Consider the following 144,179-nt stretch of genomic DNA (forward strand, 5'->3'; position numbering starts at 1 on the left):
TTCCAGGATGTGACGAAAGTGCTGAACGGCTGCGTAGACTGCGAGAAGTTCGCGGTAGTACGGTGGCCACTCGGTCTGCTTGGTGGTGAGTTTCCGGGAGAAAAAGGCGAGGGGTTGCCACGAGCCGTTGGCGAACTGTTGCAGGCATGCACCGATGGAGGTGGCGGAGGCATCGGTGAAAAGTCCCAGCGGGGCTTCGGGATGCGGATGGGCCAGGAGCGTGGCGTTCGCAAGGCTGGTCTTGCAGGCCTCGAAAGCTTGTTCTAAGTCTGGCGTCCATGGGAATGGCTGGGATCCTCGGAGGGTGGTGACGGCAGCATGCAGAGGAGCTTGGTGTTCGGCAGAGGATGGCAGGAAACGACGGTAGAAGTTGATCAGGCCGAGGAAGCGACGCACGCCGCGAGCCGTGGCTGGTCGTTTGAAATCCTGTAGGTCTGCGATGCGGTCGGGAAGCGGTCGTGTGCCGGCAGCGGAGACTTCGTACCCAAGGAACGTGACGGAGGGGGTCCCAATCACACACTTCTGGGTGTTAATCAGGATGCCGTGGTCCGAGAGACGTCCGAAGAGGGCGCGGAGGTGTTCGCGGTGTTCCTCGTGGTTGCGTGATGAGACGAGTATATCGTCGATGAATGGAAAGCAGAAATCCAGTCCTGAGAGCACTTTGTCGATGAAACGCTGGAACGTCTGCCCGGCGTTGCGTAATCCGAAGGTCATGTATGGGAACTCGAACAACCCGAATGGCGTGGTGATCGCTGTCTTCGGGATGTCGTCTGGGTGGACAGGAATTTGTGTGTACTCCTTGACCAAGTCGATGACCGAGAAGACGGTGCATCCGTGGAGGTGGTTGCTGAAATCGTGGATGTGCCTCACTGGATAGCTGTCCGGAATCGTCCGGGCATTGAGACCACGGTAGTCCCCGCACGGTCTCCAGCCCTCCGTGCAGCGGCGAAGACCAGGGGCTGTCGGAGCGACGTGCGGTGCCTTCGCGCAACATGGAGTCGAATTCGGCCTTGGCTATTTGTAGGCGATCTGGAGCGAGGCGGCGAGGTCGGCTGGACACGGGAGGGTCCGGAGTGGTCCGGATGTAGTGAAGCGTGGAGTGACGCACTTCTCGCGGCGTGCCGGCGGGACGCGTGAGAGTCGGGAAATCGGCTAGGATGTCGCTGTATGGAGAATCGTCCTACAATGCCTTGATGCTGGGTTGCGTGGTGTTCGTTGGCTGGCAGGGAGCAGAGAGTCCCGTTCGTCCGTCGAGCAGGCGCTTGTTGCGACAATCCGGTAGCAGCTCGAAGTGGTCCAGGAAGTCCGATCCGATGATGGGCACGGAAACGTCCGCGACGACGAAACGCCATGAAAACTCGCGACGCAGGCCGAGTTTGAGGCAGAGGGGCAGAATTCCGTACGTCTTGATCGTCGAGTCGTTTGCGGCACTGAGCACGTAGTCGGTCGGATGACGTCGGTCCGGGAGCAAACGTCTCGGGAAACAACAAATATCCGACCCTGTGTCGACGAGGAAGCGGTGGCGGCTATAGCGGTCGGTCACGTACAGGCGGCTTCCACCAGGCCGGCAGCCGTTTGCCGCGACTAGCGGCTGCCGTTGGTGTTTGTTGTCGCGGGCGCGTACGTGCATGGGGCGTTGCACCTCTGAGCCTGGTCGCCGAAGCGGTGGTGATACCAGCATATTCCCTCATCTCTTCATCTTGACGGCGAACTGCGGCCGTAGCGGCGCGGGCTGGTGCGGTCACGCGATTGCGAGCGGCCGCGGAAGGCGCGAAAGTCGCTTTGCAGGGACGCGACTTGGCGAGTTAGCTCCTCGACGCGCTGGAGAAGCCGAACCGTGTCGGAGGCGGGCGCGAGTGGCGTCGCGGTCGCGCAAATAGCCGGCGGGTTGGGCGAAACGGACTGTGCGGCGATGTTGCTTGTCGCGGGGGTGAGCATGGGGGGGCTCACCTCCACGATGCGGTCCGCGAGCGTGGCAAGTTGGTCCAGCGGAAGTTCCGAAGACTGCACCTGCAGAATCGCTTGAACTTGAGCGGGCAGGCGTTGGAGCCACAACGTACGCAGCAAGTCGTCACGCATGGGAGTGGTCCCTGCGAGTGACTGGAGGTGACGTAGAAACTGGGACGGTTTGCGACTGCCCATTTCTTCTTCCATGAGGATCTGCCGCAATCGTTGATTTTCAGACAGGGAAAATCTTCGCGTGAGTTCCGTCCTCAGCCGGGTATAAGGGTCGGTCGCCGGTGGGGTACGTATAATGTCTCTCACTTCGAACGCGTACCGACCTTCTAACTGTCCCACGACGTATGCGAACTTCGTCTCTTCCCGGGTGATGTGGGCAATGGTGAACTGGGCCTCCACTTGCGAGAACCACAATTCCATGTCCTCGGGCCAGAATGGGGGGAGCTTCACACTCACTCGATGTACGGAGTCCAGTTGCGGTGGTACTGCGTGTGGTGCTGGGGTCCTCGGTTGAAGTGCTTGCTGTCTGAGTTGCTCGTTTTCCCGCCTCAGTTGGTCGAGCTGCGCTTGAAGTTCCTCTGTCATCGCGGTGTAGTTGGTGCGTCCAGAACAAACAAAGGGGGATTGGGCGCGTCGTCTAGTATGCACTTGTTCGATCCGGCTGGTATGGTACACAAAGGGGGCAATCACAATTCACGGCCCCCAAAAAAAGATCACGTCGGGGTCACCAGTTTGGGGTAGAATCACCAAATCAAAGGATGTTGTCTTACCTTATTGTTTATTCTAGATGAACACTGCAGCTACACTACAAACACTGAGTAATACCGAAGGAGACCGCTCCCGTCGTTGTCTCCGCGATGCCTTGAGTCTCTCTATGCTCTTTTTCGTCCCCTGTCTTTCACCCCTGCTTCCAGGGGCCACTTCCAGACCTCGCGTCTGGTAAGGCGGAAGGAGTTCCTTCTCCCACTGTTAGGTGGCAGCAAAAGTCAGCGGCTTTCGCTACACCACAGTGGCTGTCCCTACACATCAAAGGCACGCCACTTACTTTTAACAGTGCCATCTATTGGCGAAACAACAAACCCTTGATAAATGTAATGCATGTGGTTATCCATTTACCCCTATCCCTTTTTGGAAGTTAGCATCTTATAATCATAAGCCAACAAAACATATACAACACAACATCCTACAACTTATCTCCAAAAATATACTTTTTAGCTTCAAACTATTGTCGTGTGCAATATCAGGTGTAGGATGTCTTCACCGACAGATTATGATGATTTGAACGGAACATAGAGTTCATCGCTGTGTATCCTCCTCTTAGGTGTGAGAATCAGTCTGCTTCCACCAGCATCTGGAGATTTGTAGTCACTACAAGATGAAACAGCAACGACAACAATTATCACGACACGTATATCTACAACAAGAACACAAAACAGTATACTTTTTAAAATTAACCAACTTTTGTCCTTTGCACCTTCTTCTTCATTCCTAATCTTCTGGCATAGATTTTTCAGACATTGATGTTTCATGTACTACACTGCATTTACAAAATATTATTTCATAAGTAAATAAAATTAGCTACTTGAAATTCATACCAATGCGAAATACGATCAAAATTTTGTTGCAATCTTCCCTTCTGATCTACCCTTTCATTTCTTCAGGTAGATATTTGAAGTTGAATTGTTCTTTTAAGTCAACTTTATGCACAGAAAGGCTAATCTGGACTGGACCTATAGTTAAAAGTGGGATAAGAACCATTGTACCATGTGCTTCCATCTGGTATCGAACCTGGGTTTCTGGTATATACAAGTAGTATTGGGCACTGAGACGCCCTACTCCCGCGGCGTATGTGGGATGTTAAAAAAAAGGTAAAGTGTTCCCCTGTGCATAGCACCACGCCATGACGGCGTATAGCATCAAGCCCCTGACCGCCTTTACCCCCCAGGATTTCCCCCAGGTACCCATGTTATTCGACGCTGGGTAGGCGCCGGGGCCACTTCCACCGTTAGAAAAGTTCCCGGATTTGAACCCGCCGGGGATCGAACCCGGGACCTTTAGCATGGTAGTCAGAAGCGTTACCGACTTTTTTTTTTTTTTTTTTTTTTATTTAAAGGAAAGCCCCCTAAGCGGAAGCTTCCCCCATCACATTCACTCATATCATTTCATTCACATTTCTATTTCAGGACTTTTTCAGGACAGACAATCACAAATACCCATGCCTTACCCGGGACTCGAACCCGGAACCCCTGGCGTTGTAGCGCGCTCTGCTAACCACTTCGCCACGGAGGTCGACAACTGAGCCACCGCGGACACGTTAATAATATTATCTTATTGATTTAATTTTGTACACTAGATGTCAGTAAAAGTATTTACAAGAACTACTTAATTTTCATGAGAAATATAGAACTTAATCCTAAGACTGGAATTTGGTTTGTTGTAAATAATACGTTTTATTTTATAAGCAGTTCTTGTGGAATGTTTTGAAGATTTTTGTTATTTTGAAAAAAAATCATACCTGATTGTCAATGTCGGTTATTCAGAAGATAGCTTCAAATGGAAAGACTCTGGAAGTTCATGCTAATCCTTCTGAGCAAATGAGAACGCGTTCTCGTAAACTCTTTTTGTTGATTGATTGATTTGCTTTATTTTACTTCGCTTTTTGTGCCACTTTTGGCTAATTTGCGAAGATGGGGATGAGTGATGATCTGATGAAATTCATGATTGGACACTCCCAAATATCCATGCCCAGGCCTGGATTCGAACCGGGGACCCCCAGCGTCGTAGCGCGATGTGCTAACCACTCCGCCAGGGGGGGCGGCAAACTCTTTTTGTAATGGTGTGGAGAGTGCACTGGCCGCAGCTAACTAGAGAGAATCAAAAGCACGTTAGGCATCTGTGCTCTGTAAATTGGACACTATGTGCACAAATTGCAGAATCAATCGGAATCGTAACGATAAGAGCCACATTCTCGGGTTGCCTATTTTAAGAATTTCCCCATCTTCATCTTATTCGGAGGACTGTTGATGCCCCTGTTACTCCGCACATGAATTAATACGAAATGAAAGCAGAAAATATAAGGGTCAGGTCAGTCAGTGGAAAACAGGTCACCTCGTATATCTCGACGTGTAGATGCCGCTGCTCCACGAAACTCCTGCCACAGGGAAGGGGTTCCGTTGTCGTCCTGTAGAAGGCAGTCGCGTCGCAGGCTTGTGTGAAGCAGTGCGAGTGTTAGCCGTGTGAAGTGCAGACGTGCAGGGACTTGCCGTCGTCCGACATATCATGGAAGGAAGATGAATTCTATGTACATCCATTCAGAGAGAAAATATTCGAAAAATTCAACCGCGCTTGATTCTCTCAAGTCAGGTATTTTAGAAAAAGAAATAAAGGGCTTCCATCGGGATCTAACCCGAGAACCCACAAGGCCCTTAACCACCAGGCTGTCGAGGAGGCCCATATTTGATAACTTCGTGTTCTTCTTGCTGAAAAGGAAATGCATAATGCATTATTTAAGGGATATAGTAGTTGCTTCTATGTAGCAGTACGTTTGGTTTGTTTGGTTTATTTTACTTCGCTTTCTGCCACTTCTGGCTAATAGTGAACGAGCAGTACGTACCTCTCCGCATGTGTAAGATACCTACGCATTTGGTGCATTATGAAGGACCTTCCAGATGCGAGACCTTGGAAATGTTAAGAAGCCCTTTCCCCTTCTCCTTGTTGGATCGACGTCTCTCCATGTGTGGATATCTGTAAAAAATGTGATCTTTACTGTTTTGTAGAGTTTAGACCAGACGCAATTCGCTATAAAAAGATAAGTTCACGATAAATCTCGATTGTGTTCATATTTCGCATTTGGAATCCCATTTAACGATTGTTTCATCGACAGATTACAAATGTTTACATCGTGTCATGAATATCGCGTTGCTCTTAAATACCTTCCTCTGGATATGGCATTTTACTACATTTTAAACTTTTATTTACTCATTATTTTGCTTCTTATATGTTTTCACGCTAGGAGGACCATTTCTTAGAATTTAATTTTAGTGTTTTCTTTCTCAAAAGCAAAACTACTTCGGTACTTCCTCCCTCCCCTTCTATGACTAATAGGGAAATTGTTCTACTGGAGACCTACTGGTAGTCTTACAAGCTATTCTCTGTCCGTCATAAGAACAAATTCAGTGTAAATAAACACACATTACTTCTGAATAATCCTGTTGGTTGTTCGGATGGCAGCTGTTCAGGAATCTTGTGCGTGGTGTCGGTAGAAGTTAAAAGGAGCTTCTCAATGTTGTCAGAGACAGTCGGCAGTCACTTTGATTGATTTATTCACATCACAGTGAATTGCAATGCTCGACTGGCAAAATAAACACATAAGTTTATCGGTAAAAGATATTTTTTAGTTTCTTATGGCATTATTGTATCTTTTGTACATTACAATCCTAATCTTTGTTATAAAATAGCCGAATATTACCTTGTATGTGAAATAAAGAATTGATTGATTGATTTGTTGTTTTAAGTTCACTTTATGCACAGATAGGCTAATCGGGACTTGACATACAGTTTAAAGTGCGATCCGAACCACTATACGTCTCAACCGGGTGTCGAACGAAGTGGGGGGGCCTTGATTACAAGGCGAAGACGTTACCATTATGCCATCGGGGAGGCCCAGTGAAGTATGGAAAAAGTGGGATATGATTATAGGTACTGAGAGAGAGACAAGGTATTTTTTGCTCAAAGAAAACGAGGAAATTTGTGTCCATCGTAAAATTATTGGATATCCTTGGAACATTGGGAATTTGTCCTGGTAAACCTGGAATGCTGATATATCCTATAGTAATTTCGTTTTAGAGTTAGAGTGCGATATTTACCTTTCCTAAATTGGCGAAACTTTTCTATAGGCACTTTGGAGAAAGCTGATTGGGCAAAACACTCACAATTCGAAGGCTTTCCACGTTGATACACAATTTATTGTAAGATTAACTTTTGATCTTGCGTGTAAAGTCATATAAGAGCTCCATGACAACAGTAATATGGCATGAAAACAATGCTAGTATTGTCTATACAAAAGTGAAGCATCAATTCTTATGTATTTCGTCTGAAACAAGAACAGGCGTCACGCATAGGCTTACGCCCCCCCCCCCCCCCATGGGCGCCTACTGAAACCGAAGCGACGTGAAGTGCAAGCTCGCCCATTACAAGTGGCGCCATGCGGAGAGAAGCAAAATTCTCCGCTTACGAATGCAGTGCTTTCCAGAAACTGCAAATTACCATTTTGTGAATTGTTAATGTTTTATCCAAAGTTATAAATTAACTTTTAGAATTCCCCGACAGTCACTTCCTCTGGAAAAGTATGCATTTTCGTAATTACGTTACGACGTCGAAAGCGAACAAGTACAAAAGTTAAGTGGGTGGAACAAAAAACTACATTTGATCAATTTAGATTTTCAGCTCGAAACTGCAGACGAAGTTGTCCTGTTGTCCTGTGTTTTATCCTTACATGTGCTGAGTGCCACTTTGCAGCTTCAGCTTTTAACCTAAGTAAGAATATTTTTGCCCGACATTACAATTATATTAGTTATATTTTAGATGTGGTAAGGAGCTGGACCCCGTGTAATGTGACGGGTGGAAAATAGCCTAAGTGCTGACGCACCCTAAAAATTACAAATTCAATCAATCAACATCTCCAGGAAAGAATTTCGTCAGTGAGCGAGTTTGCACCTAGTAATTACATGTATTTTTGTTCTTTTCACTCCGCTTCAGTCCCAGTGGGCACCCACCAGCTTCTTATCAAGTGCACCATTTGATTATCTGTATGTGTCTCCAAGCAGTTTACCCCTTCGGCTCCAGTGGGTCTCCAGCCTTGTTTAGATTTAGATATGTACTGTGCGCACTACATCTATGTCATTACATAACTATGATTTTTTCCCCTATAGTCTACACTTTCATGCAAATTCCGTATAGGCTAGGTGTTAATACAGCAGTTCCGCTTGTTTTTGTTCTCACTTAAATAAACACTTTTTCCTCTTCTCGTTTCCGTCTGCCTGATTTAAAAGAAAACACTTTTTCCAATAGATTTTTCCAATTCTTTTTTCGAATAGTTCCATGTTTCTTTGCCTTCCAATTGATTCGAGCACTCTTTCCCAGCTTATGTTGCCTAGCTTCTCCTGCAGGACGTGCGTGTCCCCTGACATAAGGATAGGTGTTCTGGCCAATCATGCCACCTTAGTTTTTTCTAACTCTGCCCATATCGCTCTACTGTCTTTTGTCTCCATTCCTTCCTCTAGCATCTCCTATTTTTTACTTTCCAATCCTGCTTCGTCTGTTCTATGACTTGTTCATATTTTCTCCTGAGTTCTACAAAGACCTGTCTCTTGTTTTCTCTATTTAATACCCTAAAATCTTTCAGTGCTTTTTACAAAGCCTTTTACATTTTCCTACATTTCCCATTAATCCACTCTCCCCTCGTTTGTCGTTCTGTTTCGTGCACTCGCATACGCCTCCCTGCTCTTGTTATAATGTCCTGCAACAAGTCTACGGACCTTATTACTTCGTCATTTTCAATTCCTTCATCGTCAACATAAGCCCGTCCGCCCATGATTTCCATCATCATTTCCCGTTCCGCTTCGTTCCATTTAATTTTCGGAATTTTCCTAGTTTGTACAGTCACCGGCAATAAAAGTGGGACTTCTAGATCCTGAAATACTCGCTTCCGTGCACGCCGTTATGTGTGTTGACTAACTCTACGGCGGTGGTAGAAGTTGCCATTGAATATTTGCTATTCAAATCAACTTATCGCCTTATAGTTAGGCAACACATATAACTCCTTGCAGGGTAGCTACCATTTCAGGATCCAAGGATCACATTTATATTGCCGGTGACTATATCTCTTTCCCTTTACTTCACTATTTGTCCTCCCAAGTTCGCTTAATGTGGTCCTGATCTCAGTGACAATATGATTGGAAGTGGTGCGAATATATTGTCTCCCCTACATAGAAGTCCCTCAACTCCCCCATTACTTCCCTGGAGCACTTAGCATAATCTAAACGTGCTGTGACAGGTAAAAACTTTTGCACACATTCTGTCCTTGATTGCATGTTGACTGTCATAGAATCTGACGGTTAGAGGACATCGTATGAAAACCATTGTTCTACAAAATTAAACACGTTTTGTTTAAGATCTCTGTTTTGACGTCACAGGGGTGCCCATCGCCCCCAAGCCCAATGGCGCATCCCCCCCAAAATTACATCATGCGTCCCTCCCAAATCATATCATTCGCGCCCTCAAACCATATCGTAATCCGCACAAAGTGTTTAATTACGACAACGTGTCTACCGAAAGTAACCTTTTTCTTAGCTTTACTGAACACTATACTTGATCTGCCCCTCCTCCCTAAACAGGAGGCCCATACTCAAGACCACCCCTAAAATCGTTCATCACAATCAAGAATATCGCTTCTATTGTAATGCAGCTATAGTACAAAATCTTCACATTAACCTCATGAAAGCGCCAAGCACGCATCCTAGTAACACAATATTGCGAGCGAAGCGAGCAAGAAAATTTTTACATCCATTTCTTTGCAGGCTTTCAAGAATATTAATTTAATAGGATGTCAATACTTTCTTAGTCTTTTCCAGCTTCTCCTTTGGCACGTTCGCGGTCGAAAACGTGTGGATACCATATCGCTAAATACAGTTTCCAAAATTTAATGTTCGAACTCTTTCTCCTCTACAGAAATCCATTGACAATCTAAGATTTAACAATAGCTTCTATCTCCCCCTTTAAAATTAATACTAAATTAATTTTAGACTTACTGTTGATATTGCAGAGTGGATATTGCCTCCTCCAAAAAATTAATTCTCAGTCTCCACAGAATTTCCGCAAGTCTAAGACAATAGCAATACACAAGAATTGGATATCCCCTCAATTTAATGCTCAATCCACTTCAATCCTCCCCATAATCTAGAGTTGGATACTGTCCCCCCCCCAAATTTAATTCAGAATACTCCCCAGAACCTACATGTAAATTAATGCCTAATATGTAAAAGTTGGAAAGCTCTCCCCCTCCCTTTCGATAATACCCTTAAACACTTTGTTCTCTTCATCTAATGGATTAAATATGATGCATTTTTGGAAAAAGATATAAATGTTGAATTTTATATTATTTGAAGTGAAAAAATCCTCCCAAAGAATCTCGATGGCGCAACTTGCGCCATAATCCCCCCCCCATCTGTGGGCACCCGTGTGACGTCATCAATATTTCAAATCCATTCCCTTTTCCGTGCGTGTATCGAGAAGTTACCTTATTTACTTTTGAAACGTTAAGTAGGGTTGTTGATCGGAAGAACAACACGTGCAGCTTGCAATATTCATTATGGACGTAGGGTAATCTTCGAAAAGGGAGCTTCACTTATTCATCAGCGAAAGTGGCTCAGATCATCACGACATCCAGACCGGAACCATTCACTATCTGACGCCGTGTCATAAACTTCAATTCGCTGCACGCTTTGGTTGAAGCGTAAAGATTCTGTCATTCGTCCGTCGCTCTTAACAATCGATAGTGTAATCGTAAGTGTCCATGTAGAAGAGTGCGTACTATTCGATACAGTACGTAAGTATTATATTCAAAATTTAAATTCTTTCCAATTCACTATGTCTTGTAAAAATATGTGACGCATATCAATTCCAACCACCAACTTTTTTCTTCAACAACAAAGGAAATAATGGTAAGGCAAGGGTTCTCTTCGTAAGTCTGGTGGTTTCTGTACTTATTTTAAGGGACAGACTTGCAATTACCTGCTTCGACACACAATACAATACTTTAATTTTGAAAATGTGATAAATTTGAAATGTTGAGAGTGAAATTCTCCTAATATCTGAGGTAAAGATACACAACACACACTGTCGAAGAAAATTGGATCCACATTTTGAAATATTTTATGGAGTAAAGACCAAACTAGTCGAGTTTCTGGAACCTATCCCTTGTCTCTCTCTCTCTCTCTCTCTCTCTCTCTCTCTCTCTCGTTCGCTTTCTGTTTCTTTCTAAGCCCTTTCTTCTTATCTCTGTCTCCCTCTTTCCAATTATGTCTCCATTTCTTTATTTTCTTTACGCCCATATCTCTCTCTCTCTCTCTCTCTCTCTCTTTCTCTCTCTCTTTCTTTCTCTCTCTCTCTTTCTTTCTCTCTCTCTCTCTCTCTCTCTCGTTTCTTCGATATATTTTCCATCTTCCCACCTTTTTCTTGGAACCATTGCATGAGTCGAGCGTGTCCTTCCACTCGTAATTTCATCACAGACGAACCAAAGAAACAGGAGCCTCAGAATCGATTTCCCTTGAGAACAAATGTCATTAATACGACCTGACCAGAAAGACGATCGAAAGAAGTATTTCGACTCCTAAAAAGAAAAGTCCAAGGATTAAAGCGGACAGTCATCATGGTTAGGTGCTGGTAAGTTCCTTTATTTCTTTATTGTGACTTTCCTCTAGATTTTGACTGTAAACCATGCGTCACTATATTTTTGTTATCCGCTTGAATCTGAAACAGTAGGTGGCGAAGTCGCCAGTCGATCACTTAATACTCCTGGCCATCGGGGAGGATTAGCTTCAACACGTCAAAGTTTGTGAAAAATACTGCATACTCTCACACACACACCAGGCACTAGAAGTTTACTTTCGAGGGGTATAAGTTGATGGATTTTTATTTATAAATTATTTATGTGCTGTGGAGATGCACAGTGGTTCGGATCCCATTTTAAACAGTAGCCTTTCTGTGTATAAAGTGGACTTACAGTAATACTTCAAAATATTTATGTAAGTGTCAATTGAGAAATTCGAAAGCTTGTTAACTGAAAATGGACATCCCCGGGAGAAGGGAGCCTGGTTAATAAGTCGTGGGAGCCAGGCCCCCGACCTCTGTTTTCTTATTTTGGGGGGAAAAATCCGGTACTCTTCGCAAGTATGTTTGTTTTGTTAACACAAAAAGAAATGCAGTACAGTTGCATATTCATACATCTGAACACGCGTACACTCTAAGAACATGGAGGACCTCAGTTTTTTTTTTTTTTTGTGAGGTTGAAGTGAACATTGCATCCCTGAAACAAGACATATTCAAATCCTTAAAACGTCAGAGTAGAGTCTCAATAATCCAATGATTCGTACAATTCGAGGCATTAAAAAAACTAAACTTAAAGAGAACCATCTGCCTTGACAGCAGCCAGAGGCAACACCTACAACCGGCAATCTGTTATTCAGACGATGGCTTGATATTGCTCATCGGAAACGATGCAGCGTCCTCAATCAGAAGAAGTGTGATTTGATTTAGTTTTTAAGTCCATTCTATGCATAGGACGGCCAGTCGGGACTGTACCTACAGTTTAAAAGTAGGTTCCGAACCACTATGTGGCTCCATCTTGTCTGAAGCAGAAGACACTTGGCCATTTCTTTAAAATATAAGTTCATTATTGTTTAACTATTTTTTCTTTTAACATTGTTACTACTGTATTTAGCGATGTAAGTACAATATTGATTGATTGATTGATTTAGTTTTATTTTACTTCGCGTTTTGAGCCTCTTGGCTAATTTGCGAAGATGGGGATGAGTGATGAAATGATGAAATTGATGAATGGACATTCACAAACAACCAAGCCCGAGCGGAATTCACCCGGGACCCTGGCCGTCGCAGCGCGATGTGCTAACCACTCGGCCACAGGGTCCAGCAAGTACAATATTAATTTGATATCCAAATTTTCACATACTGTATATATTGTTTTTCTTTCGACTCCGATTTTCTTATGCAATCACTTAGAGTTCGAGTTTTTGTCGAGTTTTTGGTAATTCAAGGTATTCTCGGTTCCGCCAAGCTCGCTTGAGGCTCTACTATATTTACGGGTTATGAATCCTGTCTGAGTTCGATTGATTTGTTTTATTTTACTTTCCTTTTTGTGCCACTTTTGGCTAATTTGCGAAAATGGGGATGATGATTTGGATGAATGGACACTCACAAACATCCATGCCCAGGCCGGGATTCGAACCCGGGACCTCTGAGGTCGTAGCGCGATGTGATAACCACTTCGCCACGGGGGCCTGTCTGCGTTCGAGTCACGAACATTCTTAATTTTAAGTAAAACATGGCATTGCTTCGCCCAGAACGACGTGTTATTGATCTCTCTGTCTCTCTCTCTCTCTCTGTCTCTCTCACACACACACACCCTCACTCACGCACATACTTCCTCTCTGTCTATCTCTCTTTCAGCACGAAGAGTAACTACAACTCTGCCTTTCAATTGATCCTCTCATCGTTTTTCGTGATCGAACTCGTCATGTGAACAGTGCATAAATATTACGAACTTTGCGTTTGAAAACAGCTGTTATAAATTCTGTCTGGGATACTCGTTAAATCGTTCGGAACTAAGTTTTCATAAACCATCAAAAGCATTAATTCTGATTGGGATTCGCTTTTCAATTTTCGAGCGTTCAACCTTAGACTTGAGCTCGAGGATATAATTAGAACACTGCAGCGTCTATAAACACGTTTGCAGACATTAATAATGTAGGAGGATCTATTAATAAGTGGAGTGTTGCTTAGTCACTTCGTGAGGTAATCAGAAACTAGTCTTAATCATTGTTTTATGGAACAAATGAAACTGGATCCATAGTAATTTGTTCTATTTTAGTGCACGTGTTAAAACAGAACAAATATCGGGGAAAAAAATTACGGTAGAGAAAAATATACTTTAGACGTTACGTTTTTGCTGAAACAATTTTTATAAGAGCATGTATTTTGGGGTGAAGAGGGTAGCTAATTATCCTTTCAATTTTGCTTCTTTTTAGGTAATGATATTTAATTAATGTCAATGAAGTTGTGCCAATTTAAGATATCGCTCTCTGTTTCATTCTGATCTTTAGTTCAGGAATGTTAAAAACCTTAAAATATCATTACAAACTGTCACCACCGGTCATGGGCGTATATATATCTCACGTCCTATATTTCATAAGTAAAAATCTGGGGCACTACTCACCAGGAGCTTGTTGGGGGGGGGGGGGGCGATAAAGTTGTATGCATGTACAACATAATTGTGTGGAATTAATTTCTTTCCTATCAGTATCCAGTTCTATACGCTTCTAATTTACGAGAACAAAATAAGTCTGATGAAATGTTTACGAACAAGTCTCTGCGCATAGCGGATAGAACAGGTAATCTGTTAATTTTACTGAACCAAAGGGGGGGTTGGACCAGTTGAACCCCCCTTAAATACGCCCATGCCCCCGGGTATGGAATGGGCGTGTTATCCACATGTATTGAGTTCAGAATTTTGTTTTGTGGACGAGATTCTCTCACAACCGGGGCACCAAAATCCTTGAGCTATGTCCTTGGAGTGTTTTTCCTCTGCTTTTCTTTTATTTCTTTAATTTTGAAGAAATTAAAATTAACTGGCTCTATTATCAGTGTTTTTTTCTAGATTCAGAAACGAAAGAACTGGGTGTTTCGGTTAGGGAAAAGAGAAAAAGGGAAGTCGAAGGGTGAGTTAATATAACTAACAAATATGGTATTCTTAACTGGATCCGGAATTTGAAGTGGGATCTGGAAATCATTGTAATGTGTCCAAATGGAACCTTATGATTAGAAGACAACAGTGCTCACCACTGTGCCAGCAACTATCGGACAGGCTCAAGAAATAATTCAGAGAGAACCACATTACTAAACTAAAATCTGTAACCTTCCCTCAATGACACTCTTGACATACAGCAATATTTCGTTTTGAGATATAAATCATGGCACTGACGTCAAATGTTTCTAATGTTCTTATCGGCCGCAAGCTACACTTAAGTTGATGTGAAATGTGGAAAGCACCTCAAGTGGCAATGATGCAACTAGGTTCTTGAAAGAGGAAATATAGATTTCAAATTCTTGCCATTCTTGTTGTTTATCCAGAAATTTCCATTTGCGAGTGTAAGTTCGTATTTAGGGTGGTGTTAAGGTTAAATTTTGAGCCAAAATGACCTTTGTGAAAAATTGTAGGGACTATTTAACAATATTTTAATATTACCCTTCGAAATTAATCACCAAATACAAATTACAAGTAATAATTTGTGGAGGAGGGGGGAGGGGTTGAACCTTTACTCGGTATTTCATGGCTAGTCAAAAAAACACAAAATATTTAAAAAAATGAACTGAAAAATTGAAGTCGATTTCATTAGTAATTTTATTTTCCTATATCTTTCCTCCTCTCCATTTCAGTGGGACAGGAAATTAACGTTTCAGCTAATTGTTATAAGGCAGTATGAGGTCTATTTGGGGGGGGGGGTTCTTTGACTATATGTACAGGTTATTGTTAGCCAATTTATTAGTGCTAATTCGTTCGTAGTGCATTCGTGCATTTTACATCTCTTCTCCAATCGTGATTATGAGTATAGATGGTGAATTTATTAATTAAATGAAAATAACACGCACAGACATTCATACTCTGAGCAGAATTCAAATCTACATAGTTCTTCTGGCTTAAATACTCCGCAAAGTTTGTTTAACGTTCACTTTACGCCCAGCCCAGACAGATAAACAGGCTGGATCTGCATTCTGCAGGGTTTTTTGTATTTTTTAACACATTAATGCCCATGATCCCCATTTGGGGATCACATAAGTATTGCTTCACTGAGAATAATATATTGACATTTTTTTCTTCTGCACACAGGGACACATCACTGAAGGTTTTTCTAGTATGACAAAACTAAAAAACAGTTAAAACATAAATTTTAAATATATTTATAGATACAGTTATCTTCAAAAATGCAATATTTTCATCAGTAAATTTTTCTCATTTTAAAAATAATCTCTAAATGTAATTGTATGAAGTTTTTAATTTTTTTTTTAACAGAGCATGTTTATTCTTTCTATATATCACCCTCATGAAGATCTTTATGTATATGGGACGCTATTTTGTTCTACAGCGTAATTTGTCATGATCCCCAATTGGGGATCATGTGCATTGCCATGTAAAAAAAAATCACTTTTCTGTGGACGTAAATTTCCCTTTTGTGTAACAATAAGAGTTTGGTCTTTTATTTCAATGAGCATTCCTCCCCATAGTAAGCATAATTAACTCTCATAATATCAGCTATATTCTGTCCCGTATATCTCTGGAGCAAAGCCGAAAAAAGGGGAGGGACTTAATGGGCAGAACAAGGAAGTACACGCTGTTACGAAGGCTGGTAACTACAGTCGCTTTCCTCCCCTCCATGCAATCCCATTCCCTCTCATGTGTTCATTGGTGAAGCCATCTTACGTCAATACTTGCGGAGAGACTTGTTTTCGTTCGCTTGCTCCAGAGATAACCATAGAGTTGCGCAATCACACTATAATTCAACAAATGCAACAATAGTGTTTCTCGGTTGAATCGTGTTAGATGCAACAATCAGTCTGGATATGTGTCTGATCTTGAATCAAACTTTAGATCTTTTGGAAGACCCCGACTTTGGTGTTAGTGGCAGTGATTCAGATGAAGAACATAGTGGTACTACAATAGATACTGTGGAAATTCCGCCAGAAGACGTGAACATCATATCAACTGAAACAATTGGGATTTTTTGTTACAGGAACTGTTCGCATCAATCGAATGAGTAAGTTGCCTAAAAAGCAGACAAAACACTGAAGAAAGAACCTCGTGGTACACATGATTTTAGACTTGACATTAGCAAAGAGGTCCTCGCTATCGCATGGAAAAGCAACAACATGGTGAAAGTGATGTCAAATCATCAGACACTGCATTTATTTCCGCAAGTGAAAAAATGTCAAAGTCAAGAAAGAAATATGTGCCCATTCCCCAACCAAAAGCAATTTCTAAATATAACAAGCATATGGGCGGAGTCGACCCTGCTTGATTGGTCAATTCGGAAATATCGCACAAATGTTTGAGGGGAAAAGGGGTACTTTTATTTGATAACAAATGCAATTGACGTAGCCCTGGTCAATAGACATGTACTGCATTTATTAGTTCAAGGCAAAATGCCACTTCTCACCATCCGTCGGATGATTGCTCGAGCATATCATCAGCTGACCTCTTTAATTGACATCAAAATCCCAGAGAGAGACCATCTTATCATAAAGAAGCAAAATGTGTTCTGCCGAATATTCGAAAAGATCTATTGGGACAGCTCATACAAAGGACTGAAGAGGGAAAGAAAAGAAAATGTGGAGTTTCCAAGAAAAATATTGGCAAAGAGTGCAAGAAATGAAATGTTGGTTTTCAAGTTGGTTCCTTCGAAGTGTGCCACAAATTTCAGTCGAAAACTTAGCATGTTGATTGTTTTAACGTGTGGAACAAATAAACACTTCTGTAATTACAACATTACTGCGTGTTTATAATAATGCATCTGTGTTGTTTATCATTGTCAGTGGCAACGATTTGGTGCCAAAACTGGGTGGGGCAAGGACAGTTTACTTTCCCTTGCTAGATAATGTTTAGCATACTGCGGGGCAGTGGCGGCGATTAGGGGGGGGCAGTTGCCCCCTCCACTTTTCACATTTTTTGCCCGTGCACTATGCTAAACCTTATCTACAAAGGGAAATATACAGTCTTTGCCTCCCGGATTTAGAACCGAATCGCCGCCACTGGTGCGGGGACAATATTGAAAAAAAATACTGGGGCAACTGCCCCCACGCTCCCCCCTAATTGCTACCACTGAATGTTGTTATACATCTATGTTATAGATATATGTATTCACGTATGTTAAATGTAAGACGAGCTCGGGAATTAGTTGTGTAAATGGAATTTGAAATATGTTACTAATTTACACGCTATTGCCCATGATCCCCAAGGCCTCCCCCATGGCACAGTGGTAGCGTCATTTCCTTGTAAACGAGGGGTCCCGGGTTCGATACCCGGTGGAGGCACAAGTAGTTCGGATCCCACTTTAAACTGTAGGTCCAGTCCCGATTAGCCTTACTATGCATAAAGTGGACTTAAAACAGCAACTCAAACTAAACCCATGCAGCCAATAAAATGTTTTTATGAACAAATTATAACATTTTTCGTTCTCTCGTAATAACATTCACACTCAGGTGACCAAAGGCAAACTTTTTAAACAAAGAAATCCGAGAAAAAAATTGGGCGTTAATGGGTTAAGGAGAGATCCGAACCACTTTGGAATGTATCTCCATCGGGAATCGAACCGGAACCCTATTGATTACAAGGCAAAGTAGTTACTATCGAAAAAGCTCACCAAGCATTCTACCACAGAGGCAAGCATATTTCTTGATGCAGCTACATATTTCTTGTTCAATAATGACGGAAAAAAGTTATCTATGTCAGATAAGAAGGCAACAAATGGACTTACAGCCATCCAATCCGCAGTCAAAGAATTATCGAGACAGGACAGGTAAACATCGGTTATCGTGCAGCAACATGTTCAAGAGCAAACAATAACTAACTGTAAATATGAACTTAACTTTGTTTCTTGTTCACCAATTTGAAGAACTGTACAAAGATGTGGTGTAATATGTATATACGTCCCGTATATACGGGATTGTCCCCTTTTTTAAAGAAATGTTCCGGTATCCCGGAAAATGTTCTCGGGACGCCAATTTGTCCCGTATTTTTCTAAGGAAATAATAAGTGAATGATAATAAGTCATGTTCTGAATTTTATAGTAATGCATTGAGAAAAAAATGTTCTCTTAAAGGACGCCAAGGGTTCGCTCAAATATTAATATATTTTGTCCAAATTTTAAAAAAATTGGGATTAACAATGCTTTAAACAGCAATTGATTTTGTAATGTTTAAAAATGTTATAAAAAATAAATTTAACTATATCCATGCCTATATAATCTGTATGTCCCTTTTTTTTATTTTAGAAATCTGGAAACCCTAAATATGTTACTTCATCATTTGTAAATTATATTAAATCTCGTTTGATTCTTTACATTAAAGAATCCACAGATGTCTCTATTCTAAAGTTACATGAATGATTGCATATCCAAATAATACTTTAATTTCGTATTAGGCAACTGGAAAAAAAGTAATTTTTATAGGCTGTTTATGGCTTTGTAGTTATTAAGAACGCCTCAGCATTGCACGGTTTGTATTTTGTTTTTATTATTTAGCGTCGCTTTTTTCCACTTTTGATTAATAGTGACGCTGAAGATGATTGATGATTAGATGAAATTGATGAAGGCACAACTAGTACAAAGAACATCTATGCCCGGAAACTTTGGTGATGATTTTATTGGATTTAGTTAATATAACGTCGCATGTCTGCCACTTTTGGCTAATCGCGACGATGGGAATAATGGTGGTAAAATGAAGTGGACGAAGGGACCATCGCAATCACATATGAACTATACAACACAAGCTCCACAGAGCGTTATACTTAATCGTGTCTTATTTGGTACATATATATATATATATTTTACTTTTTCTTCGTATTCTGTAGGATAACAATCAGTTCCATTGTTTTCGGAACTGCTGCTCAGGCCAATTTTCATTTTACATTTTGTAGTACATACTTTTTAGCATAGGCGTGCGCAGACAAATTTAGCTATTTGGGGGTGGCTTAACGGGAGTTCAAATTGCCTATCTGGACTAATTGTCGCAACATCATGTTCCTTTATCACAAATACTATTAGGAATATGAAGATGAAATTTTAGCATTATAGTCTATTCGATATCATTTCAGCACAAGTTTTCCTATCATTGTGACGATATTTATATTATTTAAAAAATGAAAGTAAACAATTGAAATTCATTATTGATACAGAATGACCAACTCTAGACAAATGTAATGCAATACAAGGCTATGTCTCCACACGTAGCCTAATATTAGGTCAATCCCTCTAATTAAGGGCACGCAACTACTACTCCCCCACAGCGTAGGACACATTTTTGAGGACACATTAGGAGGTAAAGTGCTGGTCCTCTTTGGAACATGCCAGTTCGTAACTACCTAAACGATGAACTTCCGCATCGCTGGATTGGGCGTATTTGTGAGGATGACCTAGCTTTGTTTCCCTGGCCTCCCAGATCTCCTGATTTGTCGCCCTGCGACTTCTTCCTGTGGGGGTACGTTAAGGACCTTGTTTACGTACCCCCTCTACCGCAATCCTTAGTCGAGCTCAAAGAACGCATCAGTGCTGCAGTGCAGACCATTGACAGGACTATGCTACAAAATGTATGGAATGAGCTCGAGTATCATCTGGACGTGTGTCGTGTAACCAAAGGGGCACATATCGAACATTTGTAGAGGGTGTATAAACTTGTTGAGTTTGTGGTTCTTTTCATATATCTTTCATGTGTGTACGTGTAATACTTTTGAAAATATAGCCTTTTCAAAACGAATGAATCATTTATGCTAGCCCTGTATTAGATATCATTGTGTGTGCAAAAACTGATCTTGTAATTGGGAGTTGCCTTGGGACCGAGTGCGTTGAGTGCTGAACTCCTTGCCACAGATGGTTTACAGGGCAGATAGTTTCGAGTGTGTTCTTTCACCAGCCATCCTCATCGTCGCGACATCCTGAAGTGGTAACAAAACGACGCTTGACGCAACACGGGATTTCACACCGACAGTCTAAAAGCAACATATTCGCCGCACTTGTGTGAACAATTCATCGAGGCGACAGAATGCACAGCATTGAGAAAAGCGGTGTTGCTTGCCGCCTATCGCGTACCGCCTGTTGTTTCGGTCTGAAAGCTTTCCTAATTAAGAATATATATATAGCTAATTATAAAATTCGTTGGCTGGGAGAAACGGTCAAACCCATCTCCCAGCCTGCCCGTCGATTCGCCCCTGCAGCGCACACAGAATTTGAGTGGACATTTTTTGTTTTTCATTTATTATTACTGAAAATTTCTAATAACAAGGAAATCGGAAGTTTAAACTTGTGGCACTCAAGTTTGAGGTTTGAAGTACTGTTTCAGCGGGAATTTTATTTATGTAAATAATTAAATATCCAATTAATGTAAAGGTCAATGCAGTTGCATGTCTGAAGGGGGTTGATGAGGCAATATCTCCTCATTGGTACAGCTTTCCTGAAAAGGCGGGGTGAAAAAAAAAGAACATCGTATTTGTGAAAAGATGGTAAAGAAGAACAACAGGTTATAAAGTAGTACACCGCCTTTACAATTAACCTTGGTACACTGTTGCACGAATGTATATACACCCATCATAATAAGACAAAGTCGCTATGTGGCAATGAGCGTCAAGTGTTACCGTGGCAGCGGCATTCACGTTCGATAAGGAACGGGACAGAGGTGTCCGTCTCCCTATGCCTTTTTCGTGCTGTAGTGAAGATGTTGGTGCTGAAAATTTACAAAGCAGTGAGAGATTCTCAAGTAGTATAGTAAACAGGTAAAGTATGCAAAGTACGGTTCGGCACTAAGTGTTGCAAACTGTACAAAAGATTTATGCTTTCATCAGTTGCATTGAAGATTTGTTCACCTAGTGTGAATATAGGTCGTGGCCCAGATCGAATCTTAGTTGTTTTGTGCACCTCACGCAATAGTGCGGATGATAGGTGGAGCGTACCATTCATTTGCCAAGTGAATGAAATTAATAATGAAAACTTTCGATGAAGACCGATGGAATAATCAGATCAGATAGGTTACGATTGGCTCAACGAAACTGTGAAGTATTTGTTTTCGCGTTACATCCTACCATGAAACAAGATCTTTCGCAGAAGTTTATACAAAGTATCACTTCGATCAGTGCATTTTAAAATAATAATAATATTAATTGTGTATAGCGTGCAGTAAGATTTAAAGCTATCGTAGATCTGAAATCTATATTATCAATCATGAGTGAACACACCCACCAACTCGAATCCTAATGTAATGATGTGTATTAGGTATTGTTATGAATAGAAATGTGTTATTGTTTATATGATTGCAGTGCAGATTTGTTCAAACTTTTAATGTGTGTTTCTTAAGAACTCAAATAGGATAACACACACATGACATGTGCACGTAATAAAATCATTCTGAGTGATTGTGCCTCATTCTCAATGTCAACAATTCTGATACAAAAAGATATCTGAAGAAGATAGAATGTTAAAAATCTTCAGTAGCCTATAGTGTACTTGCCTTAGTAGGATAAAAATCTTCAGTAGCCTATAGTGTACTTGCCTTAGTAGGATTATTGCATTTATTTCTGTTGCAGGTTTACAACACATTTCTATGTGCAAGTTAAAAGGGACCAAAAAAGTTATGGTGCAGCTCTTATGCTAACTGCAAAGTATTAGCATTTTAAATGCCCTGGTGGTTCACACCTGTGCATATAACAACAGATGAGGACCAAGAATTTTGTACTTTTTCTTATCTGTATTGTGGGGACCAGTGTTTTTCTGTGCCTGGTTGGGAATCAAAGACCATCCATTCAAACTATTGTTACAGAAACTCATAAACAGCTCAACAATCTAAAGAACTTTAAGGTAAGTTCAGTATGGACACATCTGAATATTCGCAAACATTATGTTAAAAATAATCTGATGATTCTTTCAATGTATTTTTTTCTTGTATACGCAGGAACTGTAACTACATAAAGCTATATATGTGCAAATCACACTTATTTAGGGGGCCGTTTACCCACTGTACCCCTTCGAGAATTAAGTCGATTTTTTTTAATAGACAGATTTCAATGTTTTACGTAATGTAAAAGTGGTTCCAGTATTAGGAAAGCACAAAGAACGGAGATATTTGATCCCAAAGAATGGCCCACGTAAGTTAAGAAAATGCAATTTCGGAATATTTTCACTGCTTTTTGTTATTAAAAAGTGTTTGTATGCACACTAAAATAGCAAAAGAACACGTCGAAAATAACTATCAGTATCTAACCTAACTACGTAAAATTATAGCTGCTGTTGTGGAAAGTCGTTTGGGTGCTATATTCACTTGCACGAAGTCTTTGGGCTGTTCTGCTACACGGTAAAGTAACACGCTAAGGCAGCAAACGTACTTTACTTCACAATAACACATTTCCGAGAGCTAAAATCAACTGAAAACATTCATAAACAACAAAATCTTCACAAACCATGCAAAATATTTAACTTTCTTCAGGGAGTACAGAAGGTCAAGGGTACTTTCTGCTTTACATATATAGCTAGTATATGTACCTGTACTCAAACCATGTGCCAACTGGTATATGACATATGATGATGGTACCCTTGACCCTCTACATCTCCTCGAGAAGGTGAAATATTTTGCATGGAAAGTGTTGTTGTTTATGAACTTTTTCAGTTCTTTTTAGCTTGCGGAAATGTGTTATTGTGAAGTAACATATGTATGTTACCTTACCATGAAGCAGAACAGCATAAATTCTGTGCACAAGTGAATATAACATCCCACATGCGACATTCCACAACAGCAGCTATAATTGTACCGTCGTTAGGTTAGGATTCTTATGTTTGGGAGTGATAGTTATTTTCAATGTGTTCTTTCCCAATTTGAGTATGCATATAAAGTTGTTTTTTTTACTAGTAGAAAGTGGTGAAAGTACTACGAAATGGCAGGTTTTTACTTTTGCAGGCCATATTTTGGGATGAAATATATCTGTTTGTTTTCTGCATGCTGGAACCCATTTTATATTACACAAAACATCAAAATCTGCCTATTAAAAAAAACATAATTCTTGAGGGGATACAGTGGGTCAAGGGCCCCATGACGATTAAGAGTAAGTTAGGCTTATTTGCTTTAGTAGCATCCTTGGGTAACACTTTACTATACCGGAGACAGGTTTCTTCAAATTTACAGGAGAAAGTACTTACGCAAATAATTTTGTGTAGCGTTGTTGATGTTCGGGAATGTAGTTTTGATCCATTTTAATGCGAATGCATCTGGTTTTCTATGAAAATCTATTTCCGTCACGCTATTGCTGCTGTTGCCATTTGCTTTCTGCACGAGAACACAATACGCTCTCGTATTGTCCGTATATGCTAAATTGAACGAAAGGAGTGCTAATGGAACCTAACCTAACAGGCCTAACCTAACCTAGTAGGCGTACCTCGTCCCCGTGATGGTTCGTGGGGCTATCGTGAATTTTTGGGCTAATGTCAATGGTTTTTGGGGCTACCCGTGGATGGTTTGTGGAAAATAAGGAACAACATTAAGTACTCGTTAATGTAAGAAATAGACATTATTTTCGTTATAAATTCATTATTTCACCTAAAGAAATGTTCCGCAATGCACAATAGTACGTTAGGAATGTAAAAAATTGCGAAATAAATCATTGATAGGTGTCTCCGGTATAGTAAAGTAGTACCGCATCCTTGTACATATATACATCCAAGAAAATACTCCTAACAGCTGCCGGTCATAAGCCATGATGACTGCAATACAAACATCATGATGAAATATCAATGCAGTGAAATTCTGATGACCAATGCAATAATTTCACATTGCATAATGTACTTTTCTCTTCTTCCCGTACAACATTCAAAATCATGTAATGTATGGTAATTTGATCAAGACTTGTCAATATAGCTTAATGGTCAAAATTTGTTGATGGAATTGCATAATTTCAACAAAACAGAAACAGCATGCTATAGTTACTGTGTATGTAAGCACTATTTGGAATGAATTTTGTTTTAATATGTTTATAGGGCCCAAGTTCCTTTTGTTTTATTGTGATTTCATCATGCTAGGAATCCAATTTTAACATGGTTCTATTTCGATTTACTTCTGTTAACACATACTGCAGAGTTTTAGCGATTACTTACTATTTTGTTCAATATGTGCTTTCGTAGTTAGGTTAGGCAGACCAGGTTTGGTTCTCTTAGCATTTAAATAAGTCGCTAAATGCATTCTACAACTTCTACATTAATTCCCACCCACTAGCCTACGATACTTCCATTGTCCATGGGAAGCGTACATGCTTGCGTAAGGTAATTTTTAAGTTATTTTTTTCCAACATAAATATCTTCTTTTTTTTCTAAGTCCAACCAGTGCTCATTACTTTAAGGAAGGTTCAAATTTTGTGTGACAATGATTGTCAAAATTCTACGATAAGTCTTCCTGCTAGGAGAATTTGAAAAAAAAAAAATCTGGAACTGTTACCTGTTTATGGTTGTGTAATGTACAGGTAGATATAGAAACTTGTTTAACACATGGTAATATGCTTTCTAGGACAATTTAAAAGATGCTGAGGAGAAACGCCTAGTTGCTGATGAAAAGTATCTCACATTGTTGGGCTTCACAGAACATCCACGTCTGTATCCTGAAGCTGTGTGGAAGAACACAAGTCTTCCTCTTATTGTTACGTATGTGAGTATTGTTTAACTTTTTATTGTGTAAAGTGGGCTTGAATCAAATCAGCATATAGCGGTGTTAGTTAGAACAAGAGATTTTTATTATATCTAACTTGAGGGTATGCAATAATAGTGGGGCCAATTCATGACGAAGTGATCCTACCACTTCAAAAAGTAAAATTAGTCCAAATATTATTTAAACAGCATTATCCTTTAGCTTAGTGCAGGACACTAAATAGTTACTAATTTAATATATACATGTCCTTGATTGGCTTTAAGAATACAGGTTAACAAAGAGAAGTGGAAATTGTGATAAATGTTGTTTTTGTACATTAAGACTTGAGTGTATAAGCAATGCTCAATAAATTTGTAATTTTCACAAATAAATTTGGGTGTTATTAAAATTTATGAGTTGAGTAGGTTCTTTTCCCCTTTAATATTGTCCAGTTAAAGTATTAGGTGAGTAATATGGTATTAAATGGAGTCAATTAATAAGGTATTCACATAGGTCACACTCTGAACTTTGAGTGGTCACACCCGGAACTTTTTTAAAAAATTAATAGCAGTTAAAATAGAAATGTTTTCTCTAGAATAAGAGACATGAGATGAAAGGCTACAATCTACATTTCCCCCAAGAAATATGATAGTTAAGAAAGTTGTAAAAATTCAGTTTTTTTCTAGTTTTGTGGTGGTAGATGATGCTTTTACTGCTGTGTGTGCCACACCCGGAACTCCAGTTATTCTTGATTTGCCCCAAAACAACGTTGTTAACTGAGCTCACTCTTCAGGGCAGTAACAATGTCATCATTCTGAAACTATAATGACGATATGGATAAGCTCAATGTCTTTGTTCACAAATATCTAGATTTGAAGCGTGTGATTGTCACACCCATAACTCATTGGATTGGCCCAGTGGTAAATAGCTTAAATTTTAATTTTCATACCATACTGTACCAATCTATACATGAAACATGGATTTAAGGTGAGAGTAGAAGAAGTGACAGAGGGAAATGAAATTGGGAGTAGAGTATGACAAGAATACTACATATCGTCTGTATTGGGTGTTTCTCAAAGACTGGAGAATGTACATGTGCAAAATGTGCCATTTGGAGCCCACAGTCAGGTACGGAAATGCCACTTCTACGTAGAAGAATTACGTAGTAAAGAAATGTTTCCAGAATAAGATAGCGGTAATATGAGGAGGAAGAATAAAGTGTATGAGATTTCAGACAGCATGGCCTTGTTAGCAACAGGGGTGGCTTAAGGACCAAGTGACTGCCTGGGGTGCTGGCTGCTTTAAGGGGGTGCCAAACCAGGATGCCCTTCTTTGAGTAGCGGTAATATCTTATTTTTGATTATGTAAGTGTGGCTATTTGTTTTAAAAAGAGTTGGATTTCTGTAGATAAGAAAAAGTTACTTCTGCAAAACAGAATAAATATATTGCACAATCATGCAGTAGTTTAAACTAAGAGATTTCTGCTATGTTGATCATCATTATGTAGGTATTAAATAAATGCATAGCTACAATAAACAAGGTCTTTATTTGGGGGGGGGGGTAGAAAGTAGGAGGACCAGGGTGCAGAGTTAGGGATGGCAGGGATGATAGTGAGGGTTATCAAAAGTCCACCTTGTCCAGCTGAACATTTTTATCTTGAGACTCTTCTGGTTAGCAAGATTATGAAATGATGGTGAACTGTATGTTAGAAAATTTAAATGCCCATTATGAGCAGTTCGGGATGAATATAAATGAAGAGATAAAAGGTAATGATTATTGGGAAGAAACCAAGTAAATTAATATGAGAATTCGAGGCCAAGGTGTCGAACAAGTTGAATGTGTCTGATACCTGTGATGTATTACAAGCAGTGGCTTTACTCAGTGAGAATAGCAAACGAAGCCTTTAATAAAAGAAGTAGTTTGTTTTGTGGACCTTTGAAGAAACAATTAAGAGACTAGTGATGTGTTTGTGTGTGTGTGTGTGTGTTGAGTGTAGCATTGTATGGCAAAGAATGCAGTGTGTGAAATGGACAGACAAAGTAAGAAATAAAACTATGATGGAAATTGTTTGTGAAAGAAGAGTAGGTACTGCGTGGGACCACTTTCGCTCATTCAAGTCTCCTACCCTCGAGCATATATAATGGAATATCATTTTAATGTGATAATAATTGCAGGCACATATGTACAAAATATCTGCCTTGGTAGTTCTAGCCCACAATCATATATTTCATTTTCATATATCACTGTGTTTATGGTAAGATAGACTAAACTACATTTTGACGTGGATGCCTATGTTCACATAAGTTTCAATTTCACTGTGTCTTTCACTTCAGGGTCAATATTTGATGGTCCACTATCACAGACAAATTATGGTTGTTGTGTACAACTGGGCTTTAAGTGTATATTGTTCATTTTGCCTGTTTGAGCAAAGAAGCTCTCAATTCCATATGCTATCCAGTAGGGATGTGACGAAGCTGAAAATTTACCAATGCCGATGTACTCACCGATAATTTTTGGAACCGATACTGATGCCGATATTTAACCGATTCCAATACCTAAGATTATTAAACAGAAATGGGATGTTATTTTCAGCATGACAAAAATAATTTGCTATGTACATTTGTATTGCATATCATATGTATATACATATATATTCTCAAGAGATGCGAATGTACATTTGCATCTACAAAAGGTGGTTATGTGAACCTTTAAGAAGAGCATGGATTCTCAAGAGATTTTACATTAGTACACAAGCAGTTCTTTGAAATGCAAAATGAATTCCTGTTCTTAATGTTGGAAATTTACTGCTGCCAGATTCAACTTCAGAAACACGAGTTTTGGAATCACTTCAGGAAGTTACCTACTTCTTCTCTTATCGTAAACCTGTTCTGAAAAACTGAACACTCAATCACTGAATACTGATGCAGCAGGTATGCCCAAATATTTTCTCAACACTTGCTTCAGGTTTGAATACTCATTTTTGAATTTCCAATACAACAACAAATCCTGGTTCAGAAATGTATTGTTTAATTTCCGATTTTGAATTAGGTTGATCCTCTGAATGAGAGTTTGCAGTAATTTTATTTCAAAAACTCTACAATAATGATGAATCATAACCTAATTTTTAATAAATCTTACAAAACTAAAATATAAAACATATTAGAAGGTAAAACTCTAGTATAATCTGTACCGGTTTAAATATCTTATTTTTGCCGATGTGGATACCGATATGTCAATTTCTGCTGATTTTTATACATCTGTAATCTGCTTCGGCACATCCCTACTATCCAGCATTGTCCATGTGAACTATTGGCACTCGAGCAAAATTCTCTCCTACCAGCACTCTTAAGAAGAGTAGTGTTGGAAGTTCTGAAGAAGAGAAAGAATATATTTGCGGCAACACTGGCTAAGAAGCAACTGCCTGCTAAAAGATGCACCAGTAGGAATGGTAAATGCAGAAATGGAAGGAGAAGATATCAGATGATAGATAATATTAAATAAAGTAGATCTGACATGAAGAGTAGATTGACAAATCTGGGGGTTGCAGAGAGAAACCCATCTATTAAGTCAGAGAACAATGAAGCTTGAAGAAAGTTTGAAATTAGAAGCCACTAAATGTTATTGAAGTCATGATGTATTTTCCTTTGTTCTAGGTGAATACTGATCAAGAACAGCAGGCCGTTGGCTTGATCAGAAATGTGCAGCACTTCCTTCCTAACCAATCTGTTGTTGTGTATAATCTGGGACTGAGCCAATATGGTTTTGAAATGGTAAGTACATTGTTATTGTTGTTATTTTCTGAAATTCAACATTCAGTACACTTTTTAAATATTTTAATATAAATATTGTTTTGTCAAGGTTACAAGTGTTCATGTGGCACAAAGCAATTTTGGAGGGCCATTAATTTGTTAAAAGATGAACCACATGCTGGAAGACCTTCAACCTTGAAAACCGACGACAGTATGGAAAGAGTGCAAGCTCTTGTGTTGTCCGACCACTGACTGACTGCAAGAATGATAGGTGATGAGTTTTATGTCTCTTGGTTAGCACATCGCGCTACGATGCCAGGGGTCCCGGGTTTGAATCCTGGCCTGGATATTTGTGAGTGTCCATTCATCAATTTCATCATATCATCACTCATCCCCATCTTCGCAAATTAGCCAAAAGTGGCACAAAAAGCGAAGTAAAATAAAGCAAATCAAAATTTTAAAAAAATAAAATGATAGGTGATGAGTTAAACTTGAACCAAATTTGAACCATGTCACGGTCCATCAGATTTTAACACACGAATTGCGCATGACTTGAATGCTTCACCATGACAATGCCCCTTGTCACACAGTGATCTCTATGAATGAATTTTTGGCTAAAAAGCACATTCTGTTGTTCTTCAGCCACCCTATTTTCCTGACAAGAGCCCCTGTGGCTTTTTCCTATTCCCCAAATTGAGGATCCACCTCAAACATTGCCATTTTGAGACAGTGGACACCATTTATAAAGTTGGAACTGATCAACTAAAGGTGATTCCAGTTACCAAGATCCAGCACTGCCATGAAAAGTGAGCAACATCTCTGCTGGTGTGTGCCATTACAAGGAAACTCTTTTGAAGGAGATAAAGTTGATTTATAGTTCATTACTTTATTCACGGACCTTGTATAATCAAGATTCCACTGTATGCAGTCAAATGAAAATACAAAATTAGATTATTAATGTCTCAGAATATTTATAAGCGTGGGTGTTAAAATTAAAATCAGAATTACTTTGTGAGGTTTGATAAACTGTCCCACACATCCCCCCCCCCCCGGGAGATTTTTTTATTTGTTATGATTTATTATCTTAATAGTGTTGTAAGTAATCCATACAGCATTTCCTTTCAACTTTGTACTTATGAAGTAGTTTATGTTATGCTTTTAAATATTATACATTCTTTGTATGTATCTCTTAAGTACATTTATATTGTATATTGAAACTTATTATATTGTAAAACCAAATATCTGATTCTGTCCCGGGCATCTTGACTGCTTCAGACACCCATGCCATCATATATTGTAAAATAATCAATTACTGTGAATCAAAAAGAAATAAAACAAAGAACACAATAAAAATGGGAGAACCACAATTCTGAGGATACAGAGGCATCGGGGCGATAAACACGTACCCCTGAATGTATGCAGGTTTGGACATCTTTTGGGAGTTCCCCCTTTTTTCCTTCCTTTAAACAATATTAATTCAAATAATAGCTTGGTGACCTATTGGTGATTTGGCAGATGGCAACACTGTTGTGTTGGTTGCTTCCCCACTCCCAAACAAGCCCAATTGCACCTCGCTGGCACTCTCAGTCTTGGCTTGGCAGCTGTTTGTAATGGAGCTACCGCCAATTGCATGCAGTTATTCGGTTTTTGAACCCAAAAGGTGTTAAACCGATTGAAAATAATCGCAAATTGACGGAAGTGTATGGCGAGTCATGTATGGATGTCAAAAATGTTCGCAAGTGGAAGTTTGCAGCTGGTCGTACTGAAATTCCCGACGAAGAAAGAAGCGGGAGACGATCAATTTCCGACGAGACAGTCGCAAAGGTTGGGCAAACCTTGCGTGAAGATCGGCAGATCATATAGCAGTTCAGGGTTTGAACTGTTTAAGAAGGGCATGGATGTTCATTAATTATAAGAACTGAGAAAGAAAACCTGAAACACAAGTACCACAAAAACCAGACATGTGAATGCAACATTCAGTGGTGAACTATCCAGGAGTTCGGCCAAGGGGTAAGGACGATTAAATTCCTTAACCATTGGTCTTCCGATACAAGCCGGTAGTAATTTAAATGTTTACATTAAGTAAATTATAACTTTGATAAATCAGAACACGAAAATATTTAATCTAGCTATCACTTTAATCACTACGCATTGTGGATACACACCGCCAAACAGTTGACCATTCAGTGCACAGACTACAACCGCTACCAAGCTGTTGCATGGAGCATCATACACCGATAGAAATAATCATTTTTATCTATTTTACCTGTTGGCCTTCCTATCTGTAGATTAGGTTCATGTTAGGCACACTTGAGTATAAGTCCACTACCGAGAACACACACAACTATCAACAAAACCTGAGGAAAACCCTTTTCCTCCTAATTTATCAGAGCGCTGTATGAAAAGTAACTTCTGCGCACAGTATACTTAAACTTTCTTCATATGATAAAATAAATAATCATTCAGAGCGCCGGATATCAAGTCTCTTTGCTTCTAGTTATCCTAAGTGCTGGTGATCTACTGTTTTTTTTTGCATGCGAGAAGAAAAACGTTTTCCTCCTAATCTGTAATACTGCCTCAGAACTGTCCCCCGAGCACACGTCTTTTCACCCTCCAAACTTCTTCTCGCTGCAACAGGGGACCATCCTTCCTTCCTATTGGTCCATTTCCTGTAGGTCCGCCCACATGGGGCTCGTTGTTTGCCTTTAGGTATCACTGGGTCTTCCCGAGTGACTTCGCACAAAAAAAAACCCATCAAAACACTGCTCACTCGAATTGGTTGGAACTATTTGTTTCGATTTAATTTAAACTTCCCATTACTTAGCTGTGAGCAAGTAACTTCTGACGTATGAATTTAGTTACGGCTTTCCTGGGAGGCTTAATGTCTTGAGTGCGCTGACATATATAGACCTTGGAGTGAAGTCAAGAGTTCAAAATTCCGTATTTTTCATGCAGTCACCGAAGTGTCAGAGTGTAGACTGGCTGGCTCGACTTTAGAATTTACGACGTCAGCTCAGGTCATTCTACATGCTTAGATGCTAGTTTGTTTATGCCTATGCAGGTGGCTTGCTTCAGGTGAACAGAGGATTCGTTCTCTGAAAGCAAGAGATGGTTCCAGCAGAAGGTGTTGGGACATTTTATCTTTAAATGTCTGGAACGCTGTGCTTAATGCCACGTCTCTGTTGGCCTCCTGCATCTCCAAATTTCGACCATCTGCAGTGTATGAATTTATGGTGACAGGAACCAAATGTAGACTGCAGAAAAATCAATTTTCTTAGCAAGACCACCCTGGTTTCCTTCTCTTGATGCAGGTTTGCTAATTAACTGCACGCCTGGCTCTGTGGGGAAGAATGTTGTTTTGATAGAGACAGCTATGTCATTTCTGGGAGCTTGAAAATCTTGGGGAGGTTTCAAGCAAGACTGTAATTGCAAATCGGTCATAATCACTCTGGATGATCTCTGTACGTTGGTTTCTGAGGTTTCCCGAAGCACCATTCTTAGGATTTGACAGAAAAGTTTCAATATCAGAAGGCATGTGCACGATGGGGCCCGCGAATGCTCACTGAAGAACACAAAGGGCAACGAGTTGACTCTTCCCGCAAATTTCGCCGCTATGCAGACGGAAAGGACAATTTTTTGGATTCGATTGTCTCGGGTGACAAAACCTGGGCGTTCCACTTCACACCTGAGACCAAACAACAATCACGTGAATGGCAGCATTCCTCTTTGCCCAAGCTGCGAAAATTCAAACAAACACAGTCTGTCGATAAAGTCATGGCAACTGTGTTTTGGGATCAAAAGAGGGTATTGTTGGTCGACTTCTTGGCTTTTGGGACCACAATAAACGCTGATAGTTATTGTGAGACACTGAAAAAACTTAGACGGGCGATTCAGAACTGGAGAAGAGGAATGTTGAGCAAGGGCATAAGCATTCTCCATGACAATGCTCACCCCCATGTTGCTCGTTAAACCGTCACTCTCCTGCAACAGTTTAGATGGGACATCATCATCCACCCATCCTATAGTCTGGACTTGGCACCCAGTGGCTACCACCTGTTTACGAAGTTGAAAGAACATTTAGCCAGAACGCGCTTCAGCAACGACAACGAGGTGAAGGATGAGATTCGATGCTTCCTCAACGACATGGCGTCAAACTGGTATGACATGGGCATAAAAAAACTGCCACAGCGCTTACAAAAAGTTGAACCGAAATGGCGATTATGTAGAAAAATAGATAAATGTTCAAGCTTTAAAGTGATGTAAACATTATTGACAATAAACGTTTCTTTGTATTTAAAAGAAAATTGTAGACCTTACTTTTGGGATTACTTTCATATTTTCCGTGATCTGTTCTGAAATGTATTTCAGAACTTGCAGGTGGTTTCTTCCATAACTAGATTTTTTGAATAGGTTGTCTCGTGTTCATTTTAAACTTATGTGAGTTCTTGAGTAGTTTGTTTTCTTACTCTGTATAAAGCATTATGACAAGCATTATGTGTTATAAAGGCAGGACTCCTCGGTTTGAATCCAAGGTGACTTATAGCCGGACATTTCTTATTTGTTACCTTATGTTGTCCATCAATTCATATTCTTCAGTATTGGTATAAAGAGGTATACAGGCATAAAATAATAGTAGTACATAGTAGGTTTTCATTTTATTTATACATTTGGTGATGTAATGGGTGTGTGCAATAGTCCATGCAAGAGGCTTAAGATTAGGTTTGGAAAAAAGGATGGTTTGTGACATTTGGAAACCAATATGTTGATAGAAAGTAATGAGTTTACCCAAAGTAAACAGTGTTGAATGCAGCATCACAGTAGATGTTAAAATGAAAGCACATACATTGGATTGTCCTTCAGTCAAATACGGTGAAACCCCGATTTTACATTTTTCCGCAGTGTACTCTTCGCAACATCTTAATTGACCGCCCTGAAAAAAATCAAAGTCCTGAATTTGTAAATTTGGCAGGCGTAACACTTCAGAGTCCACAAATAGTATCCAACTTAGCAACAGTTTTTCTTTCTAAACGAAAACGCTCTTGTGAATTTCTTTTATTCTTTCACATTCCATGAAGTTAGTAACCCTAAACCAGTAATATAATACGCTTTTAAACAAAAATCGTAAATTGGAAGTACGAATATTGATATTTTTTAAGAGTATTCGTTCTGAAATTGAAAATAGGGGAATTTATGTGCAGTTGGAAACACTGATCTGGTTCCACCACCTGGAGAGAATTGACAGCACATTTCAATGCAATGAAGTAAATTTCTCTCGATTGTAGGCAAAGTTACAGTAAAGAAAATTGCGCAATACCGGACGATTCTACAAAGTGCGTCTTTTCCCTGATCTGTGGCGAGAAATGGTTCGGAACTCTGTCAAAATGTTCTTTCAACTTGTTTTACAGAGTTTCACGTAAGTAATCTCCTGGAGCAGTTGGTTAGGCGGTCGTCTTGTTATACTTTCTTGTCAAGAACGAAACATCGTAGGTTCAAATCTCACCCACTCCTGATTATTTTTTTTATTGTTTACCGAGTACGAAGTGTTGTAATAATGTAATATAAGATAATATTAAATCACTGTAAATATTTATGTGATGCATACCTTGGGAATGTTTCTACTCAACTTCTTGATTTCTCATTGATTGGCATTATTTTTGGCAAGACCTTTCTATTCATTCAGCTGCCAAAAGTTATGTTAACACACATTCTTAAACAGGATGTTGTAATCATTGTGTCCCGGTTTTTTATATCAGGTGGAGGCTCATTGCACAGTGGTTTGGATTCCTGTTTAAACTGTAGGTCCAGTCCCGATTAGCCTATCTGTGCATAAAGGAGACTTAAAACAACAACAACACACACACACACATACCATCACACACATATACACAAATACGATGTTCTTTATTTGTGCTATTCACTGCGGACCTAAAATATACGTCGGATTTTCAAATGATGCAACCACAGATATTATGCTATATTCAACGTTTGAAACATGTTTCTGCATCCGGAAATGCTTGACGTAAATCGCATAAATATCAACGGAAATATCCGAGAAAAGTAGATAAGCATGCTCGTCCAAAGCCGTTTACTTTCCGAAAAATATTTTGCAAAGAAGTAGGATTGAACCCACGACCTTCCATTCCGCAAGCAAACACGATCCCCCTACACCACATGGTTCACGTTATTTTATGGACTCTGTTCGAGGGATGAAGACATACACATTTCTATTGTGGTGTAGTGCAGTCTGAAGTGGAAAGTTTTAGGTGTTTGCTGGAGTCTTTAGGATAGCTGAGGAATGCTTGTAGGATTGAACATGATGACTAAGGCTTGGAAGTTGGTGACCTAAAAAAAATTCAAAAGATGACCTATAAAATGACATAAAAATGGTAAATAAAATATTATAAAATAATTTTCCCTGTAAAAAGGAAAGCTTAATTTTTTTCATAAATTACAAAAGAGTAAGTAGTCTAATAAGTCAATGAAGGGAGTTGTTTGGTGGTTGAAACTACTGAAGCAAAGGGGAAGAAAGCAACTAAGTGATAATGTAGTTTTCTTTGTTTACTTCAAGGTTACATAAAATATACCTCAAGGTTTTTCTTTATAAATCATTCATCTCCTTTCTGGTGGAGGCACATAGTGGTTCGGATTCTACTTTAAACTGTAGGTCCAGTCCCGATTAGCCTTACTGTGCATAAAGTGGACTTAAAACACCAAATCAACCAAATTAATCTCGTTTCAGAGTGGGACTTCTACGATATTGAAGTCGGCCAGCATCCGAAAATACAGTTCTGCTTCATGTGTACCAGAGTATAATTTCATTTATTATTGTGACTAATTTTTCTTTAAAACCACAGATAAAAGCGATAGGTAATAGTGTCCAGCAAAAGAACCTCAAAGTAGGCTTCACACAAAGTATTTTAATCTACTGCCAAACATTTCAGTTAGGAATAATAATATGCTTTTCCATTGATCGTATTTTCAATTCATTGTGAATTTGCTAGAAGGACCATGTCAAGAAATTTAAATATGTAACTTTTACTAGTAAATGCATTTAAAATGCATGAAAAAACAGGGGAGGAGAAAAATAAAGCTCAAAAATAAATAAAAATGCATCAAAAACTGTTAAAAATACTGACAAATAAACTAAAAGCAAAAAAAGGCCGAAAAATGCTAACAAATTGTAAAATAGAAAGTGTTTTCAGACTCTAACTGAAGGAAAACTGACATGATATCAGGTTTAACATTGTTTTAAGGGTCAGAAAAAAAGTTGATCTTTCATCAACTTCCGGACCTTAATTACTAATTATGACCATTGAAAAGGTTCGAGGTGGCTTAAGTAAATTTTCCTTGCTAAGTGATCGTATCGTCCCATATCTCCACTTTATAATACAGAAAACAATCAGGTTCATAATTCGAAAATGACATGCAGTTTTCCACCACAAAAATAGGTTTTTCATAGTTTGAAGTTCATTAGGATGCAGGCCCTTCCCCGATGGTGCAGTGGTAGCATCATCACCTTGTAATCAATATGACAAAAGACCAATAGATATGTTCATCATTTTCCCCTTTCAGCATTTTTCGATTATTTCTGAATTCTTTTCCTCATAAAAATTGCCATGAGGAAATTATAGACATGACATTATGTGTGAATTGGCTTCTTCCAACTGGTAGCAGAACTACTTGGAGAAGAGGTAGCGTGCTTCGTAGGTTCGATTCACCACCTAGGCAGGATTTTTTTTCAGGAGTTTATCGTTGCATGTAAAGTTTATCCACCATGCTAAGAAGTTATCATTGGTCTCTGTATTTCACAAGGTGAAAGGAAATGGTAAGAGGAAGTTATTTCGATGATAGGAGGAAATCTCATGCCACGTGGAATGTGCAGAATCAAGTTACGTAGAGCTAAGTCTGTAATGGTGGTTTTGAATATTGCAAAGTTAGTGGGGAAAGTTTGTTAGATCTGATACTCGTACTTTCTGTTCAAAATGAATTTTTTTGTTTGTCACTCACTATATAAATACTTATTAGTAGTTTCTTATCGCATCGGCCTCCGTCGCAATAACCATTTACTTATGTTAATTGGTGATTTACTCTTAGTTTTAGATGGTGGTTAGGGGATTGACAAGTCATTACGAAGGAACGGACATAAAATTACCAATCTTAGCAATTTGAACTCATTAAACTCTCTAGTTCGTTACAGTAATGCACTACATCACTACTTAACATAACTGTATATGTTTTATTTTAGTGTATCGAAATAATCAATATTTTAGGTTTCAGTGAAGAATATAAACAATACATAACTTAAATAACATTACATTTTGCATCCTGAAAACATATATGTGATTTGTGAATTAATCATGATGTGTGTGTTAACACAACAACTAAAAACTAACTAAAAAAAGTTTTAACCTTAAATCCTGGAAATCTGTAACTTTTAAGGAGAAAAATGTGCAAGTGTGCATCGGATTATTTTTTTTAAAATATTCTAATATCAATGGTCTCTGTTAAAAAAAAAAGAGTAGAGGGTGGGATTGGAACCTGCGACCTTTCATGCTTGACCAAAAATAAGGGTAGTAGCATCTAACCCACTGCTCTACGTTAACGTGACGACATTATGCCCTTAAAAACATGTTGACGTTTATGAAGAACCTTCCTGTGTTCCAAGCACATTTTCTCAACAAGTTGTGAAAAATATAATTTTTTGAAAACTGTTTGATATTATGCAAGGTATTGTAAATAAAATGTTGCATAAACTCCTCACAAATTTGCTTCTTTCTACACAAACATGATGGCGATTTCCTCCAGGTGGAGAAAAACTGTATTCAGTGTTTCAAACCTCTCTAATTTCAAGTCGAGCAAGTAGAATCGTAAAAATTCCTCAAGGTTCATTTTCCAATTTATTATTTCTGTTTGATTGTGTATTATAATAGCAGTTTATAGTTTCTAACTTCATGGAAAGTGCAAAATTGAAAACCTCTCACCACAGCATTTTTCATCTAGTGGAAGGAAAAACTCAAAGTTGGCTACTCTCAGCTGGAGCCGAAGTGCAATGTTCTCTGTTTACGAATTCAGGACTTAGAATTCTTTCGGGGCAGTCAAATGAGATGTTGCGAAGAGTACATCCACTTTTCATGGTCCCAACAGAGCGAAATGCTATAAAATTTTCCCGCACTTAAAGTTTTTTACACCTTGGTCCCCTGAAAAATGCAAGATCGAGATTCTGCTATATTTGTGCAGCACCTTTTTGTATGCAGAAATCTAATAGGATTTTTTTATGTTAGTGTATTACAATGTTTAAATTATTTAGTAGTGTTAATTTGTCATTTTCTTTCAGTTATCTCGTTATTGCAATAGCAGTAGATGTGTTATTAATAATTTCGACTACGAGTTGTTTCCGTCTCATGTACAAGAAGAAAGATTACATGCATATCGACCATTAATAATCCAGGTAGGTGGCACAAGTTGTGATATATATATGTAACTATGTTAAGCAAACTGGGTACTTGTTCTTTTACCTTAAATGACTAATAAAAATTAATTATTTTTCCCCTTATTCACTTTATTTTTATGTACTGGAATGAATCTTTCGCTTAGTAGATATTTTCAGTTCTGGCTGAGATTTGTAACAAATGGACATTTATTCAGCACAAGTTCTAAATGTATAATTTTGATATAAATAATCATTTTGTACAGTAATTGAAGTAATTAACTCTGATACACTTGCTATTCATTTTTCCGCATGAGTTTTTTTCAGCGATCGATTTCACCACTCTTCTGGTGGCTTCATCAGGCATGAACTGTCTTGCTGCGGCTGGCATAGTTCCTTCTTCTTCCGCTTGCCTGTATGAAACTGAACTAATCATTTCCCTCCTGGAAAAAACAACATCTGGATCAACTTCTTCCAAAGGGCGATCAACCTCAATAAAACCTGGATTCCCGCCATCAGGAATATGCACACCCACCCAACCTGCTCCTCCCCTGCAACAAGCACCCCCCCCCCCAACAAGAAAACAGACTCCAAACGTTCGCCAAAAGGCCTGCCTACGCACACAAACAAAAACGCACTGCAGCACCAAAACCCCGAGGCACGGCAGCAGAAGGAAACTCTACACCCACACGAGTACGACAAAAAGTGAAACGGCTGCGTCAACTAGCGCCGTCGCAAGCGCAAGCAGAAAAAGAAGGAACCACGTCAGCCGCAGCAATACAGTTCACGCCTGATGAAGCCACCAGACGAGTGGCAAAATTGATTGCTGAAAAAAACTTATGCGGAAAGATGAATAGTAAGTGTATCCGAGTTAATTACCTATCTCCGCGTAACCACCAAACTGATATCTTTAGGTACAAAGTAATTGGAGTGTTTTTCTTCTTTATACATTATCGTTATGTTCTTATGTGGTTCTAATTACATGTTTTGAGTAAGTTAGGATTGTTAGTTTTGAATACCTCATTAGTGTATTTACTCAAGTAATCCATGTCCTCAAATAAGCAGGATACTTTTTTAATCAATGCCGGCACCAGTTTTGCACTTTCACAACCACACTTCTTTCACTAATTTTATTCACTAGCGTCAGATGGCATCTCAAAATAAGAGAAAGGCTAATCTGCATCACCAATTTGCGAATAAAATTGTTTCTTCCACAAATTTATCATACAGTGCTTTCGGTTGGGGCATTACAGAAAATGCAAATTACTCACACAGGTAATAATATGCTTTCCTTCCAGATCCAAACAATGTTGCCTTCTCAGGGGTATATAAATATCTACCTTGAACAGCTTTTATGGTATGTATAGATTTGGTGCCTGCAATTGGCTGAGCATCATCCCAACTTCTCTCTCGTGAAATTTCTTCATTTATCAAAATTTTAGTTTTGGGCATGAGATTTCTACTTCTGAAAAATCTGAAGTTGTCTGAACAATTGGTGCAGATTTACTTTTGCTCATTACATGAGTACAAATAAGTGATTTTGCTTGTCCACTAATTCTATCTACTACTACCTTCCCTTATGATGTTACAAAATACTTCTGGATTAATGTTTTTCAGTATTTGCAACAAAGTTCTTGAAAAAACAAGGCCTTCTACTTTTGAATTCTGAAGATATTCATCCGACCATATAACTTCATCAGTATTGGTGATGGTCTCTGATTTTGGATCAATTGCTCCATACAGAGCACCAACAAAGCAAGTAACAGTATTTTTTTCCACCTTTGTATCTTAGCACAAAACGTATGTCTTTCACCCTGGAAAATTGAAACAGCTGTAAACAATGTACAGGATACAGGAGTTTAGTCCCACACTGTTATCTGCAAATCTGCAATACCATTAGGCTTCAAGTACCAAATCTTTTGTCCTTGAGATACTTTTTAAAAAATATTGCCACCTTTTGAGAGAGTTTATGGAGCCAGACATTACCTGCAGTGGAGTGACAACATAAGGAAGAGAAATGTCCCGTGCATCACATATTAAATGTCCCATGCGTCGCACAAGGAAAGAAAATATTAAAAATTAGTTTTTATAAATATACAAATGTTGTTCATTGCATATTATAGTACAAAGTCTGTAGCAAACTGTGTCTAAATATGGTACCCTGGAAGTTCTTCAAATCAGAAATAATCAATTAAAAAGACGTATGTGCTTCTCACATGTTTTTCTGAGTCCTGTGCATCACATAGCTGTTTTATTAAATTTTGCATTGTTAATTTGAGAAAGGATTTTATTTCCTGGCATATGGTAAGCAACCACCCAGTATTAGAACACTGAAAATGAAAGATCAGTGCAATATCAACCAATTAACCAATATACCAGACTCATTTAACCATGTACGAATGTCCTGTGCATCATGTAGATTTGATTTGGTTGATTTGGTGTTTTTCCACTTTCTGCACAGTAAGGCTAATCAGGACTGAACCTACAGTTTAAAGTGTGATCCGAACCACTATGTGCATCCACCGGTTATTGAACCCAGGACCCGATGCTACCACTGCGCCATCAGGGAGGCCCTGTGCATCACGTAGAGAATCGCCCTATATGTACCTACGTTTCGGAGACTAATTCTGTCTCCATCCTCAGCGTAGTATGTTATATCTAATGAATCATTTGTTCCATCCCTGGACACATATGTTTGGGCACTGCATCTATATTATGGAGATTTCCCCCACCCTCGCCTCAAGTGTTCTGCTTGTTTCCCAAACATATTCTCTCCTGCATTCACAGGGAATGCTGTACATTACGTTTTTTGCTTTTGTATTGGATGTGTAGGGTTTAGTGTAGACCAAGTTGCATAGGCGCTAGTGGCTGTTGGTCCCTCCATGGAACAGAGGGAACAGGCTGTTCCCTCCTAGTTATCAACTTTTTTAGCTATTTATATTATCTTTATTAGCATAATAAGAACACTTCTTTCCAAAATCAACGTTTCTAAAGTAATGCCGAAGAAATTCTTGCAACGTGGCTGGACTCTTGTTTACTTCACCTACCCTTGTCGCATAGACAGTCTCATCTTTCCACCCTCTACTGCCTGATGCCGAGTATTTCCAACTACGTGTGAAGGTAAACAATCTGAACTTCATAGCTGTTCCCTCCGAGAGATATAGCGGATTCGCTTTACTTCGAGAATTTTGCTAATTGCTGGAGTTTAATTGCGTCATGGTGATACTTTTGAGTGTAATAAATCCATAATTTCCTAATGTCGTTGCGAAATTGTGTATGACATTCATAAAGAACTGGAAAAATCTTCTACAGTCTGAGCATCTGCTAAATGCCTGAAGTTACCTTGGCTAAATGCTGTGAAATGGCTTCCGAGGGAACAGCTCCCCTCCACCTTTCCACCAGCCCCAAGACGAAAGTTTCAACGCATGCAGGGGAGGGCGAGAAAGTGAATGTTGCGAGTGTTGTATGATCGACTGGCCAAAGACGAAAGCTTTTAGTTCATTGAACTTTGCAGAAAAGAGAGCAAACCAACAGCTATCCTAACTGAATTAAAAAGTAAAACAAAATCATACACAAGACATTTTCAAACGAGTTACTACGACTCTGTAAAATGAGTAACTGGATATTCTTCCAGTGTCAAATTATATTGTTGTCCTTGTTTGTCCCTGAGAAGGGAGTTTGGAACAGGTTCGGGTTTTGTCACATTAACAACTTCTACAAATCTAGCAGACGTCATGAATAAAACTCACTCATCTGTATGCCATTATTGCATTGAGGATGTTTGAATTACAAGAATACTAAACTCTATGAAAAACGTAACTTAATAATCTACGAATAAAGAGATGAAACAGGTTCCTACAAAACAATATTTTTTTTCCTCTGATCTGATCAATCATAAATTGCTTTTATTAATTTTTTCTTTCTTGCGTTTCAACAATTGTGATTTAATGTTTTCTTTATATTATATCATATTTGCTTTAAAGTTATTATTGTCATATAATTTTAACGTGCCTCATGTTATGTCACTTCTGACAATTTGTAGTATATATTGTATATTTATTTTGGTTAATTTCAATAAGGGTTAAATATTATTTGGTCTACTGTATTATTTAAGACACAAGGGAGGGGGCAAGTGCAGGTGACCTGTTTCCTGCCTTATTTAGCACCGCACACCACTGACCAAGTGTGTGACCAAGTTGCTACCTTCCAACATTTGGGGGGACTCAAAGCTAAGCAAAGCATAAAGACAGATTTCTTTCCATTTACAGAGGAAGGGGGAGCAAGATCTTTTTTGTTAATCTGAAGTAGAGACCTAAGAATATACACACTTCAGTTAATCTTTGAATCTTTGTAATTACAATTACTAGCTCTGACAACAATAATATACTTATTATTTTCAATAATGTTTCAATAAAAAGATAACTGAAGTATCCAAAACACATCTTGTTCAGTTACCATTTTATTGAAACACCTTGTACATCAAACTTTATGAGCTGGTCAAAGAAATCTCTATATTGTGATTACATAATTATGTAACATAATATTTTATCTGGAACTTTTGATTGAGAATTTTATTATCATCTACTGTTTATATACTGTACTTTTTCCCTCAATATGCTCACACATATACACACAAGCATATTTTTTTGCGTTGGTTACACATTGTAGAAGTGATACTAGCCACAGTAATGCAGTATGAAGTAGCACACATATGTCTACAGCCATAACATTATGACTAAAAATTTACTAATCCTGATTAAACAAAACAGTCACATTTTGCAAAGCAAAATATTTTCAACTTCTACTAGACTTTTATGAATGACTTTAATGAAATATTTCATACTCCCTCTAGTATTATCCAGTTTCTCCTCGTGTACTAAATAAACACAGTGCTACAGAGTTAAAACGCTATTGGGTCATCGTACTTCGTAAATACGAGCTTGAGGTGATATAATGATCAAATTACTTTCAGCCTTGCAAGAAAAATATAGCATAAAAGCAAGCGCACTAGTCTTTCTGCTTTTCTTAAATAGTAACAGTGAGTATTTGTTACTAGGCTGTCTTAGACTATAGCCTGGGGGCTGCACAAAATGAGATGCTGAAGAGGCTGAAGTGACACGGGCCGTCGATTATTGAAATTCCTTAAATTTGTAATAATAGCAAAATACATAAACATTTCAAGTCCTTCTACTCTCTTTTCCATGAAAAAGGTAGAAGGAATTGTTTCAAGTGTTTAAATAACTTATTTTTTCAGTACTGCATTTTAACCCATACAAGTCTAAACTGAAGTCGAATTTTTACTCAGATGAGTCTGTGTTTAAAAGTGTTATTAATATAGAGCATGCAATTAATGGCAGTAATGATGATGATGATGATAATGTCGGCAGGGCCCAAAACAAAGGATAGCCTAGGGGCCTAAATTTTATAAACCACCTCCTGAATGGTTGCTCTAACTGTGCACCATGAATACTGATCGGAACATGGAATATCTGTAGCATATTGTTTATAGATTTTTTCTGAACTAAATGAGGATATAATAATAAATTATAAACATGTATCTTTCGTTATTCATTTTACCATCCTAGTTCGAGAATAGTTCAATTTAGATAATTAATGTTTCACCAAATTGTTATCTTATTGGTATTTCCACAAAATACTTTTAGTTCTCTGAGATAGGGACAGGATTAGGCCACTTTAATGCCCTCTGCAGGTGTGAAACCAAAAGACAAAACAAAACAGCTCTTTTTTATTGTACAGGCACGTACTGTATATAGAAATATATTTCGAGATGGATCCGAGCCAAGTGTTTTACATGTAATAATAATTACAATAATGAATTCATGGTGGTTGCGGTAAACGCGGTTTAAAATTACTTACATGAAATTTAAAAGATTTCGTAATTCCGCGTTGCACAATTTAATGGTTCAATCCTATTAATTTCGAAGATCCACTGTCTTCATTCACAAAAGGGTACGGCGTTTGAACCTTTTGTGAATGAAGACAGTGGATCTTCGAAATTAATAGGATTGAACCATTAAATTGTGCAACGCGGAATTACGAAATCTTTTAAATTTCACGTAAGTACAATAATAAAGTTTATAATTAATAGGTTGATGAGATCTAATAAGCCAATTAAGTTTTATGTAAGAGTTTGCAAACCAAGTTGCTATTTACATTGTTGGATTTAATTTTTGAAGTAGTCAATGTTCCAGTGTTTCTTTTCTCTGTTCTCCTTTCTTAACTCTGATCTGAACAACAACATCCACCCACCACAATTCACTGCTATAAATTGAACAAAGACAATCAGTTCGTTTTCACATTCCTTTCTTTTGTCTCTTTCGAATGCAAGTGATTGCCAAATAATTCAAAATTTTAGCGGCTCAGAAGTTCATAAGGTGAGGTAACCGATACATCAACAGATGCTGACAATGAAAGTTAAAAGTAGCTTACATTTGTGTGGAAAACCTACCTATTTTTTGATGGACTGACACTCAAGAACACGATGACAACAGTATTTCCATGCTTCTTCCTCTATTCTCGCACATAATCATAATATATCATGCATTTTCCTTAATTAACTGTATTTGGAGAAAGAAATACGGAGATAGAGTAAAATGCCCATTTCAGAGCAGACTCCTGCGTAATCTCCCAGAGCCCTCAAATAATTAATTTATGAAATTTCCATCACGCAAATAATATTTTATTACAAAATGAAATTGTGTTGAAAGTTATACATTGGGCCCCTTATGGGGGGGGGGGGGGGTCATGTTTTCAGGTAAGTCTTTCTTAATTTTTCTTATAGTTGCTTGTATCTTTCTATTGTTGGAGTGGGGTCCTTTTTTAGTTGAGTGTAGCTATCATTGTTGACTAACAGTTGAGTTTCTTTGTATGCTGTTGTGTCGAGTATAACTGTGCAGTTGCATTTGACTGCTGGAAGTATTGTGATTTCATTGTTCTTTTTTTAGGCTTGTGATGGTAGGTACATAAAGATTTAATACAGTGGTTTAAAAAAATGATTGAATCACCATGATCAACTACAAAGAAGAATTAGAACACTTAGTATTCTAATGTATTCATGTCATCGTCATGACCTTAACGTTTTCATTCTATCTTTCATCTTTTACCATCATGATAACCTAATGGTACAAACAAACATCAAATAACAGGGTATGTACAAAAATTGATCTGATACATTTTGTGTGATAAGACAGATTTCCCCAAATATGTGCTGAATAATTATTCAGTATAATAGAGAGGCCTCTCACAAGTGGTAAAGCTGTCTCTCTAATTTCAATCAATAAGGATGAGAATATTAATTCATTTTGTCCATAACTTGAGTAAACCTCTTCACAACTTGCAGGAGATTTTGAGTTGTACACTCATATTTTTTTTCAGTTAATTTTGTACTTAGCTGAAAATTGTTGATGTTTATTTATTCAGGATGCACTTGATAAAGCCGGTGCTGTATTGTTCATCGAGGTGGACCTTCGTCTTACGACTGGCCATCTGGAACCCATACTTCAAACGGCCAGATCAGGTGGAGTTGCTTCATGGGCCACACATCACGCAACATCATCACTGACTCACCCCAAGATGTTTGATTACTTCCATACGTCATCCGAGTACTTTTTCTTTCTGCCAATGGTGCAATCCAGTCACATTTTGCTATACAACACAGCCAGTGTACACACCAAACTGATGTTACCGTGGGTCCAGTGTGCCCTCACCCAGGATTGCATTGACCCAATTGGTGCACAATCAAGTGGTTGCCGTTTCAATAAAAAACCTTTGTACAGGTACTCAGGTTGTCATCGATACGATGGCAGTGCTTTGAACATAGTCTTAGGAATAATGTTTGAATTCAAAGATTCAAGTTATGTGTATAGTGGACGAGAGATCTTCCGAAAAGTGCGAGAAGGTGCAGAGTTTGAGTTGGAAAAGTTGGGTGAAAATTCCACAGTTTCCACAGTCATTCATGGCTTGTGAAATATTAGTAGTAATGACGATTTTTGTATTTAAAATGACAAGAAGATAATGGTAGTGTTGCAAGTCACATTTTTAAATTATTACTATTATGGGCACTACTACAATTTAAGTAGTCAATTTATTTAATTATACCAAAGATTATGAACAACGTTCTTTAGATATACTATTATTGAGTCACGACACACAACGTGTAACAGTTACGTGCATTTCTTATTTCATTTATCAGTTTCTTTATTCTACTCATAAGCATGACAGCTTCTTGCGGCAGCTTGCATAATGCAGCTATATTGTTTTGTTTTGTAACAAACCTTGTGTTTTATTGTCTTTGAAAAAAGTATGTAAACGGCAACTAATATTTCAATTTTGCCATTATTACACTGTTTCTGTCATTCCTATGATTTGTGTCAATGACTAAGATTATATATAAATGTATAATTTGTTCTGCCTTGCTTCTGTCAAGGCTTATGTCTGTAGATATTTGGACTTATATACATACGCCATATTGGCTATAGGAATGAATTTAGTTGTAAATGTATGCTTGTTTTGATACATGAGAAGCTTGAGAATTTTCTGTATCAAATAGTAGTTTCCAATATAGTAGCAGTAATGTACATGTGATTCTGTTGTAGCTTTCGATCTATGTGTATTTTTGTATGTGTTTTTTTGAAGATGGACTTCTTCATTCATCTTTACCACGATTATGTTAAACTTCTTTTATTAGTTATTATTTATATATAGCAATTGCACCTTGTTTATTTTTCTACATTAAAAAAGGCCCTTACTTATGTAAGAATAAGATTATCTCCAAATGTTTGTGTGTTAAAAAGAGGAATGTGTGAATTTGTTTTAGACTTAGAATAAGTTGTCTGCAATTAAGTTTATATTTTATTACAATAAGTAAATGGAAGCCAGTGTAAATCTCTAGCATTTTAGCACTGATACGTACATACATGTGTGTAAGCATTTTTGCCAAAATAGCTTATGATTACAAATTGTCAATATTTCATATTGTAACTTTTGGTTTTTCTAATGCCCTTGTTCAGGAATTAGTGTGCATCAAATATATTTGGCACTGTGCAAATCCATTATGTTGTTTCGAGCTTTCCTACAGCCAACCCTAGTCTGGTTTCAAGTTTAAAGATTTAAATTGAATGATTTAATATTGAGATTGTACAGACTTGTTCTGCATGTCCAAAGTGTACAAGAGACAAATAAAATACATTGCATGTGATAAGCAAACCTGCTGTGTGTTCTTTTATTTCCTGTACACTCTAGAGATGTAGACATATTTTATCCAGCATGTAACATATTTTAGTGAATTGGAGGCAATTTTCCTTAAGAGGTAAATTCATAAAAGTTACATACCTGTATGTCATTTTTACTAATACGAATACAGTGCTTATACGAGGAGTATTCAGAATATAAGTTTCAGCACACATACTTGTCACAAATTTATTACGGTCTGAATATTACATTATAAACTACTTCTCAATATCTTCACCACCATTATTAAGGCACTGGTGTAAACCCTTGTCATAAAAATTAGAATGCTGATTCTTTGTCAGTGCATTTCCTTTCATGTCACAGATGGTGTGCCTGCAGAGTGTGAAGCCAGGTCCATAATAGTTTGTTTTTTTAATGCTAGAAATGAAGCAAAGTTCATCTTACTTGGTTAGGAGATTGGTCCCCAGTGAACTAAAAAAATCAAGTACGGAAGTGACTACACGTAAGGAGCCAATTTCTACAACTAGAAAATAATGTATCCCAGTGTGATGAGTGGTTTAACATAGCTTGTCATATAAAGGGCATGCCTGGCTTGTCAATTTGACTTTTCATGACAAAACTGACCATGTGTGGAGATTCATGCCAGGCATGAAGAATCAAATATGTTTAATTGTACCTGTCCTGCCAACCTCGTGAACAAAATGACAGGTGCCTGCACAGAGAGCCTACCGAACCAGTGCATTCGTACATTAAAGCCTGCACACAGGTACGTGACATCATCATAGCTAGGCAAAGCTTAGGACATCAAGCCATAATTTGCTTTAATATTGTTTATAAGGAAATATTGCACGACTTAATTGTAATGTTATGAACTTAATAAATAATAATAATAAATAGTGGTGTGCAGGATCTCTACTAGGATTGGGAAAATATTCAATATCTCAAAATTTTGGGATCTTCAAAATACTGAGTTTGTGAGATATTCGGAAAACTCTAATCTTTGGGAAATCTCAAATGTGTTAAATTACTGAGTAACATAAGGTTTCTGTATTGTAAATATTTAAAGAAATACTGGGAAAAGTTAGGGTGGAGAAACTGACAGTTTTACTAATATTGTAGTTCACGAACCTGGGAATATCAGTTCCCGCATGGGGACCTTAGACGTTCAGACTATAATATATTTGTGACAATTTTTTTTTTTTTTGTAACATCCTGCCAAAATTTATGCTCTGGATATCTCTTGTATAATATTTAGCAATAATGGTAACTGTGTACAATTCCTATGTAAATGGCAAACATTTTGTGAAGAATTTCAATGAATACAAAAAAAAGGGGATTTCAATATGTTGACACTTGGCAGCTGACAGTATAAAGTGTCTAAAGGTGTACGGAATATCTTAAATACGAAGTTCCAGGCAAGAAATCATACTAGGACAACATTGGGATGTCAAGTGAGGTAGCAATTCTGGAGAAATTATGATTTTTAAATTATTTTTTTTTAAACTTGTCTGCACACCGTTAAAAGTCATTGGCTGTGCTCCTAGCTATTTACAGGAATTTTCCCATCTTAAGCCTAAATATAATTCTGAAATACTGAAGCAACATGAAAACTTTACAAAGCACTTTTACAGGCGTGCCAGAATGGTAGAATTGTCGAGTTTTGTCTATTGTCAAAATCTGCTAAGGTAGCTAAATTTAAATAGAAGTAACACTTCAATCATTGCTTGTACACTAAAAATCTGTTTTAAAAATTCCATAAGACGTAATAGTTTGAATTAGGGAAAAAAAAACACTGCAAAACTCTTACATAATTCTGAACTAATGTATGGATAAATTGGGCACACATTGCTGCAGCGTAGTTATTTTTTATAGCCACTTACTTTTATGTGAACTTTCACTCACTTCCTCCACGGAAGACAGGGTAGTTGTGACAATGATCTTCCACGTGGCTCTGAAAGCTGTTTTACCTATGCATATATTGAAAAAAGCTACCAATATCATCCCTCTTCAAATGTTTTTGAATTATTTTGTTTTCTAAGTATTTAACGTAGCAATATAGAATTATTTTTTGTTACAGGGGTTCATTGACGGAGTAGATCTTTCATTTGGATGACATTTCATTAGCCGAATAAAGATTATAAACATGAATGCAAATTAAAATTATTACAGTAGTTCTTCCCAGTCTCCCTGATATATCCCATTTGCATATGCATTGAAAGTGTGAGAACTCACAGCCACTAGTTCCTTGATAATTAGGAAATTCTGAGGGAATTTTTATCTCATACCTTAATGGTACCTTTTAATTCTGAAAGCTGAACAAACTTCCAAAATATCAAACTGCAAAGACTTCCTTTTCAATTTCTTCAATGATTAATCTTGAACTAATTGCACATGATGATAAATTTCTACTTATTTGTAAAAATTTGTTAGGTTTCACAATGTAGATTGACAGTGATAATAGATTTTAAAAACAGATGTAAAGAGCTTCAAAACAAGACCAATATTGTATTTGTAGGACTACCCAATACTAAGAAAACATTGTTTAACAAAATCAATAAGAATGGTGTTTTGACCAATTTTAAAAATCTGAAAATTAAGAATTGTATTTAAAACATTTCTGCCCTCACCTTGTTAAAATTTCATCATGATCGGACCACCCGCTTTTTATTTATAGAATTTCAAAAAGAGCGATCGTTTGAGAGACTCCAAAAAAACTGCACTTTTTTGTTCTCACGATGATAAAAAAGCATACTAAAAGAAATTGTTTGCCTAGATTAATGGAGAATAGAATAAGCTAAATATTTATGTAGGTCTACTGGTTATACTCTTAGTTATCCACAATTTTTAATCCGATAGTAGTTTTGCAACCCCAAAACATGAATAATTTTTAAGTTGTTAAGTTAACATGAACTTTAAGTTCAGGAACTCTGAAAGTAACTAGAAAATGTTATACTTGGCCTTGATTTCAACACAAAAGGTGTAACTAAATAAGATCTCAAATTTTATGGAAAAAAAACTAAATTAAAAGTAGTGCATGCTTGTCATAGAACTTTTTTTTTAAGCTTTTATCTCAACTTTAGTTTGATGATTTGTGCAGCTGTGTACGTTTTTTGTGTATTGATAAGAGTGTCAAGTGTCAGTATTATTTCAAAAAGTATATGCAATATGCTACACAGTTTTTGAGTGGATGAAGTTTACAGCTGAAAAATTTAATGTTTGTTGGATTGAAAATAAAATTTAAATATCTTGAGGTACAGGCATGTATACCTCCATTTTTCTTTCTTTGAAAAATTCTGTTGTTTAATTGGTATTGATGGTCTTATACATTAAGAAAAATGTTGAAAATATTCACACAGATTCATACATGTTACAAATTTTAGATATTAAATAAAAGCTACTATGGAAAAAATAAAAGTTGTGAACTAACTTTAAAATCCCTCTCATTCCTATGGTTATTCGGTCTTGTGATATTGTTACACATCACTGAAACATTTTATAAAATGTTTTCCATTCCACAAATTACTTTACATGTTTGCAGCTACAGAATTTGAAGGACTGCTGAGAACTTTGCAGACCATCCACGTAAGTTCACTTTATGCAAAGATTTAACCAGACCAATAGCTTAAAGCATGATCCAAATGGGATGCGGTATTAAAATTATATTTTACCTTTCCTCACTCAAATTATAGTAATCTACTTTTATTATTACTACTGGAAAAAATGCCAGTTATTCATGTTAAACGTAAATGTAACACAGATACTGTAGAATGTTATTTGCACAAAGACAGCATGTTTCTTTGTTGCCTTCCATGTATAAAGATACATCATGAGCTTGCTAGAAATTAAAGCACTAAATTAGGTTCTTTGTATTTTTTTTTATTGAATTGCAATAGTTACACATCCAATTCTGTAATAATTATTGCATGTCAAAACATTTGAAAACTAAACTATCTTTAAACTAGTATCAAATCAACAAGAAATATATCATAAATGCCATACACTGACTGCATTCATATGAATCATTGCACTGACAATTTACTTATCACAAGAGAAATGCTTTGCTCATTTTCTTTGAATATTATTTGCACAAACACACTAGTTCAAAATCAGTTATTAAAAGTGCAAAATATACTTTTATCCATTGATTTCCTACTTGAACAAAAAAAATTCTACGGTCACATTTATTTCCAAAATAAAACACCTTCCTTCCCACAGTCAAGCTTACACTTCAAACCACACCACAATTAACCAGTAAAACAAAGTAAAAGGGAGAACTGAGAACAGAAATCGCAAAACAAAATATCATACATATTTATGAGGAAGCAAACAAGAGATGATAATATGAAGGTATGGAAGATTATAGTAATATTCAATCGGAAAACATGTTATGACAGTAATATAAGATAAAAATTCATTACATGTTGCAAGTGTGATGCAGACTTTACTTTTAATATACATACGGGTCATTCCATGTCAGATCAGGCAGGAGTTGACCCTCATACTCACCGATTTTGATGATATTTGGTACACAGTTTTGCTTTGCTCCAAAACCGATAAGTGTGAAAGGATTTGCTGAAATATAATTATTATGAATTATATAAGGATTGTTCAAAATGTCATTTTTGAGCAAAAACCCCTTTTGAATTAAGTATATCTCGGGCACGAATGAATATACAAAAGCATTCTTGAGCTCGTTATAAAGAGGAAAGAAGGTTGCATATTATGAGATGATCAATGTTCAAACTTCGTAAAATTTGAACACACTGTTTAAATGTTCAAATTTCAAGTTTGAACAGCTCAAAACATCCCCCAATCTATTTTTAACTACCATCCTTTCTCTTGATACTGAGAAAGTTTTATCGAGGAGTTTTTTGATATAAAGGAGAAAATGAGATTGAAATTTGTCCTGCATCAGCAATGAACTGAGCTGCAGCGTCCCAATGATGAGACTTTTCATTTGTGTCGTGCTAAAGGATATATATACTTACTGTTAAGGGAGAGATGATATACCACTTGATAATTGGCTTCATTTTGTGCTGTTATTGCTAATTTATACGTTACTGTTTCCATATTTTTAGCTGTGTTCATGGGGACGAGATGTGGGCATGTTGTGAAAAATGTTAGTAAAAAAAATGAAGGGGGGGAAACGATGAATGTCGGGAATGTTTGAGAAAATATTAATTATAATATTTTATGAGAATAACTGTGAGTTAGAAGCAATGGCGGCGATTAGGGGGACTTGGGGCAATTACCCCCAACTTCTTGCCACTTTTTTTGTCTCCCACTATGGCCTCTTAATGCAAAGTCTTGTCTAGTAAGAAAATTAACTGCCCTTTCCTCCATCGCCCAAGGTTCGGCACCCAATCGCTGCTACTAGTTAGCAGTCTTAAAAATATTCCTGAATCGAACGATAAAATTATATATATATTGCAATATTGGGTAGTGTTTGTTAAACGTTTTAATTTAAATTTTATATGAACTGAATACTTAAAATACTATTTTTATATTTATAAAGTTACTGGACAAATGCCATTTGTAATAAATTCAATTCTACAAAATTTTATTTCTGGAGACCGCATTTCGAGATGTTGGAATGAGCTCTAATTTACATGACTGAAAATGTAAGAAAATAACCATTAGCATAACTTTCAACTCGCAGTTATTCTCACAAAATGCTTTAAAAATGAGTTTTTCACAAAATAATTGTTTATTTTTACAATTAGATGTATTGATTTAATGTGAAAGTTTACACTATTTGGAGCATTTCTGAGAAAACCATACATTGATAGGTGTCACTGTTCTCGAGATATATCAAACCATAAGTATCCATTATGGCGGACTCTTTTCAACCTGGGGGCGTCAGCGTGCACATAGCGATTGGCTCCTCAACTAAAAATTCCTTAAATGGCATAACAATTATATTACCAAGTCTCTAGTTTTTATCAGAAAGTGTAACAATTTGTCAATCATTAGGAACTTAGCTGCTGGACAGTGATCAAGATGGTGGGTATGAAGTCCTCTATTTGGATACATATCTTATGGTGATTCTTTGATTAAATACATTAAAACTTATATCAGTTTAACGCTTATAAATTAGGCAATAACTTTTATTCCAAATAATTTTCTGTCGCATAATTTATTCAAAAGTTACAATGGAGAAACTTCTAAAAGTACAGGAAGACTTGTCTTTTTTAAAAGATGATTTCTTACATAACGTGAAAACCACTTACATTATTGAACAACCAAACATTACCTTTTCTTCAGTCCATCTAATGAGGATCAAAAGTTTAATAGAAAATAACTTTTAGATATAGGCCAGTAACTAAGAGTCTGTGAATCCGATGCTTGAGGGGAAACACAGGGGAGAAGGGCGTCAACTTTTGAGATTTTGTACTTCTAGTATAGTGGTCTAACAACTGACCAAAATCCGTCTTTTACGGAATTATTAACGACATTTGTCGTTTTTCCCCCTTCATTTTTTTGGATAACAGAAGTTTTCACAACATGTTCACATCTCGTCCCCACGAACGTGGCTAAAAATATGGAAACGGTAACGTATAAATTAGCAATAACAGCACAAAATGAAGCCAATTATGAAGTGGTACATCATCTCTCCCTGAACAGTAAGTATGTATATGTGTGTGTGTGTGTGTATATATATATACAGGGTGTTGCAAAATACCTGTTACAACGCTTGGGAGGTGGTTCGACAAGTAAAAACGAGGAAAAAATGTCATGTGAAAAAATGTCGAAATCGGCACCGTTTGCGAGTGACAGGCGTGCGAAAATCGCCTCACACCATGCGTAAAGTACAATAACTCAAGAAGGAAGAAAGATATCAATGTCGGAATAAAAGAATACAAACAAAATCGTGCCTGACGAATACAATGGTGCAGCAATTGAGGCCCAGTGTAAATTGCGCAAGGTGACTCTCAAAGAAAGTGGGGAATCCCGATGGAAAATATAGGAAATTTACTACTATTTTCTACATAATGTTGAGATCGGAATGTAGGCAGTAAAAAATGACGACGTATGTCCACATGTCCCACTACTGCTGGGACACCGTCCCACACTCGGGAAATAGGAAATTCACTCGAAAATGACGCTATGCCGTCAAATTACGCTCAGATTGATTTCAGCTAATTGGTACAGAAAGCTCCACTAGAGGCGCTGTGAGTGTAGGTCACCTGTTACGTATTAGTGTTGGTGGATACTACGTAGAGACTGTAGTCGACCGTTGTTTTTCCTGTCTTGTTCTGCGTCTCGCAGCGTGGAGTTTAGTCTGGCGTGTGTGTATGGTTGAATTGCGCTAAGGAATACTGTACGTAGAGTACGTATTCCCGTGTTCTTTCTCGGTTTGCAACAACTGCGTGGACACCTGTGTGACATTACGTGGGTGCTAATCACGGTAGTTGTGATCCGTCACTCGGAGGGAAAGTGCCCCTGTTTCTGGGCAGTTCTCGAACAAGACAATGGTGGAGTACTCTACCCACGAGCTTGCTGATATGCATCTCGTTTATGGAGAGGCAAACCGAAACAGCCGTGAAGCACGTCGTTTGTATCACGAACGTTTTCCCAATAGGCGATTACCAGCACATGCACTCTTTCAAAGACTTGATGCTCGACTGCGTGAAACTGGATCTCTACTACCCCGTAGGTGGGATTGTGGAAGACCCCGCACTGTGCGCACTGTGCAATTTGAAGAGGACGTGTTGGACGCGATACGAGACCGTCCTGACACCAGCACACGTGTCATTGCTCGTACTCAACAAACCCACCATAGCAATGTGTTCCGCGTTCTTCGAGAGGAGGGATTGCACCCATACAAATTGCATAAGGTGCACCACATACTGCCCACGGACTTTCCCCTACGCATGGATTTCTGCCAATGGTACGTGCAACAAACTCTTTCCATTCCAGAGTTCCCAACAATAGTTTTGTGGACCGATGAGGCAATGTTCACCAGGGACGGCATGTTCAATAGCCACAACAGCCACGTCTGGGATATGGACAATCCGCATGCAATCATTGTGCGCCATCATCAACATAGGTTCGCAGTGAATGTGTGGTGTGGCGTAGTAGGTGACCACTTGATAGGCCCGTACATTTTGCCATCTACTTTGTGTGGTGGGAATTATCGGGTGTTTCTACATGACGTATTACCTGAACTTTTGGAAAACGTGCCACTGGCAGGTAGACAACGTATCTGGTTTCAACACGACGGCGCCCCCGCACATTTCGACCGGGGAGCCAGAGCCTTACTCAACGATATTTTCGGCGATCGTTGGATTGGCAGGGGTGGACCTTTACCGTGGCCACCTCGTTCCCCCGACCTCACACCACTGGATTTCTTTGTGTGGGGAGAAATGAAAAGGCTCGTGTATGAAACCCCTGTGGAAAGTGCTGAGGATCTCGTTGCTCGTGTTAGTGCCGCTGCTGGGACAATTGGTGACATGCCAGAGGTATTTGCACGTACCAGACAATCAGTGCTTCGCCGATGCCATCTTTGTCTTGAAGTCAATGGCGGACATTTTCAACAACGTCTCTGAGTATACCGGTGTTTGTGTGAGCCCCTATCAGCACCACATAGTGTCCTTTAGTGAAAGGTACGAGTGAAGATGCTGGATATCGCTGTACTTCATACCGTCGATCTGCATGTGCGGAGGTTGTGCGCTTCTCAGTGGAATCCCTTCCAGATGTGCTGTGCCTGGAAATGTTACATGCCATTGTGTGCGTTTTCTCGCCATTCTCCGTCTTCATTCCTTCGAGGATTACCCACTTTCTTTGGGGAGCTCTCTTGTAGTATATGTACAGCCTAACGACATGTGGCCATTGTTTAACTTTTGTTTTTCGTACTGCAAAGTAGTGTGTCAACATTAAGGGATTGAAAACTTTTTTTTATGATTTTCCAGTATTTTTTTCCATTTGGGATGGTGTCCCAGCAGTAGTGAGACATGCGACAAATTGGTTTCTTTTCTTCGAACCGCAATGTGAACCGTGTACAACAGGAGATTTGCAGTTATTTTCCTATTTCCCGGGTGTGGGACGGTGTCCCAGCAGTAGTGGGACATGTGGACATACGTCACCATTTTTTACTGGCTACATTCCGATCTCAACATTATGTAGAAGATAGTAGTAAATTTCTTGTATTTTCCATCAGGGGATTCCCCACTTTCTTTGAGAGTCCCCTTGCGCAATTTACACTGGGCCTCAATTGATGCACCATTGTATTCACCAGGTACGATTTTGTTTGTATTATTTTATTCCGACATTGATATATTTCTTCCTTCTTGAGTTATTGTACTTTACACATGGTGTGAGGCGATTTTCGCACGCCTGTCACTCGAAAACGGTGCCGATTTCGACATTTTTTCCTTGTTTTTACTTGTAGAATCACCTCCCAAGCGTTGTAACAGGTATTTTGCAACACCCTGTATATATATATATATACACATACACACACACACACACATACATAGATACATACATACATACATATATATATATCCTTTAGCGCGACACAAATGAAAAGTCTCATCTAGGGGACGCTGCAGCTCAGTTCATTGCTGATGCAGGACGAATTTCAATCTAATTTTTCTCCCTTATATGAAAAAACACGTCAATAAAACTTTCTCAGTATGAAGAGGAAGGATGGTAGTTACAAATATCCAAGAATGAGAAAAATCGATTGGGGGTGTTTTGAACTGTTCAAACTTGTGATCATCTCATAATATGCAACTGTGTTTCCTCTTTACAACGAGCTCAAGAACGCTTCTGTACCTTCATTCGTGCCAGAGATATACTTAATTGAAAATAGCATTTTGTTCAAAAATGACATTTTGAACAACCCTCATATAATTCATAATAATCATATTTCAGCAAAATACTTTCACAGGATATCGATTTTGGAGAAAAACAAAGCTGAGTATCAGATATCATCAAAATCGGTCACTATGAGGGTCAACTCCTGCCTGATTTGACATGGAATGACCCATATATGTATATTGCCTGTAAGTTGCTCATGGAGGACTCATGAGATTTTCAGGTTTCACTTTTTATTGTGGTATAATAATCAATATAACCAGTGGAAATGCTGTCACTTTTATGCAGACTTTGTACTTTCAATGGTTTTCTGTGACTAGATTGCGCAACGTACTACTATCGCAACCTAATATTATTTGTTCTGGAATGTGCCATCTTTTGAAGTTTGTACAAAACAAGTGAACCATAAATTATTGTCTTACACATTGTTTGCAAACTGCACTGCATGCAACATGTATGCCTATTTAGTTAGTACGTCAGGTACAAAGATCAAAGTACATGTCCATCTATGCTGAGACTAACCACGTCTAAAAAATATTTAATAACATATTTTTCCTTCAATTGAGTTAATAAATACCATTTTAGGATAATTTTGGAGACAATGGTGTAGTTGGTAGGGCATCTGACTGCCATGGGGAGACCTGGGTTCAATTCCCAGGGTGGTGATCTAAGGTCGGAATTTTTCCAGCCTTATCCCTGCATAAAGCTGCTCTAGGGCTCACTCAGCCTCAAATAAATGGGTACCTGGGGGTTAAGGCAGCCAGAGCATGGTGGTGGTCACACCACCTCCCAAATTACTGAGATTCCAATGTATGGGACTCTACCCTCATCTTCCTAGATATGCTTCATGGCATGGTGTAATGTATATACATGGGAATCTTTACCTTCATGTTAATTTTGAGAGAGCATGCTCAAAAGATAAGTTTCAATACATTGTTTTGCTATAAAATATACACAGTCAATTCATGTTCCAATAGTTGGAAATAGGGAAAAGAAACAAAAATCAATATAACTAACAGTTCTACTGTGAAATCCAAGATATAATATTTCATTTTTTGTTTCTTTGGATCCTATTAACATCAAATTGTTTTTCCAAGAGACAAAAAAATTGTTGAGACACAATGATAATGTACAACCACACTGTACCTTAATGACGAAGTGCACAGTGGAATTATTCATTCTAAATACCAATGGAAAAAATATATCCTATATATACTAGCCCCAAGATATCTGAAACCTAGGATAATATGTGAACTACAAGCTTCCCATCGTATTCTTTTACCCAAGTGCTGTTAAGTCTATGGTCTTACCACCATCATGATAACGACTACCAACACTAGTACAGGGTTTCAAATATGGTGGTGGATCTATACACTAAGACAACATTCTAATGATTGAGTATATTTTGCGGTGATCATTGAGTTGTGTTGTAACACAATTGCAACAATATATAAACTTGATCAATCAATAGGAAGGCATACTAATTTATTTACAATCACATCAAACAGATCTCTCAAAATATGTGTGTAAAATCACACTACCATGATGTAACAAGATATTAAATTGTTCATGAAATACTATTTATTGTACCATACATAATGATTAGTTTTAATTAGTCTTTTCTATTGTTCTCCAAACACCAAGATGGATGGAACACAAAATAAGATATGGCAATCTTACCATTGTAAAAAAATAAGTATTTTGTTTACAAAATAACCATATCCTTAAAGAGGCAAGTAAATGGTACAAATATGACCACTATTTATTCTTCATTGTAAATCTGAGAAATGTATAATTTACAAAGGCCATTTAAAAAATACAAATGTACCATATCTTTTTTTTTTAAAAAAATAAAACATTCATGAAATATGTAAAATAATTTATATTCACTATAATGCTTTTTACATCACAAAACCTTGTAACACGAGGGCTGGGGCATAAATGATGGCAACTATATTTTTTCTCAAAGTTAAACAGTGTTACTATGACATGATCGTATATCCCGGAGAACATGGGCACCCGTAGTATGAAGTCATGTTAGTAGATGGCAGTGTGATGAACGGTAATCATACAGAGGGCAGTGGTAATTCTTTGTTGGAGTCAACCGCCATTCCACGGCGTGAACAACATTCATGTATCAAAATCAGGCCCGTGACCTTGAACCATGAAACATTTTAATGCGAACCTACAACATTTCCCGTCCCGAAAATTTCCAGACTTAGTTGGGAAATTGAGAATTTTTCCCATCCCAAATGTCGGGATTTAAAAAAATTTCCCATCCTGACCAAAACAATTGTTCAACACACCCCCTACTTTGTCTATAATCTGGCGAGGGACATGAGACTAGTTTCGTTTTTGAAAACTTTCTAATTGGAGGAATTTCAGTTAATTGCTCCTGAAACTTTGATATACCCTCCTCACAAAAAGTTTGGAATATTGTTATATCAGGCACAAGAAGTCTTGATTATTATTGTGTTTGGCAACATGTCAGTAAAAAGACGAGACAGAAAGAGGGGGGGGGGGGGGCAGGCAACCACAGCGAGATGGAGAAATCAGAGGGAGCAATTCACCCTCATCCACCTTTCAAATAACACCCTGGGTATTGGCATAGTGGTCAAATCAGGAAACATCTGCAATGGGTTTTAAGGAGGTTACTATTTTAGCTGAGGATATGCTTCACACAAAAGAAAATATGCCAACCGCAACAAATTTCCCTGTCACGGTTTATGCCCTTGTCATTGTTCCTCAATTTAGCTTCGTAAATTCTACATTCTCAAATTTTGGGACTCTCGGCTTCAACACAAAGACACTGTGCTCTCTGCAAATATATGTAGTTTAAGACAGGAAATCAATAGAAGGTCGGGGTCATGAACAAGACATTCAACTGTCTTTAAAGCTGAAATTTCCTTCTACTACAGGCTCACTGTCTTCAGTTTTCTTTTTCTATAGCACATGCTGATTGCAAATGGAGCTCCGTGGCTAATATAGGCTTCTTTTCTAATCTCATGTGATGGCGTTTACACAGGAAATGAATGTGAATTAAATACTCAATATTGTTCAAGTGTTCCATATCATGAGACCTTGTGCTGTGGCACGCATTGCACACTCCTACGTAAGTATACATGGAGTATACATATCTTGGAGGCCCTACCCTGATCTGCATATCAAAAAAAGGGCACAAAGTGAAAACTTGAAATAGAGCACAGAAATAATTATATCTTGATATGTCAGTTCATTTACGTTCGTAATTACTAAAAATCTTTTCACTTTAAGATGGTTGAAATTGCAGATTTTCAGATAGAAATGCAAGTTTTCTAATGTGTAATCCAAGGCCACGCTTCAGCATTACAGATGTGCAGAATTAATATTTTGAGCGATTGTTTTACACACACAATTAGTAAACAAAATAACATGCAAAGGCAAGTTTTGAACTGAAACCAAGTAAAAGTTGTTAAATCAGTATACAGGGTGAGGCAAAACTCCAACACCACCCTTCTAATTTGAAAATGGCTTTACGGAGGATGATAAAACTTTGGATATGAGTAATGGGAGTGGTGGTACACCAGATGGAGCAAGTATGAATCATGGTGGTCATCTTGGAATTACCTCCAAATTTTCAAATGGGAAGGGGGGTCAGTGACATTTTCAAGTAAATCTTAGACAAGTATCACGTGCATCCACAGGAATTTTATGCAGATATGAGACAGTGGATGAAACATAGGCCCACCATTTTGACCAGAATCCAAACAAAGATGCATCCAGTGAAAGCATGCTTCTTTCCCAATCCCAAAGCATAAGCCAGATAGGTCATGACAATGGTATTCTGGGGTACTGCATGCTGACATGTCAAAATTGCAAGCCACAATCAAGAGCAAGAGGAGAGGTGCTGCTTCGTTACGACAATCCTCCCGTCCAGAAATTAGGTGTTGCAATTCAAGCTGCTGAATTTGAATTGGTGAATCATCCACCTTATTCACCTGACTTTGCCCCAAGCGACTTCCGCCGGTTTCTAAAATTGAAACATCTTCGTGGACAGACTTTTTCCAGATGACAAAGCCATCATAGATGCTGTTGATGCTTGGTTTCCTGAGGAGGAGGAAAACTTTTTGCAACAGGTCATAGAAGCTTTGGAGTGGCAATGCACAAAGTACGTTGAAACAGCAGGGGACTATGTTGAAAAATAGCATATTTTCATCTCAGTGATATCTTGTTTTCTTGGTGAGTAACTGCTGAATAGACTCATGTTTATGGGATAAGTGGCAGGCAGAATGGAGTCAACAGCAAATCTCAATCCACAGCAGAAGATATCTTCCTGATGTGAGGATAAGGAAAAAGTTTTTCAAACCAACAAGGGGCATGGTCCATTTGATTTCTGGCCATGGACCATACAAGTCTTACTTCAAGCGATTTAACTTAAGTCACAATGACCAATGTTTGAAATGTGGCGTTGAAGATACTCCGGAGCATGCAATTGTTGTAATGAAATTGACAGACTAAGGCAGGGACTTCTAGAGGAGACCTTGGCAGCTGACATCTGGAAAGCTGAAAGGTTTCCAAGAATCAATAGGCTGGCAGAGAAAATCTCAACCTTAGAAGAGGAGAGCTACATCCCAGAATTGAGAGTGAAGCGTAATGAAGACACAATTCAACTCACTCTATCAAGAAGGAAGAGTAGCAGAATCAGTAACTTGGAAAGGAAATCCCAATATCAAGAATTGGAAGTGTCTGAAGAATCCAGTGAAGTGAAATTTTATGAAATGGGCCCTACAGCATTAAACAGAAGGAAATTCTATATAAAATTACTATGAGGGACCATACCAGAAGAGTCAACAACGTAACTCTGGCTGGTGTTGGCAGACATAACAACCAAGGAACCGTCATGGACTAAAAGACTACCGCAATCGGCCTTAGTGGACCTCAATGGATAGTGTATTCGTGGAAGACTGTATGAGTATCCCTAAGTGTAGATTTAAAAGTAAAGTGTGATATGTGGATGGATACTGAGTGTGGTCACTCCAAGAAGCCCGGTAAAGGACCATGGACTAGTGAAACTTCATCCACGGATCTGTCATGAACTTTACATTTATCCATTGGATGACGTCCAGGAACCTCTAGATGCAGAAGACTAAATCCAAGTCGAAGAAAGGAGATTGAAGAAGAAGCCATCATCCGGTCTAGTAACTCCCCTCACTTTGGGAGGCTAAACGATCTAAGGATCCACAGTATTAATCTTAATTATGTATCAATGTTCTGAGCTTGGTATATTATATATTTCTTATATAATCATCATATTATTTATTCTATTTTATATCGTATCAGATTCTATTATATGTTGCTAAGCAAGGACAAGGGATTCTAAATTGTGATTGTGATGTCTTAAATACTTTTACTAGAGCAAACATCATAGGAATAGGTCTAAGGACCATGACCGAATAAGTCAATCATTTCTGACATATCACTTTCATTATTATTTTCTATATTATTTATATATGTTGTTTGAATTTATTCATAGTATTTATTCTTTCACTCTTTCTTATCTTTGTTCTGACACAAATACTATACATAGAGAAAACACCCAAACAGTAAACACACCTTGGTTTTTCAAGATAGGCACCAAGGTTAATTACCTCTCCACCATCACCTGCATCCTCCGTTCATCCTTTCCGTTGGGACACTACCGCTCCTGGTAAGATTATAGCTAGATTAGCAATCGACATCAAGTACGCCAGGAGAGAGGGTGATACGTGTGAGTGGTGAGAGGAGGCTGGAGGACCTCGTCCCTCAGTGTCTCTATCCTGTAAAAAGTATTAGAGCATACTGACTGCCTTCATACCTTAGTTTTAAACTTTAGACTTCAGTTACTTAGTGAAATGATGGCATGTGGTGTAAGTTATGCCTTATCCACAGTAGCTTAATTTCATTACAAAGTACTGAGGAAAAAACTTCTTTCCAGTCATTCATGCCAAAGGTAAATGTTATACAGATACTGCACAAAGTAGTAATTACTTGTAGTAATAATGGACCGATATTTTACTGATCTGAAATAAAATTCTAAATTGTCCTTGAAGAACCAGAATGGTTCATTGATTTTCTTAATAAATGTATGTTACCAGATGACTGCAATGCAAAAGAAGTTGTAAATTTAGACATTTAATTTACTTTTAAGGAAGGGAATGGAGATTATATCCTTATATTCAAATTGTAACAAAATGGAAAATATATCAGATCGGTAACTTTACTAACAAATCAATGTGCCTTTATCAGCTGATACTGAGAGAGTACCAATTAATCTGTCCAATCGCTAACAATCCAGTCCCTGGCCATAAGACCTGCAGAAATTTTGAGGTGGACGAGTTTTCTCTTTTGATCCTGTTAGGGCATGCCTAAAGAAAGGAAAAAAATCTTGGGTGGACATACCAGCCCCAAATTTTCTAGGGGCCCATAAATTCAAGATGGCCACTGCTTTGTGCACCAACAAATGGAATCGATCATAACTCCTTTAAAATTGTTTTTTGACAATTTTTGCATACAAACATATTTTGTTCAGAATTGAAAACTGAAAGAAATATTATTAGTTTTTCATATCTTGCACTGTTCCATACCCTTTTCTGCAAGGATTCTAAGCAATAATTTACACTTTATTTGACATTCCGGCATATAAAGGGTGGCATATAAAAGGGGGGGAGGAAGTACTGCCTGTGATACTTTGTTGATGCCTACTATAGTGGCGCATGGCCTGTGTGACGTTATACATTAATGATGGCTGGCTGCCTCTGAAGACATTAACAAAGAAAATTGACCATGTCTCCTTATCTCCTTCAGAAGTCATTTTGACCATTTATAGGTTCGTTGGGGTTTTGAATGAAGGGAAGACATGTGTATGGAGGATGCCTTCATTTTCAGGCATGCAATCATAAGTATAATACTAGGTGTTTTGCTGGACAATGTGTCAAGAGAAGGTTCATGGCGTTGGGAATCCAAGATGGCCGGCTACCATGGAGGTTCTGAGCATAAAATACTGTCCATATTCTGATTTAGAGTTTGTTCATCAGATTTTTCCAGAGGTATTATCTGTTAATAAATAACAACTGAAAATATATGATTATAATTTTTGTACTGTAGTGTCCCAAAGTTAAGTATGACAAAGATATGAAAAAAATATGTTATTGATGAAGTGTCAAAACTGCACAAAACATAGTGAAAAATAATCAAAACGTTCCTTAACAAGAAAAAGAGGTTTGTATGGCTCGTGATCACATTGACACTATGGTAGTTACAAAAATTATAATATATTTTCAGTTGTTATTTATTAACAGATAATACCTCTGGAAAAATCTGATGAACAAACTCTAAATCAGAATATGGACAGTATTTTATGCTCAGAACCTCCATGGTAGCCGGCCATCTTGGATTCCCAACGCCATGAATCTTCTTTTGACACATTGTCCAGCAAAACACCTAGTATTATACTTATGATTGCATGCCTCAAAATGAAGGTATCCTCCATACACATGTCTTACCTTCATTCAAAAACCCGACGAACCTATAAATGGTCAAAATGACTTCTGAAGGAGATAAAGAGACATGGTCAATTTTCTTTGTTGTGTCTTCAGAAGCAGCCAACCATCTTTGATGTAGAACATCACACAGGCCATGCGCCACAATAGTAGGCATCAACAACGTATCACAGGCAGTATTCCCCCCCCCCCTTTATATGCCGGAATGTCAAGTAAAGTGTAAAATATTGCTTAGAATCCTTGCAGAAAAGGGTATGGAATTCTTTCACTGGATATATCTCGGTAACAGTGCAAGATATGAAAAAACTGCAAGAATATTCTTTGTTCCATTTTCAACTCTGAACAAAATATGTCTCTATGCAAAATTGTCAAAAACCAATTTTAAAGGAGTTGGTGCATGGTGAAGCAGCAGCCATCTTGAATTTATTGACCCCTAGAAATCTTGGGCCTGGTATGCCAGTTGTCTACCCAAGATTTTTTCCTTTCTTTGGGCATGCCCTAACAGGATCAAAAGAGAAGAAAACTCGTCCACCTCAAAATTTCTGCGGGTCTTATAGCCAGGGACTGGACTATAACTTGTAGTATATTGTTTTCACAAAGACCTCATGTTTGTTCATTTTATGGCATATATATCGCTTTTATTTTTTTCAGAAATTAAAGCACTAAATTAGGTCGCCTGTATTCTTTATTGAATTGTATTAGTTACACATCCAATTCTGTAATAATTATTGCGTATCAAAACATTTGGAAACCATTATAAAATACATAGTATCAAATCAACATAAAATACCATACATTGGCTCCACTGCATAAATGAATGATTCCACTGACAATTTATTTATGCTTATCACAAGAGAAATATGCTTTGCACATTTTGAACTTGGCTAAAATCAGTCACTGCATGCACACTAATTCAAAACTGACAACCTAATTAATAAAAGCATCATCTTCTCAACAAAATATTATTTTCTACATTGATTTTCAAAATAAACCAAACTTTTTCTAGTAACGTAACCTTCCAAAATAAAATTCACCCACACTTTGCTTCCCACAGTAAAGTTTACACAAAGCACACTTGTACCCAGTAAGAGAAAGTAAAAGTGAGAACTCTGAAAACAGAAATCACAGAACAAAATGTTGCACATTATTATGAGAAAGCAAACAAGGGTTAACAATATAAAAGGACGGAAGATTATATGTAGTAATATCAAAATCTGAAAACCCATTATGACAATGTATATGTTCCACATAGTAAAATGCATTCTTAAAGCAAGATAAAAAATTCATCAAATGTTGTGTAACACAGACCTTACTATTAAAATACATATGCTTGTAAAGTTGCTCAGGAAGGAATCATGAGATTTTCAGATTTCACTTTATATTATGCACTGTAGTGTAATAATCAATATAACTAGTGCAACTGCTGTCACTTTTATGCAGATTTCATACTTTCATTTGTTTGCTGTGGCTGGGTTGTGTAACGAACTATCATTTGTTTCAGGCATATGTCATCTTTTTGACTTTGTACTGGATGAGTGAAGTGTATATGATTGTCTTGCACTTACGAAAATACTTTCTTTAACATTTCTACTGTGAACCGCACAATACAGCATTTTGCTTCCTGTTATTAGTATCAAAATTGTTTTCCAATGAAAAAAATATTTTTGTAAAATCACATTGCTTTCTTTGAGACAAACAAATCAAAATGGCAACCACATTTTACCATAATGACCAAAATGCATAGTGGGATTACTCATTTAATGTATAGAGCAAGATAACTTTTTCTTAAGTGTACTTCACCTTGTGCATTCAGTTGATGTCTGTCTTAATGCAACTGCAACAATATATAAACTTTATTTATCAATAGTAAGGTATAACATATGTACATATTTTGCAAAATTCAACTTAATTTGAGATACTAATTAGCTAATAGTTAATCACATCACACAAGAGTTCACAAAATATTTGTCCAAAAATCACACTACCATTACATAATGTATTCAATTGTTCATGAAAGACTATTTATTGTACCATATCAAATGATTACTGCCAGTCTTAGTTTAATTAGTCTCTAGAATTGTTTGTCCAACACCAGGATGGATGGAAGATGAAATGTCATATGGTAATCTTACCAGCTAAAAAATGTCTTTTTTTTTAAGGATATAAACATGTCTTTGGGGCCTCCCCCTTGGTGTAGTGATAACGTTCTCACCTTGAAATCAAGGGGTACCAGGTTTGATAACTGGTAGAAGCACATTGCACAGTGGTTCAGATCTCACTTAAAACTGTAGGTCCAGTGCACAATGCACATAAAGTGAACTTAAACAACAATTCAAATCAAATTCAAATAAACATGTCTTTAAATCCATAAGCAATAATACATCACTTATAAGGTCATTTAAAAATATATAAATACATTCAAAATCTTCTTTTAAAAAAGAAAACATTTAGAGAAAAACATTAAAAATAATTTATACAATGGAACATCAATTTCATGTTTTTCAGGGTCAAAGATGAATAAACTTAAAATGCTGGGAAATGTAAAACTGCGATTCCACTGCATTTACTATAATGTTTTTTACACCATAAAAATTTGTACAAGCAAAGTAGATAATTTGTAATATATTTTTCATTTGAGAAAAAACAATATTTTAAAAGTAACACTTGTAATGTATTTTCATTTTTGCTATCACTGTTAGTGGATGGATCACAAATTTCCAAAAAAATTGTAATAAAAACTCTCATAAGAAAACAATAACAATATTAAATGAAAAAATAAACCTCTTTGGTTGGTGAAAGTAATATTATGTTTCAGCTTTTTACATTGATAGTTTGTAGGAGCATGTTACTCTTGCAGAAGGCACTAGATTCAGTGGATAAATTAATTTTATACAAAATTCAAAATATACTTTTGCCATTGAACAGGCAAAGACATGTGTACACTTCTCTTCACATAAAGTGGCACATTTTGTAAGATTGGACAGTCAAAGTATGTTTGGGCAGGAGTGTGTATATACACAAATTTAATTTTTATAAATATCTGTCTACTATAATCATTTTATGTGGAACACAATGGGTCAATTTAATTCATATAAAATAGTTCTACCAACACAAATAATGTAAATGTTCCCATAATGTGTGTGTGATATATAATATGATATGATTGAATGACATGTTAAAATGCTCCGAATAAAATATCACAGGAAAAAAAAAGACATTTGGTGTATTTGTAAAGTTACATCTCACTTTATGTGAAAGATAAAGATTAATGCCCACAATACAAAAGTCATAACATTCACACCATTAAAATAATAAAAAAATCCACAACTCCATATTACATCAAAATGAGCTTTCTAGCATGTAACCTATTGTTTCTATGGATCTTTATGGGTGGAAGATTCATTATGATTCATACAAAAGTAAACTACAAGTATTGCAAAGTAAGACTTGTAATAACTCTATAAATAGAAACTAAAATTAGAGAGAGCCATTCAAACCATGTCAATTTTCAGATATTGTATCAAAGTGTCAAGTAATTATATATCATTTATGATAAAATCAAATTTAAGTGCCTATTTAAACAGGAGAAAATGCATAGTAAAATATTCAACGTTCAAATAAAGAGTACATGGACTTAAGTAATGGCACTTGACAATATTTTCATCAATCATACATGTTCACATGAATTGTTAATATTTCTGATTATGACTAAGTAATACATCACAAATAAATATACTCTTCTGTAAGTAGTTATTAGAATAAAGTCTAATGCAGTATATAAATATCACGATGATAATTGCACTTGGAATGCTGCATGTGGTACTATGCATCACATCAAACATTATGGCAAAAATGCACACTTTGACACTACAAATAAATGAGAAGTACAAAAACAACAATAACCGCATACCAAAATGCATGAAAGAAGGTAAGTAGTATGAAAGTAAAATTCATAAAAACATAATACTTGGAAGTATTAATTTTGTAGAAAAAATACTGGAATTAAGATTTATCACTTGTTTTGAAAACTTACAAGATCGTTTTCTCTGCAACCTGAGAGTATGAATGGTCAATTCTCAATACATAAACATAAAATATGTGTACCATAATGTATGTTTCATGCTCAAATGGCTGACACTCCAGACAATCCAACGTCCTTAGCACTCTACCTCTGGCTGTCCAGAAGCCTTCATTTGTAGTTAATGATGAAGATGGAATTTCTAACCTAATCTTCAGGTTGCGGTTTGAGCAATTTATCATGTATCATAATGAGTATTTTACTTGCACACACGTTGATTAGAAGAAAATGGCATCTATTATACCATGCACAGGCACGGATTATTCTGCTTCCTCTGTACTTCACAACCAAAATTCTTATGCTGCGAAAAATTCACCTTCTATATCATCTCCTAGAAGGTTTGTATCAACAACTTCATCATATAGTCCAGGATTAAAGTAGAGCTTGCAATTAAAACCCCGATTTTCATATGTTGAAGTTTGCAAAGTGTTTTTCTCTGATATTAGTCTTGATATCTTCACATCCACCTGAAAAAAAAACAACAAAAAACAGAACAATTACAGGACAATGAAAATTAACAATTCAATGAAAAGTTAGTGTCCAACCTAGGGACAAAACCTGGCATACTATATCAGTGCTCTTCCAGCTTAGCTATTTGCAAACCTTTCACACCATAGTTCTACACAATATTATGAACATTTTTGGAAATTACATTCCCTTATGCTGCTAAATTTAAACTTTTAAAACTTTCAATTGACCAGCTTGAAGTTACTACATTTATGTTATCATTGGCACATTTTATGATATGTATATTGCTGTCTACACCAAACTATGAAGCAAATTGCTTAATTCAATATTTATGATTATTAACATTAAGAAGAAATTATGGGTGGTGAGCTTACAACACAGGGTGTGCACACGAAGCACCTACATATTAGGTACAAGGGCTTCCCCCATGGTGCAATGGTAGCATCATTGCCTTGTAATTAAGGGGTCCCGGGTTCGATACCCGGTGAAGGCACAAGTGGTTCGGATCCCACTTTAAACTGTAGGTCCAGTCCCAATTAGCCTTACTGCACATAAAGTGGACTTAAAACAGCAACTCAAACCAAACGTATTAGGTACCCAATAAAGTTCTGTCGGATTTTGATCCCTGCAAAAAGAATGCCAGACGGAACATGAATCAGAAATAGTCCCCATCAGAAGCAGCAACCTGTATCCAACATTCGGGCAGACCATGGATCCTGTGGTGGTATAACTGACCAGAATGTGAACCAAAGAAGTTGCCCTGTGCATGGTTCACTTCCAAGAGGGTTTGAAACAGTTGTACCCTCAAATAGTTATCTAAAGAATGGAACAAATGGTAATCCAAAGGTGCAATGCATGGGGAATATGATGGCTGCATTAGTGTTTCCCAACTAAGTTGGATTATGGTATCACAAGCATTGTTGAATTTGTTCAACCACGGAGTTACTGTCTGCTCATTTCCCACATGTTTGTTCCTGGTTTAAATTTGTAATGCATACAAGCCCGTATAATGCTGCTTGGGGTTACCATGATTGACCAGCTTTCAATGACAAAGCTGTTGAACTGTGGGGACCACAACCAGCAAGCTACAAGAGCAAACACTCACTAACACATTACGTTCCTCTTATCTGTCTCAACTCGGAACAGAAGGTGTAGGGAGTGCATATGCTAAAGATACATTGAAAATGAACAAACTATGTACTTGCCATCTTCAGCATATCTTCTATGTCTATATCATAGGCATAATCCATAAACACTTCACAAACAGCCTTAATATACCAGGTTCCCAGGAATTTGTCCCTGTGTGACTCGAAACCTGAAATGCAAATAAAAATGACAACGACAAGCACAACTTAGCACAGAAATTAGTACACAATTGGTGTACACATAATCATGTCTGCAACAAGGTCACTATATTTTAGCTGAACATTCACACTTAGAATCCCAATTTAGAAAATTAACTTCAAATGAAAAGGTAATAATGTGAAAAGAAACTGACTGATGATTAACAAATTATTATTTCTTCCTAAAAATTCATAACATTTATACAGGGGGGTCTCCGCGATGGCACAGTGGTAGCGTCGTCGCCTTGTAAGGGTTCGATACCCGGTGGAGGCACACAGTGGTTCAGATCCCACTTTAAACTGTAGGTCCAATCCCGATTAGCCTTACTGTGCATAAGTGGACTTAAAACAACAAATCAATCAATTATACAGGGTGACCCATTTTGGATGTCAGAAAAGTAAATTGTTATATACAAGAGGTTAATGGACATATCTCTGAGCAGTTTGTTGTGATATAAGCAGAAAGGATGTAAATTTTGATTGTGTGGAGATTTACAAAATTTAGCTATGTGGCCAACAAGTTCACAACACAATGGCAACAAGCTAGCATCCAAGGTAGACAAATATTGTGGTCACACCACATCAGTGTGCAGAGTGTATCATATGGTACGCAACATTTTCAAGGCTCGCCGTTATATCCAAACACTTCACAAGCTCCATCGTACATTGCACGATAAACGTCCTGGAAAGAAAATCTTCCTTCAACACGATAATGCACGCTTGCACTCTGCTCAGTTCACTAGGGAGGAAATTAGGGAAAATTGGGTGGGAACTTCTGCCTGACCCTCCCTACAGTTCCCGACATTGCAACCTCAGACTATCATTTGTTTGGTTTTGTAAAGGAACAATTATGAGGCCAATGCTACCAGATGATGAAGGCCATACAGAGAGCAGTGTGGCAGTGTCTGTGAGCAGCTGGAACGGAGTTCTTCCGTAAGGGTATTTTCAAGCTTCCAGAAAGGTGGGGAAAATGCTTGCAAGGAAATGGAGATTTTGTTAAAAAGTAAAGAAAAAATTATTTTCCTGTAGTTTACGGTTATTACAAGCATAAGAAAACAGTTTTTTCTTTGTGACGTTTCAGGAGAACACACGCTCCTTTCATCAGACATTTATTTTCATTTTGACTAAAGATACATAAGATATATAAGATTATATAATAGATTCTTTTTGCTTAAAAATTACTAACCATTGTTATAACTGTATCTTTAGTCAAAATAAAAATAAATGTCTGATGAAAGGAGCGTGGAAAAAAGAAATATATATTTGGCACACCTTGCTATACTCTAAAACACGAAAAAATCAAGCTGGGACTGCAATGGGATCAGAAGATACAAAATAATATGTATAACCATGTGACTTATAAAATCCTCATTACAATGTACTAGGGTGAGTCAAGAGTCCTTTAACACCCCCTGTAAAATGTAAAGGAGTTATGCTGAGTACAATTGATATGATGGGAACATGTTGGGCACAGGGGGAAACCATAGTTGTGTATGTATAGCGAAAGTCCGCCATATTGAATTTGACTAAAGCATTTTCAATGGAAAGGGGGTGATGTTATATATCAAATCAGGCTAGAATTCTACAAGAAATGCAGTGGTAAAGGTTTTTTTAATGTATCTTTAACCAGAAAAAAAGTTAACCCATATATTCCACTTACAATATCTGCTCATTACTTTGTCCATGTTCCTGTATGCAAACTACTCGTTGATGTCTCTCACAGTCACATAGGATATTTTGCAATGTAGCAGGTGTGACAGCATCGTAAGCAACAACCATGTGTTCTATCAGATGGTCAATATCACAGATTTTTAGTGCATATACCATTGCCTTCAAATGTTTCTCAAAGTAAAGTCCTAAGGTGTTAGATCTGGGGAACGTACACATCTTTCACCAGGTTCCCGGCTCCCAATCCATCTAATGGGAAATTTTCCATGAAGAAACTACCACCATGTTCCCATAGTGTGGTCGCATTCTGTCCTGTTGAAAAACTCTGGAAAAAGTACCATATTCCGTAAGCAAGGATGAAGAAGCTGATCACTTAACAAATCCAAGTAGCCCTCACCATTTAAGGTTCCCTCGTTGAAAATGAACCAACCAATCCCGTTCTCCATGCACCATACTACGCCACAAGCCAGCACCAGCCATTCAGCTGGGATCTGTATCATGTAAAATACCAGCTCACAGGTATTGCATATTCTATTCATTAATTTCACCATGAACATAAAATTAGCCTCATCACTGTGGAGGACTTTTCATTCCAAACAAAGTGTCACATTGTAATTGTTTGAGACATCATTCACAATATTCAACTCTTCGGAGTGTGTCGCTGATTAAAATCAAGTGCAATGGCATGTAAACTTCTCTCCCGACCCATCAGTGTGATCTTGATGCATTCCTAACACGTTCGAGTCATTCTAATGCTTTTTTCTAACACCTCGAAAAGAAGAAAACGTTTAAAAGCATTCAATCACAACTTTATTCTGGTTAATGGACTCTTGATTCACCCTAGTATATTGTAATGAGGCTTTTATAAGCCACATGGTTATAGTGTTCAACTTCTTATTTCAGATGTAAATGTTTACGTAGAGTGAAGAGCTGCATAGGACAGTTAGAGCCATCTATTGTGATAACATACACTTGAAGGTGGGGTGATCGGCGCAGTAGCGAGGCGAGTAATGGCTCTGTTTGACACGTTGTTTCGCCAGCATGCAGTGATTGAATTCTTGTTTAAGGAAGGTGCATCGGCATCAGATATCCACCGCCGATTGCAGGAAGTGTATGGTGATCAGTGTATGGCTGCCAGTAGCATCAGGCGATGGATAAAACATTTTAGAGATGGAAACACAGACGTCAGTAATCTCCCTCACACAGGCTGCCCGAGAACTGCCTCAAACGACAAGAACGTGGCTCGCATCCAAGAAATCATCCAGGGAAACAGGAGTGTTTTGATTAGGAAACTTTCACACATTGTTGGAGTAGGGCACAGTGCTATCCCGGAGATTATTGGTATACTGGGTTACCGGAAATTGTATTGCAGATGGGTGCCACGGGATTTGAATGCGGCACAAAAACGAAACAGAAAAGATGTTTACACGTAACTTTTGGCACGTTACCGAGCACAGGATGGAGGTGAGGGTTTCTTGGAAGTGTTTGGTTACTGGAGACGAAACCATTTTCCACCTCTACGAACCTGAGAGTAAACGTCAAAGCCTGGAGTGGCGACATCAAACATCAAAAAGAAAGAAGAAAATGAGGACAATGTCATCAGCTGCCAAAGTGATGGGAACTGTCTTCTGGGATTTGGAGGGTGTTCTTCTCATGGACTTTCTCACTCCTGGGGAAACAATCAATGCCGCTCACTACGTGCGCACTTGAGAAAACTTCATCATGCAATTCGTGAAAAATGTTCTGACAGGGATAGGGTTATCCTCCAACACGACAATGCCAAGCCACACATAGCACAGCTAACAAGGGATGAAGTTGCCAGATTTGGGTGGGAACTCCTTCGAGACCATACCTACAGTCCAGATTTGGCTCCTTCTGACTTTCACTTGTTTTCTTTTCTGAAAGAACACATGCGAGGAAACAGATATGACACCAACAAGGAAGTGGAACTTGCCATTAGGAGAATACTCAGAAGTGGCCGAACGGAGTTCTACAACAGGAATTTTCAAACTTCCAGAACGTTGGCAAAAATGTGGCGATTTACATGGTGATTATGTTGAAGACTAATAAAGGTATGTACTTTAACAGGGATATATTACATTATTTTTTGTACAGTTTACATCCTTCTTGTAACATGTTGATCACGACTTTCAGTATGCCCTAAATACATATCCTTGGAAAGCTTGTTCCAGCTTTATTTCAACTTCCTAGGCCAAATAGGATCAAAGTTACAGCACATTTAGTATAGCTAAACGAGCTCAGAAAAGGCAATTTGTGTGAACTTTGACCTTGAATAATTTGACTATTACAAGATGCAAGAGACTCAAAATGTTCACAGTTACTAAGTTCTATGCATAGTTTCAATTCCCCAAATTTCATGAAAATCTGAGATGGTCGGATTGAAAATTCGGCAGAATGCCTCAACATTGAATACCTAAACAGGTACGGGAGGCAAGAATGGGAGATTTCGATGTGAAAGACATCCTGAACAGGATGAACATCTTATGGAGTGAAGAAAGTAAGTTGGCAGAAGATTGTGTCAGCTGGCGAGCTCTCTGTAAAACCTCGACACCAATCGGTAGAAGAGAATCGGAATAAGTAAGATAGATACCCTGACCTTTATATTCATAAAAATACCAAAATGGAAGAATTTTGCAGTAATTACAGGCTATTTATAGATAGATCATTAAAATCATACTGTACATACTGATAAACAGACACTGGTCGATACCAATAGATCTGTCCATGCCCAAAGCAAACAATGCAAGAAAATTGTGCAAGTTGGGGTTCCAATCAGTGGCAAAGGGAGACATTTTTACATAGTCATAGCAAGACTTGCCAAAAGTCAGGGTCAATCTTTCACCTGTGGAGGAATGGGGGGTGGGGGGGGCAGATATTTCTCCAGGGTAAACGCCAAGGTTGTGCGTTTATATTCTAGTATCAGAGTGATGATAATATCTGATGGTGCTGTAAGCACATGTACACACTATATCAAGAAAACAAAACATTCTGAATTTTTTACCATACATTTCCATCCGATGAGAAGTTCCAAAAAATTGGGAGAGGAAATCCTATCAAAAATACAAAATTTAAGGTAACCTGAAAATAGGAAATATTGTTACACCTCTCTCCCTGAAATTTGTATTGCCTCTGAAATTCAGGTAATAAACTTTCCGAATCGAGATTTAAAGTTTTCCTGAATCCTGATATTTTTGGCCATCCCTAGTGTGAAGGTTAGATGTGCTAGGAAAAAGGTTCTGTCTGAATACGCATGTCTGTCACCTCAAGTATAAAAACCTTGATTAGTCTATGCATAGTAAACACAAAACAACAGGACGTACTTTGTGTTTAGTAAAGCAAGACCGTGTTTCCGAAATTGATATTTAAACGTATGATCAAAAAACTTAAAAGGAGAAATACTATCAAGGAAATACAATGGATCCGGAACTGCTCTTTTTCCAGTTCTTTCTAGCACTAATATTTTTTTTAGCACCTTTATTTTTATGTATTCTGTTCAAGTTGTGTTGCGATGTTCTTCAATATGTGTTTTTCTCTTAAAAACAAGAGCGTTGCATGCTTTACAGTGCTGGAAATAGCAGACATTCTGAAAAGTTTCATCTTGAAGTAAGTCTTGAAGATTTCCTGGTGACAAATGATGAAAAGAATCATCTTGATGACACCACAGAAACCCTGCTGTGGTTGTAAACATGGGGGGGGGGGCTTAAAAAAAGGTATCTTATGACCAGACCTTTTAAGAGTGGGGGAAACTAGTGGTCGAAGGACCCTAGATTCGCACATTTTCTGCGATGACCTGAGCCACCTGACTTCATTGTACTCAACAGGAAACACAGTGGGACAGTAGGGCACAAGGGGGGGGGGGGGTAGAACAGTACTCTCATTTCGATGTGCTAAACTTAGTGCATTTCCTCCATATTTCTAGCTGTCTGATGGTGTCACTTGACTAACTTTGCACAAAGATGCAAATATTCTGTTTATGTTTTACTTCTTCTCTAAAATATTTAAAATGCAATATTTTTATTACTTTGGTTTGTCATTGCTGCATCTCCCGATGACCTCTGGTTCCAGTGCATACAAAATTAGTTACCTGGAAGAGTTGAACTTGCAATCAGCATATCTGAGCACGATCGAATAACCTGGCTACTTTGGGAACCATCGGTTGATGTTCTATTCATTATGTTTGAAGTTTGCTTTACTCCAAAATTCTTCTCGTCACCCCTGAAAAAAAAAGTAAAAACTCTTATCTGCATTTCCAAACAAGATCAATCACATGAAGTTGTCCAGAACTGGTTGCTTGACCACTTTAGAAACATTTTTTGTATGATTTCACTTATACGAGGGTCACAATTTATATTTTGAGCCTAACAATGAAAAAACAGGAATTTGGCATTGAAAACTGCTTTATTGTTTTTCGAAGTATTCTCCTTTATCGTCAATACACTTTTGCATTCGTTCGAACCATTTGTCAAAGCAGTTTTTCCAATCTTCTTGAGACACCTCCATAATATGGTTTTTGAACGCATCAACGGTGTCTTCCGCCGACGAAAATCGTTGTCCACGCAATTTATTCTTGACATTCGGGAACAAGAAGAAGTCATTGGGTGCCAAATCAGGACTGTACGGCGGATCACCCATCAATTCGATTTTTTGACTGTTCATAAAGTCGGTTGTTAGACTAGATGTGTGACAGCTGGCATTGTCTTGATGAAGAATGATCCGACGGCGTTTGTTTGTTTTCCGTATTTGACCGAAGACCTCTGGCAAACAAATTGTTGTGTACCATTCAGAGTTGACCGTTCTACGTTCCTCTAAAGGCACAGTTGCCACATGACCAGTTTTCCCGAAAAAACAGGTGACCATTTGTTTCGATGTGCTTCGAGCGCGAACAACTTTTGTTGGATTGGGTTCATCTTGAAACACCCATACAGTCGACTGCTGTTTACGTTCCGGCTCATATGTATATATCCATGATTCGTCACCTGTTACAACCTTATATACGTCTTTTGAAGCACCACGATTGTATTTATTAAGCATTTGTTTGCACCAGTTGACGCGAGCGTCATTTTCAGTATTTGTCAAATTGTGTGGGATCCAACGAGAACATACTGTATCTTTCTCACAGCTAAATGATCATGTAATATTTTATATATGCTGGTGGAACTAATGCCTATGGTTGCCTCAATCTCACAGTATGTCACATGATGATCTTGCAGTATTAGGTTTTGCACAGCATCAATGTTTTCTTGAACAACAACTGATTTTGGACGACCTTCGCGAATCTCGTCGGTGAGGGAATTGCGGCCACGATTAAATTCGTTATACCAGCGTTTCACAGTGGCAAAGGATGGGGCTTCATCACCAAATGTGGAAGTAAGTTGATCGATGCACTCTTGTCTTGATAATCCTTGTCGAAAATTGTAAAAAATCATCGCACGAAAATGTTCACGAGTTAATTCCATTTTATTGTTGTTGCACAATCTCAAAGGCAACATAAACAACACAAATGAAGCTATTGACAAAACATTTGAAGTATGTTATGGTCAATAATGCCAGACGATTCCGTGCAAATGTCAAATCGCGCCTAAATTCAATCAGTGTTGCCAAGGCTCAAAATATAAATAGTGACCCTCGTATGTATCCAGAGGTAGAAAAAACTAATTCAGGTACAGTCTAAGAAAGCCATGAATCCAAGTCAGATAAAACTACACATTTTGTAATGTGATCTTAAAAGATTTCATTTATTAATACAATATTGGATTAAAAATAATTAATTCTTGTGGCCTTCATAAAGGTGGCTCGACTGGTAACAGCATAAATAACTATGCAATACATTCTAATATATGCCGGACTCTACCATATCGTTGCAATTTTAAAATTCATCCAGCAACAGTACAAAAATTTAGAATGGCATGTTTATTATTCTGATTTACTGATACACATGATACAGGAAATATATGAACATAAAAAAACATTCTGTACTCATTATTTTTTTTAAGAAAAGTTAATGTAAATTTCCTTAACTGAACTTTAATTATAAAAAAAATTCTTTTAGAACTGGATTTGTAATTCAGGCACTGGGTAAAATTACTCAGGCACTATGGTGACCAGGCACGCTGTATTTTTCTACTTCTGTATATATCTTGTTTAAAATTGATATTTAATTTTTTATTATGTCTGGTCTAGAAATAGCAGAGATGTAAAATAACTTAAGTTCAATCCAACAAACAGGCAGTGCACATCTGTTACTGCTCATAACTGAACATGCTTATACATTCACAAACTATATAGTCCAGGCAAACTAAAGCAATTTTGCCTCAAACCTGGTCAAAATTGCTTCAGAGGCTTTTTAAACAATTTCTAGCTCAGAAATCATTGCTGAATAACATATCCAAAATCAGACCACGGGAAAACCTACAAAAACGGATTTCAAAATGGCAGACTGGCTATTTTGAATTTCCTCATATTTTAGGTTTGTTGTTGTGTCAAATTATATTTTGCCTTTTAAAAATGGAAATATCTCAATTGTGCACGATTTGTGAGAAAAAATTAGACCATGGACAAGAGGTAGTTGACATATGATAATCGGGAATGACCTGCATTGCATGTAACTTCATAACAGCTGATAGAGACGACTCGTGGACGATTCACAGTTGTAAAGCATGCTGTAGATTTTATCCATCATTGCAGCAACAGAATATCACAATTACCTCAAGCCTCTATACCTGTACTTACAGATAAATGTTGTTTGTCATCTGAAAATCCAACCCTGCAGAAAATGTTCCTGGCAGGTAAATTTGTGACAAGAAGTCTGATTACGAGCTGGACTCGGATTAAGATTTGAGATTTTGTTTAACTTCACTTTATGCCCACATAGGCTAATTGGAACTGGACCTACAGTTTGAAGTGGGATCCAAACCACTATGTTCCTCTGCCAGGTATCGAATCCGGGATCCTGGGTGGGACTCGGATCAGACCTCGTATGGGACAAGCACCAATGCATTCCCTGACACGAGGAACCGGGTTTACAGAAATCCAGAAAGCAACATGGGTGTTTTCCACATGCCTATGTTCCACTTACAACTTAGCAATGCAATAATATACCAGAGTTTTGTTGATGAGTGGTGAACAATACAAAGAAATAACAGAGTAGACAAACGGAGGAGAGTAATGATATTAAAAAATAAATCGAATAACTGGAATCCATATCATCATTCCATTTACACTCACTGCAGCACTAGTACAGCAGTCACAGCTGATCCAAGAGTTAATTTTGATGAATTGCATTACATCGGTACATTCAAAATGATTGAGACAGAGATGTTCAAATATTCTGCCAAAAGGTTGACAAAGTGAAAACCATAGGATTTTCTGCTGCTGCTGCTGCTGTGAGCCCTGTCAGATACGATAGCATATTGGTTACGTGCATGTTACTCACTATCTATAAACAAAAATACGTTAGAGTATTGAATTTCGTCTACTTACATGAGTATGTATGTGTTGTAAACTACGTTTCGGAAGATTTACTGCTTCCTACTTCAGGTGGTCGTATTTTAGGCTCGGAACATCAAGCCACGTCGGAGAAGTGTCATGCGAGGATACTAGGTGAAAAGTTAGGGTTAAAAACACTTCATGTGCTCGACATATACAGAAATAAAACCACCTTCGTTAAAAACCCTTAAAACTCACGAAAAAACATGTTAAAATCACCACCACGGTGTACTTGAGTGGCTGTTGAAAGCCCTAGTTCCCTGCCAAGGTGAAACGTGCAAGCAGCTGGCACCGCGCTACGGAGTTGTGGGGTACTTCCCCTCCGACGAGAGGTCCCTCCCCCTTTTTTCTGTCACCAATCCAAGGAGAATTTGCGTTCCACTTCAGCTGTTTTCTTTACCTCCGAGGTGACATGGAAGCCTATCGGGGCACTTTTGTCATTCATATTGTCCCACTTTTTAAAAAAGTTGATCCATACATCATCCAAATTGCAGTCATCCCGGTTCAGTTTATTTCTGTTTCCCGCACAGATAAGTGCCGTTTTGTATACGTTCCTATCCAATTTACTGTTACTTCTTTTGATAACATCCTTTTTTATTACTTCTTTTGATAACATCCTTTTTTATTACTTCTTTTGATAATATCCTTTTTTTATTATTCTATGCCCACTGCATACATGCTCTGCAAGCCCCATTTTCGGATCCCTTTCTTTGATATTCTTATTGTGTTTCCCCCATCTAACACACATGTTCCTGCCGGGTTGTCCAATATATTCCATACCGCAGTCGCACTCGATTCTATAAACCTCTTTTTGTACTTCGGATTTTTCCCCCCTCTTATAATCTGTGAAATGCTTTTCAATATTTTTAGGGGCTTCCGTCCCGCATTTCACACCATACTTTTTCATTGTCTTTTCAATTTTCTCCGTGAGTCCTTTACGGGATCCCAACATAGTGAACTTTACTATCCAACTCTCCCTCCCCAAATTTATCCTTTCCTAACCTGCTATCAGAATGAGTTCTCCTTCACAATATTCTTCCTCGCTCTTCTGGCTAACACATTCATTTCATATTCGGAGTATCCATTCTTCAATCCTACCTCTATTATCCATGATATTTCCTTTTCTTTTTCCACGGCACTACTACATAACCTCTCAGCCCATACAAAAAAGTTTAAATAAACATTTGATTGGACCCTACTAGAATGTTCGGATGCTTTATTAATATAAAGACTGCCTGCTAGAGGTTTAAGAAACACTCCCGTTTTTATATGAGGTCCAGGTAGTTAATTTTACCATCTACAAAGTTCTCCCTGGTGAAGCCTATTCTGTCTTCTTGTTTCTCTAATTCAGCATAAACAGTGTTAAGATCCTTTTCTTTTCCAATTATAAGGATATCGTCTACATATCTACCATAATATTTTATGCTTACTCCTACTTGTTCCATAACAGCTTTTTCTAGGTAATGCAAGAAAATGTTTGCTGCAAAACCCGATATCGGGTTGCCCATTGTTAACCCTTCTTTTTGTCGAAAAATCTTATCGTTTACGCGGAAATAATTGTACCCGGTTACAAGAAAAAACCACCTGACGTATAATCCCATGCTACTAATATATCCACGCCATGGTCTAATAGCCACCTCTGAAGGCAGTCACCGGCTTCCTCTCTCGGTACACTAGGGTACAAATTAATTACATCAAAGCTACTAATTTGGTCATCGCTCCCGATTTCTAACCCCTCAATTGACTTTTTATTTACCTCAAAGGAGGTTTTAACGCTATACTGAGTGTTAACGTTAATCATCTTCATTCTTTAAATTAATTATTTTGCCAACCCATAGCCTGGGTGTTCATAAGTGGGGATTATTGGTCTAAGTGGGATCAGCGCCTTGTGCGTTTTTGGGATACCGAATGTTGTGGGGATATTCCTCTCTTTCGCTTCTTTTTTTCCCCACTGTCCAAGGTTATACTGGTTTCTATCCCACGTTCAGCTGAAAAGATATCTGCAGCTACTTAGATTGTTACACCTGAGTGTTTGCCACCTACCCATTTGTCCACAAAGTACCACACATGTCGAATACACTTTCAAAGTAGAATATGGAAGTATACAGAAGAGAGGATCAAGGCAGAGGGATGGGGGTTGGTATATAAAGAATAATTCCTGCTTTGGGGGCTGTGCACCCACTGCATCCAGATTTCCTACTTAAGATGATTTGCTGTTCCTGCACGACAAAAAATGATACTTCACAATGTGGATGTAAGCATAATCGAATGTCCTCTTCAACAGCTCGTGGAGAGTGGTTGCAACAATAATATGTCAGTCACTAGCGTACACAGAACCCTTTTTTTTTTCTTTTCTTTCTTATGGTGGAGGGAGAGTTGGAATTGAAAAAATGGGCATCATCTAGGTTCTACTGAGGGGGTGTTACACAATAAAATATTTTGTATATTTGGAACTTTCACTCAAAATTGTAATCTGAGGATTAATTTAAGAGGGATTTGCATTTAGCACTTTGGTTTTTCGAAGTCCTTCACTGCTTTCATTTAAATATTTTGATTTTTCTAAAAATTTCGGGAGGGATTGTAGCCCCATCTCCCCCCCCCCCCAAACACACACATTTGTACGTTAGTGTTTACACTGATGAAGATGATTAATTAAACATTGTCCATCCTTAGAAGTTGACTTTATAATTAAGAGAACTTGAAAAAGAATTTTATTTGCAGGTAATTGTTATTTTCTCGATTTCTAACTTCTATAATTTTTAATATCAAAATTATATAACAACTGGTACATTGTTGAAAGATTGTTTTAGTTTAATTATTGTTAAATGTAAATAAAAGCATTACATCTCTATATAAAGTGTAAATTACTTAATTTTTGCCTTTAGTAGAAAACAGCCAGTCTGTCATTTTGAAATCCGTTCTTGGGGGTTTTACCATGGTCCGATTTTGAATACGTTATTAAGCAATAATTTCTGAGCTATAAACTCTTAAAAACCCTTCTGAAACAATTTTGCCCAGGTCAAAGTGTAAATAGCCTGGACTATCATTCTACTACAATTATGAGGCAAATCAAGGCACTTATAATTACTTTTTTTTTCTAATCAACCCTTGTCTTTATTTCAACATGTTCCTTTTTTATTTATTTATGTCAGTTACTCCATATGAATGTGTTACCTGCATGATTGTAGAAAAAATATTTTAGGCTTTTTCATTAAGTCATGACAACTCTCATTCGAGAACTTCTCAAAGATCCATTCATGTCTGACAGGCTGCCCATCGATTCCAAAGGAGACACAGCCATTACCCATATTGTTGCCATGGCTAAAAATTGCAACAATACAGGAATCAACATTCTTGTGTTCTTTCTTCATAGAAAAGTGTCTGATTATGTACCTCATATCCTGCAAAACAAGAGAAAAAATAAGTCTTGAAGCTTTCCTGGCAACAAATGATAAAAAGATTCTCTCGAGCTATCGACCAGGTGAGTTGCGGAAAAGATTCCAAGCTTTCGAGAGCTAACGTCACTCTCATCTTCATGGTAGAAGTTGCCCATCACTTCTACCCTGAAGATGAGAGTGACGTTAGCTCTCGAAAGCTTGGAATATTTTCCGCAACTCACCTAGTTGATAGCCCGAGAGAATCTTTTCAAGAGATAAAATGTTCATAGGAACAAATAAATGTTCCTTTTCTCTGAACTAATTAAGAGAGAATATTATTTAAAAATAATTAGCATAACCACCAATGTGTAACATAAAGAATTTTGCATAATGTATCACTGGAAGTGAATTCAGGTTACATGTATATCATCAATTTTACATGGCAGGTATATCAGAAATAATTTATATTTTATTTGATTTACCTCTTGACTTGCAGGTCCCAAAAAACAAACAAAAACTTGAGTTTTGATCTGAAGAAATTATAATATGACAACATGAAGGTTTCCTTCTTTCTGAATTGAGTACTCCTCACAAATCCTAGATTTCTATTAACTTCACTGAGGATGTGTGTGAATGAATGAACAATGTATTTTACTTGTGCTTTCGTCACTTCTGGCTAATTTCGAAGATGATGATGACTGGTGATACATATGGACAACACACAACACAGGCCATGGATCCAGTTGCCAGAGCCTCATTAGTCTACAAATGTGGAACTGAGGTTGACATTTGGGCATCTTGAGAAAGGGTCACCCTTTACACTCCACTGATGATGAAAGCAATGTGTGATTGAAAGGTTAATGTTTGGTTACAAGTGACCCCAAGGACAGTACTTCATATCTGCGATTGTACATGAACATTGCATAGGGCACTTGCAAAGAGAGAATAATATAATTTTGCATTTGTTAAAATTAACTTTATTAATTTTACACTAATGATCCCCAGCTCCTCTTGTGGACCACAGTCACAATTGATTAGGATATTCTAAAATATTTTATCATCAGTAAATTTTCATAATCAGTAAGAGAGTATCACAAATTGTTTTGACAATTTGGGGCCAAGTTTGTATCTTGGTATGACTCCAGAACTAGTTATGAAGTCGGAAGACCTGCATCCGATTTCAACTTCTGCATTCATGTACACGCTCTTGGAACTGAGTACTGAATTTTCAGTTGCGTATCCATATGTCCGTTTTTTGGTTTCAGAATCCCCATCATTGCGATCAGCCAAAAGTGGTGAAAAGCGACAAGTACCAACAAGAAATACAAAATATTACTACGCTTCTCACACGATTCTACAACCTGGTACATAACATATTGTGAGAATACAAGGGCCTACAATTTTTCTTGAAAAATTTCTATTTTCTTATTCCTTTAACCCATCATTGGGAGGCACAATGTTTAAATTTTACCTCTGCTAAATCCCCTGTCTTTAAGAAAACAAAACTGATTGCATCTTTCTGCAAACAATTATAATGGTCGTTCAAGGTTGACCGGGACTTTTATTTCTGCAGAGGAAATAGGTAGCAGAAGAAACACCAAACTATGTCAGTTTTTCAAAGTACTCTCTGTGCGCGCCGAGGCACCGTTGCCATCGTTCTGGCAGCTCCCGAATTCCTTTGGCGTAGAAAGAACTTGGTTGTTGTCGTAGCCACTGGAGGACATCGCTCCGCAGTGCTTCGTCTGTCGTGAATTTCTTCCCTCCTAGATGGTCTTTAAGGGGTGCAAACAAATGATAATCACTGGGGGCTAAATCCAGACTGTAGGGGGGATGGGGCAGAACTTCCCAGTGCATGTTGGCCAGAGTTGTTGTTGTCACATTGGCCGTGTGAGGGCGGGCATTGTCATGGAGAAGAATGACATTTCCAGACAACATCCCAGGTCTTTTCTTGCGAATGGACTTTCGTACAGCACCACTCAACAATGTGGAGTAATACTGGGCATTAATCGTGCTCCCTTTGTCCAGAAAATCCACATGGATAACGCCTTTCATGTCCCAGAAGACACTTGCCACGATCTTTCCAGCGGACGGCTGCATTTTGCTTTCCTTGGGGGGCGGGGAACCTTTATGCCGCCACTCCATGCTGCATCTTTTGGTCTCTGGGGTTGAATTGTGCAACCATGTTTCATCACACGTGATGATGGATTGCAACAATTCATCACCTTCTGCTCGAAACCGATTCAGAAGCTGTTCACAGACCATCCTGCGTGTCCACTTCTGATCGAATGTCAGCTGGCGGGGAACCCACCTTGCACAGATCTTGCGAAAGTGTAAGTGGTTGTGAATGATTGTCTCAACACTCCCGACACTGATATTCACCTCGGCAGCAATATCCCGCACTGTTACTCGCCGGTTCTCAAGAATCATTTGCTCAACACGTGCGATATTCACTGGTGTGACTGCAGTCGGGCGAATGTGTCCATGTGCTTCATTTGTCACCAGCTCCCGTCCTTCGCGAAACTGCTCACACCATTCGTACACTCTTGTCCGCAACATCGTTTGTTCACTATACTGTGCTTGTAATCGTCTGAAAATCTCAGCTGGTTTCACTTTCTCCTTCACGAGAAATTTGACTACACACCGCTGTTCCACAGCCACAGACACACAGTTTGCCGCCATGTTCGCTGCAACTGCTGCGCATGAGCGAAATACGTCATGCAGGGCGCTAGTTACTCGCGAAGGAATATATTACGTCACCTGCACGTTTCATCATGATCCGGCTATTCATCGATTTTTTATGTACGAAAATCCTGGTCAACCTTGAACGACCCTTGTAGTTCTAGAACTACGAGTTTCTTTGAACATCGCAGCAAGTTTGAAAAGTATGCGCTTGAAAAGGTCCTATCTGCAGAGGCTATACAGCCACCTGAGGTTCCATCTGCTAAAGGTTACGGTAAGTATATTTTCTCAAGATTTCTGAACACATTAATATAATGAAGCACAGAATGTATACTGTTTTATGGCTGACAATATAAGTTTACGTATTTTAATGAAATGTTGCAAACAACCCACAAGAAGATTACACTCACTCACCTTCGCTGTCTTATCTTTATAATCTTCAACTACATATCCTAACCCTTTGAGCAAATCAATGAAATTGGAATGGTCAACTTCTGCACCATCTCGAGTCTCATGGATGTTTTGCATAAAATTAATATTGTTGATAAGCAAAGCATATCCTTTTGGTTTTGAGCCCATTGAATAAGCCTAAAACAAAGACAAAGAAAAAGTTAGTTCTGCATATCACCACTGATTTTCATATTAACAGTTCAGGTGGAGATGACTGTAATAACGGAATACAGGAAAAAAATTGATAGTTGGTATGAGGAAATTCAAAGCTTTTTTGCTTACTTCTACGGTGAAGCAGATGACATAAGTGCACAAGCAACAGCATTCACGTGACTCAGGATGGACTGGAGATATGCCAGTACAGTTATGCCTTTTGGTCTATAAATAACATGGAAATTATACAAAATTAATAATCTTCATTATTTTTGCATCAAATTGTGGGGAGATTAATATGGCATAGTTCCAATGGAAAACGTTTACACTAAAATTTATAAATACTCTGAAATGCGTTCAATTACTGCAATTTTCGAGTATTGCATCGGCTCAGCCTACAATAAATATACCAAGAACAAAATTCAGGGATAGAAGAGTCGATGGTAGTGGAGAGTTTCAAACATCTGGGAAGGAAGGATGTATCATATAACTGAAGGAAGTGGATTCTCTCGAAGTGTTAGTAGATCAACATGGAACAGGAATGTGGCTATGAAATGCAAGAAGGTAACATACTATACACTTGTAATCATGTATGTAGTAAAGACTTGGACAATGAAAGAGAGAGACAGAAGTACAATGAAGTGGATATAAATCTTAAAGAGTATAGTAGGGAAGATTAAAAAAACTATACTAATTTAAGCTGCAGAGCTATTTTGAGTTGCAAACATATTTTCTTTTTTGATATTTTACAGATGATAACACATTATACTTGTTCAATCTTTTCACCACATTTTTCAGTTTATCTGCAAACCTCTTTGTACACATCATAAATGTTTTGGACTTTCAAGGATCAGTGTTTTTCCTCTCTCATGACTGTGCATGTAAAAACAAAAGTAATACGAAAAGTAATATACTGTCAGGAATACAAACTAAAAATAACAAATAATCCAACAAATTCTAAAATATAAAACACCAAAATGAGAGCTTCAATGAAGGAAATGGTTATATTTTAGATGGTCTAGTAATTCAAAATTGAATGAAAATTCTCAAATCTAACGATTTATAACCTGCATTTCTACTCTCTCCCTCTACCAAAGTAAAATAAAAATTAGTTATGCAAATCACTTACCGGAATTACACCTGTTAGTTTATCCTTCCTCTCCGTTGCTCTTTTCACATGTACTTTAAGAGGCTCAGGAAGCCCAGCATTTACGGGAGATGTAATGTTATGCACCAAGTTTTGAACTCTATATTCAGGCGAGCAAACAGCTGCGACATCTGGAACTTCTTCAAGATTTCTGAAATAAATTAATATATTTGCAACGTATTTATGTGAAGATAAGAAACATTTCTTTATACAGCTAACTTCAACATGCTTAAACTCAAATTATGCACACAAAATATTTAGCCTCTAAATTATTTATGAATAGCATTAGCATCTGAAGCAGGTTCAAATCAGTGTAGTTAGGCAAGTCAAGAGACTGTATCCTATACCTATGTCTCATGCTGTAAACACATCTCATCAATAAAGTGTATGTTATCTTTATGCAAATCCATTTTTATAGTGAAGAAATCTGACGTCAACTTCTGCACCATCTGATTTACATACAAAGTTAATAATTCACTTACACATCAAGGTATTTCTGTATATTCATCACTTCTTAAGATTAAAAACAAGCTACACACCCTTATATGCAAAATCTGTCATGACAGGATGGCTACTCTAGGACCATGATAAAATTCAAGTATAATTCCCGGTTTTCAAGGCAAATTTTCAAAACATTCAAGGCCACAAGCAGACGTTTTCTCTATTTCAACCTTGCGTATTACCGCCTCTCAACACCCAACAAGTGGAATACACTCGAACCCTGTTAGTACACATATTTCCGTTATTTGTCTATGGTAGTGGGTCCTCAAATATGGATCGTGAAGTAAAAGACGAAGTGAAATTGAAAATTAAGTGAACATAGTCATCATCTCCATGTAAATGCAGTTTTGTACAGAGGTTGTTTCCGATCTATGGTGACGATTTCAAACTGCTCCTACCTGAAGAGAAACCATGTCACCACCATCGAGTGTGCTCTATTTGGCAGCCCTGCATCTTGGCAATTGCCCAACAGTGAAGTTTCCACTGTAGGAGACTGGCACAAAGTGTAGTCATGTCCAGCCTCAACCACTCCTCCTGACAGGCTTTCCATAGTCCTTCAATGGTACGGGGTCTTCTCTGAGACAAGGCTCGTTTCAGTAGGCCGAAGGCCCAAAAGTCAATCTGTGAGGCATCGGGTGACTTCACTGGAATGTCTGTGAAAGGAATGACACGAATTCCAGTTTCTTCTGCCATTTGTTGGAGGAAGAGGCAGGTTGAGCGAGATGTGTGACTTGACGCCTTGTCTTGATGCACCCACACATGATTCTGATCCCTCCCGTAGAGATGGGGAATGTCATGGCGATAAACTGGTGTCAGGACATTAGCCTGATAATAACCGGAATTAACCTTCATATTTTTGGCAACACAATGTATGGTCAGCTTGCCATTGTACGAGTATCCAGCAATGATGATGAAACCTGTGCCAAAACTTTCCTTACATTCAGTGAACCATCTTTGAAAGTCCCTCGAACCTGTAGATCGATAAAAAATTGCACGTGGCTTGTGACAGTCATCAAGATAAACATATGCCTCGTCCAATGTAACAAGGAACTTCCATTTTTCACCTGACAGGTGCCGCTCATAAAGCTTTCGACAGTTGGTGCGACGTTCCTGGATGTGTTTTAGCTAGAGCTTATGAACACGCCCCTTGCGTCACTTTCCACACCCAAATCGTGGTCAATGATGGTGTGCACTCTTCAGTGATGTTTGTAGCCAGTTTGCGATACTTCTCTGTGTGGCTGGATTCTCCCTGGTGACCAGGGCCCTGACATCCCTAATTGAAGCTGGTGTGCGGCTAGTGGCAGGCCGCGAGTTGGCCTGTTTCTGCCCCACAGGAATCATCCCATGCCTCATCTTACCTGCCCCTTTCAACACCTGTGATATGCCATTTCTGGACAGAGTGAATCCATGCTCCTTGCAGTTTTATAATGGCACTATACCTGTAGTTTACGTCGGAAAGTGCAGTTATGTAACCCTCCCAATATGCACTGATTTTCGGCGGCATTCTTCCCGATACGCAATGATCACACCTGTCGCACACAGTCAACAGTCTAACGTGCCCACACGACTGGCAGCTTCGTTCTCTTCACGCCTGGTGGTGTTACAAAAGGTGTGCAATTTCGTCACCATAGATCGGAAGCAACCTCTGTATATCTTACTGAGATATGTGAAAATGAACAGATGGGCTGAAACTACCTAGGCTGACATTGTAGGTTTATACGATTATTGTCACATTAAAATGATGTTCGATTGAATGTTACAACTGCATTGTGTTATTTTGCAGAATATTATTATCCTTTTCGGTAAGTGAACAATGATGTACACATACTTTTTGCACTGTCATACAATATTTGTAATTGCTTAGGCAGGTCTGTCAGCATGTGTATCTTTCACGTTTCAGTTTGTATATATTGCATGCTTTTGAGTCTTGCATAATAATACTATACGGAATTATTATTTAGAAATGTAATTGCACTGAGTGGTTTCCATCCATGTATGGGTTTTAGGTTGACAGTGCAGCTTATTGCATTCTGATATACGGGAGGGATGTTGTCAATCATTTCACTACGAGTGTGGGAGACTCAAACGAGTTTGAGCGAGCTAAAGTGGTCCCATGCAAAACTGTAATAGGTATATGTAGAAATCAATGCTGATTTTGAATAATCATAAATGCTTTTATTTATTATTGCAAAATGTGCTGATATTCACACATAAAACTACTCACCCATTCAGCACATTCCCATTGCTTGTTGGTGAACCATCAACTTCCTCTGTTCCAACCGAAGTGTCATCCTCTGAGTTGATTGATATGGAAGATATTTCATCCTTAATATCCATCGAGAACTTTACACCGCCTCAAACAAAACAAATGACCTACTGGAAAACAGAAGTCAATGAAATAAAATTTAAAAAAACAAAAAACATTGTGTATGTACAATACAAATAGAAGTTTCACTTGAGAGAGTTCAGCAAATTTTGCTTTAAAATATGGAAAGCTTAACACAGTACTAAAAACTTAATTGTGACCCAATCTCACTAAAAATTGTATGTGTTATTAGAGATACATATCAAGGTAGTGTCTGCTTTGACTGTACTGGTAAAATACATACACCTTATTCTACATCAAATCAACCAGAAACATTTCAGAATGACACCCACTGAGCCAGATTTCAATGAAACTTGGTGTATTTGTTAATACTACCAAGGTATGAAGACATGCAAAAATTTTCTTCTGTAGACCTCATAGTTCCTGAGAATCAGGAGGCAAAAGTTTCTAAATTTTGCACAGATCAATCAATTCCGAGGCCATAGTGGTAGCCTGCAGTGCATAACAGAAAAATTTATATCTCGGGAGTCACATCAACATATCACTCAATTTTTTTTATCTAAAGTTCATAGATAAATGTATATTCCATTAAGAAAGTTGTCACCAAGGTTCTTTTGCACTGTTAGTCAGAAAAAAAATATTTTGTACATAATGCTTCGCTTCCTTGCCATAGGCAATTCCACAAAAATTCTCCCACCCTAGCTTCCAGAGAAGACACTAAATTGGAAACAGAGAGTTGCAAAATTTTCAAGTTAACAAACTAATTATGTAATGGAATATGGTAAACAACACTTCACAAGATGAGCAGAAACAAAGTACCGAAAACTTACTGCATATGTATCACTGTACAGTATGTAAACATTTTTAAAACTAAACAGTTGTAGACTACATCTTTAAACATACATACAGTACTACACATATTTAAAGAAGGCTGTACTGTATTCTAGAAGAAATCATTTGGTACTAGTTGACTATCCTTCGGACACATTTATTTATTTTTACAGAAGAAACTACTTACCGTAATAAGTTCCTGTAGCATTGTCGAACATCGGGAAGGTGTTTTGTGTGATGTGGGAATGTTTCATAGCTGAAATTCATGTTGTTTGTAGAAAATTAATTCTCCGACGGAGAATAGCTAGCCCCACGAACCATTGGAGCATGGATAAGTTAGTTCTGTTAGGTTAGGAAACATAGTAAAAATTTGGTGTCGTGTTAGTATCAGGATCTAGAAATTGGAAATAATTGTGAACCATTGACGCTAGCCCCACGAACCATTGGTGCTAGCCCCACGAACCATTGGCGCTTACCCCACGAACCATTGGCGCTTACCCCACAAACCATTGGCGCTAGCCCCACGAACCATTGGCGCTAGCCCCACAAACCATTGGCGCTAGCCCCACAAACCATTGGCGCTAGCCCCACGAACCATTGGCGCTAGCCCCACGAACCATTGGCGCTAGCCCCACGAACCATTGAAGCTAGCCCCACGAACCATTGGCACGTGGTTAGGTTAGGCAAACATAGTTAAAATTTGGTGTCGTGGTAGTATCAGGAATATATATATTTGGTTGTGAAACAAAAAAAATCGCGAAAATCGACAGTTTCCATTCCGAAAACTAACGCCTTATTTTCGCTTATTTTGCAATTTCTAGATGTTCTACACCTTCAGGAATGTTCCGCGAAGCAGATACGTAAGTACGAATGTCAAAAATTGACGAAACAAAAAAATTAGAGGTGTCCAAAGGATAGTAAATTTTTACCACTCATTTTTTTCCCCCTCAGCTAAGAGGCCGGTTAAGAGGGCCCACTGTGTGCAAAAATTTCAGCGAAAAATTGCAGGCATTCCATGTCATTGTTCTACCAAATGAGCTACTGAGTACAGAGCTACAAACTACATCTCCTGTGTGTGCCAAATTGTAAGGTACACGGGTATAGTAACAGCAGTCTAGCCAAGATGACAGCAAACGAATGGCTGCTTGTTAACAAATTGCACATAGGAGTAGTATACAGAAGAGAAAAATAATTCTCCAGAAAACAAGCAGTAAGTTATCACTAGACCTCTCATTTTAGGTTTTTTAACCTATTTTTTCCAAGTAAATAAGAAATAACAAGTTGCGTCGACATTTCATTAAAAAATGCAACAACTGATGAAGTTCTATAGTGTCTAAAATAACCTATTTTAGCTATATGCACCTAAATCAAATATTTTTTTAGGATTTTTATATCAGACAAAGTTATTTGCTTGGCTTGGTACCAAAAAGATTCCATGATTAACGTATTTGAAACCTACTTCCTGTCGATTTCCCTCCCTCCAAGTTCATGATGTTTTTTCAAGGCTCTAAAGAAACTAAAATGATTGGCGCTAGTGTTACTTGCATGGTTCAAAGTGCAAACTTCTGATCCATGTGGTCTGCTCACTTTCGCATCAATTTGGTACATTGTGAGAATCACACCTTGCGAAATAACTTTTCAGCAGATTCTCACAGAAAAAGGTACAGTTTGACTGTGGATAACATGAAAAGTATTCTTATATATTCAGGGTGGCCACTCTATGACCATGATATATAATTTTCATTTTTCAAGGCGAACTTTCCAAAAATTCAAGGTTGCAAGCAGATGGTTTTCCATTTTCAACCTTACATATTTACGCCTCTTACCACCCATATACTAAACTGTGAAAAATTTGCCTCAGGATATTTACAAATATGTATAAATTCAATGGGACTTGGATAGGGTGACCAATCATGGACATCCGCAGATTTTCTTCCATAGAGAGACAAGCATGTTACCCCGATAATAGTGTTGCCACACAAAAAACAGCACTTGAATTTGAGTGAAATATATAATTCTAGGTTGACATTCGATTTGTAAGGAGGAGGTGTGGCCATTCTTGACCCCCCTTCCAGACGTCCATGTCCCTACATTATTATACTTTCACCTAGAAATTTAGTGTAGAGGAATGTTATCGCCGTTATTAAACGATATTATACTATTATTGCTCCTCCCTAAACGGTTCTAGGGGGCAAACATTGAGATAAAAGAAAGCAAGGCTAGTAGAATCTCAAGAGTAGCAGGACAAATATATAAAGATGGAATTTGTTTTCAAGTCTTTCTTGCATTATTTCCTTCAGATGGCCAAGAGCACCTGCAGGGGGCACATAGGGGCAATTGACCCCCCCCCCCCTTAATATCAAATTTTGTACAAATAAAAATACATTTTGTAAAATTTTCTCGTTCACAATGTCTGCTTTTCTTACAGTCTTCTCAAGTTCAGAGACGTAGCTAGCAGCGGCGGGAGTATGTCCTGGGTGCCGAAATGAAAAAAATGTAAAAGAATAATATGGTGGCTCATAAAATTTTTTGTGCCATATTAAATCAATATTGTTTTCAGTTTGCAAAAATTTGGATCTAAAAATTTTCTTGCTCACTTCATTCGCAATTTTTATTACTTTCTGTAATGCATTCTAAATTATCAGAGAGAGAGAGAGAAGTTATAACTACCAGGTACTTCAGGCTCTTGTTGTTAAATAGTTTTGTCTTAAATGCATGAACACAATTATTGTTAGGAAGAAAAGGAGCACAACACATTTCAGAGACAATTTATTTATTCATTATGGTGCCTCTATGTTGCTGCATTAAACCATATATACCGTGCGTCCATTTCGATCTGCAGCCGAGAGATCGGGAGAAGCGTGGCGGGCGGCGCTGATGGAGATGCCGACATTTGCGGCCTGTAATGCCCGCTTATTTTTATAGACATATGCAGACATTTATATAAATATTGCAAAACGATCACTAACCTGTGTTATAACACGCAAAAGTTCTTCTGTAATTCATCCAAGTTCTGCTCTTATATACACAAATAAATACGCTATAGAAACGATGTTAAGAGCCACAGATAATAAAGCATTTTAATCATAGTTTTGACCAGTAACGTCCTGTTTAAGTTTATATCCTTGAAAGAGTTTTGTGGCCATGGGAATCGTTTGGAGGTTTCAAATGTGCAACACTGTATCAGGATTACACTGCAGACGAAACCGATAAAAGTGAATGGTTTTCGTGAGCTTCCTTGCAATCCGAAATATCCGAGCTCGAGTTTTTTGTTCCTTCGCGACTAGATGAAGACAGAGTTGTAAATATAGTGGGGAGCAATGTAAACCAAGAGTGTGTTAATTTCGTACTGTGCGCAAGAGTGTTATTCTTGGTTACTTGCAGTTACTTGTTTGTGTTATTGTAGTGTGTATGTGTGACGTGTCAGTGAGACGATTGGAATGCCAGCCGCAAGATTCACGTTAGAACAAAGATTATTTATGTATGACACGTACGTGAAAACAAACTCGTGTCGAGACGTGTGCAGGTAATTTGTACAGAAATTCCCATGCATTTCAACTCCACACAGAGATACGGTTAGACATCTTGTCCTTAAATTACGAGAAACTGTATCGTTAAATTTTAAAACACCTAAGCAAAAACGACGGATTCTAACCGAAGCAAAACTCGATGATATTGGTGCAGCGTTAGAACGTTCTCCAAACAAACCTCTACGCCGTGTTTCACAAGAGGTGGGCGTGTCAAAATCATCGGCACATACAGTCACTAAGCTACTAAAATTAAAACCATACTCTTATAACACAGGTTGGTGCTCGTTTTGCAATATTTATATAAATGTCTGCATATGTCCATAAAAATAAGCGGGCATTTCAGGCCGCAAATGTCGGCATCTCCGCCAGCGCCGCCCGCCACGCTTCTCCCGACCTCTTGGCTGCAGATCGAAATGGACGCACGGTATAATGTATATACAGTGAGACAAAATGTTTTTCTATCCCGGCTGAATTTTCATCAAGACTTTGCCCCCCCCCCCCCTAATCAGAGGGTCTGCGCACGCCTATGGTTATACATAAGCAACACAGAAATGCATTGAGAATTTTGATTTTTAAGTAATTCTTACATTTATGAAATACCAAAGTGCCAGCCTCCGTGGCAGAGTGGTTAGCACATAGCACTATGATGCAAAAGGCCCCTAGTTCGAATCCCGGAACTGGACAACAGTGGCGGAACCAGAAGTTACAGTTGGTAGGGGCGAATTTCAGTTGGGTACCTCACCCCACAGAAAATCAATTCCATTCTACAGTTGCACTAGTCTATACAAAGGGAAGAAGTACTATAAACAGAAACAATATTGATTTGCAAAAATTGGGATCCAGGGCTGGAATTGATTGTTGTTATATGTTGGAAGAAGCACATTTTATATATTTATGAAATTAATTCTAAAAGTTGAAATTTTGCACATCTGCAGAGAAAAATTGACGTACAATCTCCAGAATTCAAGGGATTCCCAGTGAGTAACCCTAGTATTGTACAGGAAATTATACATATGTAGTTCACTCTTCACATAAAGAAATATCATTTGCTAATGGAACAAGTATGGTACAGAGGTTGTTTCCGATCTATGGTGATGATTTCAAACTGCTCCTACCTTAAGAAAAGAGAAAGAACATGAAATTCAGAAGCTACAATTAGTGAGCATTTATTTCATAGCTTTATTTTTTAATTAATTTATTGCTTCTCTCTCTCTCTCTCTCTTTACGAATTATAGGGAATTTTAAGACCAGAGAGGGAATTAATTTATTTCCGAAAGGAATATTTCACTCTGAGTCCGGAATATCACTGCTTTGGGCAGTGGCCGCTTTTGGGTTTGGTTTGTTTCCCCTTTCTTGTTGTGTGCATCATTAATTTTTTTTTTCCATCTATTGGAAAGTGGGCGGTGTGATGCAGTTGTCCCTGTACTGTGGTGTGATACGAAGTGCATTATGGAAGAAAACGAGTGTTGTTGTATGGAGGAGAACTTGTTGAAGATGCCATTTTCCAGCACGGATTTTGCTGCAAAGAAGAAACTTGTGGATGTAGGTAGGCCTACTCCTTCAATAGCAATAGAGAGAACACTCTTGAAGGATTTAAAGAAGAGAACTACCTCCCATAATGCTGTGATTGACATCTTTGGCGAAAAAAATCGCCACCTGGATTTGAACTACAAGTTGTAATGGAACAGTAGCTTGTAAGAGGTCTTTATATTTTTAAATTAATTTAGATAAGAGGTTCTGAATCTAACTATTTTCATTCTATATTTTATTTAACTTTGCATATTTTTTATTGTTAGGTTACTCATAGTGATAGTAATAAGACTGATGTAATTATTAGTTCTCCTCTCAATGTATTCGATACCCGGTGGAGGCACATAGTGATTCGGATCCCACTTTAAACTGTAGGTCCAATCCCAATTAGCCTTCATGTGCATAAAGTTGACTTAAAACACCAAATCAACCAACCATTCCTCTCAATGTAGAAGAACACAGAACTTTTAATCTGGTGTAGTGTCACCTTGTTTTTAAGGGGTGCAAGGTTAAATTTAGTGCAAAAATTAGGCTTTTCTGAAAAATTCTAGGGAACTGAAAAAATGGAAGGTTGGGGGAGGGGGGTCGATATGGCAGCCCCAAAATAACCACAACGGGACATAGCCTTCATCATGCTAGGCTTACACTGTTGGAAAGGTCACGCTCCGCCACTGCATTGAAGTGATACATTCACTTTACCTCTAAAATGCCATTGCACACAAAAACATGACACGTAACCTTGGTTACAGGCCGGGGCTGATGCAAATCTCATGACTCCTGGAACTAGGAACTACCATAGAAGAAAAACTAGTTCCCTCTGATGGGGCTATCAGTTTACAGTTTAGAACGTCGTTCTAAAGGGATCTCCCTTTTCACACAATGCTAGAACAACCTTACGTGGATTACTTTCATTGATGCGCTAAATGCCAAGTTGTTAGGAAAGGCTTCTTGTGTTTAGTTCTTAGCATAAACAATACATTTTCTGTGTATTTATGCTAAGGGAACCAAACCTAACCTAACAACGCAGGCATTCCTCGTATGACGTCAGAACACGAAGTTGGTCTACCATAGTGCAATAAAGAAGACCCTTCAAAAGGAAGGCCTCACCACTAGTTAGCAGATATAAACAGAAAGGCCGAGTCTGCTGCCACGCACGTGTCAGCAGTAAGAATAAGCGTCAAATTTGCTGCTGCCACGTAATTCGTCTGCTAGGAGGATGTTACAAATCTTAAGAACAGATTAAGATGAGAGAAATGCAAGTTTATGATTAGTGGGAATGAATGTACAGGTAATTTAGAACCTTTTTCTTTAGAAAGCATTTATCGATATTATTTTAATGCGAACAGAACTTTTACGAGAGCATTTAGGTTTATTATTAGAAGAATGCTGAGGGACCTAATCTTAAAACATTTTTGTGAACGTAATCGCTACAACTTCACAGTATGTGTTACAGACGTAATTGCATACATAGCATGATGAAATCACGATAAAACAAAGACCGAGTCTACTGTCACGCGCATCTTTTTTGAGGTCCCAGCAGAAAAAAAAACGTGGCAGCAGACACTGCCAAACAGAAATCGAACAATCTAGCAAATGGATGCATACCAGGATTAGTTCAGAATTAATCAAAGGGAACTTGAGCCAAATAACTTTTTTTTTCTCTCTCTCATTTACTGGTATCCACAGAATAGGCGGGAAATATTTGCGACCATAACACGTACGAAGTACAGTGATGTTCTTTATTGCACCGGTATTCATACGAAGGAAGTGTTATAAAAATGAAACACGTAAAGCGTCCAATAAGTACTAGATATTTTTGTCACCTTCATTATTTTGTAAATTTATGAAAAACTTAAAAATTATGCTACTTTCACACTTTCCAATACAAAAAAACATTGGATTTGACATTAACAAATAACAAACATTAGTATTACAACCAGAAAGGCGATCATTGATTCGTGTTTAAAGTATATAGGAATAATATTATCTAATTACAAAATACGCATATTTATTTATTGTACAGACCTTATATTTGAGAGTTGCCAATTTATATCTTATAGTTCGAAACCAGCCTAAAAATTTAATCTCCTCGTTGCACGATACGAAACAAACCACCAAAGATTACGGAAGTTACTCATCGATATTGAATAATCGAACTCGATTTAAGCGGATGTGACATATGACTATCGGTACCGGAATAGAGAGGAAATTTCCCGTCTCACGACGAAATGATTTCCCATCATTTGGGACCCCGAAAGTACAGCGCCCGAAAGATTGGATTCTTAGAAACAGGCCCGTAGCTAGAGGGGGGCAGGGGGGGCAACTGCCCCCCCCTATGAAAATATAGAACACATTGTTATCCGGAATTCTCACTATTCTTATATCCTATATTGCTCTAACAACACAACAAAGACACTCATTGATTTGGTGATTTATTAAGGAAGGTGTGTTGGATTCCGTACTGTCATAACAGAATTGCGAAGAAAATCCTTTCCAGATCCAGATTTCTGAGAATGATTTCCAGATTTTCAGTATCTAGAACAGTTGGGAAATTCTGAATGGTTTTGTATTATTAAAGGTGTGTAACGTGCTTGGATGTTTTTTCTTCGATTTCTATGAAGTTTGAAATGTCTTTTTTTTTCTCACACAGAGAGAGAGACAGAGAGAGACAGAGAGACAAAGGGAGAGAGTGGATATTTGATTTTTCTTACTTAACGTCTGTTTTCTGCCACTTCTAGTTAATCGCGACGATGAGAACAAGTGATGATATGAAATTGATATAGGGACACTCACAAACAACACCCATGCCCAGGCTGGGGTTTGCACAGCGACCCCTGTCGTCTCAGTGCGTTGTGTAACCACCCAGCACGGAGGTCGGCTAGTGAAAGATGTAGAACACATTACTGGGTCAGTTATCACACATGACGAAAATGTGATAGTGTTTCACATTTATTATTTCTGTTAGAAAGCAATAAAAATTGTGGTGTGATATGGGTTACACCAGATAGCTTTCGGAGTGTAAATAGAAAAGGTTCTAGGAAGGTTTTGCAATACACCTTTCATTTTCAAAATCTTTGAAAATACTTTCCACCACTTCTTCATCCTTCAAAACCATTCGTCGAACCAACTCTTCCATATTTCCTCAGGGTAGTGGGTACACTACTCATCACACGCCCTTAGAAGGTTCTCTTAATTGAAAAACATATTTCTTTAAGCCTGTTATTGACGTGAGGAAACAGCGCACAGTCACGTGGAGCGAGGTCTGCACCGTAGGGAGGATGCTCCAGCACATTCAGCCCCGCACGTGCCAAATACTCGATGCAAACTTTGGAGCGGTGCTCAGGAGCGTTGTCATGGTGGTAAAACTAAGCGTCTGCCTTTGAGTGTTTTTGAGAACTTGAACTACTCTGGGCAGGCACTCCTCGGTGCACCACTTCGCGGTGACGGTCTTCTGTGTTAATAGCACCAAGTGCTCCACAACTCCCCTTACAGTAAAGGCGGCCACCATCCTCTTCTTTACTGATCGAGATTCTTGCACAGACACGGGCGTGTTTTCATCGTCGAAAACCAAACCCAGCTTCTTTCTGAGGTAAAACCAGGTTTCATCGCCTGTTAAGATACTGTTGACGTAGCGAGATGTTGCATTTTCCTCAACACGCTTCAACTTGTCACAACGTGCGACCTTCGGTTGCACCATATTGCAAAACTTTACTAGTACACTTTGTATCAATTTCAAATCCTGTAAATTATTTCTCTTATGCAAACGCATCAAATATGATAAGCAACATGGGTGTGTGTTATGATAAATGCATTTTATAAAGGAAAGGGTAAGTGTTGACTTACGGTTGGCATGTTATCATTTCCATAGTATTCTATTGCTTTTTGAATTTTAAGCGGCAGTAAAAATAAATGCCATTTTTCGATGGCTTGTATTGTAGCATCGAAACAAGAACTGGACGAGCAAATATAAGAAAGGTTGTTCGTCTTGATGTCCTTTACACACTGTGAAAATTGCCCTGCGTATATAGGTTCAAGAAAATGATGCTGCGTTGCCAGAGGTCCCGGGTTCGAATCCCGGTTTGGACATGGAAGTTTGTGTTTGTCCAAAAATGGGAAAAAACAGAAAATATAGTAAAAAATGACAACCTGAGAAAAAGTGAATAACAGGGCATACTACCGCTTAGGGGTATTCCTTTAAAAAATAAAAGAAGTCGGTACGGCGTTTGAATGCCACGTGGGAGACCCGGGTTCAATTCCTGGGGTGGGTGATCTAAGATCGGAATTTTTCCGGTCTTGTCCCGCATAAAACAGCTCCGGGGCTCATCCAGCCTCAAATTTAGTGTTGTCCACGGGACGATTTGGGACAGGCTTTTAAACATTCGAGACGAGACGAGATTGACCATGTGTCATGAGACAAACGAATATTTTCGAGACGAGACAGCATTTCCACGAGACTTCTACGAGACGAGACAGGCCAAATTCTCGTCTCGTGGTCAACACTACTCAAATTAATGGGTACCTGGGGGCAACCCTGGGGAGTAAAGGCTGCCGGAGCATGGTTCTGATCATGTCACCTTCAATTTGGCCGAGGTCGAGAATGTGTGGGGATCTATGCCCACATCCCCTAAATGTGTCTTCATGGCACGGTGTACAGGAAACTTGGCCTTTTTTATAATCTAATTTTTTGCCAAAACATTCTGTCAACTATTCTGCTGTGGAGTGGATGGATTTTCCTAATTTTACTCATCTTAAGCCATTATGTGACTCACAGAAATCAGTATTAAAAAACCTTGATATTTGGGGTTTGTACGCTTTGGTGGTGACAGGCACCCGTGAGACCTCACGCAGCAAGGATGGAGTAAGGTGAAGGAGGCCCCTTATACACTGTATAGTTGATTTCATATTAGAGTCATTAAGGAATATATTTTTCGTAATGTAAAGAGCATACATGATTCCCCTGTATGCAACTTAATATGAAATGACACCGTAATCCAAGAAGTCATTGATCAATCGAAGGGGTTCCCATTTGTTTGTCGGGTGTCAAAGAAATGTGTTTTCAACAATAGAATAATACAATTCACACAATATTGTGCAAATTGGTTAACGTAACCAGTAAGCCAACATTTTCTGTAGTGATGTAAGAGTCTCCCCTTTGAAGCAAATAGGATCCGTGGAAGTCCTAAGAGACCCATGTTTTGATGTACCGTACCATGCCCTGTTCGATTAAGAAATATTGACCCTGGCAGACCTTGTCAGCTCCTGCTCAGAAATGTGTAGAATAAGCTTTCTACAGGAAATGGTAAGAACACTGGCCTTTGGCAAGAGGTGACGAGAGGCCAAGCGAGGGTTTAAATAGGTGCGCATGAGAGCGACACGGGGTCTTTTAATCTGGAATCATCGGAGAAGCAGGAGCTACTGGTCTTATTTCTAAACCGAACAGGGTAAGCTAGCCTACACCCATTCTGCCATTTGCATTGCTCTCTTGAGTCTAGAAACGAATCATGAGTCCATTTTAATGAATAGTTAGATATTTGTACCTGCCCGTTCAGGGCTGTCTCTACCATCAACTCGTACTAATAGTACATCCCTATTTAAGATCCCCGCGTTCAGAGGAACGCTACGGTACAAAAAACGTAACAGACGTTGTACGTTACAAATTTTTACAGTATTCATCAAAGTGTAGATAATATGTAACCATTATTGTTAACTTTATTCGATTTTTATTGCTTAACACAACACATTGGTGTTATTGAATTCTTGTTAGATTCGTTTATACGTAAAAATCTTGTTTACTGGAAACTAGAGGAAAACATTATGAAGCACGATTTATAAAGTTGGTACGTGTTAATCGTCTATTAACATTATCGAGCTGCAATCTAGTTGTCTCAGATTCGATTTTCGGTTATAGCACATTTAAATTTCAAGTAGATACAGTCCGGATTATCCTAATTTAAATTAATTAAATTAACTAATCTTAAATTTTATTGATATTTGATGTTGTTCGATTTTTTTTGTTCGTTGGAGTTTCACGATATCATCCCTTTCCGGTTAGTAATTGCTTTGTGTGTGTGTGTGGTGGGGGGCAGATATAGTGTACCCCACTATATCTGCCAATGCGACACAATATATTAAAAATTTGCCCCCTCAAGAATTGACTTTGCCCCCCCCCCTACTAAGAATTCCTGGCTACGGGCCTGCTTAGAAATTACAGTTTTATTCCAGAAATGTAAAAATAATCACTTAAGGGCGAAACAAGAAAAAATATGGGCCTCAAGATTTTTTCTCAGGGGGGGTCATCAGTGATTAAAGTAGGGGAAATGTTGCTGATCCAGCACTAGAATAATTTGCATCGGCACATAATCTGCTCTTTCACGGCACCCTCGTCCATGTTTTCAATCAATATTTGAATTGTGGGAGGTCTTTCCCGATATCTCGGGGGGGGGGGCGTGTTCCCTCTGTGGGCGTCCTTTTGTCATAACCCTCACTTTGACCCAGTATTATCAATGATATTACTAAAAAAGAATGTCAAAGCAGTGGCATAGCGCAGTCGTCCGTGCTCCCTAACTAGGGTGACCATAATATTTTGCTCCCAAAACGGGACATCCCAAGGAGCTCATTTTAATCCCCCAACCCCCGATTTCTAAAAAGTACGTTACGTCTAATTATTAAATTATTGTAATTATTGACGTATTAAATATATTAATTATGGATTATATGAATACATTGATCACATCACAAACAATAAATAAAATATGATCTCATGTTGCAATATTGTATTTATAATTTTTTTATAATAATTGTTAGGCTACTCACATGTAGACATCACTGGTCCCTTCGGATCACCCTTTGATATAAATATCACACAGAAGTTTATAACCAACCAAAGGTTGGGTATACATCCCCAATACATACAGGCAGCACTCCACTCCAACCAAAGTACAAGGCCAATTCAATTCAGGTAGAATTAATAGGAATAGACATTCCCAGATAGGTTAAGATTAACAGAAATTAGGCCTAATTAGTAAAAGTATGATAAAACATCAAAATATTAAGTAAATAATAAGCCCCAGACCAAAATTCATTGGTTATCAAAAAAACAACCTTTTGTTGATAGATAGAATTCAGAGAGCACATGTTACTTTTCATGCAATTTTTTTATTAATACAGATATTTTCAGGATAATATTTGTGCAAGCACAAATTAACTTGCTTTCCCTGAAAATAACTGCAAGTCACAATTATTAGTACAAATAAACCACAAAAACATCAAAAAATCGATGTTTTTGGACAAAAGACAATCGGTCTCACAGCACCAGAGCCATCTGGTGAGAGTCAGTGGAACTAGCCCTGACTAGACTGCCATCTATTGGGCTTCTCAAGGTACTTGATAAAGGCAAGTAACCCAAGGTGCTGTGAACCAATCAGATGGCCTCATGGGCGTGGCTACCAGACAATACAACTGAGATAGCTTTTAACATGAGAGGAAGCCATCTTGATTTCACTTCTTGCTAACAGTTGGTACAGTGAACATCGCTCCAAGTTTTGGGCCAGAGTAGGCCAGTGGAGAGAGGACAATGGAGTCACCATTGTGTGAAATATCTAATAAGTGCTTGGGAATAGTCCTGTAGTGTATAATATGGACGAATTACAGCACTTGAAGTGCCTTAAAGTGCATGGAACCAATATCCATGAAAATTCTGAAATTCTCAAAACCACATGGTGAGGACAATGAGCCTTCAGGAAACCATGATGCTTTGTATCCAAAGACATCCATAATTAATCGGCACATCCTTTGTGATATAGCTCCCTGAAACAGTTCATTTGCAAGACAATACCCATATGTCTTAAGATACCGCTATATTTTTAGTGTAAATTCACAGAAAATCTCCCCATTTATAGTTGGAGTGACAAGTGTGTGCAACAAGGCCCAGGTGTGATAAGGTGAATGCAGAATATGTAAGTACAATGCTTTTGTTACCCATTTTGTTGGTTCCAAGTGTAAAAATAATCTTATAAGTTTGTGCAGTGCTTGTATATAGTTAAAAGTGATATTACTCGGAATATTAAATGTGTCTTTCCAACATCTTGATTTATCAATTCATATTTGGGCGGGTAAGTCCGGGAAGCGTACCTCTCGCTCCGGAATAACTAGGCTGAAAGTCCCTATGATAAACCAGCAATCATTCCTCGGAATGGATGCTGGTCTACTGGGGACATCCTCCATGTTAATGGTCACTGGAGGACAGCGTAGAGCTGCACGGGGATGGGTGCGTCCAGGTTGCACAGCAGAGTAGTTTCATAGGTTCAATCAAGCCCAGAGTGGGTGAGTAGGTTAGGTTAACCTATCCTATCGTTCGGCAACGTAACCTGGAGGCACGTATCCCTGGACCAGCCGCGTAGACGAAGCCATTCGACTCCCGAATATATCATCTGTCTTTTGTCTCTCTCGCAAGCGCGGATCGCAAGATTATGAGACTCAGCACCGGCACTCCCCAAATATGAATACCAGATCAAGGTCGCTGGAACGGCCAGCAGGTCGTGGGTTCCCACCCAACAGTAGTGCAAGTACCAGTAGTAACCCCCAACTTGACCTCATTGTGGCGATGCTCCAGGAGCAAGCGAAAGTCTCTGAAAAGGTTAGTCAGAAACTTGAGGCACAGAGTCAGAAACTCGATGCACAGGGTCAGAAAATTGATGCTCAGGGTAGGGAATTTGCCAAGGCATCGGCGGAAGTAAATAGGAAACTTGAAGCCGTAAGGACGGAATTCCAGGCCAGACTGGACTCCATCCACAATGCCACCACGAAGACCTGAGAATTGTTAACAAAGCAAGTAGCGTCCAACACCAATAGAATTAACCAAATAGAGATCCAATGTAATGACTTAGAGTCAAGGTTAGAAAGGGATTTTACACAAGTGTCAGGCCAGATTTCGCAACTGAGGGAACTCGTTGGCGAAGTGCAAGGCGGTGACAATCAGACCACCACAGCTCAGATTCTAGGGAGGTTAGATGCCCTAGAAAATATATGCAGAGAGCTCACTTGCAGTGACCACATGGTTACGATCGAGAACAGGGTTCTCGAGCAAGTGAGGAAGGAAATGCCGAACTGTCAGGCGGAAGGCCGCAGCTCGCATGTATGCATTTCCGAGGGCCAAGTCACTGAGCAGCGCACCTCCTCACAACAAAGGGTTGGTGAGGAGCAGCTGCCAGCAGAACAAAGGTCTGACGATGCAAGCCTGATGAGGATTCTTGCTTGCCTGGAGGGGATGGAGAGACGAATTACTCAGTCCACCCTTCCACTTACGTCAGCCACCAAGCCCGTCTCACCTGCACGGAATGTGTCTGTCCACCAGGCCTTGTACCAAGCCAAACGACGACCTAAGGGTTGCGAAAGCTCTGACCAGAGTAGTGGCTATGTGTCTCCCCCTAACAAGTACCACCCACTTGATAACTCCCCGGAATCCAATTCCGAAAGCTCGGACGCCGAAGTCCGCAGCCAGAGGAAGAGGAAGAACCGGAGGAGGAACAAGAGCAAACCTAGGGTTAGGTTTGCTGATCTCAAACAGCTCCCAACCTTTAACGGGCAGGGGAACAGGCTGGCCTCCGATTTTGTGCAGGAGTTTGAGAGAGATCTCACTCTCCTGGAGGTAGATTTGGCGGATGCCCTCCAAATAATCTCGTTCTGTCTACGGGACGAGGCAGGGCAGTGGTACGAGAGGAACGAACGAAAGTTCAAGTCCTACTCAGATTTTAAAAGGCAGTTCCTCTCATATTTCCAAGGGATGGGTGGAGAGCTTCTTCCCTTGCGAAGGCTCTCAACGAAAGGTACAACCCATCCCAGCATAGATCAGTGCACAAATATTTCTGGCGCCAAGTCAAAATGATTAGGCTTGCGTTGCCAGAAATCGCCGACAACCAGGTTTTCACCCACGTTGTGCAACAGCTGCCGCGCAGCTTGAAGGACCAGTTAATCCTGGCTCCCTTCATCTCTCTTCAGGAGGTGGCCAACTCCATACTTCGGTATGAGAGTGTGCAAGTGCCACAATATCCTGAGAGGGAAGTTGCAAGGCCAGCACGACCCAATTACGGGAAAACCACGACTCGCATTAACCGGACCTATGTGAGTCGTGGTCAGGGTGGAGCGAGCGGTTCGTCCAAAAAGGAGGACGCTCACATGTGCAAATCTGCGAGGGGCTCCCGGCCTAAGGAGTACCCAAACAGAACCAAGGTAGACCGGAGAAAGGGTGGAACGTCCCAGCGTAAGAGTTCCGCCAGCTCACACGGGTCTTCCGAGCATCTCGCTGAGGTGCATCCAAATGTGCACAACCAGGTAAAATAGGTAGGCAACGCCCTGACGTGGGGAAGGGCGATGCCAAACCTAAACCTGTCCCACAATGTTCAGATTCATGCAAGCACACTCCACTGATAAATCAGTATCAGGCAGTGGGTGATTCAATGTTGTCACGTCTTGCGCAAAGAAAATTCGGGTATCCTGTCCAAAGAGACAGTGATGGTAATTACCACATCGGACTTTGCATATCTGGACAAACCTCAGCGCAGTTGCGCAGTGCTTTGAGAAGGGAAAAGTGTGTTCATAAAAATGTGTTATTAATGGTATCCACAAATGATATGCTCCGAGGGAAGGACACCAACCAGGTGTTCCGGAACCTCCAGGATATCATTTACACCCTAAAGAGGAAAGGTGCTCAGAAGGTCATTGTTCTGACTCCTCCACCAGTTCCCAGGTTAGCCAATGAGAACCGACACAGGTTCTGGGCCATGTATGACTCACTAATTGCAAAAATATTATCCCTTGATGATAATAGCAATGTAAGGGTTCTGGATTCCTCATCGAAATTTGTGCACAAGGGCCAAGAAATGAACATGTCGCTGTTCGAAGAAACCATGGGTTACGGTCAAAACATGAGACCCGACCTGGTTCACTTCAGCCCACGAGGTATGGATACCATACTCAACGCACTCGATGAGGTAAAATGGTTCACCAAACCAGGTCACACACCCAAGGGTAGACAAATGGAATCTCAACAGAGCGAGATGAATGCCATTCTGCCCTATGAGCAACCCTCGGGAAACTAGCCTGTGCTATTCTCGCTGGGGGTGATGGTGGCCAGGGTGTAACATTTCCTACTCGGTTAGTAAGCATGGAATTTAATAGTGAGGAAACTCATTGATATATGTTTTGTACATTTTTCACTTCCCCAAAGAATCATAGTAGACAATGGTCCCCAGTTAGGGCCAAACAATTCACTCAGGAACTCCGTTATGGAACACTTCCATATTCCTAAAGGTGAACAAACCGAATGGGATCAGCAATTGTTCATGGCTGTATCCCGGACGGCCGAAAGGCGAAACAAAGCCAACAATAAGGTAAATGAATCACAGCAAAACAGGACTGTGATCAAAGTGTATGACTTAGTTTTTCCTAAATCCCATCTCCAAAGCAAAGCTCTAGAGGGACAGACCCACAAATTGTTCCACACCTTCTTCGGTCCATTAGTTTGTAGTGATCAGGTGACAGATAACATATTTAATCTTGTTCATTGTGTTAGCGGTAAGAGCCTACCCAACCAACATGTCAATAACATGAAGTTGTGGAGGTGTAGCTATAAGGTGTATAGTCATTACATTGAGAAACTCAGACTACTACATCCGGTGTTAGCATCGAGAGTACCTCAAAGAAGTTAATTCAAGCCAAGGGGCCTCTGAATTCAACGAGGACTCAACCTCAATCCCGACGGGGTGCAGCCGTTTCCCTACGACTTGCTTAGTCTGTTGGTAAGACGAGTAACTGCGCACAAATGGCTCCACCCTCGTACCCTTGTGATACTTCCCCATGGAAACTGTAGATGTCTGCTCGTCAGCTCTACGTTTCTTCCTAAACCCGATATCAGTAGGACCTAGGAGAGAAGTACGCGACGGTACGGCTCCTGCGCTATAGTATTAGTCGCATAAGAGGTATTGGTATCCCTCTAGCGCATCCAGGGTAAGACGCACGGATAGGAGTGTACAACAGGTACAAGATGAGGAGAAAAAGCTACACATTTTTTTAACACTAGTATTAATATGTGTTAAAGGTCAGAGGTTTTGTGGATGAGGTTCTGTCTGGTCTGTGACATTCACCCATTTGTACATAGGGTAGAAAATTTTTGTCAAGATCATGTAAGGGATTATTTTATCATTGTATGCAAAAGTCAATTTCATTGTTGTATACAAAAGCCTATTTCATTGTTGAGTGTAAGAGTCAATTTCATTGTTGTATACAAAAGTATTACTTCAGTATTATATGCCAAGGCAATTTCATTGTGGTATAAAGGGTAATTTCATTGTTGTCTACCCAGGCCATTTCTTTGTTGGACACAAAAGTGAGTCCAACCATCATATAGAGATTTATTTCCCTATGAGTGCAAATCTATGCTAGATCACTCACTAACAATCAAGCAAAATATTGTTTAGCAATCATTGGATATTTGCACTACCGATGGGTTAGGTTCAACCAAACCAGGGTTAGCGGTAATAGAAATATGCAAGCACCCCCAAACATATAGGGTTGTTTATGAGGAACAACCCAAAACCAACAAGGGTAAGGTCAAAGCCTGCGTGTGAAGTGGGGCCAGTGAGTACATCACTCCAACTCCCCCTCAGTGTCACCACAAAACCCCGGAGCAAACATACAAAAGTGCATGGTGTCACAGGCAGCAGCAGACCCCCAAGCATATTATACCAGGAACTAGAGACAATCTTTTCAGCGTTCCAGCAATATGGGGAAGCAGGGAGTGTGTCAGGGGTTCGTAATCGAACATTGACATCCAGAAACGAACCACCATGACAATCCTACAGACTTCACAAAATGAGTGCATTCCACAGATTGTACACAATCCCAATGGGCAGCCAGGTCGAAGCATTGCTCGGCCAAGCGAGCAACAAAAACTTTTGATGGCAACGCAAAGTGCACAAAGCCAGGCGACAGGGATCTCCACCTAAGGAGATATTGAAGAACAATTGTGAAGTGATCAAATGTGGACAACATACCAAGGTGTATGGTGAACATTTTTTGAAGGTACTGCACCCTCAAGTGAATGAGGGGCAGAGACATTAGATACGTACCTAAAAACTACTAAGCAATTCAGTTCGAATACAAAAACTGTATTTAGTGCGACAAAAAGCAGACATAACATGAATAACTAAAATCATTTATTGAAAACTTTTAAGTGTGTGTTATATTAACCATGTATATACCGTCTAGGAAATCGTTCGATATATCGAACAGAACAATATCTCAAACATATATCCAAGTGACGGGCAAGAATAATTGCAAATTTATTTTTCTTTCATGTATATGTTCTTTTCGGACCAGCGTGGTCATAACAATTCAGTGTGTATATAAATATTTTGTGTATGTATTTGGGTATAGTGTAGTAAAGGGTAAAGAAAAATGATCCGCTTCACGTATCCTTTTTCTTTTCCCGAGGGCCCGGGATATGTATAACCAACCAAAGGTTGGGTATACATCCCCAATACATACAGGCAGCACTCCACTCCAACCAAAGTGCAAGGCCAATTCAATTCAGGTAGAATTAATAGGAATAGACATTCCCAGATAGGTTAAGATTAACAGAAATTAGGCCTAATTAGTAAAAGTATGATAAAACATCAAAATATTAAGTAAATAATAAGCCCCAGACCAAAATTCATTGGTTATCAAAAAAACAACCTTTTGTTGATAGATAGAATTCAGAGAGCACATGTTACTTTTCATGCAATTTTTTTATTAATACAGATATTTTCAGGATAATATTTGTGCAAGCACAAATTAACTTGCTTTCCCTGAAAATAACTGCAAGTCACAATTATTAGTACAAATAAACCACAAAAACATCAAAAAATCGATGTTTTTGGACAAAAGACAATCGGTCTCACAGCACCAGAGCCATCTGGTGAGAGTCAGTGGAACTAGCCCTGACTAGACTGCCATCTATTGGGCTTCTCAAGGTACTTGATAAAGGCAAGTAACCCAAGGTGCTGTGAACCAATCAGATGGCCTCATGGGCGTGGCTACCAGACAATACAACTGAGATAGCTTTTAACATGAGAGGAAGCCATCTTGATTTCACTTCTTGCTAACAGTTGGTACAGTGAACATCGCTCCAAGTTTTGGGCCAGAGTAGGCCAGTGGAGAGAGGACAATGGAGTCACCATTGTGTGAAATATCTAATAAGTGCTTGGGAATAGTCCTGTAGTGTATAATATGGACGAATTACAGCACTTGAAGTGCCTTAAAGTGCATGGAACCAATATCCATGAAAATTCTGAAATTCTCAAAACCACATGGTGAGGACAATGAGCCTTCAGGAAACCATGATGCTTTGTATCCAAAGACATCCATAATTAATCGGCACATCCTTTGTGATATAGCTCCCTGAAACAGTTCATTTGCAAGACAATACCCATATGTCTTAAGATACCGCTATATTTTTAGTGTAAATTCACAGAAAATCTCCCCATTTATAGTTGGAGTGACAAGTGTGTGCAACAAGGCCCAGGTGTGATAAGGTGAATGCAGAATATGTAAGTACAATGCTTTTGTTACCCATTTTGTTGGTTCCAAGTGTAAAAATAATCTTATAAGTTTGTGCAGTGCTTGTATATAGTTAAAAGTGATATTACTCGGAATATTAAATGTGTCTTTCCAACATCTTGATTTATCAATTCATATTTGGGCGGGTAAGTCCGGGAAGCGTACCTCTCGCTCCGGAATAACTAGGCTGAAAGTCCCTATGATAAACCAGCAATCATTCCTCGGAATGGATGCTGGTCTACTGGGGACATCCTCCATGTTAATGGTCACTGGAGGACAGCGTAGAGCTGCACGGGGATGGGTGCGTCCAGGTTGCACAGCAGAGTAGTTTCATAGGTTCAATCAAGCCCAGAGTGGGTGAGTAGGTTAGGTTAACCTATCCTATCGTTCGGCAACGTAACCTGGAGGCACGTATCCCTGGACCAGCCGCGTAGACGAAGCCATTCGACTCCCGAATATATCATCTGTCTTTTGTCTCTCTCGCAAGCGCGGATCGCAAGTTGAAGTTGAAGACTGCCAAAAGTATTTATCTGAAGAACCAATCTTCTTCAGAACAGCTTTATTCTTCAGTAATCGTTCATAAAACTCCCCGCAACTCTCCGTGAAATTTACTCTCACCAGCAAGAGAGACTTCATTGTTGATAACATGCAAGGACGATTTTTCATCAGTCCACATATTGTTCACGATTGAAAAAAACACTTTCAACGGGGGTGGATGATCCAGGCAAGCACAACACCATTTCAACAGATTTTAATAGGACGTCATGTTTGCTTCCAACTTACTAAACACCTGTAACCATTTATCCGATATACAAACATTTTCTTCACAGTTCTTTTGGAGTTGTATTATGATTTCTCTCGCACACTGCCACTGATCAAACAGTTTTGTCTTCTAAAATAGTAAATATATGAACATTTACTAATTTCACAGGAATTGTTGACATACTATTTTGGATATCACGCCAACTAGGTGTACTCTGCAGCAGAACCAACTGAAAATTCTCCACTCCACCATAACTAGTTTCCCATTTTTCAAGGTATTCCAGCAGGTTTTGCAAAAAATATCAACAGCGGCTAGAAATTCTTCACTTCTAATATCACCAGAATCTTCTAAAGAGTACGTACAAATGGGTTCTAACCAAGACCAGATTGAGAAGGTAATGTTCTAACCCGAGTAGTGAAAAATCTTTTTTCTTGTCTTCCCATCAGTTTCTTCTTTAATAAAGAAATGTGGCATGAACAGTGTGGTATTTGTAGAGGGAGTGGGGGGAATTCCCCCCTCTGGATACTTGTGTCCCCCTCTCTGCTTGATAAATTTTATCCCTGAGGGGGAATGATATTTGGGGGGAAACAATAAATTATTGGCAAATTACTTACTTTTCCACTTCGCCATTCAATTTCGACATTTTTTGTCAGAGAACTGGAAGCTCTAATAGGCGAGCACAGATGTGGCCTCAAGCGCTGCTCTATTCCTGGAACTGTTAAACAAGTGGCCAGGGTTGAAGACCACCTCGCCCTCTTCCTCTTTCTTTGTCCACGGGATTTGGCAGGAAAATGCCACCGCAATCAATGTGAAAGTTACAAATGAGTTGTCACGTGACTCGAACTCATCACCACAGAACGTCTGTATTTGTATGAGTGGAACAATAGTGCAAAAAGGTAGCCTACATGGCATTTTTGACGTGAGCGCGATAGCCCTTTACGAAGTTATTTTTTAAAGAACAAGTGTGCTCTTTTTTAGAACAATGAACTAGATTTCTTTGTGAAGCTAGAATGTTAGTGAAAAAAGTTAGCATTACGAGTTCCAGACTCTGCAATATCAGGAATCTGCCTTCAGAATGAACGAAATCTGGTGGCGGTGAAGGCTGTGTTGGTCGAAGGATTGGTTCTGAAAATTTGCAAGTGGATCTGCGCAAGAAGGCAGGAGTATTAAAGTGGTGAGTTCCCTTTGTCAGTGATGTTACGCATACATTATCTTTCAACATCACTTTTTAGTTAGGCAGGCTAGCGATGTATGCACAAGGTAGAAAAACTGTTGTGCGACAAGTTGGGCCCGTGCATTATTGCAGAAATCGAAACTTCTCAGTTCTTTGTTTCGTACCGTCCTGTAAGTTTGAGACTGGTGGAAGCTGGAAACTAATATCTGAATACACAATGCGTGATTTTGATCATGACGTGAATTTTGTTCTCTTGTGATACGATTCATTGGTTTGTATAACTGAATGAAGCGCAGACGCTTACTTTTGGTAACACAATTTTGTACTTTGGATAGATAAATTGATCTGGAGAATCTATTATGAAACTGCAGGTTGTTTTCTCCTATATAAACTGTTCAGGCAGCAGGAAATATTTCACCTTGATTTTTCCACGACGAAGATAGTAATTCTATAAAATTTAGTTTCTTGAAATTTAGATGAATATGAATCCTAACCTACTTCAGCAGTGGCGGAAAAAGGGGGCTATTACCCCCTACTTTTGTCCCTGCAGTAGAGGTGTGCGGGATCCCGAAAAGTCGGGACCGGGATCGGGGAAAAAATAACTTCGGGATATAACTCCCCGACATTTTGGGGTCCCAAGCAGCAGGGAAATACAGAATGGTCATTCTAAAAAGTCGTCAATTCTCGACATTTTCTGCATTGTAAATGTTTGTCTGGAACGTATCGGAAATTGTTAGTTTTTGTACCAGAAGTGCAAAAACAAGCACTTAAGAGGCCATATCATGGGCAGCGGAAAAACAGACCTTCATTCAGAACACTTTTACTCGAAAACTATTTGAGGCATTTGAATGAGCTTTGTGGTGAATTGATCAGAAAGGATGAATCTTAACAGTGATTATCGATTTTTTTTTATCACTTCCATTTTTTAATAGATATTAGCTGTCAAATATCTCAGTTTTTGGATAAGCGTATAGAGCCCGATTCTAAGTTACTGTAAAAATTTAACCTTGCAAGCCTTTCTTGCATCCTTCCTGAGTAAACTGATTTTTTTATTTTTCAAATTGAGAGGCCCATTGTGACAATACGCCATTGCAAACATTGATATGCATTTTCAAACAGCTTTGAGAATGGCTTTATTCGAGCCATAGCGGGGCTGGCCATCGGCTGGCGGGGTTATGTTCAAGTCCTACAAGTTCAGCCGTCTGCCGATAGATGACTCTGACCAGGTTTTATTACTGTGGGCGTGGCTTGGATTACTTCTTCTTCTACCCTTGGCATCGTCTTTTCCCTTGGGGGCGGCTTTTGACCGTGCTCCGACCATTTCGGAAAATCCAAAGTTGATTTCCTTCACCCGGCTGTTTTTTCATTGTGTTTGATTTGTCTTATTTCTATTTTCCAAAAGAATAAATACATTAATACAGAGACTGTCCCAATTGAAACTTACATAAATTATAGCAAAATTAAATTTGTAAGTCAATTACATGCTCAAATAGGGTAATCGGGACTGGGGCGACAGGATAAAGTGGGATCCAGACCACTGTGTAGTTCTAGCGGGGATCGAACCTGAGACCCCTTGAATACAAGGCGAGATAATTACTACTAATTTCATCGAGGAAACTCAAGGACTTATTTGGGGAGTGGTCCGGACTTACCAAGACTTACCAAGTGCAAAAATTAAATAATGAAAATATATTTGTGTAGCATTTATTACATAATCGATGGTTATAATTTCCTTTGAACTTATTGATTGATTTGTTGTTTCTAAGTCCACTTTTTGCACAGAAAGGCTAATCGGGACTGGACTTACAGCTTAAAGTGAGATTCGAACCACTACTTGCATCCACCGGGTATCCAACCCGGGATTCCTTGATTACAAGGCAACGACGATACCACTGCGTCGTCGAGGAGGCCCACTCTTTGAACTTATTGGAAGAAAGATTGGAATTAGGGGGCTTAGAAGGACAGTACCAATTACCAAAGATTTATGCTTGCACGCTACTATTTATAACAATATGCATAAAATATTAATCAGGATCTTTACTTTTCGTTAACCGGATCTAACATTCTCTTTTATTCAATAAATATTCAATTCTTCATCAATTTGAAATGATTTTTTTTGCTAGGGCACTTGTTTTTTATGCAAATTATGCCGATCTTAACTACAGGTAAGCTAGATAATGAATACTTGCTGTTATCCGATCTTTTTACCTATTTATGTGATAATAATATAATTTTAACTCAATCATATTATTATTATTATTCCTGACACAATTGGTTCGGTGTATTTCTAGATAAGTGCCTTGGGAGGCCCTACAGAAATTACAGCGAAAGGAAGTGAAACAGTCGGGTGCTCTTTCAAACTGTAAATCTTGTTCTTGTCCCAAGTTATGTAAAAGCTCTCTCGTTTTCGTCTCGATCTCTGAATATAATTTCAATTATAGTCACATTAACTTCAACGCATTTTAAAAATACAATTTGTGTCTATACAAAGAACACGCTTGGGCAATACATTCACATTTAGAGAACACCGATGTATTTCATAAAGAGGTAAGACAACTATGCTGAAGGTAGATTTTTAAATTTTAAATATAATTCACTGCATATTCAATTATACTATAGGCCTATGTAATGTTATGTTATAATAATGGAACCTACACCTTGCAAATTTTTTAATTCTAGTTTCATTGATATTTTACTTTCGATATTATGTGAATACATTAATCGTGATGGAGGGAGAAAACACACCGGAACGACAAGTGACCGGCTACACTTGTCGCTTGAGAATTTCACCAATCGAGCGTAGGCATGTGCGGCCTGTCATGACGCTACGGTGTGAAACGTTGCTGCTGATTGGCTCGTTCCCAAGCGACATATGTTGCTTGTCGCTTCGGTGTGAGTTCTCCCTAAGAGGGCGAGTGACAATGAATTCAATTACATCTTCATAGCTTGTTCATGACTGAAAGAACCTATTTGTGTCGCATGTCGCTCGGACTGCGACTTTCTCTCAATATCGTGTATCATGTCGACTCGGTTTGTTGTTCGTGCATGTTTTGCTTTAAACTGAATAGGCTCTTGTTGTGAATGTTCCGTGTCGCTTGGGAACGAGCCAGTCAACAGCAACGTTTCTCAATGTAGTTGCAGACCGAAGTGACAAGCGACACATACTTCTAGAGAACAATCCAATCAACAGCAACGTCTCACACAAGCCTCCGTTCAATTGGTGAAATCCTCAAGCGACACAGATATTTCACACCGTCTAAAGCAAAATATTCACTGTGCATGCGCGAACAACAGGCCAGGGCGACACGATGGACGGTATGAAAAAGAACACAGTCCTAGGGACACACAAGCAACAGACAACACAAGCTGAATGGTTGATTGCGTTTATTACTGAGAGCCAGTTACCAAGAGACACGTGTCGCTTGTCGCGTGTTGCTTCGATATGAAGTATCCCTAAAAGTAAGCAGCTTTTGATTTTAAATTTTTTCCTTTCTTCCTCTTTCAATATTTTAATTATTTCATATTCAATTATTTTTGTTAACATGGTCAAGTGGAAGAAAAGGCTCCACAGCCTTAACTTCGCCATGTAAAAGAAAACGAAATAAATAAATATAAATACATTGTTTGAAAAGTAATAATAATTCAAAGGAATTTTAATGGTACACATCTATGGTACTGCTAAATGATCGGGCAAGAAATGTTATGTTAATTGTGCAGTACTTCCACATTTATGGTAAACACCAACAAATACTGCTGTTTCACTACATCTAACACGGATGATCTTTCTTCTTCCTCGCCGTTACCTCATTTCTGCAGGTTTCATTTTTTTTATTAGTATTTCATACTCTGGGTCTCGACTACTTCAAACATACCTGAACGTTATTTATTTACTTCATTATTTACAGATTATCATAATCGAAATTACAAACATAAAGATGAATCGTAAGTGTCAACTGTGAACCTGTGCGCCGTCATTTCACATATTCAGGCGAATTCAGTTTTCCGAGGTTCTAAGAGTTGAAACAAGACGCCAGCCCCATAGATCAGTCGCTGGGCAGGATTGTCGTTTGGTGCCTCCCTTTCCCCCGCACTAATGATGAAACAATTAAAACTCATTAAATAAAACAACAACAACAATACTAGACCTTGGTGGCGTCCCTTCATCATCATCGCGATTAGCCAAAGTTGACTAAAAAATGACGTTAAATAACAGAAATTGAATAAAATATATAAATAATACCTGTTAAATTTGAAGATCAGTAAAGCCGGCGAATGGCAAAACTGTCATAAAACTAACAACAATAACAGCGGCGCAGCGTAGCGACCATTTTATTTTTGGAAAGGGTTTACGTTCCTAGAAACTCCTCTATCCCTCTCCAGTAGTCGGGGCATCAACCCATCTCATGGTAGGTGTAAAGAAAATCCACCCACTGTTTATAAGTTAGACTGTAAATATTTATTTCCCACCAGAATACTTCCGATCGGTAGGAAATTTGAACACCAGACCTTGAATATAGTAGTTACTGTTTTTAATATACGAAGATAAAAATATACTGGTTCGTCTAGAGAACGATCCAATCAATGTTCGTCTAATATTACTAAGGTAGCCAGGCTAGGACTTAGGTCAGTGCAAGCAATCCTCAACATTATATTCTTGGTATCCTGAGATCCAGGCCAACCCGATTAAACAAACACTTTAACTACCCCTACTTACGAGGAATTTATACTCAAGCTCTCAGCCTCGAACCCCTGTCCTTTAGTAATTTCAACATTCTGAAAATACACAGTTTCATTTCATGCAATGTACAATGAGAAATGGCATTCCTTTAAATTAACAGTTCCTGTCACAACGTTTCACACAGCTATAGGATAACATGTCACACAAACCTGCGCTCAATCATGCGACACGGATATTTCACGCTGTCTAAAGCAAAATATTCACTGTGCATGCGCGAACAACAGGCCAGGGCGACACGATGGACGGTATGAAAAAGAATTCAGTCCTAGGGACACACAAGCAACAGACAACACAAGCTGAATGGTTGATTGCGTTTATTACTGAGAGCCAGTTACCAAAAGACACGTGTCGCTTGTCGCGTGTTGCTTCGATATCAAATATCCCTAAAAGTAAGCAGCTTTTGAAGCACAATATGAATAGTTAGTAGGGAAACAGCAGTGACAAAACATATGCTTGATTGATTGATTGATAGATAGAAAAAATTGCCTATAAATCCGCACCCTAATCATAACTTATTAAACATATCAAAACATATTTTTCGTTCATCAATTTTGTACGCTTACAATAACCTCTAATTATTACTAAATCAATTATTGTATTTTCCATCTAATATCTTATTATATTTAGCTCTTGCCAGTAGACACTTTATCTTCTTATGTACATATTTTTTTTGGCCCCCATCTCATCAGACTTATCATTCATTAATTTCCTCAATTATCTCATCCAACTCGTTTGTATTTCCACCCTTCTACATAAGAGTTGTAGCTTTCCTGGCGACGTCAATCGACGTTAGCTTCCATCGTATACATTGATCTCATCTTCAGGGATGAGATGATGTTGCTATGTATGTGCTCAAAACGTTGGAAGATAACGCCGATTTAATCTGGCTGGTACACCTGTTCGAATCCTTCTACATGCTAAATTGAAACAACAATCTTTCGTAATCATTAAACAGGATGGAATAAATAGCGGGGAGGCTTTTGTAATAGTCTATTAATAATTTGAATTACATCCCCATTAAAAACTGAGCATCCTCGATGGCGCAGTGGTACCGTCGTTGCCTTGTAATCAAGGGATCTCGGATTCCATGCCTGGCCCAGTCCCGATTAGCCCTACTGTGCATAAAGTGGACTTAAAACACCAAATCAATAAATCATTAAGAATTCATTTTAAAATTTTATAATGAATTTCGGGTGAGAGATTCAATATACTAACCTCCATTATTAATTCAATGCCTAGAGAATTATAAAAAATGGGGGGGTTGTATTTATATACACGAACGCTCGGAAGCCAATATAAGTTTACAACCTGCAAATCGGGTTTTCTCTACCGATTCAATATCTCCAATGTTGTTTGTGTTGCACCTGATTCAAAATCGGTCATAATTTATTTCGGAAATTAGTTTTGGGAGAATAAAGACAGTCGATAGGAGAACTTGACTGCCGTTCGATTCCCGGAGGAGAGGGTGAGGAAAGTGGGCTCTCCCACTGCATGAGGTGCATCTACGTACAAGAGACTCTACTATACAACTTCGTGCGAGCATAGAGACAATCTGCATCGCCTCTATAAATAAGCGAGACTGTGAATATGTAAAGAGCCACCCACCCACCAATATGCCTTCACAACACATTGCATAATGCAGGTTGGTGGCTTTACCAATTTCTTTCAAATACAAGTAGTTAATTATAGTAACAAAACATGTTTTTATACATAATTGGATTTTTCAAAATTACAATAAAATAACAAAGCAACCTATTTTGTTGTAATTCTATAAAGAATAAGTTAACATAGGCCAGAATCGGTAAACTTCCCGTTCGGACAAATGTCGCAGTTGAAGTAGTGGTCTAAACAGGTAAAAAACTGCTTACTGACACGTAATCTGACTTAAATTTGGCATAAAGCAGTCTATTTTTTAGTTTGAAAGACCTTGTGACATTTGTCGAGCCGGGATGAAGTTCTTCATAACTAATGGGATAAAGAAAAAGGAAAATTTAATTCGTAACACTACTAACGGACTTATTACGCCATTCGCATGATGTAATTATTAAACACAATAATTCTAATTACATGATTATTAAAAAGCAAACATTTCTTTGTAAATAATAATGTAAAATGCCTGTTTTTGACAAATCCCTCCCCTGTTGTAGGTTTGTTATTCATGAAATATCAATCTGAAAATTTTGTTTCACAGGTACCTGTCATAGAGTAATCTTTACGCTGTAAATATCAATTTTTTTAGCTCCCCGATCGGAGACATCTGGGCTCAAAATTTTGAAAAAGAGAATCGAGAAACTATCAAAGAGCTATAACAGTAATTCAGCCGAAATACTCTGATATTACATAACTTCCCTAACAAAAATATCCTAAACTTTGAATTTTGGTCCAAATCAATATGTTGAAAATATACACGAAACATACAATGTAGCTTGAAATGTACTGAAAACAATATTTTTTACCCAAGCTATAATTTTTCTTAGATGAGTTATCATAATTACCGCAACTGTCTACAAAGGCTAAAAATGCCGCAAATCATAAGTCAAACATGGCCGCAATTTTTAAACGAAGTCAAGTTTAGGAAAATACTACCCTTGCATAGGGGTTACAACAACAAAAATATATATAAATAGAAAAAGTTGACCATTTTCTCAATTATTATCTTTCTGTACGACATGGTATTAAATGACCATATTTTGCTTTAGACCTAATATTAATTAAAATATGCGAGTTTGATTAAATTAGTGCATATATTGTGTATCAGTGAAAGTTTTATAAAAATAGATCAAATACATTCACAGAGTCGGTTTTATGCAAGGATAATATTGGAAAATTTTCCGCTTGAAATCATTCACACTGAGAATCGAACCTGGGTTTACTACGTGGCAGTCCGATGTCATATTTTATCTGCTTTTCTCATATATCAGTATTTACTCAGTTCCATAATTTTTAACAATCACGTTCAGAACATAAACATCCATGTCTTAATCGGGATTCGAACCCGGACCCCTGCTGTCGTAGCGCGCTGTCATAACTACCTCGCCCCGGAGGTCAAATAGACTACTGGGACTCCTTATTCGTTGAAGAGAAGAAGCTTCCACAATTATGTATGTTACAAGCCACATATTGTTGCTGCAGGACTCTATATTATCGTCTGGAATTTTGACACGAAATGGTAGGATCAGCTTTTGGCAATGAAGATGCCAATCGACCCGAACAGTTAAACCTAGGACATGTCTGCAGAAAGAAATGACAAGGGTTTTACGACCTGTCAATCACTAAACTGCCCGTGTACAAGAGGAGGCGTGTTCTTGAGGAGCCTCGCGAAGCGGGCCTGGACAAAACATCTGGTGGTGTAAACGCTGCGCACCCTCTATCGGCAGAAGGAAGGCGAATTCGGAAAAGGCCTTTCCATGATATACAGTCTTAAGATGAAAATTACGTGTAGAATTTGAGATTTCAAGAGCTTCGGGAAATTTCGAACATGTCGGGAAATTAAGAATTTTGCCCTTCCCGAATGTCGGGATTTAAAGAATTTCCTGTGCCGACCCAAAAATTCTGACACACCCCTTCCCTGCAGTATGGTAAACATTATATCCAAAGGGATATAAACTGTCCTTTCAGCCACTGTAATTCAGTAATATAATTTCATAAAAATGAGTATTTTTTCTAGGGGTGTGCGAGACAGATATTTTTGGTCGGGAAGGGATCGGGACGGGAAGCATTACCATTTCCCGACAAAGTCGGAAAATTTTTGGGACGGGAAATGATCGAAATTTCCCGAAGCTCTGAAAATCTCGAATTCTACACGTAATTTTCATCTTAAGTGCTTCTTTTTGCACTTCTGGTACAAGAACTAACTGCTCGGGATCCCGAAAAGTCGGGAATTTTTCCCCCCGATCCCGGTCCCGACTCTTCGGGATCCCGCACACCAGGCGCGGCTCGTGCATAATTTTCCTGGGGGTTCACCAAAATTATGCAAAGTGGACTTATCTAAACCTTTTGAGACACTACACGCTTTGGTTCGTAGAGATAGTACTGGGGAAATTATCAAATTTGGGCCGGTAGATTACTGACAAAGTTAATTTGCTTTATGTTCAGATAACAGTGACAGCACCAAGGAGTGTGTGTGTAGGGGGCGATCATTTTAATTTAAGATTTTCGTATGGTATTGTATTTAGGAGTATCTCAATTCAGAAAATATTGTCGCCTCAATTTTGCCTTTTCCACTCCTGCCAACTCTTTTCTGGTCCCACCACTGTCAAATAGACTATATTATTGGAACTGGATCCTGAACCTACAGTTAAAAATACAAATCTCTGCCTGCTAAAATGAGTATGTATCAATAATCGAACCCAAGACCCCTTTATTACAAGATAATTCTTATATAACTATTCGAAAGTATATCGCTAAATCAAAGCGATTCGATTCTGTTCTATGCAATATGTTAACTTCGCACACATCAACAACTACACTCCTTCCAATACACAATCCACCTCCCTCCACTCAACGTATCACCACGCCAAATATATTTCAAACACCAGCCACGCACTTCAAAAGAAACTAACAAGTATGGAGGCAATGACACGTAACAAAGTCAATCGCGTGCGTCCCCTCGAACACCCTCTCCTTACAGCTGTACTCTCGTTCTAAAGTATAACTGATCGCACGAAACCCAAACAACTTTTTGGTCGTCTTCTGACGTAAGTGCGAAATGCCTTCATTGTTAGGTTAGGCTTAAATAAATAGTAAATACTGCATTTTTCGTCAAGCACGGTAAAGAAACCGAAAATTGCAGTGTATATATTCTAAGAGAACTAAATCTAAAAAGCCTAACATGTCAACGAAAGCATTTAGTCTGACGTAAGAAGACCTCTGACGTAAGAAGACCAAAAGGTTGTTTAAGTCTTGTCCGATAAGCGACCACTCGCCCTCGCGCTATTTTTGACTTTTCGGCTCCTTCAACCTGACGTGTTTCCATCTTAAGGAAGAAAACTCTGAATGTGTAGGCAAGTTGTTTTCTATCATATTTATCTTATTTGTCCCATCATCTTTACATCTAGCTTTCGTTTGGGGTCACCTCTACATTTATATTACACCCTCTTCATTAATCTAATAAGTCTTGTAAAATATAAGTAATACGAAGAGAATGCCAAATAAATTCAAATTGAAACACACAGTGCAACACTGGAAGAGAGAAGAGCGTTGTTCACTCCAGCTCGCTGGTGATCCTAATAAGTGCGCATGTCCGTTTTGACGAGACGACCTTCCTGAAGTATCAGACTGCATGTATTTTCGCCATATGTACGCGTCGAGCTTCTGCTAGCCGTCCAATGCTTTTAGCATGGTAGGGGTTGCTTTGCGGAGGTTCAGCGGAGACTTTGCACGAAACGGAACTAGAGGGGAGCTGAGTGGCTCTGGCCCGCGGTTTCTCCTTCTCACTAAGATAATTTGGCACTCTACGCTTATGAACATCTCAGTTATTGTTTATTTTGTATATTACTGGGGGTTCACTGCACATTTGCGCTATACAGCCAACCGCGCCTGCAAGAGACACAAAACGCGAGGTAAAATAAACTAAATCAACCAATCAATCAAATCTTTCGCGAACCCGAAGTGTTTCCACCTTTAAGGAAAAACCTCTGAATTCAAACACGAGCTATTTCGGTAATGTATCTCCTTTATTTTAATTCATCGCATCTAATTCCAGCTTTTATTTGTTTCCACTCATCCATCTCTGCCACATATCTTGCATTTATTCCAAGAAGTTCGGTGCAAAAATGATACAAGAGAAGATTGAATATGTAATGTGTGCGCTTCAAACTTGAACCGCACACAGCAACACTGGAAGGAAGGAAGCAGCGAGAACGGAGTCTTGTCCCGCGGCTTCTGCGAGAGAACGAACTGCGCATGACCGTTGGGTGGAGACATAGGTTCTGCAATATCCTGTTCCATGTATTTTGCCCTATTCCGTCCTCGAGCTTCTGCTCCCGCACGAAGCTTTCACAATGGCACGAGCTGTCCAGTGGCGTCTCCTGACCCTGAGCTTCAGGCGTTGGCAAAGAAGGAAAGTTAACCCCTCCCCCTCTCATTTCTGTGAACCAATATTACAAATTTTCTCCGTACCTTTTTGGTGTAAATTTATAAATATTTAGAAAAACATTAAATTACATAAATTATTTTAAATGAAGTAAATACTTCATTTAAAGTATTAATATATTTGAAGGGTAAGGAGAAAATTAATATGTTCAATACTTCGCCATACAATTAATTTTTAAAGCACGAGTTTGCAACCAGAGTGGTTGGTGGAACTCCTACCTATCACCCATAATAAAACACCGTGGACATAAGAACGACCCGTTCATTGAAAAATCGCTAAAATGCACATTCCCGGTTTTCCCCTTACCCTTCATTTATCCTTCCAAAAAGTAAAATTTGAAAAATCAACTGCTCATTACTTAGTTACTTGAATTCCAGTCTATTCTTCTTTCTTTAGAGAGAAATGCGCTGATCACCTCCTCATAAAATTTGGATTTATCCCCTTCTCGCAGCTTAGAAAGTAATTCTTTCTGGATGGAGATAAGACTTAAATTCGTCATCCGGTTGAGTAGATCGGCAGAATGTGTGGATACTCTTCAGTGATGAGAATAGTGTTGCTCACGGGACGGGACATGTCCCGTCTCGTCTCGTGTCTCGTCTCGAAAACGAGACGAGACACGAGACGGGACAAGCCTTTTGAAATTCGAGACGGGACGAGACGGAATGCCTTTCTCGTCTCGTTTTCGAGACGAGACACGAGACGGGACGGGACGGCTTTTGAAAAGTCTCGTCTCGTCTCGAATGTCTCGAAAAAATAAAAGCAAAATATTTAATCAGTTGCAAATACTTGTTTGCTTGGAAAAAGGTATTTCAATTAGAAACGTTGATAAGCGCGTGTTAAGACAAAATAAGACTATTCTAGAGAGAGTAATGAATGAATGAATACCTAAACTTATTTTCAATACTCTTTCGAAACACAGGGTTACTCCCCATTTTTATTTTTCAATTCATTCCAGATAAATAACTTTATGTTACGATCAGTGGCGTATGCTGAGACCAAAATCAGGGCTATCTCCAAATATAGTAGTGTTTGAATTTTAAATGAAAATGTATTGTATTACTGGTGACGTTCCTCTAAACACGGTTGCGATCTTTAAATGGTTAGCTATTGTCGGATCATATGTTGCTAAAAATTTCCAAAAGTTCTATGTACATGCCTTTATTTGTTGAATCTCCAGACTCATTGTGGCCCTTAACTGCACATTCTTGCTTCCCCTGAAATGCTATTGCATCAATTAATCTTCTTATAATAATTCTGTTTTCCTTCACTTTTTCATTATGCAAACTGTCGGCAATCTTCTTTTGCAAATTCAAGAAATTATCTATTCTTTGAGAACCGAATGTCTGTAAGTTACTGAACGCACGAATATGACTAAGTGATTTTTCGTGTTTATCACAAGCAGTTATCAAATAGTTTAAGTTACTAAATCCTGTTGTATTCCAAGCACTTTCGTCGGTAGAAAAAAGCAAACATGCCCAGCAATACAACTTATTAAGTGCACTCGACTCAGTCAACCAAAGATATTTTTGGTAGCTGGTCTCGTAAAAACGCCTAATAGGCCTATATGCCTTATTTTTGTCTTTGTGCACGACTGTAAGGTCTGGAAGAGGTGGAAGAGGCTTACCTGTCTCTATTATTTGCATCCTAAACTCGTAAGGAAGCCGTGAGAATGGCATCTTCGAGACAAGTTCGGTGATTAAATCCATTTTCACACGCACACGGAACAAAACCAAAGAATAACACAACACATGTCAAAAACACAGCACAACCAAAGGGCCTCGGTCACTGATTATTTTTTAAAAAAAGGATTCCCATCCATGAACACGCTACGCGGGCGACACAAAGAACTCGGATCTCGGACACAATAAGTTTGACCATATATCCCTTCCTTTTGCAGAAACTACCACCGACCCGTGTGGTTGAAAACACGTGCGGTGAATGGTAGGTATGACAACATGGATTGTTTATGTTGCCAAACGTATTTCAGTGGGATGACTCCAAGGGATGACTCGGGCCGAAACCCCCACCGCGAGGGCGAAGGTTTTGACATTTTGACAGGGGGGGTGCTTGAAACAGAAGTAAACAGGATGGCAACATGGCTGACGTCATCAGAATGCCCCATATAGCTGCGACCGGCTGCGACCACAGTCGAATTTCAAGGAGAAGCAGAGTGCCAACTTCAGGGGAAAATCACTAAATTTGGCGGATTTATAATGCTTGTATGTGACGAAATTCATCGAACTGGAAGAGAGAGGGCCAATGCTCGAAGGGATGGAGGGGGGGGAGGTGATGTAATTTTCATGAGGCATCCCCTAGCTTGAATAATTTGCATTGGCACCCCCGTCTATAATTTTTTTCCAGCGATTTAGCGAATTTCGTATTTCCATTGTTGGCAACACTATAATATCGCCAGGATGCAGCGAAGTCTTCACTCTCCAGCGTTTGGGTTTGGAAGCCAGCACCAGGGACCACCAAGGTCGTCCCTGCCAGAACAAATACGTCATGGGTTGAAAGCACCGCCTGCTGGTTCAAAGACTTTTCCCTCAGACGAAGAAGCCTGGCGATAAATAAAGACGACCTTACACTAGCGCTTTCCCCAGTGCTCGTTACGTGATCGGTTAAATTTGCTAGTCGATTATTTCCTGTATTTTAATCTGGGCTTCGGCGATAGCCTAGGTAGCCTAGAATATACGCGCCTGGTTACGATAGTACTCCAGATACTAATACAATTCTGAATAACATCAAGTAAAAGGGCAGGTAGAGAAGGTGGAAGGAGGGGCCAAAAGATCGTGCAGTATCTGAGTCCGAGATTTATCTTGTAAACATAGTCTCAGCTCTATAGGTTGGAAAGATAAACGGGCCGACGGATAGGGTTTATTATTATTATTTAATTTTTACATCAAAGGGTGTACAGAAGTGAATGTTATTAGGAAGTAGGAAAATCATTGTGGGAAACATGGCAGTACAAATTGATAAGGAGTTGTTGGGAAAGTTATTAAGGAGTCCAAGATATTAGCAAGACTAAGAGAAAGATATAATTAGGGACAAATAATCTTGCATTATCCCACTCCGAACAGCTGAGAGCTAAAGAGGAGGAGAAAATACGGGTGTTATGGAAAGAAGTAATTTGGTGATTTTAGTGTTTACAGGGAACCATGACAAGATTTTACCACATGATTATTTGCACGGGTTGCGAAATTTTTAGAATGTTATGGTGACGACCACCTTTTCAAAGTGGTGTATTATGCATGATATCACTTTCCTGCTTATAATACCAACTTGATTAACAAATATTAATTTGTTTAGTATATATATAGCTATGTGTATGTGACTTTCGTTCAAGATTCGAGCACCGACCTGGGCATAGGTGATTTCTCATTCATTCATTTATGTCCTGTAATAGCCGAGATTAACCTAAGTTTTAACCAGTCTTAAGAACTGGGAAAAAGTGTTGAATGTGGATGGTTTTAAAACATCACGAATATTTTCAGAACCACAAGACATCATCTGTAGTACGGGCAAATTATTCTAATCGTGGTCGTTAGTGACAACGCTAATTATTAAAAGACATTCAAAGTTGATTCAAGATTTTATTTGGTTGGTTGATTTGATGTTTTAAGTCCACTTTATGCACAGAAAAGCCAATCGGGATTGGACTTATAGTTTAAAGTGCCTCCACTGGGTATCGAACCCAGGACCAAAGGTGATCGGAGAGAAAACCCGACACTACATGTCAGTTGTTGTGGATTCATCGCGGTTTCTTACTATTCAGGGACTTGAATTTCGAGATGATGAGTCTGAGGAAACCGTAACAAAGGGAATTTCTTCGATACTCTTGAAGTTAATGAGGGGATATTATTTGGAAATGTATTGAACGTGAACCTTAAAATGCAAATTACACTTAAAATTCGATTCAAAACATAAAAATAAAATAAAAAAATAACGCTTATTAGGATTTGCCACTCTTCAATCATTGGATGCAGGTTCGCTCTTTCTCGTACATATCAAAATCGAAGAACTTCTTCCCATGAACCCCATAGGTGCCTGTAATTGTGTAGCACTGACATACGTTGGAGTGGTAGAGTAAGAGTAAGTAATGCCAGGATCAGAATATTTCTTGAATTATGAGATAACTGTAACCTTTGTCTGATTTTTTATCCTGTGATAACATTTCCCTGAAAGGTGAAACACAAATTTTGCCCAAAACTCTTCAGCATTACGAAGATGGTTGTCCTTAAAATCTTTGAAAAGGCTTGCTCGAAACAGGATGCTGGATGCAAACTGCCTCATTTGACTGTTCTTGCCATTGAGAAGAAATGTCAAGTCCTGGACGTACCAAAGGTGGGCAATGTGTTCTCCAAAGCACATAGAGCAGAATTCTCCTACAGGAGAAGTGCCGTTTCTAATACTTAAGAAGATTCATTTCTTCCAACGTCACGTTTATTTTGCAAGAAAATTAAACTCTTCGAAGCATTTTTTCGTCATTTATATTAATATCTTATAACTAAAATATTTATATCAGTAGTTTCATCTCAAGAAAGACGATGAATTATAAAATTATGAATGTCTTCCAATACTGAAATAGGCCACTAGAGACAACGCAACTTATCAATAAAACAGAATTAATGTCTTTATTAAAACGAATCATGTGGAGATAAACTCGTAATCAAGAAGTAAATTTAGGCAGTAAACGTCCACTCTAAATAAAAGACAAACACAAAACACCATACATGAATATAATAATAATAATAATAATTATTATTATTATAAGTATTATTATATATGTATATATATGTGTAGTGTTTTCTCGCGTTTTAATGTGACTGCCCCCTTACAATATTTTGTTGCCAGCCTTCCGCCCCCCCCCCCCCCCCAGTCACATTTCCCTGGCCCCGTCACTGGTTGGAAGTCAATTTATAAGGACGAGGAAAGAAACATTAGCTGTTGACAGTGTTGCACCAAAGGACGTGATGTGTGCTACTGTTTGTATAAATTATAGGAAATTTAAGCAAAAATTTATAATTGTTGAGACTTGAGAGTTGTTTCCTTCATTTGATCGTAGGAAGAGGTTTTCTGAGACAGAGTGGGATTATTTTACACATACATGAGAAAGGGTGGTTGTTTAAAGATAGAGACGTATTTCGCACATTTTTTAAAAGTTCAGATAAAACGAGAATTTACTCTTATGAAAGAAATAACGCAGTACAGGGAAAGAATAACTCTTCACATTTCTCGCACCTTCGCATTTCTCGCACAAGAGTATTGCAGGAAGTCTATGAACGAGGATGAAGAGGGATATGTGAAATTTGACAGCTGCGGGTGAATTAGTGGGTTCTAATATTCTTAAGGTTGATATTGGGTTTTAAGTCCACTTGATTCACAAATAGGCTAAATCGCGAACCGACCTACAGTTTAAAGTGCGATCCGGTCCACTTTGTGCCTCCATTGGGTATCGAACGCGGGGACCCTTGATTACAAGACCTCGACGTTATTACTACGTAATCGGGGAGGCACCCAATTTACACAAATATGTTGATTCCAATAACACGTTATATGTATAATCTGATAATGATGCACTTTTGGTGCATCTAAACATATTTTTTTTCAACTATAGCATGACTAAACGAATCATTGAAGTTGGGATTTTTATAACTTCAGGAGGCACGGCTCTGTAAATGTGCGATATAAAATATATGCAGGTTTGCCTTCCATACGTGGTGGTTTTGTCACGTTTCTTCGCTTCGTACAACATACACTTTTGCAGGAACGGCTTCTTGCATCCTCCTGGGGCCTTGCTCTAGCTAAACAAAAATATATTTCTTTAGCATAATCGAGGGTTACTTTTTCATGCCGAACAAGGATTTTATTGCGATCATACGGCTTTGAATGACAGTATCAATGAAGATTTATGTACACTACTACTTATAATAATGAGAATAACATATTAATCAGGAATTTTATTTTTCGTCAAGTGGACTTAACATCCTTTTTTGTTATTTAGCAAATATTCAATTCATCACCTTTTTTGACATTAAACTTATTGCCAGGACAGTTGTTTTTATGCAAATTTAGGCGAACTTAACTACACGTAAGCCAGATATTAGCTAATATTCGTGCTGTTATATTACTATTCTTCTACAATCTTTGTAACATTTCATGTAATAACAATAATAGAATTGATTAATTTACATATTCAAGTGAATAGACCTATGAATTATATTAATGTATTAATTTAAACATTTGCTTAATTGTTGTCGTTAATGTTATTATTATCATTTTTTCTGAAACACTTGGCTCGGACACCCTCCCCCGACATATATTTCTAGATGCGTGCCTGCCGAAGGATAAATTAGATCAAGCGGTGGTGGTATCTGACTTAGAGGCTAAAGAGAAAACAAAGAAGTATGTGCATCATAAGCTGAGCATAAGAAACAGCACAATATCACAAAGAAACACTTTTTGAAACTTATGTCATAGAAGATGTTTAACAATATTAAAAACAATAAATGCTTTCTATTTGTAATATACTAAGTATTGAAATTTTAAATAGTATTTTGTGTTTGTACTACACATTTAAAAACTTTTTTGTTGCTCCCGAGCGCCAAGCTTAGAATTTAAAGAAGACATGTACATTTTCATAGTGCACGGAAGTTCGACATTCAGAAGGAAAGAAGGTCTAGTGGAAAACATTTCAAAACTTCCAAAAGGTATAGCAGTAATGAAAAGAGCACTCTTGTATGGAAGCCAGAAAAACCACAAGGTAGATTTCATAAGATACCTAGCAATCAGTAACCAACAAACTGCATTTTTAATATTAATGTCCTCATGATTAACGAACCTTATTTATTCTCACCACGCAATGGGTAAAATATCTGGAGCTTTATCCCACTTTCCGGAAAAATATTTCGTGTTTCTGCTTCTTTTGACTTTTGTTGGCATGATATCCCGGATCACTTTTTCGAGACGAGACGAGACAAAACGAGACGGGACGAGACGAGACGAGACAGAACCCTTCGAGACGGGACAAACGAATATTTTCAAGACGAGACACGAGACGAGACAGCATTTTCACGAGACGGGACGGGACAGACCAAAGTCTCGTCCCGTCTCGTCTCGTGGGCAACGCTAGATGAGAACGATCTCTCGACAGATGACGTCGTGGAAGGAATTGTTGCGATCAACACTGCTAATTTATATATTTATGTAAACTCACCCACTAGATTCGTGATAATTTACAATCTCAATTGGTGTTTTCTCTGATCCTTCAGTGGAAGCATACCAAACATAAAGTTCATTCTTCTGCAGTTTGGTAAAATTAAACACACTGCCATAAATTTCCTACAATAATGTACGAGATGGTGAGGAAAGTTTTCTCTTTTATTCAAGTTTTATTTAAGTTTTGTGGGATTTAGTAAATCAAAATATTGCAATTTTTCAAATGATGCGAATCTAATTGTTATCTGGTTGCTGATATCATCAATGATTCAAAGTAAAGCCTCCGGCAGTGGTCTTTCTGTGATTCGTTGTTCAGTCGCCTCCTTTGCATTTCAACAATCTCTTCCTCTTCTACTGCACCAGTTATAGAATTCCATAGTGTTTCGAAATTCTCACTTTCCTTATTCAGCTGTTGTTGAAATTCAGTTATTTTTTTACTGCAGTACAAAATATCAACAATTTTAGACTGCAATATTCTGAATAATACGTCTGAAAAGGCAAGCAAGTTGGATAAAGCCTTTTTTAAAAATATATTTTCGAAATCCTTCAGGAAGCTAGAAAATCCTCTTGAAGTCATTGCAGTCAAATGATCGAAGTCTCCACTTTCACTAACATGTTCAAAAAACATAAGCAGTGCTTCTCTGTTGTCATTGACTGTCCACACTAGCCTAGAGGTAAAATTTCATCTGCTAGGAGCTAATAACGGGAGCTTTCTGGACATGAAAGCAGAAAGTTCGTGTAACCTCTTTGGAGAATGAGATTTAAGTGATTTAAGACCACAAAAGAACACCTTAAGCTCTTTGTTACATTCTAACGATTGTTGCAGCACCAAGTTCATGACATGAACATAACAATGCGTATAAAAAGCTTTCGGATAATTTTCCAAAAAAATTACTTTAAAGGCCATTCAAATGACCACTCATTACAGAATACCCATCGTACGTCTGGGCAATTAATTTATCCCCACACTTATATTTATCCATTATTTCAGTCACGTGACTAAAAAGAGCTCCTGCAGTTTTATCGGCGCTCATGTCATGAAATCCAAGAAATCTTTCAATGACTTTTTTTCTGTGAGGCCGAGAAAAAACGTAACACTGTTGACACCTGAGATATTTTGCTAATGTCTGATGTTTCATCGACCATGATAGCCACAAAGTCTGTGTTTTGAATTTCATTGTAGATTTCATCTCTCAGAACATCCGAGACTGAATTTATTAAATCATTTTGAATGCCTGCCGGAGTACCGCGAAAAACTGTAGAATTTAATAAATGTTATTTTAATGAGGGATCAAACTCGGCACTTGCAATAAGGAATTCCATGTAATTGCCCTTATTTAGAGATGCTGCATTTTCCTCATGGCCTCGGAATGGCAGTTCTTGCTTTGCTAAACAGCAGACCACGTTAATCAACCTCTTTAATATTTCTCTGTTCTCTTTTACTTTTTCATTTTGTAGCTCTATTTCAGCTTTTCGTTGAGTATCCAAAAGAACGTCAATTCTAGTAGGGGTGGCAACAAAACTACTAAATTTAAAGAAACTTTATTATAAAGATGCAATTCAGACTCGCTGTGTTTTCTCACTGCAGTATTGAGATGATTCAAATCCGCATACCCTTGATAATTCCCAACACCTTTTTTAGTCTAGAATAATAAACATGTCCAACAGTAAAATTTATTCACCACATCACACCCGCAAAGCCAGTCTGAAATTTCATAGAGTTCTTTTCGAAAATGTCTCTCAAAACCTTTTCCAGCACAACTTTTTCCTTTAACACATGTTGACATCGTGAGATTCGAACATGGTCGACTATTGTCAATCACTTGTTTCTTCTCTGAATACGAAAGCGAAGAAAATAAATTATTTAAATCCTTTTGCACAACACTTTCACTATTCTCCATCTTAAAATAATCACATCACTTCACACCACACGTTTAAAAAATAAAGCACAACAATCACGAGCAAAACAACGCGGAACGCGGGGCGAATGAAAGTCAAATCGTTGGGAACAAATACAACGCCTTGAGAAGGTAACCATGCTGGTGGGTGGCAGGGTGCGCATGCGCGGTCATGCTATGTTTTGGCAGTGGTAAGACGTTGTATTTCCTCGCAACGCCCTGCCCGTCACGGACCGATCTGCCTGCCTGACAACCACTGCGCGCTGCGCCGCGTTCGAAAACTACCGGGTGCTCGTGACTGATAATTGAAGAAAAACGCTCAAAATCGTAATTTATAAAAGTACAGATACTTTCTTCTTTATTTCATTTTCCTTTGGCCGTTGACACACGACTTACACACCCAGAGAAATCGCCACTGGAGCTGTCCTGTGGGGGTTCAACTGAGGGTCTGTATCAGGGCGGCCGATTCGCGGTTTCTTCTTCTCAGCAAGAGAGTTCACCGTGTTACGGACACAAATACATGACTTATTGTGTAGAAATTTTAGCGAAATAATGTGAAAATGTAAAGACATTGTTTATTGTTCATTCTCGAGGTGATTATCGTATATTAGTGGGGGTTCACTGATCCTGTGCACTATAGGGCCAACTGCGCCTGCCCATGGACGTCCGCAGGATTTTTTCCAGGGAGGGGCAAGGAAGGTATTTTTTTTCCAGGGGGGCCAACGAAGACAAATTTTCTTCAAAAATAGTGTTCTTTCCTTAAAAAAACATTGCTTAAATTTGAATTTATGTGTTCATGCAATAATTAACACATATTATTGTGGCTAAAATGAAATTATATGTGTGAAATGCATATTTTTTGGTTGACTTTCATTTTCCAGGGGGGGGGCACGGCCCCCCCTTCCGGACGCCCATGCGCCTGCCCTAGTCCTAACCATAACCAACCACACTTAAGGCTTATTCACACATACGGTGCCTTGCCCATGCCGTGGACCATTAAGTTTCTTTTCAGACTGTGACATTGAAAATTCATTGAGTTGTCGTTTTTAATTCTCGCATGCTGTGCCCGTGCCGTTCCCCTGCCATGCGCTGACGGCCGCGATCCTTCGGCTTTCCTCGGAGTACACAAAGAGACACGAAATTGACCAGAACCCAAATGTTCTCATAGTTGAACGTTGTCTTAGAAAAATGAATGAAGAGCAAGACATTGATAATGTTGGTGCAAGAGCATGAATGCTTATAGAGCTTACAACACATAGACTATGATAGTAATCTTGTGAAAGATAATATTTGGGCCAATATAGGAAAAAAACAAAACAAAAAAAAACAAAAAAAAAAAACAAAAAAAAACTGAACAGAACAGGAGATGAATGTAAAGCAAAGTGGACGTCGTTACGGGCATACTATCGGAAAGCCTTGCAACGCAGGAAAACGACAAGTGGCTAGGGAGGGAAGAAAAGAAAGAAGTGGCGATACGAGGACCAAATGCAATTCCTGAGAAGAATTTTGCAGACAATGGAGACACATAGAAATTTGGCTCCAGGAGATGATTTGGATGATGAAGATCAAGAAGAAGACGGAGAGGAACAATCATGTTCTGTTGCTTCTTCGTCCACCTCCAGGAAAAGAAAGAATGAGCCACCAGGTCTGGCTGAGGCGTTGATGAACTTCATTCAACAAAGGACCAAACCAGACCAGGAGACATCATCAGCAAAGAAGAAACTGATGTTATTTTTTGAAGACATTGCCGAAAACATATTAACATTTCCAGAAGTGGATCAGGTTGAAATGAAAAGAGAAATTTTCAACATGGTGAATAACAAAGAACTTGAAATGTTATGAAGAAGACCAACAACAGACAATGCTGATTATCCATTCCAAACACCTGAAAACAGCAGTCAGGTGTATGCCAGATTTCCCGATGCTCAAACCCCCTACTTGACCAATCTCTGATTGGTTCCCCTGATTTTCATATCACAAGAAATGTTTGTTACCCTCCATTGTAAGAATGCATATGTATGCCGCTGTGTGTTTGCTATGTAATAAAGAATAAAGTTTTAAGAAAAAATAATAAAAAAGAAAGCAACAAAATGCATATCACATCTGTTTGTATGTGTGTATGCATATTGGTAATACCATTTAGATAAATGTGCCCATATTGCATCACATGTTGCAAACACGACATGATTAACCATAGCAGGAGCGATCCTGTAACTGAAACTCATACATATCTGTGAGCTTCCCGAAGCGAAGTACCTTATCGTCAACGCTAGTTTCTCTTGAAGGGAAATGGAACGTCTCCATCTTGAATTTTGTTTTTGCAGGTCATATTGCACGACTTGTAATAAAGTCTCAAACTTCACAACACTCATTCTGAAATACCTTAAAAAAAAATTCTTGATCGTCTTTAAGTTGTGCAAAAATAGTGTGGAATTCTCCCTCCTCTTCTCTTGCTCTCCACTGGTTATGAACTCAGTATCTCTGTTCTTTCTTCTTATCTTCCACAAGAAGATACGTGCAACAGGCAATAACAACATCTTCCTCCTTGCAATCCATCTTTGGAAATGATGTAGAAAGCAGTAGTGGCAAGACATGTGAACGGCACCCTATGTGTGAATGGTCGTGGCCATGGCAGGGGAACGGCATGGGCATGACACCATATGTGTGAATTTACAAGCAATATACTGGGGGGACTTTAGTGAAAATATATTTAAGAAAGCTTACCATTTCATTTTTGGGGGTTGAAGTGAACCTCTAGTTTGTCGGTGTTGGTCCAGCATCACAAGGTCAATTGGAATCTACTAGAAAGACATAGCGTGGACTCCAGTAGTCTTGAAAGGTGGGACTGTATTCGCTGAAAATGCACCAGTCGATGAAATATCGGAAGAACTTGACCATCAAAATCTAGTTACCACACAGAGTTTAATTTCAATGTTAGTGGACTTTAATATTATTAATGATACATTTAACGATGCCATTTCTTTTCAGAGCCATCTGGCTACCATGCGGATGACTCAGGTTCTAATCCCGGGGCAGGTTATTTACACCAGGAATTTCCTGGCTTTTGTGTTGCTCTAAGGTCCACCCAGCCTCATATAAATGGGTACCGGAAGGGAGGAGGATAAAGGTGGATGAGTGTGATGCTGATCACATCATCCCATATGCCTTCCTTGCATTTGTGCACATGCACAGGGTTATCTTTGCCATACCTTTTCTTTTCGATATATCATGATAGAACATTAGACTTTTTCATGAAAGAAGACATTTTTAAAAAAATAGATGAGTACTTGAAGTGTGTGTGAGGGAAGGGGGGGGGGGTGCAGGGGAATGCTAATACTAGTAGATGAAAGAAAACCCTAGGTGACAGGAATCATCAAGCATTTGTAACGGCCTTGTCAATAATCATGACAGTATAACGTATTTCTGAATATTTGTGGTTGATGACCAACCTTTATGTTAACCTTTAAGAAAAATGTCATAAGGTAGAGGTTTTGGGTTATGAGAAAGAATAATAATAATCCTGATGCTCAACATTTAATTCTAGAATGTCCAATCTATTCAGTACAACAAATCATACTCTACAAAGGTTTCTACAAAGGTTTTCAACGTTTAAAAATTCCATTTCCAATATCACTATCATCCATTTTAACAGATTTATCCCCTTCATTAATATGGATGCTGTATGCATATTCTCGAAAATGTAGACTTGAAATATAAAGTGATTTTTAAGAAACAGCAAAATGGACAAAAAAAAAGTGAATTATTTATAATAATTGTTATATATTTGTGATTCCGATTAATTTGTGAGACTAACTGCCAACTTTAGAAGAAAACATTAAAAGAAATTAAAAAAAAACAATAACGATGTCCAAAGTCGACAAGATAATGCTGACAGGGACAAAAAAAAGAAGAAGAAGAAGAAGAATATGAGAAAGAAAGCAAAATGTGATAATGAAGATATTGGTTTATTGAAAAAGGTAGTAATATTGAATGTAACAATTTATAAGTTGCATACTAAGTATTTTTCAGTATTTTTATGTGATTAACGTTGATAATCTTCATATTTGTGGAAATGTGTAGGTTTCTTAAGATCAGTGAAGATAAAAATTGAAACATATCTGAATTTTGCCATGTTAAGCTAAACCTGAGAAGTCCGATGATGGGAAATTAGCTAACTTAGACAATTTGCACTCAAGTCTAGAGGTGCGTGTCACATTGAAGAGGAAAGAACTGCAGAACTAGGATGGCAAAAGTGACAGCAGAACTCAATGAACATCTGACACAGTGGCGTCTCCTGACCCTGAACTTCAGGCGTTGTCAAAGAAGGAATGTTAACCCCTCCCTCTCTCATTTCTGTGAACCAATATTACAAATTTTCTCTGTACCTTTTTGGTGTAAATTTATAAATATTTAGAAAAACATTAAATTACATAAATTATTTTAAATGAAGTAAATACTTCATTTAAAATTTAATATATTTGAAGGGTAAGGAGAAGCAAGGACTGTTTAAACGAGAAAATTAATGTTCAATACTTCGCCATACAATTAATTTTTAAAGCACGAGTTTCCAACCAGAGGGATTGGTGGAACTCCCATCACCCCTACAAAAAACACCCTGGACATAAGAATGACCCGTTCATTGAAAAATCGCTAAAATACACATGCACATTCCCGGTTTTTCCCAATACCCTTCATTTATCCTTCCAAAAAAGTAAATTTTGAAAAATGAATTGCTCATTTCTTACAGTTACTTGAATTCCAGCTCTATTCTTCTTTCTTTAGAGAGAAATGTGCTGATCACCGCCTCATAAAATTTGGATTTACCCCCTTCTCGCAGCTTAGAAAGCAATTTTTTCTCGATGGAGATAAGACTCAAATTCGTCATTTGGTTCTGAGTTTGAGTAGATCGGCAGAATGTGTGGATCCTCTTCAGTGATGAGAACCATCTCTCGACAGATGACGTCGTGGAAGGAATTATTGAGATCAACACTGCTAATTTATATATTTCCGTAAACCCACCCACTTGATTCGTGTCCAGTAGATAATTTACAATCTCAATTGGTGTTTTCTCTGATCCTTCAGTGGAAGCATACCAAACATAAAGTTCATTCTGCAGTTTGGTTAAATTAAACAGACTGCCATAAATTTCCTGCAATTTACTTGTATGTACGAGATGGTGAGGAAAGTTTTCTCTTTTATTCAAGTGGGATTTAGTAAATCAAAATATTGCAATTTTTCAAATGATGCGAATCTAATTGTTATCTGGTTGCTGATATTATCAATGATTTCAAAGTAAATCCTCCGGCAGTGGTCTTTCTGTGATTCGTTGTTCAGTCGCCTCCTTTTCATTTCAACAACCTCTTTCTCTTCTACTGCACCAGTTATAGAATTCCATAGTGCTTCGAAATTCTCACTTTCCTCTTTCAGCTATTGTTGAAATTCAGTTATTTTATTACTGCAATACAAAATATCAACATTTTTAGACTGCAATATACTGAATAATACGTCTGAAAAGGCAAGCAAGTTGGATAAAGCCTTTTTAAAAAATATATTTTCGAAATCCTTCAGGAAGCTAGAAAATCCTCTTGAAGTCACTGCAGTCAAATGATCGAAGTCTCCACTTTCACTAACATGTTCAAAAAACATAAGCAGTGCTTCTCTGTTGTCATTGACTGTCCACACTAGCCTAGAGGTAAAATTCCATCTGGTAGGAGCTAATGACGGGAGCTTTCTGGACATGAAAGCAGAAAGTTCGTGAAACCTCTTTGGAGAATGAGCGAAAAACGTACACAGTGATTTAAGACCACAAAAGAACACCTTAAGCTCTTTGTAACATTCTAACGATTGCTGCAGCACCAAGTTCATGACATGAACATAACAATGCGTAGAAAAAGCTTTCGAATAATTTTCCAAAACTTTACTTTGAAGGCCATTCAAATGGCCATTCATTACAGGATAGCAATCGTATGTCTTGGCAATTAATTTATCCCCACACTTAGGGTTACCAGACGTCCGGATTTTCCCGGACATGTCCTACATTTTAGCCTTATGTCCGGTGTCCGGGAGGAATTTGAAAAATATCATAAATGTCCTACATTTTGAGCGTCACATAATATTAATTAGGAAAATACGTAACAGGAAAAAGTCATGCAAATTACAAGTCTATGGACTGCGCTTCCAAACTCAATAGTGAAATTTATTTTGATTCAGTCATTGCACAAAAAGAATAAAGTTTGTCCTGCTATTAAACAAACGGGAAAACAGAAGCAATTAATGAACAAAGTCTTGGGACCACTTTTTGATAACATCACTGTTCAATGCCTGAGCAGAATTTCTTGCCTTAGGATTTATACTGATGGAACAAGGTGTTGCCCTTTCTTATTCAATATTCAATATAATTTGATTGTAAAGCAGGAGTATAGAGAACAAAGTTATTCAGGGTGTCTGCCAGTCAAGAAAGTCATGGAAGTCAAGAAAAAGTAAAGAAATCAACTAGTAGGTCAAGAAGTCAATAAAAAGGCAACACATTATTCTTGTGGTCAATAATTTTTGCTATTGATTGGTTGATTTAGTTTATTTTACTTCACTTTTTTCTGTCCCATTGGCTAATCGCGAAGATGAGGATGAATGATGGTAAAATAAGATGGATGAATGGATAGTCATAAACATATAGGGACAACAGACACAAACCTCACATAAGATTATACTGGCTGTGAGTCCAGATGCCAAAGCCTCGCTTGTCTGCCAAACACAGTTCAGGATGCCTTAATACGAAATAGCAGATGTAATTATCTTCTTAAATTCAGCTTCAGTTTTCATCTTAACTGGCCCTTTGGTAGGGATTTTCATTAAATAATATTTATTTTCTTAATTACTAATTTACAACTTTACCTAAGTAGGATCTAGAAAAGTCCAGAAAAAGTCCAAATTTCTGGATGTATTATTTTGATAGACACCCTGTTATTGAACTAAAACCTACCCAAGATGAAACCATTTTAAATTTCAGTAATTGATGAATATTTGTTTGCCATTAAAGGTCATAATTCTAATGTTGAGAGAGTACTTTCATTACCATCAGCACAACAGACTCACGAGAGAATTATTTCTTCATAAAGTCTGTAAAATGTTTGGTATTGGTCCCTATAATTTCAACGAGTTTGGCTGTTCACTCTAACATCAATATATAGTTTGACAAAACCTGAAATTTTGATAAAAATTGTCTCCTCTAAGAAGTACCACTTAAATCAAGTAGTAAGAAGTGCATTGATTAGTATGATTGCAAGTTTTGAAATTTTGCATTTAAACATTCGTTCGGAAATAATTTTTGAAAAACTGAAAAGTGTCATTTTTTCAACTACTTCCTAACGTGTTCTATAAAAATATGTATTATTTATTGAGAATGTGTTGCGTCCTATATTTTGACTTAAAGTCCTACATTTCCCTTACAGCGATCTGGTAACCCTGCCCACACTTATATTTATCCATTATTTCAGTCACGTGACTAAAAAGAGCTCCTGCAGTTTTATCGGCGCTCATGTCATGAAATCCAAGAAATCTTTCAATGACTTTTTTCTGTGAGGCCGAAAAAAAAACGTAACACTGTTGACACCTGAGATTTTTTGCTAATGTATGATGTTTCATCGACCATGATAGCCACAAAGTCTGTGTTTTGAATTTCATTATAGATTTTATCTTTCAGAACATCTGAAACTGAATTTATTAAATCATTTTAAATGCCTGCCGAAGTACCGCGAAAAACTGTAGAATTTAATAAATGTTATTTTAATGAGGGATCAAACTCGGCACTTGCAATAAGGAATTCCATGTAATTGCCCTTATTTAGAGATGCTGCATTTTCCTCATGGCCTCGAAATGGCAGTTCTTGCTTTGCTAAACAGCAGACCACGTTAATCAACCTCTTTAATATTTCCCTGTTCTCTTTTACTTTTTCATTGTGTAGCTCTATTTCAGCTTTTCGTTGAGTATCCAAAAGAACGTCAATTCTAGTAGGGGTGGCAACAAAACTACTAAATTTAAAGAAACTTTATTATAAAGATGCAATTCAGACTCGCTGTGTTTTCTCACTGCAGTATTGAGATGATTCAAATCCGCATACCCTTGATAATTCCCAACACCTTTTTTAGTCTAGAATAATAAACATGTCCAACAGTAAAATTTATTCACCACATCACACCCGCAAAGCCAGTCTGAAATTTCATAGAGTTCTTTTCGAAAATGTCTCTCAAAACCTTTTCCAGCACCACTTTTTCCTTTAACACATGTTGACATCGTGAGATTCGGACATGGTCGACCATTGTCAATCACTTGTTTCTTCTCTGAATACGAAAGCGAAGAAAATGAATTATTTAAATACTTTTGCACAACACTTTCACTATTCTCCATCTTAAAATAATCACATCACTTCACACCACACGTTTAAAAAAATATGCACAACAATCACGAGCAAAACAACGTGGAACACGGGGCGAATGAAAGCCAAATCGTTGGGAACAAATACAACGCCTTGAGAAGGTAACCATACTGGTGGGTGGCAGGGTGCGCATGTGCGGTCATCCTATGTTTCGGCATTGGTAAGACGTTGTATTTCCTCTCCAACGTCCTGGCAGTGCGAGACCGATCTGCCTGCCTGACAACCACTGCGTGCTGCGCCGCGTTCGAAAACTACCAGGCGCTCGAGACAGCAATTGAAGAAAAATGCTCAAAATCGTAATTTATAAAAGTACAGATACTTTCTTCTTTATTTCATTTTCCTTTGGCCGTTGACACACGACTTACACACCCAGAGAAATTGCCACTGATCTGACAGATCCTGTTTCCACAAAACAGTCCGACGGAAACTTCAAAAACTCAACATCAGGGGTAGGGCTGCCATTCCAAAACCTCCGATTACCCATTACCAATGCCAGCACACTAAAAAAAAGGGGGGTGTTATGGCCATGAGCACAAAACATGGACCTGTGGTGACTGGAAAAAGGTAATATGGTTAGAGTTGTCTTTCTTGTTGTTTTCCACAACGTGGTGTGTATGTGTGTGGTGAACGCCTAAAGAGGCATACTTTCTGGACTGCCTGCATCCTACTGTCAGACATGGAGAAAGATCTGTGATGGTTTGGGCGACGATCTCCTGGTATTCTGTTGGCCGCTCTGCAAGGTGAAATTACGGTCAGTAACTACATAGACATATTAGGCAACCAGGTACATCCGATTGCACAGCTGTTGTTCCCCAACAAGGATGCAATCTTTCAAGAAGATAGTATGCTCATTTACATTGCCGGAGCTGTTTACTCTTGGTTTATGGAACATGCAGATTGACTTCAACACCTTTCCTGGCCAGCATAATAACTGGACCTCAACATTATTAAACCACTGTGGTCGGTTTTAGAGGATCGAGTACAACACATATTTCCTTCACCCTCATCTCTGCAACAACTGCGTGATGTGCTTCAGGAAGAAAAGTACACTATTCTATGGGAGACTATTCAGGGCTTGTACAACTTGATTCCATGACAAATCTAAGCTGTCCTATAGGTTAAAAGTGTCCCACACCATATTAAGAGGGTACTGTATAACTTTTTCATGGTAAGGGCGTGGTGCTGATCACATCAACTCCAAAATGGCCAAGATCGAGAATATATCGGGCTCTAGCCCCACGTCCCCTAAATGTGCCTTCATGGCATGGTGCTATATGCATGGGGAACTTTACCTTATCTTACTTTCTAAAGTGTTTCCATTAATCTGTCCACCACCTGTAATAATAATAATAATAATAATAATAATACATAATAAATTCTTTATTTCCGTAGACCCATATCCATGGGTGTGGAAAACGTCATACAATACTAAATATTACAAATGGAGTAGGATTACAATATAAAGAACAAAACGCAAACACAAAAATACAAATAAATCATATGGGTTAAACAGTTATAAGTGTCACATACTAAACTTGTAAAAGAGAAAATCCAAATATAAGAGACATACAATATCAAAATAATTTAAATGCTTCAATTTACTAATCCAGTTTAACTATTTAAATTCATTGAGATTATATAGAGGTATATCTGTTAAATACTGTATAATTGATTTCAGTTTCTTGTGAGTTTCTGTAATTTGTTTGATGTGTGTGGGAAGTTTATGGTATTTTATTCCTGCAACATGAGGTGATTTGTCTGAAAGAGCAAATCTGTGTGCTTGCATGTGGAAGTTCTCTTTTTGACGTGTATTGTACTGATGGACAGTCAAATTTTTATCTAATGTACGGTGTTTTAGTACATATTCAATTACTTTATAAATATATAGGGAATATATGGTCATCATTTTATTTTCTCTAAATAATTCTCTACACGAGTTTCTAATTGGTATTTTGAACATATACTGTATTGCTCTTTTCTGTAGAGTAAGCAATCTTTGAGTGTATTCCTGTGCAGCTCCTCCCCTTGCTATTCTAGGTATGGATATACAAGTCCATAGTATAGACTTGTGTTTATTTCAGACACATGATATTGTGTTAGGAGTTTTAGGAGATACATGCCCATCTTAATTTGTCATCAATAACTAAACCTAAAAATTTAACTGGATTTTCATAATTGATTTGATTATCATCTATTTGTAAGTTTATATTATCAAAATTGGGTTTATTTCCAGGATTGAAAGCCATATACATTGTTTTTTGATAGTTTATATTCAAGTTATATGAATTTAAGTGCTGAGTAATTATATTTACTGATATGTAGGTTTGTCTTTCTAATTGTTCTTGTGTATTTGCACTGCAAGTTATGGTTGTGTCATCTGTGTATGTTAAAATATTTGTATTGTCTGGGGCGGGTAAGTCGTTGGTATATAGTACGAGGCTTGTCCGGAAAGTAAAGATACAAACACATTTGTACATTAGGGGAAAAATGTGTACCAAAGTTGGCAACATTGGCAGTAACCGTGATCCATACGACGAGGATTGGGAGTAAGTCGACAGTGCTGCGCTGAGTCTTGTGCGAGGAACATGCGTTGGAAATGTCAGCGGCGATACCGAATCCCGCCAGGTGCGAAGTGCGTGCCGTGATCAGGTGTTTGCAGGCACCAGTAAAGTGTCCATCGGAGATCCACCGAGAAATTGTGACTGTGTACGGGAACGTAATGAATCGTCAAAATGTGGCGAAATGATGCCGTGCCTTCGCAGGAGGTCGATGTGATGTTCATGATG

At 38.4% G+C, this 144,179-nt stretch overlaps 2 protein-coding genes across 5 annotated transcripts; one reads left to right on the forward strand and one right to left on the reverse strand.

The window, feature by feature from the left end:
* The first annotated feature begins 10,509 nt into the window (after window positions 1–10,509).
* LOC145986488 (uncharacterized) lies at window positions 10,510–50,967 on the forward strand. Of its 2 annotated transcripts, none has more exons than XM_083120557.1 (6): window positions 10,510–10,564; window positions 22,097–22,367; window positions 25,057–25,194; window positions 28,827–28,943; window positions 38,257–38,370; window positions 45,790–50,967. In XM_083120557.1, exons 2-6 carry the CDS (start codon window positions 22,224–22,226, stop codon window positions 46,333–46,335), a joined length of 1,059 nt encoding a protein of 352 aa, XP_082976683.1. In that variant the 5' UTR covers window positions 10,510–10,564; window positions 22,097–22,223; the 3' UTR covers window positions 46,336–50,967. The 2 variants fall into 2 exon arrangements, with proteins under 2 accessions (XP_082976683.1, XP_082976682.1); XM_083120556.1 differs by lacking the exon at window positions 10,510–10,564 and adding an exon at window positions 21,009–21,289.
* A 14,607-nt stretch (window positions 50,968–65,574) lies between these two features.
* LOC145986489 (caspase-2-like) lies at window positions 65,575–98,628 on the reverse strand. Of its 3 annotated transcripts, none has more exons than XM_083120559.1 (8): window positions 98,511–98,628; window positions 90,493–90,641; window positions 87,750–87,918; window positions 86,432–86,605; window positions 83,136–83,362; window positions 76,561–76,691; window positions 70,650–70,759; window positions 65,575–69,443 (listed from the first exon to the last, which is right to left on the reverse strand). In XM_083120559.1, exons 2-8 carry the CDS (start codon window positions 90,603–90,605, stop codon window positions 69,273–69,275), a joined length of 1,095 nt encoding a protein of 364 aa, XP_082976685.1. In that variant the 5' UTR covers window positions 90,606–90,641; window positions 98,511–98,628; the 3' UTR covers window positions 65,575–69,272. The 3 variants fall into 3 exon arrangements, with proteins under 3 accessions (XP_082976685.1, XP_082976684.1, XP_082976686.1); XM_083120558.1 differs by having other exon boundaries at window positions 90,493–90,644; window positions 98,511–98,606; XM_083120560.1 differs by lacking the exon at window positions 98,511–98,628 and adding an exon at window positions 95,543–95,731.
* Window positions 98,629–144,179: the final 45,551 nt, after the last annotated feature.

This window comes from Lepisma saccharinum, chromosome 4 (assembly GCF_977018435.1).
Source record: "Lepisma saccharinum chromosome 4, izLepSacc3.1, whole genome shotgun sequence".
NCBI lineage: Eukaryota > Metazoa > Arthropoda > Insecta > Zygentoma > Lepismatidae > Lepisma > Lepisma saccharinum.

What these genes read in the sequence shown, in the direction of transcription:
- LOC145986488 (XM_083120557.1), top strand. Translation starts at nt 22,224, where the DNA reads ATGAGGACCAAGAATTTTGTACTTTTTCTTATCTGTATTGTGGGGACC. An exon ending in ACAATCTAAAGAACTTTAAG is followed by an intron (nt 22,368 to 25,056) that starts GTAAGTTCAGTA and finishes TATGCTTTCTAG; the next exon opens with GACAATTTAAAAGATGCTGA. An exon ending in ATCGACCATTAATAATCCAG is followed by an intron (nt 38,371 to 45,789) that starts GTAGGTGGCACA and finishes TTATTTATTCAG; the next exon opens with GATGCACTTGATAAAGCCGG.
- LOC145986489 (XM_083120559.1), bottom strand. Translation starts at nt 90,605, where the DNA reads ATGGATATTAAGGATGAAATATCTTCCATATCAATCAACTCAGAGGAT. An exon ending in ATAAAGATAAGACAGCGAAG is followed by an intron (nt 83,363 to 86,431) that starts GTGAGTGAGTGT and finishes CTTGTTTTGCAG; the next exon opens with GATATGAGGTACATAATCAG. An exon ending in TAGAAGATATGCTGAAGATG is followed by an intron (nt 69,444 to 70,649) that starts GCAAGTACATAG and finishes TTTTTTTTTCAG; the next exon opens with GTGGATGTGAAGATATCAAG.